The following is a 144,179-nucleotide window of genomic DNA, read 5'->3' as shown; positions in this document are numbered from 1 at the left end:
TTGTATCCAGAAGGAAATCTACTTCAGGATGTCACCTGCACCCCAATGTTCATAGCAGCACTATTTACAATAGCCAAAACATGGGAACAGCCTAAATGTCCATCAACAGGTGACTGGATAAAGAAGATGTGGTATATTTATACAATGGAATACTGCTCAGCCATAAAAACCGACAACATAATGCCATCTAGGATGCTCCTAGAGAATGTCATTCTAAGCGAAGTAAGCCAGAAAGAGAAAGAAAAATACCATGAGATCGCTCATATGTGGAATCTAAAAAACAAAAACAAAAACAAACAAAAACAAAGCATAAATACAGGACAGAAATAGACTCACAGACAGAGAATACAGACTTGTGGTTACCAGGGGGGTGGAGGGTGGGAAGGGATAGACTGGGATTTCAAAATTGTAGAATAGATAAACAAGATTACACTGTATAGCACAGGGAAATATACACAAAATGTTATGATAACTCACAGAGAAAAAAATGTGACAATGAGTGTGTATATGTCCATGAATGACTGAAAAATTGTGCTGAACACTGGAATTTGACACAACATTGTAAAATGATTATAAAGCAATAAAAAATGTTAAAAAAAAAGAATAAAAGGAATCATAAATAAAAACTTACCAAGCAAAGTGCTTTCACTTAGATCCTAAAAATTAGACAAGTTTCCTAACATTCTAGAGCTTAAAAAGGGATGAAGTGAAAACAGATAACAAAAGAGATAATAAATTATTTAATTAGCTAGCTGTTACCTTGAAAATCAGTCAAGTCTATGGGAGAATGATCTTTTCAACAAACAAGTTTGAAATTAAGAAAATAAAGCAGTAATATTAGAATCCTAATTAGATAAAATTAGGAAAGGCAGGCTGAGGGCAGCTCATAAATGGTTGTTAATACTGAGGAACCATACAGGAATAGTGGAATGAGCCAAAAACTTGAAGAGGAGAGATTCAAGCATGAAAAACTTTACTTCTTTCACAATTTTGCCTAAGGCTGGCTCTGTGTCCCAAGTTTCAAAACAAATAGTTTACATTCATATTACTATATAACAGGGATGAAAAGCACGGTTGTTAAACCATTGGTATACACTATTTTGAATCCATCTACTTTATAATTTTGAAAATAGGTGAGGTCTTTATAAACATGCAAAAGTTGAGTGCTACTTAGTTATACCTTCTGATTTTTTTTTTGGTAGTTCAACAAATCATTCTCATTAGTGTTGAAACATCCAGGATGACATAAGATTTCTTAAGGGCAAAGTCTACTTAGATAGGGAGTAAATTTTACTTTATCTTTTTACTTCCTCCAGCTACTTTTTGACTAATAATTTTATTTTAATAGTAAATTTATTAGTAGTTAAATTATTTGTATTCTACACAAAGATGGTCCACAAAGCACAATGCTTTAATTAGGCAGACTCCAGCCCCACCCTCTACCTGCAGCACTGTAATTCCCACTGTCCCTTTGCCAAGTTCTAATCATTGCTGACAGAATTAGAAAAAAAAAGGTAGAATAATATTCAGATGGTAGAATAATATTAATACAGGTAGTTATAGTTACAAGTAATTTAATCACTACTCTTACTACTGTTACATGATGTGCTTCATTGATTGTGTATGCCAGCATTGCTCTAAGATCTTCACAGTTACATCATACTTCATTTCCACCACATTTCTGTAAGATAAGGATCATTATCTCCACTTTACCCTGTCTGAAACAGGTGCTCAGAAAGCATAAACAAAGTACTTAGGGTCATACAGATAAGGTTCAAATGCGTTTTTGTCTCTCTCCAAGTTGAGATTTCTACCTCTTCAAACATCATTTGATAAAATAGAATGCAGCAGAGATGAAAAATACATTAATCTATATAGTAGCTCTTTATTCTTCTTAAAGCTTTTCTTCACAGTCCTTCTGCAGATTTAACTTATAGTATTTCCTACCTCTCTTTATTTCTCCATTAGATCTTGCTAGTTCAGTACTACATGCTGAGTGTTGTAATTAATAGCTTAGAAATTAGATGAACATGTTCTGCCTTTTTTCAGTAATTTTGTATTATAGCTTTTTAAAATTTATTCTGTATATGGTCATTTGTAGCTTGTTCTCCAAAAGGAAAGGAGATTGGTATTTTTATGGAAAGATGACTAATTCATACTATAGTAGAGACTAATTTCTATGACTCTTTCAATGGAAAATTTTTTCTAGTTTCTTAATATGAGAACTCCATTATATAGTATTAATATTTTTTGTGTTTAATCATTCTTAATATAAAAAATTTTATAATTGATACATCATTTTACTCCCATAACATATCAGTAACCGTTTTCAAAAAAAATCTTTAATTTGCTCATAATGTCCTAAATAAAAGAATTCTTGAAAGGGTTTTGAAGATGAGTGCCCCTCTGAAATGCCTACAAAATAAATTCCCCAAAGTCAGGGGGGAAAAAGAATAGAATTCCCCAGCAGCAACAATTAATAATTGGGAAAGAATAAGACCTAGGTTTGGGGGCAGAACCAAAGAACACAGCATTGCTTGGTTTACAGAGCTCTCCCTCTTCCTTGTAGCTGAAGTGATGAGGACACAATCTTATACATTCTCAAGAATATTCCAAAACTGCAGACAAGCAAACAGAAATTTTTAAAAATATTTTCATTTCTTGCCTTATTTACTGGGAGAAGTAAGTATCCAGTGCCCTTATTGTCCAGGGGAAAAGCCAAACCAATACTTTTCCACCCTTTCCTATCATCCAAATGGGATGAAAGGTCTTTCCCTCCTCAACTGGGGTATGTGTTGCTGCACAACATAACAATAGCTCAGAGCTCACAGTGTACCACAAAAAAGCCATAGCTTTCAGATAAGCATATCCATATACCTTCGGATAGGGAAAAAGGAATAGAAAGAAGTCGTATTTGTCTTCAAACTGAAATTTTAAAAACCACAAAAACAGGCATCAAATGCAGTAGAAAATTAGTCAAGAATGTACCCACACTATACCAGAGAAAATACAGCTCCTCAAGCATGATAAGGATGGAGGGAAATGGCATAATCAACATTAGAGATATTCAGTTCATAAGTATAGTAACATTGATAAAGTGAAATAAGCATTTAAATTTAAAAAGGAAGAAAGGAGCATACCATTGTAAGGGGAAAAAGAGCTGATGCTAGAGGAAAATATAACTTAAGAAAAAGGAAAATTTACTTCAAGTGCTTTGAAAGGGCATGTTTCAAGAAAATTTACTCTCAAAAAGGAAATGAATTGAGGTAATGTAACTAATGTAATTATATTACAAAGAATTGATTACCTAAAGAAACACATTTGAGGAAAAACCTATCATTAAAGAACTTGAAAATAAATTAGAAACATCAAGGAACTAGAAGTTGAATTATTAGAGGAAGAAGTTTTGACCCCACTGAACATACATTTAAAACACAAGAAATTAGAGGGAAGCTTCTAGAAGGTATATATTCTAATATTAGATAGATTGTTACCCTGGATTAGACATTTAAACAAATGGAAGAAAAAGTATAATGGATTCAAAGATTAAATAAAATAATAATAATTCCCTAAAATGATTAAATACTGGATTTTGAGATCAAAAAAGAACATCATGATCCAAGAAACTTTGGATTGAATGTTGCAAAACAAAATATTTCCTCTTTACCTTTTTGAATATTTGAGAAATATTTTTAAAAAGTTAATTCAAGTATGCAGGAAGAAAAGTGAATTGGGGTGAAGGTTGTTAGAAGTCTAGTCTTTTACTTCCTACTTCTTCATAGCAGTATTTTAGACGAGTTAACATCTACAGATTAAAAAAACACAGGTGTAGCTGAATTATTTATAGCTAGTGAAGATGTCATCCATATTTGCCTACCTCTCTCTGTATATACATACATGCACTGTGTATCTGTATATACATACATACAGTCCTAGAAAATGGTTGTGTATCAATAATTTTTTTTTCAGTTTCCTGGATATGTTTTGGGGCAATGTTTTCATTTCTTTTTTCCTTGCACTTGTCTATCTCATTTAAAACTATCTCAGTTAGTCTACCTAATTCTTATAAATCATTCATAAAGACAAATTAGATGAGCTTTTTTCTATTAAACAAAAATCTTTTCTATTTGATGATAAGCAACTTCACTATATTTTGCATCCTATACTTTCCCTACAGTACATTCCACTAATAAAACAAACTCATTTCAGTGTATGTAATATATCATCTAAATTCCTTTTAGATATATGGCATTTATTCTTCCTCTTACATTCCTTACCATTCCTGGGTCAGAGATGTACATGATATATAATTGTTGAGTGAATAAATACATAAATGAATGAATGAATAAAATAATATCTCAAACTTTGCAAAAATATGTACTTTCCTTTTTTTTTCTTAGTATACTTTCCCTTTTTCTTCAGTCTACTTTATAGGCTTGGACAGAAGACATTGTTTTAAAATAAAACAATAATGATATGCCTTGAATAAAAATCTTTAATCACATAAGTCTTTAAGAAGTTATTAGTCACAAAATTGTCTTATATTTATTGGTTACTCTTTCAAATACGGATTTGGAGACACTGTAATTTCTTCCCATCCAAATATCTGGCATATGGCCATAGCTTTACATATCTGACCTTCTGATGGCATGTTAATGGATCAGATCTCTCTTTCATATGCTTATTATACAGTACGACGATACAACTTTATTTTTGTTAATAGTCATGCCTAGTTTCCATGTTTCTTGGGCTTTCATGTATTCTGATTTGTACAATTTATGGTCTAGCAAGAGATATCTGTACATGCAAGTTTCCCTTTAATCAGTACTAAAATGATCATGTATCGTTTCCAGCACTTGCACTGAAGAAAAAAGCCCTGGTTTGAGTACAATAGAGACAATAGTGAAGCTCAAAGGTTGAAGACAAAAGATTCTGCAGAAATTAAAGGAAAAGCTTCTAAAGGGCATGACAGCTCTTTTTGTTATTTTCTGGGCTGTAATTTATGAAATCAGTTTTCACTTTGAAAGTTCCCTAATTTTCTCCCGCTTCAGTCTAAGATATTGCACGCATGAGTACTGAAGACAGACGGCCTCTCAGAATGATTCAGTCAGGTGATATTTGTAATGAAGCTGCAGGCTGTCACTTGGATTTCTTAGTACCCTTCATCATCATCTTCTATCTTTAGCTACAGAAAACTGTTTGTAGCAGTTCCCTAAGTTCGGTTCACCAAAATGGATGTAGCAAATTGTTTTTGGAATAAGATATTCTTTCTGATTCCTAGTTATAAATGACTGACCTACAGCAAATTTTCATTTCTATATGGTCAGGCTCCTACATAGCTCTCTGGAAAGATAATTTCTTTATGCAGGCTCAGGTGTTCTTAGGAAAGATTGGAGGCTATTATAGTCTTGCTTTCTGGTGTTAAAACAAATGCTTTCAAACTTTTTGTATTATTAAGTATGAGAAATCTCAGAGGAAGGGAAGGTGAGGAAAAGTATTCGCAGTGAAAATATCTAGAAAATCCTGAAAAAAAAATCTTAAAACATCAATCAGCTGTGGAAGTAATGCGGACCAGAGGAGTTAAATTTATGGAGAATGAAGAAATTTCAGGGTGTAAACTGAGGATTCTCATTTCTCCAAAGCTATTCTAGTCCTTAGTGTTGGTTTAAAATTGGAGTAGGTCAGGCAGAGAGGCTTGTATGTATAGTTTAATCCCTTGAAGTCTCACAGGATTTGGGAACAAAAGACACACTTAGGGAAGGATCCATGGAAACATAACAGAAGAGTTGAAAGTTCTCCAGAGAGAGGTGAAGTTACTGAGGTTTTCTTGCCACTTTTCCATGAGGGTAATTGCTGATCTGGACACTAGTTAGAGGCTGAGAATCCAGGGTCAGGTCTTGTTAGAGGGCTACGAACTGGGAATATGATGACAAAATAGAACTTGATAATTTTTCCCTGCCTTTCAAATTCATATGAATTTAAAGTAATAAGATATTCATTCTTTTGTACCTGACTTCTTTTGCTCACCTGGTGCTTCAGACATCCATTTATGTTGTTGCCTATATCAGCAGATTTTTCTTCTTAACATTATTGTGCTTTATCACTTTGTATACATTTTCTTTATTCTCCTATTGTTGGACATTCGAATTGTTACTAGGCTTTGGCTATTATGAATAAAACTGCTCTCAACATTATTATACATGTGCTTTTGTGGACATATGCACAGATTTATCTGAGTATGTACCAAGGAGAGAGGAGTTGCTGTATCACACAGTAGGCTATCTTTTATTTCAGTAGATGATGTCAAAGTATTTTCAGAAATGACTGTAATATTGTATCCCCTCCCCCAGCAATGTATGAGACTTAAATTTTCTTCACATCTTTACTGACACTTAATATTGTCATTATTTTTATTTAAACATTCTGATGAGAGTGCAATTAAAATCTCACTTTATATCTAATGTGCATTTCTATTATGAGTAATAGTAATGATATTGAGTTCCCCTTCGTATTCTTTTTGGTTGTTCGAATATCATATATTTTGAATGCCTGTTCATTATTTTAAACTTTTTATTTTTTGTCTATTGATTTGTAGGAGTTCATTATATATTCTTCATATAAACCCTTTATCAGACACTTGTATTTTAGTATCTCTCCCAGTCTGTGGTTTGCCTACTCACTGTTTAATCATGAATTTGAGGAAAAGCAGCTCTTAATTTTAATGAAATTCAGTTTATCATTTTTATATGATAAAATGTCATGAAGATTTTTTTTTATGTTTTCTTCCAGAAATTTGATTGTTTTAGTTTTATATTTAGGTCTCAGATTATGCCAGATGGATGCAAGAAACTCAAAATTAAATTTATATTTGAGTATAAGTCTCAAGGTTCATAATTTTTCCATGTGGTTAACCAGTCATTCTAGCATCACTTATAGAAAAGGCCATCCTCTCCCCCACTAACCAGGTGACTGTATGCATGTGAATATATTTGTAGTTGTTCTTTTCTCAGTTGATCTATTTGTCTAACATTGTGCCACTAACTTCTTAATTATGGTAACCTTATATCATCTTGAAATTAGGAATGTAAGACTTCTTCTGTTGTCTACATTTTTAAAGATTGACTTAGTTTTTCTAGGTCTTTTGCATTTTCATATAAGTTGTATGATCACCTTATCAATCTACACCAAAAACTGGGCTACTTGCTGAAATGTTGACTGCAATTCCATGGATCAATTTTGGGTTATTTGGCATCTTAACAATATTGAGCCTTCATTAAACTGTCTAACATTTTAAGAATTCTTTAGTTTCTCTAAACAATCTTTTATCATTTTCAGTATAGCAGTCTTGCACATATTGTATTAGAATCATTTTAAGTATGTGTATATTTGAAGTATTATAAATATTAAAGAATTTTCATTTACAGATGTTTGTTGCTGGTATATATAAACACAGTCTTTTTTTTAACCTTGTATTTGGCCAAATTTCTTAATCCATTTGGGATTTATAATGGTTTGTAGATTCTTTGGATTTTCTATGTACTAAAATAACCTCTTGGAATGAAAATAACCTTACTTTTCTTCTTTGTATTAGTTTTGTACTACCTCAATAATGCTGCATAGAAAGCTGCCTTGAAACTCACCTGTCTAGTAATTATTAGACTGTGAGTTTGAAAATCAGAGATTTAGGCTTTTTTCCCTTCATCTTTGTTGAATTAGCTGACATGACTGGAAATGGCTGGCTATTTGCTGAAGTGAGTTAGCTACCAGCTGGTGTGCTCCAGTTCAGCTCTGTTTGTTTCTTGCATCCATCCGGCAGAATAACTTGGGCGAGTAGCCATGGAAAAGTAGAGGTACAAAGAAAAACAAGTCCAATCTTGTAAGAAATGTTCAAACCCCTTGCTTGTAACTTGTTTGTAACATCCCACTGGACAATGCATATCACATGGGTGATCACAATGTTTAGGGCTGGGTGTAACCCACTGCCCAGAGTGGGAGGGACTTGAAAGTTACATAAGTTACATGCAAAAGGCACACAAATGGGGAAGAGGGAAGAACTTGGGCCACATAATGTAACATAGTTCAAATCTGATAGCTTGTATTATTTTATCTCAGACTGGTTAGGTCATCAATACAATGTTGACAGAAGTATTGAAAATGACCATCAAATCATTTCTGTACACAGTGTTACATGATTGCATATAATGCTAGCAGATGATTTGAGTAAATGATCTAAATCAGATGAAGTTTCCTTTTAATTCTAGTATGTCTTAATCATGAAAAGGTATTGAATTTTGAGATAATTATATGTAATTATGTGTCACTTATTTTTTTACTTGATGAATTATGTTTATTCATATTTGAAAGTTAAATCTTTCACTCCTGGAATAAATACCACTTTTTCATGATGTTTCTGTTGGAATAGTTGCTAATATTCAGGATTGTTTTTTTGGTCTATTCTCAGAAGACATATCCTCCTATAATTTTCCTTTCATGTAAGTTCCTTGTCAAGATTATATAACTATATTATTTTGGCCCAAAAAGGAACTTCAAAATGTTCCCTCTTTTCATATTCTGTGAAAGAGTTTATGAAAAATTATTATTTCTAACTTGATTATTTAGAGAAGTCAGCAGGGAGGTCATCTGGATCTGAAGTTTTTTTGGTAGGAAGGATTGTAATATAGATTCAATTATTTGATGGATATAAGACAACCCAATTTTCTATCTTTCTTGTGTCAGTTTTGTTTTATCATGTTTTTCAAGGAATTTTTCCATTTCATGTTTTTTGTGTGTATTTATTGGTATAACATGTTCAATATTTTCTTTTAATTTTAAAAATCTGTAGAGTGTTAGTTATGTACCCATTTTTATACTGAGCTTGCTTTTTTTATTTGATTATGTAGCTAGGAGGTTATAAATTTTATTTTTTCGAAGAAATAACTTTAGCTTTGATGAGATTTTATTTTTATTTTACATATAGAAATATATATGTATATTTCTCATTTCTTATATTGTTCTTCATGTTATCATTTCTTCTTTCTAAATTCTTTGTTGTTCTAACTTTTTGAGTGAAAGCTTAGACTATTGATTTAAATCTTTATGATTTTTCATATATGAATTTAGAGTAACACATTTGTATCAGAGACCGGTTTGGCTGGTTTTCCTGATTTTATTGTAAAATTTTCAAAGTTAAAACAAAGTGATAAAACAAACACAACTACTACTGCTACAGTTGACATATCCATGTCTACCACCTGGAAATTATTAATAGCTTATTCTACTTGCTTTATTACATTTACCTATGTATCAGTTTCTCTATCACTGCAAAAATCTCTATTCATTGATGTATCCATTTTGGTTTTGTCAAGTATTTACCCTTTACTTGTATCTGTCTTTAAAGGGCATGCAATTGCATTTTGTTCCTTTAATTTTTCTTACAGCTTATGCCTTTAAGTATGAGTTATTAGACTATTTTCATCTAACTTTGTTATTGATATGGTTGTAGATCAAATCTACCATCTTGCTTTTTATTTTATATTGGTCTCATCTGTTTTCTCCCCCTTTTCCTACCTTTTGGATTAAGTATTTTTTATTCAGTTTTATTTTCATTGTTAGTTTCTTAGCTATATCTCTTGTTTTATGTTTTTATTGGTTGTTCTGAGGTTTATAATATGCATTGTTAATGATATCACAGCCTAAATTTAAATGACATTTTACTTCCTCACATATAACTAAGAACCTTGGAGTACATTGTGCTGTACACCAGAAATTGACACATTGTAATTGACTGTACTTTAATTAAAAAAAAAAGAGAGAGAGTACATTATTTCCTTTTCCTCCCTCCCATCCTTTCTGAAGAATGGTGTTAGAAACCAAGATCTGGATACTCACTGTGCTTGTTGCTATGGGTTGTTATCATTTCTGGAATCTCCCAGTTAAAAAAAGCAAACAAATATATGTGTTTATACTAATTCATGTATACACACACATTATCTGTATATAAATGTCTTTATACTAAACTAAACATAAGTTCATTCTAATACCTTCAATTCTAATTCATTACCACATGAACCATTTGAGCCTAATCTCATTCCTTATTTGTAAACTCTCTTTTCAATAATGAGAAATTTGGCATCCACCATGCACCATCCATTTAGTTATTTGTTCAATTTTAGTATATGGGTATAGTTATTGGAATCATTAACCTTAGCCTTATGGAAAACAGCTTAATGAACAAGAGTACAGGACTTATGTATAGTTTCATTTGTCTTTCTTTTTGGAAATTTCACTCATTACCAAAGTTACTAATGTATCTTATTCTTCCACCCTATTACCTGAGTCTGCTTTAGATATTTATAATACAGATAGTTTTGTAACATTTTGCACCTATCTCAAAAGACCCTAATCTTTTAAATGATTTCTTTTTAATTTGCCTACAGTAAGTTTCACTCTTTGTGCTGTAACATTCTTTGGCTTTTTACAAATATATAGTGTCATTACAGTCATTTCAGATATTATACAAATATATACTATCATACAGAGTAATTTCACAACCCTAAATCCCCCTGTGATTTACCTATCCAACCCTCCTATCCCCTCTCAATTACTGATATTCACTGTATATAGTTCTGCCATTTCCAGAATGTTATCTTGTAATCATATATTATACAGCTTATTCAGACTGTCTTCTTTCATTTAGCACAATGCATTTAAAATTAATTCATGCCTTTTCATGTTTGATAGCTCATTTTACAGTTGCTGAATAATATTCCATTGTATACATATAGCATAGTGTGTTTACCATCATCTATCAAAGGATATCTTCATTACTTTCGGTTTACGTGTGTGTGCGCATGCGTGCACTATTTATAAAGCTGCTATGAGCATTTACATTTAGGTCTTTGTATAGACATAAGTTTCACACCAGTTGGATAAATACCTGGGAGCATGATTACTGGATCATATAGTAAGACTATGTTTAGCTTTGTAAGACACTGCTAAATTGTCTTCCAAAGTGGTTGTCCTATTTGGCATTTCCACCAGTAACAATTAAGAGTTCCTGATGCTCTGCATCCTTCCTGGAAAATGGTAATGTCAGCTCTTTGGATTTTAGTCATTTTGATAGGTGTATAGTGATATCTCACTGTTGTTTTAATTTGCAATTTCCTAGAGAAATAGTATTCAACATTTTTTCATATGCTTATTTCTTGTCTTCATATCATTTTGGTGAGGTGTTTATTTAGATCTTTTGTCCATTTTTCAGTTGTGTCGTTGTTTTCTTACTGTTGTGTTTGAAGTATTCTTTGTGTATTTTGGATAAAAATCCATTATCAGATACATATTTCCCACATATTTTCTCCTAGTCTGTGGCTTTTTTCCCCCATTCTCTCAATAGTGTCTTTTGCACAAAAGTTTTTGATTTTAATGAAGTCCAGCGTACCACTTTTTCTTTCACTGTGTCATGTTTTTGGTGTTGTTTTAGAAACTCATCATCAAATAAAAGGTCACCTAGATTTTGTCATATACATTTTTCCACAAGTTTTACAGTTTTGCATTTTACATTTATATTTATGATTCATTTTGAGGTAAGTTTTTGAAATGTGATATCTGTATTTAGATTAACATTTTCCCATATGAACATGTAATAGTCTAGTACCTTTTGTTAAAAAGCTGTTTTTTCTCTGTTGAAATTGCCTTTGCTTATTTGTCAAGGATCAATTGAATTTATCTGTATGAGTCTATTTCTGGGCTATCCATTTTGTTCTATTGATGTAAGTGTTCTTTGTCAGTGCCACAGTGTATGATTACTATGGCCTTAGAGTTAAGTCTTGATATCCACTAACTTTTCATATAAACTTTAAACCTGATTTGTCAATAAATACAAAATAACTTCTGCCTTTTTGAGATCACACTAAATCTATAGATCAAGTTGGAAACTTCTACTATTTTAACAAAATTAAATCTTCCAGCCCATAAATATGAATATTTTCTCCGTTTATTTAGATTTTCTTTGATTTCTTTCATCAGAGTTTTATAGTTTTTTTGCATATAGATACTGTACATATTTTATAAAATTTATAACTGAATATTTAATCTTTGTGCTAGTGTAAATTATATTAAAAAAATTTTTTTTCTTGCTATTCCAATTGCTCATTGCTGGAATTTAGGAAAGCAGTTAACTTTTTAATAATCTTTTGTCCTCCAGATTAGTTATACTCACTTATTAGTTCTAGGAATTTGAGGGGTTTTGATTTGTTTATTTTCTACATAGACAATCATGTCATCTGCAAAGAAAGAGGTTTATTTTTTCATCCCCAATTTGAATAACTTTTATTTACATTTTTTATTGTACTAGCCAGGACTTCAAGTATAATAATTGTGAGCATCATTACTAAATACGGTTTTGTCACCTGGCATTGATGAATTCTATGGTGACTCTGATTGTTGATTTCTTCCTTTTCAGCAATAGCTTAAATAAAACATCGTGATGTTGTGGTTCTAATTTTACATTTCCTTGATTTTTAGATTTAGTTTTTTTCTCACTTGAGATAAACTTTCTATAAATACTTGAATGAACCTCCCATTTCATTCTATGAGTTTTCTACTTGAGACTCACCTGTCTTCCCTAAATCTATCTATATTCCTTATTAACAGTTTCTCTCTGGTGACTTAATCTCTTTACCTACCTTACATAGAGTTATCTCAATCTTTTCCTCTATGAAAAGTTCTCAATTTCAATAGTGACTGTGCTGTTCATTGTTGTTTCTAACTTGTTTTTCAGTTTGGTATTACTGTGCTTTGGTAACTTGGTATGTTTTTGGAAGTCTGCAACCTCAATAAAATATATTTTTTAGTCTCATGTTTGAAATCTAATATTACTGAGTCAAACTTAAATTTTCTAGATTATGTAGTGAAAGTTGTGACTTTCAATTCATATTATTTTCTTCAGTGCTGGACACTTCATCTACCTTTTGCACTATGCTCTTTAAAAAAAAAAAAACCCATTTCATATCTATGGAGCCAAATTTCCACATCATTCTTTCTTAATATTATGTATGTTTTTGCAGCAGGTTTCATAGTCCTTTTTCTCTGAAGCAGTCTTAGTAATTTTTATTTCTTTTCCCATTGGCTATGAAACCATTTCCCCAAAATGAGCACTATTTTGTGAGTGGTTGTTTTGTGTGATATAATCTTTTCTATGGCCTAACGGAGGTGGATTGTGGGAAAATGTTACAGAAATGATGAGCTGAAATGCTAGTATTTATTTTTAGAAACTCTGTACTCTGTTCTTTTTTCTAAGGTTTTGTATTATGCCCATCATTGTGAGGGGACATTCCAAGATCTGGATCATTCCACAATTCTATGTTTAAATCTAAGACTTTAGTTTCACCAAGAACAGTCTCATAGTTTACCTCTTTTCATTTTATTTCCCTTCCTCCCTCTCTAGTAACCATTTGTTTCTACTGTTACATTAAACATGTAAAAAAGACTGTGGTTTGGTGAAAATGATTGTGAAACCAGAGTTCTGATTTGAAGATTGGTTTGACTCTAGCTGTGGACCTAGAGTAAATTTTAATTTTATGTGAAAAAAATTTGCGCAGGAAGGTGGTGAGAGTAAAGTGATTTAACAAGTTATGTTTTCCACAGTTTATTTTAGTTTTAGTGTTCCATAACTGTGAATTTCTGAACTTCCTAATCAATGATTAAGCATAAGTGTTGAATCTATAAAAGTTTATGTAGGTAGAAAATTACAAATAATTAAGTCTAAAATTCATATGTTCTACCAAATGAATAGCAAAAACCTAGATATTTTCAGTATCTTAGTAGATTTGCATACCCTGTAGCAGCCTTAAATATTAGCATTTTTATTTATATAGATGGCCAGATAAAATTAACTGACAGATTGAGGAATTAACTGATAATTTACTCTCCCTGAAACTTTTACCTGAAATTTAGACAACTAACATTGGAGAAAATTACTATCTAATCTATTTGAAATTCTATTTTGAGACAAAGTTGATACCTACAAATAAGCAAATAAATTACTTTTGGTAGGGTAAAAGAACAAGTCAGACTATACCTCATCCAGATAAGTTTGCCCTGATCAATACCTATATCTCTGTCTTAGAATTTTGCTTCATATTTGAAAATGGATTTTTCCTTTGATTAGCCTACTCCTTTAGAGTGATGGGCACTGTGTTATAAATTAGTTCTTTATGCAGTTTCTTTTCAGTTAACTTGAAAAATCTCCACATTATTTCTTTTCTAGAAATAGTAAAGAGAAGAATTCTAGGGGGTTGCTTTTGTCATGTGGTAGTGGCATCTTACGACATTCCCAGTCTGATTATGCATGAGTGACTTAAGTGAAAGATTTATTATGAGGAATATTTTCCTTACTTAAAACACTATTCTCACAGTGAAAGAATAAGATATGGTTCTATTTGTAAACAACTGAAGCATAATATCTGCAATACATCATGTAAAGGTATAATCACTGTCAAAGTGCCAAGGTACCATCACAGAAAGTGACTGCTGTAATTGACAGAGATGGTGATCAGGCTCCAGAACCATTTGCTGATTGCATATTCATGATTCCACTTTGTAATATGCCATAGTTATTCTGTGAGTTATTCTAAATGGATGTTTTAATATCTCTAGACTGACACTACATATTCTGAAATTTGCAAGTCTAATCTTTAACATATCTCTTTTTGCTTTGTCTTGGAATGTCTAACTCATGAAATGAGAACCTGGCTATCGGCCTGAATAAGAGGTTGCATGTTTATGTCATTGTCACAGTGCACTCAGATGAATTCAGTCCTTTTTTGAATTCAATCCTTAAACTCTATGTTTTTACAGCTTTAAACATTGGTAATCAGTTTAGACTAACTTCTGAATGCAATTGTCAGCCCTTTTATATGGCCAACTGGTTAGTCTCTCCCTGAGAGATACTTATATAGCTGTGAACAATAAATATTTTAAATATTATTCTCCTGGAGGAGTCATGTATATAGTCTTTTCTATCTGTCACATGACATTTTCCCCCCATCCTGACAAATTGATTTTGGAATATATGGAGAAAATACGTTATACTCAAATAATGTAGAATATTGATTTATAAAATTTAAATATATCAGTTTGTACATGGGAATTAAATACACATAGTAGATATAGAAAATAAAATATAATTTGTCCCCAAACTGAACTTTTGGTTTAATTTCTTTTCCCCATTTTAGTAGTAAAAACTGACTAGATTTATGAAGAGATCTATAAATTGTACTACAGACCTTTCACTAGGCTGAAGTAGAGGCTAAGAAGAGATGTGAAAAGTCATGAAAGTATTCAAAGAAAGAAGAATTAAGTCCCTTTTTAAAAATTTAAGGTATCTTCAAAAGTTTATTCATATTATTAATTTAGTGTGATATAAGGAAATCCAGATTGATAAATAGATTTTGAAAGAAATAGGAATTTGAATAGACACATACTGGTATTAGTTTCAACATTTGATATATTTTTTCAAGTGTTTTGATTCTCTAATTAAGATTCTACATATAAATAATACTTCGGTTTTTTAAAAAACATTTTGTTAAAAGATGGTTTTATATATATATATGTACATAAATATAAAAGTGTATAAATCAAGAGTACATGACACAATGAATCTTTATAAAATGCACACAGCTATTTTTATAAAATTATTTTATAAAAATTCTCTAACTTCCAAGAAGCTAAGAATACAGAAATATTCTAAATATGCTTTTTCCAAACAACTTCCCTTAATATAAGAGTCAAGGAGTAACTGAGTAAGATTAAAATTATCTCCGGGGTAGTTTTAGAGTAGAAGTAATGATACCTCTCTAAGTCATTTTTCTGTAAGAGTCCTGGATTTAAACCAAGCCAATAGGCTCATCTGTCTAGAAGTTTGGCAAAACCATGTTGGTAGAATTAATTACGGGTGAGTCACTCTAATCATAATGAAACTCGAGGGATAATCCTGGAACCCAAATTATAGTTTAATTTCTACAATTACGATTAATCTCTCTAATTAGGTGGACATAGCACATCTTAATGTCCTTATTTTTCTTTTATAGCTTCATGCAGATGCTGTTTTCTAATCTTTATATGCCATATGCACCTGAAGACTGCCATAATTATTTCAAAGCCATGAACTCCATTCTATATTGGAAAGAGTATTTCCAAAAAATTATTTGAATCAGAGGAAAACATTTAGAAAAATTCATCTGAAAGAACAAGCTAACACCATTAGAAGGAGAATTCCCTTTAATTTGTTTTCCATCTAAGAGCTATTATCATTTGTTATTCATTTATTAATTCAAGAAACATCTACTACATGTGTTTTATATGTCTAGCTTTGTTTCAGGTACTGAAAATTTTTTTTAAATGATGGCAGAGTACTTGACCTTAAAAAGCTTACAGTCTCTGCAAAGGTGTTTTAGGGCAGTAGATTACAAGGATCTCCATTTATCTATCTACCCAACAAATAATTATTGAGTTTCCTGTTGTATGCCAGGAAAATTACAAGCATTTTAGATAAAGCATTTAATAAAATAGAAAAAATTCTCATCCTTTTAGAGCTTATATTCTGATAAAGGTGACTGGTGATAAGCAAAGTATGTAAGTAAGCAGGTAGTGTGGTAGGTTGACCAGATTTTGGGCTTTAGTTATTTACTTTACTATATCCAAGCCGTCAGGTCTTCATATAGGCTGTGACTCCTGATACTAATGTGGCTAATACTCTCACCTCCTTCAAAACTTTTCTCAGATGTTATCTTCTCAATGAGTCCTGTTCTACGTCTCCATTTAAAATTGCACCCATCCCTTCCGACTGTGGTAGAGCCCATTATTTTCCCAAACATATACTTACATAACTTAAAAAAACTATATACATTCATCCATTTGCATGTGCCTTTCTTGATATATTAGAGAGAATTTATTTTTATGGATATTCCGAAACTAGTGAAATAAATAATTTTAAAAACTTAATATTCAAAAAATCCACCTAACTGCATTATATTTGTAAAAGTATTCAATGCCCAAAGTGAGTTTTAAATGATTGCATATAATTCATATTTGAGGGAATTTCATTGGTGCTTTTAAAAATGATATTTTGTTTTATATGTGGATAAAAATAGTGTAGACCCAAGAGCAGCCACATGATGCCATCAGAGAACATAAGTCACAAAGCATGGAATTAACCAAACAGTTTCAAGTCAATATAAATCAGTTAATTTTGCTCTTGACTGTCATACATGGTAAAAATAGGCAGTGAGCTTCCTTCTGGCAGGATTAACAAGCACGTACCTAATATGGAGCATAGAAATTATAGTAAATAGAACATGGGAGAGGAACAAGGAGAGTAACAATGAGGAGGTGGAGGAGAGAACTATAACAGTTGCTCATATTCAGAGCCTAGCATTTAGCCATCAATAGCATGGAGACTGGCATTGTGATGGAAGAAAATACTGCAGAAATAACTATTCAACATTTATGTCCCAGCAGGGTCCAAAATCAGGTCACAGTAATCTGAAACAGCTTTCTGAGAAAAAGAGTCAACCTATTGACAACTATTCCAGCAAACTGTTAACCAGGTGTTACTAGAGAGTCAGTTTATTATTTTTTTCAGTCTTGCCGTAACAGCCCTAGTTTTACTTCCTTTTCTTTTATGAACTTGAATTCCTTCTTTAAATATCAAAACAAATATCTTTGGTTTTATTTTCAAGAAAAAAGTGCTTTTCTGAATGAAGTGTATTCTTATTTCCTGTTTCCTTTTTTAAACATATTGACATTCCAGAATGTTTGCTCATTCTGGAAAAAAAATCCTAATTATTTCAATCAGCTAAATTCTCTTCATCAACAGCAGAAAATTCCATAGGTATTTCATACCAGATGAAGGTATTAACGCTAAGCTAAAAAACAAAAATTTATCAAAATTCTCTATGGCTGCCTCAAAAATTGCCATGCAAGTACACTTTTATTTAGTAAACATTTTCTTACAGCCTATTATGGGCTTTGGGGATACAAGGACAGATAAAACCAAGTTTCTGCCATCAGTGTAGTAATCCATTGTGGGAGATTGCATATAAATACATAATTAAAATATCTAATGCAGTTTAAAATGTACTGACCCCAAGATACTTTTCTGGAACTCTCAGACTAGGTGATTTCTCTTGTTAAACACTGCTAGAGTACCTTACACTTATTATTATAGAGTTGAAATTCATTAATTCACTAATGAATGATTTTTGTGTGTCACTTGCATGTGGCAGACAATATTCTAGGTAGTGGATGGTATCCAGAATAATAAATCACTTCCTTTATTGAGCTTATCTTCTGTTGTTGGAGAGAGAAAAATAATAATCTCAGGTAGTGCTAATTGTTAGGAAGCAAAACAAACACTGCAATTGGATAGAGTCACTCAGGGCAATTAAAATAGCAATTATTGTAGATAGATATATTACAAAAGGCCTATTTAAGGAGATGCCATTATTCAGAGACCTAAATAAAGCTGTGTTAGTTTTTTTGATAATTGCTGTAACAAATTACTACCAATTTAATGACTTAAAACAATAGAGAATTACTATCTTACAGTTCTGTAGATCAGAAGTCTGATATGGGTCTCACTGGGCTAAAATCAAGGTATCAGAGGAGCTGAATTACTCTAAAGGCTCCAGGGTAAACTTTGCTTCCTTCCTTTTTCAAGATTAAAAGCTACTCATATTTTCTGAATATTTTCTCCATTTTCAAAGCCAGCGAGTCAAATCTTATCCCATCACATTTCTTTGATCATCTGCCGTCATCACATTTTTCTCTGATTAACTCTCCATCTCAAAGTCTTTAAGTTTAACTATGTCTTCAAAATTCCTTTTGCCATGGGTAACATATGCATAGGGTCCAGGGATTACAACCTTTTGGAGGTGGGGTGCAATATTGTGCCTACCACAGAAGTAAAGAAGTGTTACATGTAAAGGTGTAGGGAAAGAGCATTCAAGGGAGAGATTAGGCAAGTGCAAAGACACTGAAGTGGAAAGAAGATCGATGTGTTTGAGTCTACAAGACCCATATGTCCAGAGTGGAGGGAACTGAGAGAACAGTAAATGATGTCAGTGAATTGAGCAGAGTCCAGATAAGGCAGGACCTTGATAGTGTGTTTTATTTTGATTGTTATAAAAAGTCACAAGAGGGTTTTGGAAAAGATGGTAACATAATCTGTTTATTTTGTTTCTTGTGTAGTTACCACTAAAGTATGAACAATTTGAGAGAAGGGACCATGTCTGTTTCATTTGCCAGTGTTCCTCTAATATCTGGTTAGTTCCTGACTCAATAACCCCATAGTGAGCACTGTTTGGTCAATTTGTGAGTGAATGAGATGTGTTGCCCACAATAAGTAAGTAGTCAGTACAGTTTCCCTTGCCTCACTTCCACCTGTCTTCCTATGTTCCCATCCTCCTTCTCCTTCCCCCACTCCTTCCTGTCCTTCTTTCCCTCATTTCTTCCACTCTTGTCAGAAATATGGGTGCTGTGAAGACTTAAAATCAAATGCCTAGGGAGTGGAGAATGCCAGTGATGTCTGTGGGATAGAAGCATACTTATCTGAAAATAAGAAAAGATTCATCTTACTGCCAAGAACTCAGCACTAGTCTGATGGCTGTTCATGATGCATATCTTACCAGATTAAGGTTATGATTTGGTCAGAGGAGGTAGGGCAGAAACCAGATATAGAACATTTTTTGCTATCCTTTTGATCTACTTCCGTACAGTTTGTAAAATCCACACTTGGAATCATTGCTACCTTAGAATTTTCAATTTTAAAATGAGATTGTGCTATACCTTGTAGCCCTTGACAGGCTTGTCAGGACCACACACCAAATATCACAGCAAAGTTATGACTTATCCCTTTTAGTTTCTCATAAGCCCTGTCAAAAATAGATATAAAGTCTCCCTCCATATTCAACTCTTACTAATGGTCACTTAATGACTGTTATATGCAATTAGGGTAGTCTTTATCTGTACATAATTTTCACATCAACCTATAAATTAAAGAGTTAAATCCCTATTTTGCCCTTTGGAGGAAACCAAGTGTAAAAAGTTAAACAAAATAAAATATACAAATATGTGTATAATAAGCTACTGTTTATCTAAAATATATAAACATGTGAAGGGAGCATTACATTTTTTAAGAGTGAAAAACCAAAGGCAGAACAAATGTTTTTCTTTTGGAAAGAAAACAATCAGATATTAGAGGAGAAATGGGTGAAGTTAGACGTCTCTGAGACTAATTGATATGTAGATTCAACTTTAGAATCATATAAATATTTTGAATAGTTTTACAACAAAATTAAATGTACATAAGTAATCCCATAAAGTGAAAACACACTGAAATAAATAAGCCTTTCTCCAGTTGGTGGCATGACCACACAGAGATAAGTTATTTCACATGATTTCAAGATATGATAATTTGAGTGTACATCTTAAGAATTAATATGTAGAATAAAAATTCTTAAACTCCTCAGTAATTATGTTTTAGGTGGTAGTGTTAGTATTATTCTTCTGAGACTATAGTATGTATAAGAAGGAATAAAATGAATTAATAATTATATTTTGTTGCTTGGTTCTTAGTTTTCTCAGCCTAGAAGAAAGGATATTCAGAGTTTACGAGATTAACTGAAAGGTCCTGAATTTGAAATTGAATTGTCAGTATGAGCTCAGGTTTTAAGAAACCAAACAAAAAGTTACAAATTAGCTGTGTCCCGAGAAAATCAGTTAGAAGCCACTTTTGGCTTCTAATAAGTTCTCAATAAATGCAATTATTCTCTCAGTTTTGAGTGTATTTATTACAATATCACTGAGAATGAGGAACTATGGTTCAAGCATAACTGGCTGCTGGAAAAAAAAACATCATTTATGCTTAAAATATTTGAGTAAGAGTCCTCTAATACACAGTGCATTAACAATACCAGATAGAAACAATAATCAAAATGGAAAGAATGGGTTCTCCATTACCTATCTCAGTCAGCTGGAGGGTCAGTACAGTTTATCAGGAAATATTACTTTAACCAATAATTTCCATGTTCATCTATATCTAGTATTTTGTAAGAGCTATCAGCAAAATAGCTAACGTATTTTCACATCCATCTTTTATTATCCTTCCCAATGTCTGATGTACATGGCCATGCAAAGTTTCATGTCCATATTGAGATCTGTATGAGAGAGGAGAACAAACTTAGGTAACAGCTTGCCTGTTAAGGCAGTCCCAACTGGTTTAGCACCAATCGTCATCAGACAATGACATCATCAAACAATGAGCATCGAATAAGGCAATGTCTTAGGGTCACATCTTTCTTATTCTTCTCATGCTTTTAGCCTGGCCTCATTCTTGTCTCTGAAATCCTAATCTGAATTTTGCCTGTGATCCATCGAATTTGATATGATATGAGATGCCCCTGATAGCTTGATTCTCAGCTATACCTGTGAATTTTTCTGGATTTTGTTTGAATGGCCAGTTTTTATTTCTTGTGGATATGTGTTTATTTCTGTCTGCAGCCATTTTGTAAGCTCGTTCAAATTTAATATCTATATTCCTTGAGACAGTTCTGAAATATCTACATTAGAACTTTAAGCAAGTATCTGGGTGTGCTGGTGTGAATGTATGTGTGTGTGTATGCACATGAATGTGGTCACTGTGTATAAGAGTATGTAAGGGGATGTTAGGCAGAGTGATGAGTCCACACTAGAAATATGTTGACATGGATTCCAGCCCTGATGATATTCATATCTTTGCAGTATATTTTTGCGCAAGTCACTGGGTTTCTCATTTTTCTCACTTTTTATATGCTTGCTGTGTACTAGGAACAGGGTGACAGTAGTTAATAGAATGGCCAACATATAGCATTTGCCCTTGAAGAACTCACAGTTGATAGACTCCAGTGGGGAAATAGACATGTTATTATACAGTTGGAGTGATAATTAGTGCTTATTCAATTCTCATTATGTAACATGCATCAAAAACCCTAATTCATAATCTGATTTAAGCAGTATAGCAACCCAATGAAATTGGTGCTATTACTATTCACATATTGTAGACAAAAAGACTGAAACTTAGAAAGTTTAATGACTTACCCCAAATAAAATAACTAATGAGTGTTGCAGTTCACACTCAGTACTCTCTGACACAAGGCTCCACTTTTAAATGCCATGTCATACTGTCTCCCTCATGCATAAGTACAATACTATAGTAATAAAAGAAGTACAGAAAGAGTGCAGTATAGAAACTGAATAAAATAGTTCTTTCAGAGAGAGGTGAGGTGACATTTGAGCTTGTTACGAAGATGTAGGAGATTATCAAAAGAGAAGGGAATAGCTAAAAAGGCCTAGGCACAAAAAAAAGGAAAGGCCAGGTCAGAGAAAGATGGGATTAATGTGGCTAGGCTTCAGAACATTCAGGCTTGGCTGAGAAACATGAATAAAGGATACTAGATATCAGGTAAGACATATCAGATTGGGGGAAGATTATAAAGAGCCCTATACTGGAGTGCTCATATTTTAATGTGTGAGTTACCTGAGGTTCCAATAAAGATCATAAGTAGAAAAGTCTGAAGAAGAGCCTGATATTTTACATTTCTCACAAACTTATAGATGATAATGCTGATCTTTGAACAGAAAGATTATATACCACATATAGAAACATGGATTTTATCCAGAATAGCTTCTGGAGATGATACTGAATTTGTATGGGCAAGGGAGAAATATGGTCAGGTTTATATTTCAAAAATATAATTTTTGCATCACTGTTGAGGATGAGTTTCCTAACTTCAATAAAGAAATGTATAAAACCAAATAATATATTGGGTTTTTGAAGTATTCATTGTTAATTTACATTAGTCATTATTAGGTTATTCATTCTTACTTGATAGTCAATCTTTTAAACATATTCTAAAAAATAGATGAGATAGTCAGTGATTCTAACTTAAATTTCATGATTTTCAGATTGATTCACACCCTTATATGATTTTTTGTTGCTAATAAGTATGATTGGATGGTTTTCTGCATTGATAGAGGTCTACTATTTGTTTTCCATATGGGACAAATTTACGCTTATGAAGAAAAAGGAGATTGTTGTGCCTGCCAAATAGTTTAGACACAGTAAGCAGAGACTTAACCACTCAGCAGGGTCTCCATCCAGTAACTGTGCCTGCTGGGTGTATGTGTGTCCTGCACTTTAAAGGAGCCAAATTTGAACAAGGGCCCTTGAGATCCATAATCAGAAACTCCTTCAGCCTTTACAAAGATATGCACCATTTGGTTCAAAAGCATAGCAGTAGCACAGTTGTAACAGAACAGGATATTTCTTTTCCCTAAAGATGGTGAGTCAAAGAGACATTCATTAATTATTATTGGCAAGCATATAAACCCTCTCATTAAGACCTAAAAGGAATTTGGGTATACATTACTGTTGCCATTTACGAATCAGTCAGTTGAAGTCCTTAATGAAAATATTTGCTCCAAATCACAGATTTTTGACATGGAGGGTTGGGTACAAAAGATTACACTTTGGAAACCTAGCTTCCTGGGAATAGGAGCAACACTTTGATTTCTCCTGTGGTACAAATTTTTAATTTCAAATGGTTAATGGGTGTTTCTGCTTTGATATCTCTTCAACACACTTATGTTCTCATGCTTTAATGACCTGAATTTAACTTGTTAAACTTATTGTACAAACGTGTTCCACTACTTTCACATTCTTCCTATGAGTGCAACATATAATGCATCTAGCTACACAAAGTCAGAAAACTCCAAGTATCCCTGACTTGCAAATGCATAGATCTGATCTTAACTGGCATATAAATTGGAAAACTGAGCTAATGTGTAGTCCTCCACACAGTTTCCAGATTGAACTCTGGATAGCATACTTAGGTGACTGATTTGAATAGCAGGGCAAATTTTTTGAGAACAGAAGTAACGTTTGAAATATAACCCACAGAGTTGAGTTGAACGTTGTGTCTTGAACTTAACCATATTAAGTGCCTGCAGAAATATTGACATCATCCACTGGACTTAAACAGGACCCAGAGTCTTACATTATTCAGAATGTCTAGGATACAATTCAGGAAGTACTTAGCATACAGAGACTCATGAAATCTCAACCTAAACAGTAAAGGATAATCAATAGATGCCAAGGACAAGATTATATGTATGTTGGAATTATCCAACAAAGACATTAAAGCAGCTATTTTTTAAAATGCTGAGTGAGCAACGATGAACACTCTTGAAAAAAAATTGAAATGTAACTACAGAAATATGGAAGATATAAAGAAGAACCAAATGAAAAGTTACTGACCAAAAAATATAATAACCACAATTTTAAAACCCACTAGAAGGACTCAATAGCAAAATGAAGATGATAGTCTGTGAATTTGAAAATAGGTTAATAAAAATTAGCTAATTGGGACAATGAGAAAAAATAATGATCTTAATAAATGAACAGAACCTCAGGGAACTGTTGAGCAGCATAAAAGACTAAAATTCGTGTCATCAAGGTGCCAGAAGGAGAGAAAAAAAGAACATGATGCTAAAAATCTTTCGAAGAAACAATAGCTGAAAGCTTCCCAGATGTGGCAAAAGCCTATACATTCAGTAGGCTGAGAGAACCCTAAATAGGATGACCCCTCAGAAATTCATGCCTGGACACATCATTATCAAAATACTGAAAACACAAGATGAAGAAAAAAATCTTGAAAGCATCCAGAAAATTGCCATATTACCAACAGGGGCACAATGATTCAAATAACAGCAGATTTCTCAGAGAGCAGTGTAATGTTTTGTTTTGTTTTTTAATTTTATAAAAGTATAGTTGATTTACAATGTTGAGTTAGTTTCAGGTATACAGCAAAGTGATAAATATGTGTGTGCATATTTTTCATATTATTTTCTATTATAGGTTATTAAAGACATTGAATATAGTTCCATATGCTATACCATAGGTCATTGTTGTTTCTGTTTTATTTAGAGTAGCGTGTATCTCTTACCCCCAAACTCTTTAGTTTAATCCCTACCCCTTTTTCCCTTTGATAACCTGTATGTTTTTAAAGTGTTGAAAGGAAAGGACTGTCATGCCATAATTCTATATCCAGTAAAATATCCTTCAGAAATGAAAGTGAAATAATATTCTTAGATGAAAGACAACTGAGATAATTTATAGCTATCACACCTGTTCAGAAACAATTGCTGAAGAAAAATCTTTAGACACTAGGGAAATAATATCAGAAGGGCACATAGAAAATCAGGAATGAAGAGCAACAGAATAAAAAATATATTTAAAAAAGTAAAATAAATTTAATAAACTCATTTCCTTTTGAGTTCTTTAAATTCCTTTGACAATTGAAAGCAAAATGTATAGTGTTATCTGATAGGGGTTTCCACATACATAGATACAACATACAAGACAATTACACCATTATGTGGAGAGAGCAAGGGAATTTTTTTGGTACCAATTATCTATGTACCAGTTGAAGTGGTGTGATATTGATTTTAAATAGATTTTGAAAGTTAAGAGTGAATTTTGTAATTCCTAGAGAAACAGTAAAGAAGGAAACAAATAGAATAGGGGACAAGAGGCAGAAGACATCATTTCTATCTGTAAGATTTTATTATAAATAAAGTAAATATGGCAAAATATTAACATGTATTATACTTTGGTAGTGTGTACATGGATGTCTATCATCCTCTGTGCTTATTTATGCTGAAAATATCTTATACATAATAATTTAAAAATAAATACAGAAAAGAGTTACACAATTATTTTCCAGTGTGAAATTAAGATGAAATTGTTACTTTGCTTAAAATATTAAGGGACCTGGTTCTAGAAAAAGCATGCAGAGTCTTAGCTTGCAGTTGTAAAATGTAGCCCATTAACTGTTCATTTCTTTTAAAATAATAAGCATGAACATTTTTGTGATTTAAATATAAGCCATATTTATTATAGCAAAAGTATAAAGAAGAAAACAATTATCAACTCTAATCCTACCATTTTAAAAATTATAAATCGTATTTTACACTTTAGCAAATTTCCTTCTAAGCATTTTTCAATATTCTTTTATATAATTGATATTGCTGTAATAAAGTTTTTTTTTTTGGTTTTAGCTCAACTTTTAAGTCAAGCCTTATCCTTTCTTCCATAATTTAAATTATTTTTAATCAAGAAATAAAAAGAGATCAGATGTTAGAAAAAATAGGAATCATGGGTTGATTTTTAGGTAACAAATTTTAATTTCCCAAATTTAAATTTAAGAAATATAAAGAAGGTTCTCTTTCAAATCTTTAATAACATGAATCATTTAGAATCTTACCTAGGCCATGTCCTGTGCTCTTGGCTATCAAATTAGTCTACGGCTTCCTTCACAGCAAAATTTGGGGCATCTATGACAGCTAGTTACCTTTCAACAGTGTTTTGTGTATTTTCTGCCTTGGAGATACTTTTTTAAATGTGAAGCTTGAATATTCACTGGAAACCTACCTTTTGCCAAACACAAAGTATGGCCTTTAAAACTTAGCAAAATAAATCACACATAGTGTTACAGAGAGGACTTTTCTATTAACAAAAGTATACAAGAATCTGTACACCTCCAGGTTCTTTCCTCCAGGCTTCTACACCATTAGATTTTTATAATACTTTTATAAAGCTGTTATCACCACTAGACAACAAAAAAGTGAATAAGGGGGTAAATACATCAGATGGAGTGTACAAGTGCCTTGTCTCTTAAATGAGAATACACTCCTTTCTGGAAATCCATCACGAATAAATAATTTTTAAACAAACTAGAGAAGCAGGAGCTGCAGTGGAGAGAGGATTTAACAGGGAAGATAAGTGCATATCTTCTGAAAGGAGAATCTTCTGAAAGGAGAGTGCTTGGGATAGAATATGGGCAGAGTAATTGATTGTAATTTTGATGAGTTAATTAAATTTTCTGAGTCTTTATTTCCTCTTCTGTAAAGTGGGGATACATCTTAGATTATATTCAGGATTAAGTTAATCGGTATACATAAATAAATGTACACTTTTAGGACAGCATCTGGCTCAGGTGCACATTATGTAATGTTCAGTAGTGGTGGTAGTCGTAGTAGTAGTAGGGGTTGTAATATATGGAATCTGGACATTAGAGTCAGACACACGCAGATGCAAATCCTTGTTCTTCTGTGTACTTGCGTGAGCTCCTCAGAGCATTGTGTAACGGCTCTGAACCTATTTTCCTATCTTTAAAGTGACAAACGTTATGCCTATTGATAATTTGCAATTATTAAAAGAGAAAATACATGATAAATGCTGGGCATATAGAGAACTGTAGCTACTCTTATCATCACTATTGTTGTTATTGTTGTTCAGCAAGAAGTTGATGCTTAAACTAAAAGACAAATATAATTTTCTCATAAAAGATTAAAGACTAAAGAGGAAATCAGTAAGTTGCACAAAAATTCCCATATAATTCAAGAATTATATCATTTTTAAGAATAGAAACTGTTTTAGTAGCATATTTTCTTCTGGAATGTTGAGAAACATACACTAAAAAGTCGTTTGGCTATAGAACTTGCAGAATAAACTTTATCTTATATTGTATATTGTCCTACAAAAAATTTAAATACATGTAGTTCTATGCAGACAGAAAAGGCAGAAACTGATGGACTAGACCTTCTAGTCAAAGTGGTATGCAGGGGATTTATGTTAGAGCATTCAACCCTATCAGCTGATTTTATCCCTAATTCAGAGAAAATTCAGTAGCCCTGAGTTTTAGTGTTGATTTTTTAACTAACTTGAACTTGAGCAGAAATTTAACTCTTTTAAATTCCAGTTTTCTGAAGCAATAGTACCTATTTTATATTACAATGGGGAAAATATAGCTATAGATTAATCACATAAGAATTATTTGGATATTACTATATCCAAAGTATTTGCATTTATGTGTGTATGTATCCATTCATTTATTCAATCCACAATTTTAAGTTTTGCCTTGTTCTGTGGTGAACTTGGAAGAGCCTATAGGAATTAAGACTAAAAATAAGTTATCAAGTTTGTGGAAATAAAAATATAGATCAGGAAATATAGGCCAAGTTAGGGAGAGATATACAATACACAGTTGAACAGGTCTGAAGGATTTATATAAATCATACAACTGAGTCACATATTTTGCTCTAAGTTTCCTGAAAGTCAAAGTGAAAAAAGGGAAATATATTTAGCTACATGGTTCTAATTAGTCAAAGAACTGTATAATTTTCTTTTCTTTCAGTGAGCTCTAAATTTTTTTTTCTTGCCTGCCTGCCTGCCTGCCTGCCTGCCTTCCTTCCTTTTCTTTCCTCCTTTCCTTCTTCCTCCCTTCCTTCCTTTTGTTACAGAGCCCATCAAAAAGGGCACAATCAACTGACAAAGTACAAGAGGAAGGTATCTTATAGTAACGTGCTAGGAAATCTAATATCTCACTAAAATACAAATTTATGGAGGAAGTTCTGCAGGGTTCTAGGATTAGATGGTCTAACCTTTCAGTTGGTATGTCTTGATCCAGCAGTGAGCCATAGACTATATCTAGAGGGATATATGACCTACAACTTTTTAAATAATCCCTACAATTACCACTTTTCTGATGACTGGACCACAGACTCTGAAGTTTGTTGCCTGGGATAGGCATTAATAACTGCAGTACAGAAAGTCTGATGAAACCTACAATAGTTCTAATCTGGTTAAATATATGTCTTAAAATAAGTGCTTTAAAAGCAAGAAGTAATTTTATAAACTACAAACAAAATGATCATCAAATGTATCCATGCCTTGGATACATCTTTTATTGAAAAACCAGAGTATATAAAGTACAGTTTATTATTGAGAGACTAATTTAGTATATAAACATATACATCTTTATCTAGGTATCTATGTATCTATGTATGTATGTGTCTGTCTATCTGCCTGCCTGTCTGTCTGTCTGTCTATCTATCTATCTATCTATCTATCTATTTTCATACTGTTTTACCAACAGATCACTCTTGGTGCATACATTAATTCTGGCCCTACCACTGAAAACAAACAAACGAAAACAGATGTATGGTGCTTTAGAGAAAAAAAGCAAAAACAAAAACACTGGAGAAGGAAACAGGAAAGCCAAGTAAGAGTTCTTCATCTTCCGTAATTATCTGTGTGACTTATGTATAAGTCAGTTATTTAAACCTTAGTTTCTTCATCAAAAAACTAGGATTCTGCCTAAAAGAATTAGGATTTTGGATTAGATTACACCTGCAATTTTTTGTAGGTCCAACATTCAATGACTTACTAATCCCGTGAACACTTAACACGCATGAATTCATGAGTTTGGCTGAGGGCAGGGGGAATAAATTGGATGACGATATATTGAAGATAGTGTTTAAGAGACTTCCCAAATATCTTGTAAAGAAGCAAGATTGAGTTTTTTAAAACTGAATATTGTATGAATGCAGTCTTGTAATTGTGATTAAAGATATCAAAATCGTAAGAATTATGATAATCATAATTTATGTTTATAGTCAGTTTAGGACAGCTGTTTCAGTGGTTTTGAGCATAGTGTTTAATGAAGTCAAGATTGTGGGTTCAATCTAAATAAAACCCAATTAGTTTCAAACATAGTAAGTTTTCCTTTCTGCCTGTTGATGGTCCTTGATTTAGGGGGAGCCACTGTGGAAACCACACAGTGACTGGACAAGATGTGAAGAAATCAATGCAAGGCATTTCAAGTCAAAACAAAAAGTCTGTGAATATCGGTGTCTCCATACTAGTGATATTACTACCTGCATATCATATTGATATTAAGGGACTTTGCAGACACATCAAAGAAACAATTCTATGAGAATTTGCAAAGACATAATTTCAAATGAAATATTTGGACAAAACATAGTCTGTGGCAGAATGCAAAAAAAAAATGGCCTCAAGATCCTCTCATTTCTGAATGCATTCCCTTTGCAATGTGACATTGTTTTTCTTCTTGTAAAACTGGAATCTTTTCTCTACCTGTTGAATCTGGGCTTGATTATATGACTTGACTTTGGCCAATGGGACATTAACAAACATGAACTTGGCACAAAGAGAAGCTTAAAATGCTCTTGCACATTGGGGCTATTTTCTGTTGCTGTTTGGAACCTCCAAGCCAGATGAAGAACCAGAGCTAGCCTAATAAGTGCTGGAAATACATGCCCAGTATCTCACATTGCCCCACAACTCTGAATAGAACCAAATAGTACCCCAATGACTCTGTAAAAGAAAATATAGGCACTGGTTAGGGGATTTGTTGATTTGAGAACTATAAAACAGAAACATACTGTATTAAAATGTGTATTATCTTGCTCTAAATATGATTTCACTAGGGGCATATTCCTTATTAAATAAAGAAAAGGAGATATTTTAGGAACATAATCAAATAATTAATCAGTAATTAGTCTTAACTTTTTGTTGTAACTTTCGCCATTTAGACAAGTCACTTAATCTTCTAATACCTACTAATTGATCTCCCAATCATTTGTCTTGACCTTGAATTCAAAATACACAAGGATTACCAGAGTTCTATTTAAAACTTAAATCTGATCATGATAATCCTCTGGTTTAAAAAAAATCTGGCTCCTTATTTTGTATAGCATAGGTTTGAAATTTTGGTTTTAGCTTCACAAGGCATTGATTAAGTAAAATATTAGGTGTCAATATAAATAAATATCAACAAACAGAAACTGAGCCGCTCTCGTTGAAAAAGAGGTGAAACTAGAACACAATTCACTATTTTGCTGATGTCTTTGGAGAGTTTACTACAGGCATAATTTGGCAAGAGATTAAATTTCAAAATCTTTAATATGGCCAGTGACATTTTTAAGCTCTTGAGTAGGTAATCTCATCTTTAGCAACTTCCTGTCTTGCAATTTATATTTCAGTAATGCCAGAGAACTTACAGCTCCTGAAAGGTAGCATGTCGTTTCAGACTTCCCTATTACTGCTTTTTCTGATTCATCCACTTGGGTATTCTTTCTCCTCTTTGGAGTAATTTCTGTTTGTCTCTTAAAATCTACTTTAGACATAATCTCCTAAAATCTTTCCCTAACTCTAGATGGCATACCTGTGTGTTTACGTGTAAATCTAAGTCATATCTCTGTCATGGTTTTGAGCTATCTTTATACACATATGTCCATAAAAGCATGGCTGTATGCTATGGATTCTCAGCATACGTCTATTTTAGATGATCTATAATTGTATAAGAATTCAACTTTGAGTTAGAGTAGGGTAAGTCTTATAAGTAAAGTGATCTGAGAAGTTTGGGGGATGAAATCTTATTACAAAATATTTACTCTCCCTGCTCCTAACAAACTCTCATTCTAAAGTACACTCTACTCTCAAGAATTCATTCTTTTAATAGTCAAAATTTCGTTGGTTTATACAAGTCCATTACGCCACTAGAAGGAGGAGTGCTCTAGTTATCTGCTAATATTTTATGTGAATTAGGTTACCAGAACTTTTTAAAAATATCAAGATCAAGCTGAAATGACATAAATAGATGGGAGGAAGAATTAGAGGACTGAAAGAAGAGAAGTAAATATCCAAGGATAAATGACGTGCTACTTGGTGATAATATTCCATTAGAAGTGGAAAAGTCTAGTGGTTATCTCAATCAGACTGCCCATAGTTACAAAGTGAGAATTTGCATATTTGCAGCCATACACGAGAGAAAATTGTTAAGACAGTATATGTCCGGTATGTTTCATCCTATGGGAAAGAGAAGAAAATTCATTTTCAGCATGAAATTTAAAAGTTATGATTTGCAAAAGGAATAATTATTATAAGATCCTTCCCCCCGTGTATGGCCAAGGGCACTGAATGTGAAATGTACATGCAAGGTATGCACAAAGATGTCTTAGTTATATAAGAGGAGGAACTAACATATTTGAAGTTTATTTTGGAGAAAGCAGACCTTACTAGTAGATGAACCCTCTGTTAGCTAAAGACAAACTTGGAATTATTGCAGAAAGATAAAATTTTAAGTATAAATGAGAGCCTTGATAAACTGAACTAATTCTCCACTGTGAACTTCTGAGATACTATAGTATCCTGAAACTCAATGAAGAAATATGGTAGAATCTGAATAATATAATCATAAGATAAATTTGAAATATATTAAAAATGAATCAGTTCTCTTAACTACATTTACCTAAGGGGTTTCTCCAATTTCTTGGAAAGAAAAGTAGGAAATTCATATTTTATTACATCTTATATTTATAGATTTTCATTAACTATGGAGCCATATGTAGTGTCATTCAGTATTTTGAGCCCAGTTATCTCGATCAAGTATTTTGTTGTTTTTATAATGTCCTTTTTGATACAGAGCAGTAGTTCGTAACTCTAACTGTATATTAGAATCACCTGGGGAACGTTTAGAACTCACCAGTGCCTACACCGGAATGCTTCCAGTGACTCTAGTGTGCCATGGTTGCACTGATATAGAGGGATTCCCAGACAAGGCAGATTTAATCTAATTGCAGTTGTAAGAATCAGGTCATAGAATAAACAGACCATATAAACTTACAGTATTAGGCTTTAAATGGTTTTATTTTTTATCTTTGAGTTTTTAAAGTTGCAGCTAGGGCTGGTAATCTTTAAGACATTAAACCCATGGTCACAGACAACCTTAGATTCAACTAATAATATGTCCCCCCACAACAGGGATTGTAAATAACACAGGATGTGACAAAGGGAGTTTAGGATTAAACAGTTTAGTCTGTGTATGAAAGAAAACAGGATTAAATTATATTAGAGGAGATAGCACTCAAGAAAGATTTTCAAGAAATCGGTTCTTATTTGAAAAACGAGAGAGAGACAGAATATTGGAATGGGGAATGGCTAAGAATACAATGTTAGAGAATATAGAAGAATGTAGGTAAGGGTGGTGGGGAGGTGGGGCAGCATGTAGGGGTGTGTCTGCAGCTCCTGCCCTTGTCTAGGGGACTCTAGGCTATGGGGCAGTCTCACAGCTGCCAGCAATCCACTGTGGAGCCCCAGCCCCAGCTGGCCAGCCACCTCAGCCTGGGGCAAGCCCCACTGCAGTCTCATGCCAGCTGGTCCCAGTCATGCCTCTGCTATTATCACCAGGAAGGCAGCCTGTACCAAGCAGGTTGCAAGCTTGCCTCTCCACCCAGGGAAAGTTTTCCTTGTGGCTACCGGTGGGAGCTAGCAGGAGTCTGGTCACTGCCACTGGAAGAGTTTATCCTGAAGCCAGCATCAGAAAGAAATTTCAAGAGAATCTTGACACCCTTGAAAGGAAGATACCAGGTGAAAGAGGACATATTTCAAGATTTTTTGCAGCAAGAGCAGTACACCCACTATGGATGCCCAGGTTCCCAGCTGCGCTGGTTCTGGGTGACTCAAATAACTGGGCTCTGGACTAGCCATTCTGAGACAGAAAGTCACTCTGAGAGTGACCAAGATGGCTCAGCTCCTCTCATGAGGACACCAAAATCACAACTAATTCCATAACAACTGATTAAAAAGACTGGAACCTACCAGAAAAGATCTTCTACAGCTCAAGATGTAAAGAAGGAACCAAACAAAGGAGGGGTGGGCTCTTGACATAATCAAACCCCATATCCCCTGGGTGGGCAATCTACAAGCTTAAGAATGATTTTATTACAGAGATTCTCCCACAGGAGTAAGAGTTCTGAGACCCACATTAGGCGCCCCCAGCCTGGGAGTCCAGCAGGAGGAGGAGCCACCAGACATTTGACTTTCAAGGCAAGCAGAGATGGACTGCAGGAACTCCACAGGATTGGGGGAAATAAAGACTTCACTATTAAAGGATGCAGACGTGTCACCTGCACCAGAACCAAAGACAAAAGCAGTAATTTGATAGGAGCCTGGGCCTGAGCTACCTGCTGGTCTTAAGAGGATCTAATGGGGAGATCGGGAAAGCCGTGAACTGTGTGTCATCCTGGGGACATAGAGACTGGTGTTCAATCATATCAGGGAACATTCATCTGCATGAGCTCTCCTGGAAGCTGACATATTGGCCCCGAGACCTGGCCCCACTCAACAGCCTATAGGTTCCAGTGCCGGGAAGCTTCAGGCCAAACAACAAACTAGGCAATGGCACAGCCCAACCCAAAAGCAGACAGGCTGCCTAATGACTTCCAAAGCCCACACCTGCCTCCAGACATGCCCCTGGACACAGCCCTGCCCACCAGAAGGCCAAGACCCAGCTCCACCCAGCAGGCACTGGCCCCTCCTGCCAGGAAGCCTGCACAAGCCTCTAAACCAGTCTCATCCACCAGGGGACAGACAGCAAAAGCAAGCAAACTAAAGACCTGCAGCCTGCAGACCAAGTTTGCAAATGCAGGCCAGGCACTAACCTGGGACCACCTGGACCCTGGCCCTTGGATGACAAGAGGGGAGTACACTGCTGGAATGCATAGGACATTTCCTACAGAGGGCCACTTCTCCAAGGTTGAGAAATGTAACTAACCTATCACATACATAAAAATCCAAATACCAATTTAGACAAAATGAGACAGGAGAAGAATATTCTTCAGATGAAGGAACAAGATAAAACCCCAGAAGAAGAACTAAATGGCATGGAGATAGGCAATCTACCCAAAGAAGAGTTCAGAGTAATGATCATAAAGATTATCAAACAACTCAAGAGGAAAATGGATTCATAGAGCAAGAAGTTAGACATTTTAAACAAAGAATTAGAAAATTTAAAGAACAGCAGAATTGAAGAATGTAATAGCTGAAATGAAAAATACACTTTATATACTATAAGGAATCAATAGTAGACTAAATGAGGCAGAACAACAGATCAGTGTGCTGGAAGACAGAGTATTGGAAATCACTGCCACTGAACAGAAAAAAGAAAAAAAAATGAAGTGAATTTAAGAGATCATGCGAAAATATCAGACATGCTAATGTTCGCATTATAGGGGTCCCAGAAGGTGTAAAACTGTCACTGTTGGCAGATGACCTGATACTGCACATAGAAAATCCTAAAGATGCTACCAGAAAAACTACTAGAGCTCATCAATAAAGTCTGTAAAGTTGCTGGATACAAAATTAATATACAGAAATATTTTGTATTTCTATAACTAACAGTGAAATATCAGAAAGAGAAATTCATGAAACAATACCATTTTCCATTGCAAAAATAATGAAATATCTAGGAATAAACCTACCTAAGGAGTCAAAAACCTGTACTCCAAAAACTGTAAGGCACTGATGAAAGAAACGGAAGACAACACAAACAGATGGAAAGGTATACCATGTATCTGGATTGGAAGAATTAATATTGTTTAAGTGACCATACTACCCAAGGCATTCTACAAATTTAGTTCAATCACTATCAAATTGCCAATGGAAGTTTTCATAAAACTAGAACAAAATTTTTTTAAATTTGTATGGAAACACAAAAGACCCCAAATAGCCAAAACAATCTTGAGAAAGAACAAAGCTGGAAGAATCAATTTCCCTGACTTCAGACTATACTACAAAGGTACAGTAATCAAAACAGTATGGTGCGGGCACAAAAACAGACTCATAGATCAATTGAACAGAATAGAAAGCCCAGAAATAAACCTATGCACTTATGGTCAATTAATCTACCAAGGGAGGCAAAAATATACAATGGAGAAAAGACAATCTTTTCAATAAGTGGCTCTGGGAAAACTGTACAGCTACATGTAAAAGGATGAAATTAGAACATTTTCTAACACCATATAAAAAATAAACTCAAAAATGGATCAAAGACATAAATGTAAGGGTGGATACTCTAAAACTCCTAGGGGAAAACATAGTCAGAACCCTCTTTGACGTAAATCACAGCGATATTTTTTTCGCTGTCTCCTAGTGTAATGGAAACAAAAAACGAAAATAAGCAAATGGGACCTAATTAAATTTAAAAACTTTTGCACAGCAAAGCAAACCATAAACAGAAGGAAAAGACAACCTATGGGGTTGGACAAAATATTTGCAAATGATGCTACCAACAAGAGATTAATTTCCAAAATATACAAACAGCTCATACAGCTTAATAGCAAAAAAACAACCAACCCAATCAAAAAATGGGCAGAAGACCTAAATAGACATTTCTCCAAAGAAGATATCCGATGGCCAACAGGTACATGAAAAGATGCTCAATATTTTTTTATTATTAGAGAAATGTAAATCAAAACTACAATGAGATATCACCTTATACCAGTCAGAATGGGCATCATTAAAAAGTCTACAAAAATAAATGCTGGAGAGGGTATGGAGAAAAAGAAACCCTCCTACACTGTTGGGGGAATGTATGGAGGTTTCTTAAAAAACTAAAAATAGAGTTACCATGTGATCCTGCAGTCCCACTCCTGGTCATACATCTGGAGAAAACTCCAATTTGAAAAACTCATGCACCTCAGTGTTCATAGCAATACTATTTATGATAGGTATGAAATGGAATCAACCTAAATGTCCATTGATAGATGACTGGATAAAGAAGATGATTTAAATATATATATACTGGAATACTACTCAGCCATAGAAAAGAATGAAATAATGTCATTTGCAGCAACATGGATGGACCTGGAGATTGTCATTCTAAGTGAAGTAAGCTGTAAAAAAAAGGAAAAATGTCATGTTATCACTTACATGTGGAATCTAAAAAATGATACTAATGAACTTATTTACAAAACAGAAAGAGACTCATAGACATAGTAAACAAACTTATGGTTACCAAAAAGGAAAGTGGGGGGTTGGGAGGAGAGATAAATTAGGAATTTGGGATTAACGTGTACACACCCCTATATATAAAATTGATAAACAATGACCTACTGTATAGCACAGGGTACTATGTTCAGTATCTTGTAATAACCTATAATGGAAAAGAATCTGAAAAGTTTTATATATATATATATATATACATACATACATACATATATGTATGTATGTGTGTGTGTGTGTGTATATATCTCTCTGAATCACTTTGCTATACACCTGAAATTAACACAACATTGTAAAGTAACTATACTTCAATTAAAAAATGGTTAAAAAATAAAAGAATTTAAGTAATATAAAATGATAGGAAAATAAGAATTAATAATTAGCATGAGAAATTCAACTTTAATCACAAATTCACTTGTAACACACTATAATGCAGACTTAGCAATAGCCTAATATATGATATAATAAAAATTTAAATCTAAGGTTCACCAAGGAAACAGATAATTCTCACTAAGATGATCCTCGTTGAAAAACCCACTGGATTTCCCCTTATCTCTTTAGAAACTGCATGTTAGGACATGTTAGATATTCATGTTAAATAAACTGAAAGATTTCCACATGGTGGCAGTAAGTAGCTGTTGCATGCAAGGAAAAGAACTAGCAAATGCTTTCTTTGTATCTCTGCACTGAAATCTCTGCTACACCAAGGTGAGTGTCTAATAAGACTAAATATGCTAGAGAATTCAGAGTGATTGTGAAAACCCTATCTTTAAGTTGCCTTCTGGGACCTATGTATTAGAACACAAATGCTACAACTCTGATTATATAGCAAGACCAATAACATCTGGCATCCACAATCACAAACTCACAAACTCTTATTCTTTTTGACTGTACCTAACTCTCCAGTTGTGCTACTTGCCAATTGCATAAGTAGCACTTGTGCTATAGTTCACTATACTGTGCCTTGCCTTACCTTTGTGCCTCTTGTTAAGTTTCCATATATGACTAATTACTACTTTTCATTCTGAAAGCTCATAAGGGATCCCATTCCTCTCATTCTCAATGAGGTATTCCTCTTATGAGTGTTTGCCTGATCATATGCATAAGTCTATCCTAATGCCTATTACTCAGTATTCCAATTATTTGAGTCTCCATTATAGTAATAGGTTGACTAATTTCTTTCATGTCTGAGCCTTGTGTTCAAGGCTTCAGACTTATTTTGTCTTAGGCATTGTCATGGATAGTTGAAAGTGGGTGATTGGTGTACAGATTGTAATGTAACACCACTTTATCAGCAGAAAAGATACTGGGCTGGAGCGAGGGGAGTCAGAGGGAATCTTGGAGGAATATGGGTAATGGTGGCATAGTATGATAGCATTCTCTCCTTCTCATTTTGTACCAACTCTCCCACCCCCCACCCTCAGAACTGTGAGAAGCAAACATTGCAATTCCTAGATAGAAGGTCATCTGATTGTGGGGTTGGGGGAATTGAAGGAGCAGGTTGAAAAAATCAGAATGGAGATGTCATGAGCCAGATGAGCCCAAGAATAGCCTGGAGGTGGGAAATGGAAAAAAGCAACTAAGAGGGCAGTGCCACAGGGCTAGTGTGTACATTGAATTTCCACACAGACATTTGATGAAAAGGACATGGCTTTGCCCCTGAAGAAGCTTCAAATGTCACTACTTTATTATTTGCACAACTTTAGGGAAAAAAATCCTGTAGGCCTCAATTTCCCCTTTGATAATCTGAGAATAATGGTATTACCCAAGTTTTTTTTTTTTAATGAATATGGTAGGAATATAGTAGACCCTTCTCTTTTCTTTCTCTCCAATGTAAAGTGAAAAGATATGGAGCTTTGAGTCTATTAGTATTTATTACAAAAACTGACTTGACTGTACAGACCAAATTTAGTTTTGATTATTACCAGTGACTGACTTACACTGAGAAAATATATATAGTGGACAACTGAAGAGTAAGTAGATCCTTTTGTAGGCTGGTGGGGGTTGGAACAAACATGATAATCGTAACATATGCCTGTTTCCCTCAAAGCATATTGACATTGTTTAAAAATACCAGAATCTTATTGTTGTGACACTTTAACTGAATATAGCAACAGTTTAGGCTTTTCCCTAAGAAATTATCCTCAGCATTTATATGATCTGTTCTGGAAACAAAGGAAACTGTGATTCTGTATTCCATATCACAATTGTCGATATCCAGCCTCTTACACAAAGGGCTCCAGATGGAGGCCAGTTGAGGTTAAGAATGGAGGACACTCCAGGTAATCTGTATAAAAGAAGCCTGCACAATAAGGATCTTAACACTAAAAACAGATGGAAACAACAATGAAGGACAAATGAGGCAGAATCCAACAGACCCTTTCTACTCCCGCAGGAAAAAAAATGCCTGGCAGTAAAGTGCTTCCATGTCTGATACTTTACACTTAATAATATGCTTTCCCTCAGTTTACAAAACATTTCTTATAAAGTATGTATTCCTCGACACATAATAATAATAATAATGGACTAAAATGGAATAGTCTCTTTTAAGGGGGAAATATAGTAGTAACCAAAGTTTTAAACTCATTTATGAGTCTGCATTTACTTTTGTGGTGATAATTATATTTAAAAACACATGGACTCACTGGGGAATTAATATTTAAAGATTTTTATAAGTAAGTCCTACTCTTGGTTATATGTCCCATTTTCTAGCTCTAACTTTTATTCTGTAATAGTAACCCAGGTGATTCTAATCTGAAGTCAATCTTGGAAATCTGATTTAGCTTTTTAATCATCTCCATGTATCAAAGAGGAGCCATTTGGGAAAAAAATAGTTAAAAATAATTAGAGGAGAGACAGTTATATGCTTAGGTTACTGTTCAGATCCTTGGTGGTAGTCTTGAGTTTATAGGGGTAAAGTAAATATGCAGCAAGTCAAAATAAAGTTAGATAATTGGAAATTGGGAGAAGATGTGAGGTCAAACTTTACCTTGTTTAGAATTTTGTCCACAGCATACCATAAAACCAACAACAACAACAACAACCACCAAGAAAACTCAAAATTCATTTAAACTCAAATCTGTGAAAACCACTTGCATAAACATTTGAATTATTTCATTATTCTAAGTCCTTACATTTCTGTCTCCTTCCACTCTTCCCGTACCCATGGCTACTGCCTTAGTTCAGGCCTACGATATGTTTTACCTGTGTTGTTGAAATAATCAATTTTTTTCTCACTGTTTCTGTTTTCTCCTTATCTCTGTTCCATTCTCCACATTGACTCTAAAATGCCTAGTTTCAAAATATGCTCTGTCCTCTCTAAACTCATAAGCCCACCATACAACTCTGTGATCTGACCTCTGCTGATCTCTTTAACTTGGCCTCTTGTCATGGCCACACATACACACCAGGCTTAGTGAATTATGTACAGTTCCCAGAACACAACCGATTTAGATTATGTTTTTAACCTCAGTGCCTCCAAGCTCATGCTCCTTCCTCTTTCTGACCTTTCATGACACAACCTATATATATCCTCTTTTGAGAAACACTGATCCCCACCCCTTAAATAACTTTGATCACTCCACTTTGTGTGCTGTACCATTTTCTATTATAAGATTTACTATACCAAAATCCAACCACTTGCTTACTGTCCTTTATATCTTATGAAGTCTTTATAGCTCACAGTGTCTTGCACCTCAATAAATGGATTAAAATAAATCTAAGAATTTCACCATAAAATAACTGAGCTTATGTTTATGCCAGCTGTAGAACTGATATTGCATCCATTTATCTGCTGACATATACTGAATGAAGCAAGAGAATATATTCTGTATCTTCTCTACCTTTGGTCTAGTTTATTTTTCTTTATTTTTATGAATGAAAGCAGCTGTAGGATATTTAGAGGGTCTAGGAGTATCTTTTTGTAATAAAAAAAGCAAGTCACTGAATTCTGTTTGCTAAAGGAAAAGCATACTTGAAAGCTGTTCTTTTCGAGTCATTATGGTATCAAGTTGATATTGTTGCATGAATCAATGAAGAATACTCTGATAATGGAAACACTCAATGGAGATATTTGCATAAATGCTGTATTTTGTTGTATTGATGTGAAAAACTCTGATCCTCTTTCATTAAGGATATTTTTGTATAAAGCATTGTGAGTAACAAATACACACACATACCTACACATCCTTTTTCTCTCTACATTAAAATTTTACTGCATCTGAAGAGCCTCAGATATTTTAGTGTGGAGAAAAGACCAAAAGAAAACCAGAGCTAGTGGTGATTGTTAAAATTACAAAACGACCAGAATATGTCACCATTACCAACCAATCTAATTTACCCTCTGCAACCCTGTTTTTGGGTTAAAATTAAATTTAAAGGATCCAGATATCATGATGTGACAGCAGATAAAATTTAAAGAACTGTTTAGTGTCTTCATTATGTCATAGAAAAAGTATAAAAAAAGTACTCATATAGTGAATATCTAGTACGAAACCTGGCTTTAAATCAGAGACTTAGAAAATATATGATATTTTATAAGCCATTTAATCTCTTAACTTTGTTTTCTGCATTTATGTATAATAAAATTTATAAAATTATAATAAGACATACCAGGTATACTGTCTGGAAATCTAATGAGAAAGCATATGGAAAAGAATTTTGTAGAATATAAAACCTAAGAAATTACACATTAATCATTAAGTGTTTACATATTAATATAAAACTTGCAGTTATCATCCATTATAAAACAATTTTCTCATTAATGTGATCAATTATTATCATATTCTAGGTTGTGGTTCCCAGCATTTTCAACCATGAAAAATCAATTGTAATGATATGAAATTTTATTGTGGATTAACCCTTATAATATCATTGACAGAGAAAATGCATGATGACACAAAGTACTATGAATTCAGCAACAGCATTTGCATTTGAACAAAATTCAGCGTTTGAACAGAATTCAGCATATAAAGCATTTTAATTGAAATAGCATGAATATATATTGGATAAACAGGAAAACATTAGATGTGGATATAGATATCATATACATAAACATATACATATACAGATATATCTCCATAAATGATGGATCGAAAGGATTTGTGAGCAATAAAGCCACAGTTGCTCAGGTATACTTGCTACTTAGAGGTAAAAGACAACAGTGCTAGACGGATATCATATACACATAAGTAGATTCCAAAAATCTATCAGCCTAACTCCAATTTTTAACAACTTCCCTAATTTTTAACAACTACCAAGTCCTCCCATAACTTGGTAATAGGGCCAATGTTTGGATCCTATCAACTATTATTTTTAATTAAAGTGTAGTTGATGTACAATATAAGTTACAGGTATACAATACAGTGATTCACAAATTTTAATGGTTATACTCAGTTTATAGTTATTATAAAATTTTGGCTATATTCCCTGTGTTGTACAATGTATCCTTATAGCTTATTTTATGTATAATAGTTTGTACCTCTCAATTTTATACTGCTATATTGTCCCTCCCCCTTCCCTTTCTGTACTGGTAACCACTAGTTTGTCCTCTGTATCTGTGAGTAAGCTTCTTTTTTGTAATAGTCACTAGTTTGTTGTATTTATTAAATACCGCATATAAATGATATCATACAATATTTGTATTTCTCTGTCTGACTTATTTCACTTACCATGTAGACCTCCAAGTCTACCCATGTTGCTGTAAATGGCAAAATTTCATTCTTTTTTTTGTGACTGAGTAGTAGTCACTGTATCTATATACCACATCATCTATATCTGTTCATCAATTGATGGACACTTAAGTTGCTTCCACATCTTGATAATTGTAAATGATGTGCTGTGAACATTGGGGTGCATTTCAAATTAGTGTTTCTGTTTTGTTCCGGAATATACCGAAGGTTTGAAGTGCTGGGTCATATGGTGGCTCAATTTTTAGTTTTTTTAAGGAATTACCTTACTGTTTTCCACTGTAGCTGCAACAATTTACATGCCCATCAACAGTGTAGAAGGGTTCCCTTTTCTCCACATTTTCACCAAAATTGATTGATTGTGTACTTTTTGATGATAGCCATTCTGACAGGTGTGAGGTGATGTATCATTGTGATTTTGGTTTGCATATTCCTAATGATTAGTGATGTTGAGCATCTTCATGTGCCTGTTGGCCATCTACATTTTGGACAGAAAACTGTTGTTTTCTTGATTAATTTTTTAAAAATTTATTGCCTGTTCACAGATGTTGTAATATTTGACAATTCTAAATTCCTCAATACAACCAGATTGTGTGTCTTTTGTTAGCAAAGTCTTCATGAAGTATTCAATGCCTTATTTAATGTGTTAATAAAATGAAGTAGCCAGCTTAGATTAATAGTATGTTTTATAACCCAAAATCTGACAAAGTATGGATTGGACTTGTAACCAGATTCTATTAACTTGTCAATGGGACAGCAGTTCCTGGAGATTTTACATAAAAATCCTTGTCCTAGTCCAGAATCTTTCAGAATAATTCTAACATTTGTATGGAAACCTCAAAAGAAAGTATATGAATAATTCTATTTACCAGCATTTTGTTACCTAAAGTCTGAAGAGTGGCATATGATATCAGGCAATGAGATTCTACCCTCTTAGCCACCTGAATTTAAAAGTCATCTCAGTACATTCTTCTCACTCTTACTTTATATCCTTTTGGCCCTTAATATTATGAATGTTATTTCTCAAATAGCAGTCAAAGCCATCTGTATTGAACTTACAAACCGATTTGGAAATAATTGAAATCTTTATAATATTGAATCTTCTAATCCATGAAGATAATTTATTTCTTGATTTATTTGAGTCTTTCTAAATATCTTTCATAAAATTTGTAATTTTCACTCTGATAGATTTAGTGAAAGGTACTGGATATTCTTATGCTACTGTAAATCTTTAAAATTTTATTTTCAATGTCTTTGTGCTTTCATCAGTTGAATTTTTATGTTGGTTAATTTCATCAATGGTTTTTATTTTATGTCTTCTGTATTTCTACTGGTTTGCTTTCTGTCTATTATGTCAACCATCCATGAATGTAAATTAATCACACTCCAATTGTAAATTTCTCTAGTTATCCTTTTAGTTGATTTTTGTCTTATATATTTTAAAATTATATTGTTGCCTACACATAGATGTATAATTGTTGTAAATCCACTAGATTTGTTTGAACTGATTTGAAGGTACATGTCAATTGAGATATGTATCGAATTGACAGACATATTAACAATAATAAGCTTTTTATCATTCCTGATATTGGGAATTTGTATTTTCTCTCTCCTTATCCTGATTAGTCTGTCTAAAGGTCTATCAACTTTTGGAGATATTCATCTCAAAGAAGTAGCTTCAAATTTTTAAAAAAATTATCTCTGTTATTATGCTTTTTCCTGTATATTTGATTTCTGCTCTGTTTTTTGTAATTTCCCTTATTTTGATTATTTTGTATTTACTTTATGCTCCTTTTTGTAGTTTCCATTGTATCACAGCAAATAATAGAAATTATACTTATAGAAAAGAAAATGCAAACTGTATTTTCCAATAGCAATAAATACCCTAGAATAAATATAGTAGAAGTTTTTCAAGTTCTTTGTCAAGAAAATAATAATTCAGAAACATTCAAGAACATCTAAATTAATGGAAGCTGTTAACTATGTACTTAATGATTTCTTTTTTGTTTCCTTTTTAAGAAATCCTTATGATGAGATTTATGAGATCATGAGGTTATGAATATGTACGTATATGTGTAACACACACAGTCTTCTAAATTTATATACTTTTGTCCATTCACATGTAAATATTTATCTATAGAAAAGGTTTTCAAGTATGCTGTGAGGTAACACTGTGTATTTACACACACACACGCACACACACACAATTTTCAGTTGCCACTTAGTAAATGGTACATCATTTCCCCCACTGTTTTGCAAAGGCTTCTGTGTCAAAATCAAACTTCTCATAAGTTAACGGTTTTGACTATAGGGTCCCTATTCCATTTCACCTTTTGACTCTTTGGACTCTTTAATCATCATCATCATCATCACCTAATAATATACTAAGTTATTTAAGTAGGAGTTGTCCTACTTCAGAAGTTTCTCTGTTAGTTTCTCTATTCCTCTTCCATCCATTTTCACAATCAGCTTATTGAGTACCATAAAACACATGTTAGGATTTTTCTTTGAAGCACATTGAACCTATTGAATAATTTGAAAAGAAATGACAGCTTTACAATATGGAGGCTTTTTGTCTAACAATATGTTTCTTATTTATTAATTTAGGTTTTCCCTGACATCTTTTCATTATAATTATCTTGATAAAGAGCTTGAACATCTTTTGTTAGTATATTCCTTTATAATTTACAGTTTTGGATGCTACTTAAAAATGTAGAATTTTTTATTATTTAAATAAATTTTAGGCTGATTTTATTTCATTATAAAACATCAACTGACCTTTTTTATTGATTTTTATATCCAAAAACTTTTTTAAATATTCTTTTAAGCTTATCTATAAGTAATGTTAAATATGCTACATAAAAATATATATTGTCTGCAAGCAACAATTTTTTCTTTCCTATTGTTATTTTTTTATTTCTTATTTTTCTAAACTAATAGCAACTATAGTAGAATGCTGAATAGGAAGAGGCAGCAGGCATTTTTTTTATCTTGTTATTTAAGGGAGATGATTTTGGTGTCTCATCACTTGATATTTATAGTGTAGGAGTTTTTTGTAGACACTATATCAGTATAACATTTTTTCACTTCTCTATTTAGTACGCATATGTATGTATACATGCACACACACTGTACACACGATATGTGTACATCATATTATTTTCCATTTATCTAGAAAGATTCTGAATTATTTCAATTAACAGCTTTATAGAGCTATTAATTCATATGCAGTACAACTTATTTAAAGTATATAATTCAATGATTTCAGTATATTTATAATGGATTCTTTCTAACATTTATTTTTTACTCTATCTTTGTTTTTAATACTTTACTATTCATCTTTAATAGAATTTATGTATATATGTATGTGTATACATATTTAAGAAACAGAGTTATTCTAAAATAGTTTAGAATATTTTGGACTGTTAAACTTAATTAATTTCATTCTGTTAGAATTCATATGCCGACTCTTTACCCAGTGGTCTTTTTATCTCAACATCATATCTCTTTACTTACTTTGTAGGAGGCTAATTGTGGTGCGGATCATATTGGCTTATTATTTTTGAACTCTGTTTTTCCTTCTTTATTCTAAGTGAATTTGATCTTGCTTTTACCTGAAATTTTCATTCACCTTTATTCCATGGGCACTAACGTCCCTGATACCACATATTTCCAGACAATAGTGGCCAGCAGACCCAGGGCTTCATTCCATTCAACTGCTTTACATTCTTGCTCCATTTCTGGTCTAAGTAGGGTTAGTAGGTAGGGTTGTCCCATGTAATATTTGGGACATATTTATATCTAAAAAATTAGTTGTTGTTTATATGAAATTCAAATGTGACTTGGCATCCTGCAATTTTACTTGCTAACTCTGGCAACCATAGATCTAAGTGTATGTTTCTTTCTTTCTTTTTGAACTAAATTTTATCTTTTCTAAATGTTTGAAGAAGGTAATATGAGTCAAATATAAGATAATTGTGCCATCCTGAACAGATTCACACTTTGATTTTATTATCATAGATAGGTAGAACATATAAAGAGATATAGCTGTCTAGAAACTGAGGTAAAAATAGTTAAAATTACGTACCCACAGTCACAAAACCAGTAAAAGATACAGAATTTGAACCCAGTGGATTAGTGAATAATGTTTCAAGACAGTATGTTGTTTGGTGGTATTTACAGGGCTGTAAAAGCAGGTGTGAGCTCATTTAGGATGTGAAGTTGTTCAACCGTTATATGAATGGTTATTAAACCTGATGCTACTTTGACTTCACTTTCATTGTTTAACTAAACTATGAGATGTTCAAGGGATTCTGCTTTAAAATTATATCATTCCTTGAGGAGCTCTTTCTGTGATATGCAGTCTGTTGCATACTGGTTTATCTGAAATTTGCTTTTGCTTGTTATTTTGGCTGTTTTTATGCTTTAAAAAAATTAGTTGATTCCTTTGTGTTGATATGCTCCAAAAGAGCTCTCATCTGTTGAAAATACTAGTTTTCTTTTGCTTTGTTTCCTGATTGGTTGCTTTTATACTTGATTTGTAACTTGAATGTGTCATCTTATTCATCATTTGGTTTAGGCAGAGTCTTATGGTAATATTTTATAACCTTTTTGAAAGTCATGATTTTTTTTTTATTATTCTTCATAAAATCCCTAGGATACAGGGAATTGAAGAGAGCCTTTTATTTTTATAATCCCTCTGACTATAGTATTTTGTTATTTTCAGTTTTATATCAGAATGGCTGTTTGCATTTCCTTGAAGTAAATAGGAAGAGAATGAGATGAGATGAACAGATATTGGACAGTTGAAATCACACAGTGTAGTCATGGTTACCATCAAAATACTATGGCAAATAGGTGACCCAATCCACTATGTGTGTGTGTGTGTGTGTGTATATATATATATATATATATATATATATATATGTTTTAAGAAGTCTGGGTTGGCATTTTTGTTAACACCTCTCTCAAAAATTCATGTGCTTGACTAGGAAACAACTAACTTCATTGACATTCATCAAGATTGATATGGTATGGATGAAAATAAAATGCAGAAAATCTAATAGGAAGATATGAAAAGTAAGTGCTGAGAACTAACTGTAGTACAGATCCTTTCCCTCACAAAGACATATTCAAACACTTCCTGGTATTTTAAGTCATTGCAGTGTACTACTAGCTTTATAGTATAGAGATTCATTAGATTTTGCCCTCCCCTTGTGCCTAGGTAATATCAAGTATGCTAGAGACATTACTATTTTTCTATTAAAAAATTTTAAATCACTGAATATTAAATCTAAATAAACAACATAAGTTTATTGATAGTGAAGACTTTTATTCAACTGCAGACCAATTTTAAAATATTACCAAATTTAATGTGATAAAATTAAATAAAACAATCTTATTAAAGTCAAAGCAATATGCATTTTCTATCAGTTTAGCAATTATTTATAAACTGTCTACTGGGGAAAGCAAACCAGCCCATCCATGTGTATACTATGTTTTATATAGAATTAGATGTTATTTATAAGTTGAATGTCAAAGCCAATTACATTTTAAAATTTGTTGACTCCCCTTTATCAGTATAGGTAATTAACAATTGAGTAAATATAGGTTATCACATTTTTATCAGATTCTCTCATTTAAAGGAATCATGTGTGTGTTATATACTCCTAGAACTGTAGAATAGAGAGATTTCATGCTTAAAAACAGTGAAGTTTATCTATTCCTATTGGTTAGTCAATTGAAACTGCAATATAGTCTGTAGAATTAGCCTTCAACTGAAGTAGAACTAAGGAAACACCTCAGGGAAATCTAAGAAGTCAGCAGAACAAGGGCAAAAGTGTTCCGTATTACGGAAACAGTAGAATCAGTTTTATGTTGAATTTTAATTGCTGAATTTGAGAAAGGAAGATTTTTAAATTTATTTCTGAAAGAAATAATGTTCAGAGAGCAACAAAAGATTTCTGCTTTGAAATTGAGGAATGGTTGAAACACTTAAGAAATAGACTTTCTTTGAACAACTAACAGTGCTTACTTTTTGTACAATAGCTTCTTAAATATATTGGTTTATTCTATTTTACTATATGTAGTTTATGCCAATATAAGTAAAAAGGTTTGGGAAATAATTGATAATGATCCAGATTGATTTTTGAAAACATAATCACAGTCCATAAAGCACAAATACATTGAATTAATTAATATATATTAATTTTGTAAACAAGAGTAAGCTATTGCAACTGTGACCACAAGGTACTTGGTACACAGTGGTGAAGACTGGCAGAAAAATAACTATAGAACATTGATGTGAGTTTATCTTTTAAAGTGAAATGAAAATACAGATACAGGAGCAAATACTCTCAGGTGGGGAAGGAAGAAGCATTTGTAAAGCTGTAAAGAGAAGAGCATGGTTAAATTGAGGTTGAACAGATGATTAAGGAGGTTTCTGTCATAAGGACACATATGTAAGGTCATTCCAGAAGGAGACATGTTACTAATAAAGGAGATGAAAGGAAAGAAAACAAAATATCCCATTGCCTCTAGAGCATAAAGTGAGAAACTTGAGTTTAAAATCCATGAGCCCATTAGTTTGTGGGCAAAACTAAAGCGTTTGCTTTTTTTTTTTCCCTTCTAGCCAATGAGAACTTACTGATTTTTTTCTTTGTAGCTTGGGGCATGACATGATCACAAATGTTTAAGTCTGATGTGAGGGGAGTGGTAAGATGGATTATTTGAGAGAGGAATAAACTAGAGATATAAACATCAGGGAAATGTTACTAATGCCTTTGGAATATTTAGAAAGCATGCAACCTTCTTGTCAGTTGGAATGACGGGGCGGTAATTAACATTGCAGAACTTCTCCAAGTTTCAGTGCACTTTTAAATGTGCACTGCACAGACTAAGAGCCTGGAAATAACAAAACTGCATGAACCATCACAACAATCATGGGTGATAGTTCAAGAAAGGGTTGGAGTCTTCTTCAGGACATGGGATGCAGGGATTGTCTAAAGCATCTTGAAAATTTCTTAAGAAAGTTCATGAAAACACAATATGTTTCCTCCTAGTAAGGCATCAACACATCAGATTGCAGTCACTGCACAGCCAGTGATTCTCAGTTAAGGGATAAGGGTGCAGACTCATTGACAGAATTCTGCTGCCCACTGGGAGGTTTCAAAAGGAGAAGCAGAAAGTTAATGAGAAGAGCCCTTTGTGTTCCAAGCAATCCACTGGCTGTGGCCTCAGCGCCCAGAGCACTATTAACAAAGCCACTTGCAGTTTCACCTTTCCCCAGCAGTTCAGGGCAGGCACTTTGATGTGTTTTTTGATTTGCCCCCTCTTGCTTCCTCTTCAAAAGCTTGAGGGTGACTCAGCTTGTATCTCATAGACACAAGTGAACCTCAGTGCAGCAACATTTCAAATTTGGTTCTTGTCTTTGAAGTGTAGTGGCTTGTACACATTAAAATTCTTTCCCCCAAAAGACTTTTTCCTTGCACTCTTTCCTTCCAAGTAACTATACATCTCTTATACCCAGTTGAATTGAGAGGCTACAGGCTGAATCAGTAACCTTGATAAAATGTTTCCTACTTTTCCTTATTGCTAGAGGCTCCACTATTCTTTCCTCTTGGCATCTAAACATAAAATGCACTCTTGATTCACCTCTCTTTCTGTTTTGTATATTGTCAAGTTTTAAATATGCCTTGTCCATCTATCCTTCCTTTCAACCCTTAAATGAGTGGACTTGAGTGAGCTTGTACTTGAAAGTGGAATGGCATAATCAGAAAGTTGAGAGCTAAGAAATAATGCAGGTGTAATTCCCTATTCAAGCTTGTGCAGGATTCTAAGGAATCTCTATACATTGTATGAACAGAGAATAAATATTTCTATTTTAATAGATAATAGTCCCTCAAACATCATTCCTATTCATTTTATGGTCAACACTCCAGGGACTACTGTGCACTTGCTTATCCACTTAAAGTGTAAGATGAAAAAGTCACACATGCCAAATGATATTAAGGAGAAGACATATTATAAATATCTTTTTTTCAAAATAAGATGAATATTTTATGAATAAAATGAGTATCAGTTAGCCAAAGCCTTGGGATTATCTATGAATATAAATAGGTCCAAAAGTTTATCCCTCCCTCTCTCCCTTTCTTTTTCACTCTCTCTTCCCTCCATTTCTCTCTTTTTCTTTTCCCTCTAGTTCTCTCTCTCTCTCTTTTTCATTAACTCATGTGCAGGGTACAAAATGCAAAAGCAATAAAAGAATATATAGTGGGAAATTTTTCCTTTACATTCCTGTTACTCAGCAACCAGTAAGCCCTCACTAGAAGAAGCCAGTATTGCCAAGTTCTTGTGTGTCATTATAAGAAATTCTGTGTACATTCTGTGTACAGTTATATATGAATGAAATGAATTAGTTTAAGTATCACATTATAAAGTTCAGGAAAACAAGACTGAAAGAGTTAAATGAGGAGCTTCAAGGTTATGCCAAAAGTCAGCAATGAAGCTGGGGATGAGCCCAGATTTTCTAATGTTTTTCTGTAGGCATTGTGCCATCTTGCAAATTTTTATCTTCTGTATGCCAATATTTTTGCTGTTGGTATGGATGAGCATATCTCCAAGGGTTTTAAATTTGATTTTGGTTCAAAAGCTCACCCTAAGAATAAATGAAGTTTATGAATCTCTTTTACATGCAGCATTTTGACCCAAACTAGGGGGAGAATCAGTTCAGGGCTCTCTATATATTTTGAGAAGGATACTTAAGACCATTATCCTTAGCTTGAGAGATTTTACTTCTTTCAGGATCATAGAATCCTGCTTGAATATAAAAAACAATACATATATGTATTTATTTATATGTGTATGTACATATATATAAAATAAATTTTCAATAAAAATTTTACCCAAATGGTTCGAAATATAGATGGCTTGAGTTAAGTTTAGTTTGAGATGTATTTCTTCAGTTCCACATTTCAGGTGTTTGAGTAATTTTCTCGGTTCCATAGGTCCTAGAGCTCTTCTGGAGAAGTTGCCTTTACTAGCATATTTCCATTACATAGGACTGCAGAGAATGATTGCCATAAGGGATGAGTAGGAATTGGTACTATCCCTGGTTAGTATTTTAACATAAGGTTTCCAGCAAAAAAAAAAAGTTAAAAAAAAAAAACAAGTGTTAGTTCAACAGCATAAAAACATAAAAACTGAAAATGTTTTTTAAAAAACTGAAAATGCTGTCAGCTGCAAATATGTAAAAGGTCCTCTTTCACCTTAAGAAAAAAATGGCAGAGGTACATGTATTCCTTCTGTTACGGCTTCGCAACGTCTCTCTACTGATGCCCTCTGATACCATGTTCTGATTTTCCTAAAGATTTCTGGCTGTATCTGGTTATGTTCTTTACTCCCAGCATTTTGACTCTTTTCTTCTGGTTGTCTTTATTTGGGTGCTAACTCTTTAATTTGTCTTTAAACCACAGAACAAAGGCAGAAACTACATATTTGGAAGAGCAAGAGTGTAGAGGGAAATGAATGGTGATTTTTTTTCTCAGTGTCACCGTCTTGTTTTTATTCCTCATTAGACAGGATTAAGTGAGAGAAGACTATACTTACTGCTAGAGGCTTTCAACAAAAATCCCCAAATCTGACATTTACTCCCTCTAGCAAAAATAATAATGATGAAATAATTTTAAAAATTGATTTTTAAAAGGAATAAATACCATCACATTTCTCCTGAATCTTTTTCTTAGAAGCACATTCTTCACATTGCTTATTTTGGAGAGTCTTATGTTTTAATTGCTTGCTTTGGTTTAATCACACAGTGAAGGGTCCTATTAAAGACACTTTATACCCAACCTTTTATTCTCAGTATTTTGAGAATTGATATGATCCTAAAATTTTAAGTATTGCAATCAAATTGAGTACCTTAAAAGGAAGAGTGCTCATTTAGATGTATTTTTCACCTGTGTTTGTTAATATAGTACAATCCATGCATCCATTTCCTTGCTGGTAGAACTCCATCAGTTCTCCTATAAATTATGTGCAAAGATGATCATCAAAGTGATACATGACATTCCTTTAATTGAGAGGTTGAATCTCTCTCTCCCTTCCCTTGAACCTCACTGGATTTGTAACTTGCTTTGAACAATACATGTAGTTGGACTAAGATTATGCTGGTTCTGGGCTTAGGCCTTAAAATTCACGTAAACCTCTGTTATCATACCATTGGAGACTATTGGAGAGTCCATATGGACAAAGGTCTGGAAGTTGAAAGACATCTGGAAAATGAGGCTCTGGAGAATGAAAGAACAAGGCAAGAGGGTGTGGCTCTAAACCAGACCAATTAAGGAGTCAGACACATGAATGAGGCCATCTTGAATCCTTCAGCCCAAATGTAGCTACATGAGTAAGTGAGCTCAGCTCACACAACATGGAGACGAATTAAGCTCCCAGCTAAGCCCTGCCCAGCCAGTGTATTCATGAACAAATAAAATGATTGTTGTTTTAGATAATCAGTATGAATCATATGAGATATACTAAGTTTGGGGCTAATTTGTTACACAAAAGTAATTATTGTTTCCCTAAAAAGATTCTGATACTCATTTATGTGCTGTTTAAAATTTATATGCTGTTGTTTTTATAACAAAAGAAATACATGACATAATGAATTATTTAAACAGGTACAATAGTCTAAACATGAATGAAAAAATCAAAATTACATTTAAACTGTGTTTGAAGTTTCCCTGTGATAATTCATTTTAATGCATGTCCGGAATGTTTAAAGTTACAAGACCTGGGATTGAGTCCCTACCCTATTATTTTCTAACCCTTTGCCTTTATGCAAATTACCTACTGTGTTTTGCATACATTGATTCAGTTGCTAAATATTACATAAAAACTACAGACAACTCAAATATCCTTCACCAGGTGAATGGATAAACACATTTTGGTATATAAATACAATAAAATTTTTAAAAAGCAATAAAAGAAACTGGTTATTGATACATGTAGCATCATCGAAATATCTTTGAAAAATATGAGAAAAGTAAGCCAAGCATAAAAGAGTGTGTGTGTGTGTGTGTATATATATATATATATATATACACATATACATATACATGTGTGTATATATATATATATATATATATATGATTCCATTTAAATAAAATTCTAGGAAATGAAAACTAACCTAGAGACAGAATGCAGACCAGTAGTTTCTTGGGGATGTTGAGAAGATTGAGCGGGGAAGAATTAAGAGGCATGAGGAAAATTTTTCAGATGGATTATCTTGATTGTGGACATAGATATATTTTAAGAGTCTCAATCCCTATTTCATATAGAATACTATTGGACTAACATTTTATTTTAATAATGTAAAATATTAGATGGGTTTCTGTGGTATATTTTAGGTTAATGGTTTCAGACTAGATATTTCAACTTCTGATGGCATTGTAATTCAAAGAATATGTGCATTAATATTTTTATGGCTATTACTACCAAATAAACCTTAAGAAATAAAGTTATGTTTTTCCACAAATAAAAATTATTTTTGATAATCTGATAGGTGAAAAGATGTTACTGTTTGTATTCTTAATTTGCAGTTCCCCATTATGAATCATATAAGGTATTTTCCCATGCATTTGAAAATCATTTATATTTGCTTTTCTGAGTTAATCTGAGTTAAATCCTCAGATTCTCTTCCTATTTTTAACTAGTTTCTTAAATATTTTCTCACTGATTTGCAGAAGACTCTTGATTGAGTTTTAAATATGCTTTTCTGAGTTTGTCATTTGTTTGTTTGATACTAATTATAGTGATTTATCCATACAGTAAAAAAAAATTAATGTAAGATTGTCAGTATGGACAAAAAATAAAGTACAGGAAATATTGAGATGAAAAGAGCTTTGCTGAGAGGCCAAAAATACCCTGTTGGGCATAAATGATAAAAAGGAAGAACATAATAAAATAAGCATGCTCTGACAATTTCCAAATGCATTCTCAAGCCTAACTTCCTAAATCAATATTTCAGAAAATTAACAAGTGGTGTGAGGAACAACACTGAGAAGCTCATTCATTCAAAAACATTTAACAACTATTTTAAGCCTGCTATCATGCACTATTCTAGATTTTGCCAAAAATTAATGAAAACATTATAATCACTGATCACAGAACTTATATACATAATGGAGAGTAGCCAGGTCAGACCTACTAATAAGTGTCAGGTCTGTTCACTTTACCCACACCCACTGCTCACACCACTATTCACCTATTGAACAATTGCAGTAGTTTTGCTGACATTGGCTCTTCACATATTTATACTTTCAGTATAAAATATTGTAGTCTGTCTCATCTCACCCTTTCTCCTAGTTATCCTTCCTAACAGTTTGCATCCCCATACTTTAATTACTGTTTTAATTGAATATCTTTTCCACTAAAATATACACTGTTGCAGGCAAAGATTGTCTGTTTTATTCATGTCTTCTTAGCAAAATCTAGAACAGTGCCTGGCACTTAGTATTCAACTAGTTGATGGTGAGTTCAATTTTAAATACTAGTTTCATGTATCTGTGAAATATTTATGAACAGATACACACTAAGAAGTGGCATAAGTTCTAGAACTTATGAAAGAATAAAGAAAGAAATACTAATTAGCAGAAAAGGATCAACTAAGAGTTTTCAAAGGAGAGTGTATGGAACAAGAAGAGAAGAGGCACTGAAATACTGTATCATGCCCTTCTTTGTCCTATTTCACATGTGTTCAGTCCACCTTTTCTATAAGCTATTGGCATTGCTGCCACAGCTAGCTCCTGGAAGTGTCACATGGCAGCACCTCAGCTCAACAATATGTACTCCTCTCTTTCTTTCTGTCCTAAGACTTCTTTGAATAAGGAGAATGGACTGCCTGTGGAAATGCTCAGCCCTTACATAGAGAAACAAAATTGAAAGTTCAACCAAGTTATAACCCATATGTCAGTCATTGACCAAGAAGAGAACTAATGGATAAACTTCCCCTCTTCTATTCCCTGAGTGTTAGAATTTTGAGGCTTCTTTTGCTTGAGCACCTTGAAGGATTCTAAAAAGATTACTCCTCACTTGCTCACAGGGCTGAGCAGCTCAATACTGTATCCTTATATTGGCTTTCTTTCCCTCTTTATTTAACTAATCCCAGCTCTTCATTCCTGTTTCCCAAGATTACTTCTCAAAATAAACTACTTGCATGCAAACCCAGTGTCTGCTTTCTAGAGAAAATTCAGGCTAAGATTAACATTTAAGTTAAAAAATTTTTAAAAGCTAAAATAAATTCATATAGAGTAAGCACAAAGTAAGACAATTAGGAAGGTAGGGTCAGAGAGATAATAATAATGATCATAAAAATGGCTCTCGAGAAGGATAAGGTTAAAATTCAAATGATGCTGAGAGAAATAGTAAGATAAACAAAAAAGTTTCCATAAAATTTAGTAGCAAAAAGCTCACTGACTTCTTGAAGAGGACAATCTTGGTGAAGCACAGCATATGAAAGCCTGACTGCAGTGAATTAAGGAGAGACAAGGAGGTAAATAAGTGGATAATGTAATTGTTGATAGATTTTTTTTTTCTGTAAAAAAGCTACTGGAAAAGAATAGAGATTAAGGCAAAACTCAGAAAATGATAAATGTGGGGAACAGATTATCAAGGCCAAGATACAGATTTCTGTTATTAACTGATAGAAAATGAATAATATTTCAAAATATAATAATATATAATAGATAATATATGGACTATATATACATAGAATAGAAAAGAAAGCAGTTTAGATTGAGGAAAAAGCTGAATTTTTTCTTGAAAGTATGCACCCAGAAACTGTAAATTTAATGGAAAAATATATATGCCCAAATATATCTTGACTAAATAAAATACTAAATTATATGAGTGCTATAAAGAAAATAAACATTCAAAAAATTGTGTTCATAAAAGGCAATATCAAAGCAGTAATTTGTTAGAAAATCAAAAAAATTAAAAGGATAAGAGATCTAATATCAAAAAATAAACAAAAATGTAAAATAACACCAATAAGCTCATCAAGAAATATTTAAAGTTGATATTAGAAAAAAATAAGATATTTAGTAAGGTATTTGAATAAAAGGAGAGACATACATTATCAAGGAAAGATGACAAAAATCAAAAAGAAAGTGACCCTCTTTTAAAAAATCATAAATTAAATATAATTGCAAATCAAAAGGCATTTTTTCAGAACTTGGTAATATTTATAGAATACTTTTGTTAAACCTATTGAATGAGAATTGTCAGGAAAGAACTGAAAAATTTAATAAGATGACATGTCATATTTTTAAAAGTACTCTAGCCTTTTAATAATTGAAGCTTTATTGTATTCAAGCAACAATAGAGTTTTATTAATGGAAAAATGTGTAAGGCTCACACAGAGAGAGGCAAAGGTAAACATCATCATTTATACTCTAATAAAGGTAGAATCTGAAATGAGTAGGAAATGGATAAGTTACTTAAATAATGGTGTTAGGATCATTGGTCACTATTTTTAGTTAAAAATAAAATCACATCATCTCCTTAAAAAATAAATAAAAATAAATTCTGAGTTTATTGGATATAAACATAAAAATGTAACCCATAAACATCCCGGATGAAACTATGGATAGCTTTGTAAATTAGAGGTAGCAAGGGTTCTCAAAACCCTTGACACCAAAGATAAAGACTGTATTAAAAATGTTGATAGAAATGGTTAGATAAAAATGTTTAATTGAAAAATTGCATTGAAAACACTATACAAGTGAAGGAAAAATCATGAGTCAGGATTTTTTTAAAAATATCAATGCCAGGGTGTTAACACTTTTATATACAGATACTTTTTACATAATAATAATAAATAAATCCATATCCATGATATATTAATTACACACTACTTGACTAATAATCTGGAAGCTGGGACTACTTTGTCATTTAGGTTTCACTATTTTCCTAATTTTCTTTCCTGAACATATTACTTCCCATACGTAGTACAATAAATATTATTAAAAACAGTATCCTAAGTCATTTTTAAAAATAATTTTTCCTCCAATTATGGATAGAGAGATGGATTGGATAAATACCAAATATGAAACAGCAAGGCTTACATTTATTTAACTAACATTATTATGTTAGGTATGTCCCCTGACCACAGAAGCCTGGGGTATGGTTTACCTACAAGATGATAATAAATCCCTTATCCCTGGGAGTCCTTAGGAAGCACAACTTTTCTCAAAGGCTCATGCATCTCTTAGTTTCCAGGTGTTCTGTATGCACCTACATTGTGTAGTTGAGCACTGCCAGCACAGCTGCCCGACGATGTGTGTGCTGCATAATGTTCCATTCACTTCCATGTTAATACCTGCCTGGACAATTTGCCTGAAAGAGCAGAATGTTCCATTCTTAACATTAAGAGCCAGTCTTGCATCTTGATAATGACTTTAAATATATTACATGTATATTTCTTAACCTACAATATAAACTATATAACAGAAACTTAGAACTTACTGCATACACTTAAACTAATAGTACAATAGTGAACTCTGAATAATCACTGTACACTATCCAGTCATTATTAGCAGTCATTTCTTTACTTATCTGTAGAATTTTAACATCTGTATGCCTCCTATATAATTCAATTTAGGTTTACCTCTTTTTGACATTTATAAAATCATTGGCATATTCATTTTATGTGCTGGTTCTATTATTCAATTTTATATTGATAAGTTTCATCCATTGTTACTGGATATAGCTCATTTTCACTGCTGAAAAGTAGTTCTGTGTCAAAATATAGTAGTTTGTTTATCTGTTGAACTGTTGATGAACATGCAGGTTGATTCCAACATTCAGTTGTCACTATCAATGCTCTGTGAAAATTGTGTACAAGGATCCTTGTGTACGTGCAGATGCCTGGGTTGTGTGATATGCTCACATGAACTTACTGCATAGTGGCAAACTGTTTTCAGATTTACACCTATTTAAAGCCATACTGTTGGGATGATCTATATCTTTGACATTAACTGGTAAACTATGCTGAATTTGTGGGTGTGTAGGTATACCATATTATTGTTATAATTTCTATTATTAATACTGTTGAATACCTTTCTTTATATTGATTGTTCACTTAGATTCATTCCTCTTTTGTAAAGTGCCAAGTTAGTATGTTGCCCATTTTTTTTCCACTGGTTTTGTTTGTTTACAGGAGTTTGTTACTGATTTTTTAAAAAAATTTTGTCTGGATATGAATATGTTTCAAGTACAAGTGTTGCATGTATCTTCTCTCACTTTGTGGCTTGCATTTTCATTCTTTGATGTTGCATTTTGGTGACCAAGAGTACTTAACCTCAAATGAGTTAATTTATTGGTCTTTCCCCTTCTGTTAGTATCTGTATCTTGTTTAATAAATATCCTTTTTAGTCCAAGGTAATAAAGATGTTTTGTGCATTAACTTCTAAATGTTTTTCACTTTTACCTTTCATATCTAGGACTACAATACAACTGGGAATAATTTTTGTATATGATATGTGGTAGGTTGCTGGTTTTGTTTGTTTAGTATCTTTTCTTAACAATTTATTACAAACCTTGCAATCTTTGTCTTATGCAATCACTGAAGTCTGTGTTCTGTTAGCTTAGTGGTCAGTTAGTGTTCTTCAATTTCTCTAAATGCTTGGAGCCAAGAAGAGAAAAAATAGAGACAATAAAAGAAAAATTTCTCTCCCAGTCTTTACAGATTGGCTCTGTCTTGGATCATTTCTTTAACACTTAGCCAGGCCTTTTGAAATTCTGCCTTAGTGTTACTTCCTATCTGCATGTAAGCTTAGGGTCTTCTCAAACCTTTTCTGAGCATGCATTCAGTCCTATTTATTGCCCATAGACTTCTCTGTTCCCCAGTAAGTGAAAGCCTTTACTCCGTCACACATTTCTTTACCCAGCCTCTTCCTTTTCAGGCTCTTATGTTGGAATCTGTGTATTTCTTGTCCTGAATGTTATTTCTTGTCCCGACTGTTATTTCTTGTCCCAGGCTGCTGTAGCCAGTGCTTTTGCCTTGATTTTCTTCTGACGGAAATCATCAGAGAAGCCACCCTAGTCCTGGGAAGACTCCAAGTAGTTGAAACAAAGTCAAGCCATTATGCCAGTCTCAGAGGGAACTACCAGGTGGTTCAAAATACACAAAATCAGTTATTTGAGAACAGAGCCCATATTTCTCCCTCTGGCACTAGCAACCTGCACCACATGTGTGGACTGCTATCTGATGGTTGCCACCTATCTGGTAAGTGGGAGATGGTGGATAGGCAATTTAAAATGCCACAGTGGTTTCTTACCACAATGCAGTAGCTTCTTTCTTCCTTAAAGCTTTGTCATGATTGTTGGAAATAGTTGACTAAATTCCAGAACTCCAAGAAGGTTGATTCTGATAGTTTTTTCCAGCTTATTAGTTTTTGTGTGTGTCTGCAAAGGGTCACAGCCCTGAGCTCTACTTCTCTAATTTCAATGATATCAGTCCTTACCAGTTTTTATATATAATATTTTCATTATAATTCAACTCAAAATATTTTCTAGTTGTTATTACTATTTCTTCTTTGTCCAAGGGTGTACTTAGAAATATGCTTCTTAATTTCCAAATATTTGGGTATTTTCTAGTCATCTTTTAAAATTTTTTCTTTTGTAATTTTCAGACCAATAAATGTTTAATATATGATTGAAAGAAAAAAAGTATATTTTTCAGTTTTGGGATAAAGTGTTCTACCTAGTTCCATTTAGTTAATTTTGTTATTTGAATCCACAGTGTTACTAAATTTGTGTCTGCTTATTTGATTAATTATAGGGAAACTTGCTATTTATTCTAGTCAGGCTAAGTGATGCAGCTGGATGAGATAAACTTAAAATCTCAATGATATAATGTGAAACCAGGCTGAAGGTCTGCATGAATCTTGGTCCACTCATATCCTGAGAATAAAGATAATATGATGTACATTTAAAAAGGATCATTCTATCTGTGTTGTGGAGAATTGGTTATAGTAGCAAAGAAAAGAACAGGGAAACAAGTTTGGAGGTTATTGCATAAGCAGATAAAAGATGATGGTGGCCTGGAAGAGAATTTTAGAAGAATTGGAATTGGGAGATTATGATCAGATTCCAGATACATTTTGAAAGTAGAAAGTTTAGAATTTGATTATGGATTCCATGTGGAGTATGAGAGAAGGAAAGGAACCAGTGATGCCTCTGAAGTTTTGGTCTAAACAGGATTGAGTGGAGATGCCATTTACTTATATGGGAGAGACTAAAAAGAAACAGGACTTTTGGAGGAAATCAGAAAATGACTAGTGTACATGTTAAGCTTGAGGTGTTTAATAAATATCCAAATGAAGATGTAAAGGAGGAAATTGTATTTATATGTCTGGAATTAAGGGAGAAATCAGGACTGAAGATGTAAATAGGGAGCCATATACATAGTATTTGGAACTCATACAGAGGCCAAGAACAGGTCACTTAGAAGTGGATATAGGTGGAGAAAGGAAAGAGATCCCAGAACTGAGACCTGGGAAATTCCAACAGTTCGTGTTAACAGAATAGGAAGAAGAAACAGCAATGAAGGCTAAGAAGCAGTTTGTGATGTAGAAAGAAAGCCAATAGAGATTATTTTCTATGAAGTCAAAATAAGAATATATATATTTTTAAATTATGGTGTCAATAATATTAAGTGCTGTGGCTAGTTCAAAATGAGGTCCAGTCACTGGATTTGGAAATACGGAGGACATTGATAATCTGAACAAGAGCAGTTTTGGACGTGTGATGGGTAAGAATATCTAATGATAGTGGGTTTAAATGAGAACAACTGGAGAAGAAGGGATGACTTTGTGAGAAGTACTTCTCTAAATGACAGTAGTGAAATAGGTCAATAATTGGAAGAGAATGTAGAGGTCAAAAAAGAGAATTTTCTCTGTGGAAGATAATATGACATGTTTGTATTATCCAGTAGTTGGGAAACTTTGAGCTGGAGCCTGAGTGCTCAAAAGGGAATGCAACTGTGCCCAAGTGGGATGCTGGACTTGGAAATATGATCATATATTCTATCATAAGAATAAATAGAAACAAATGTAGACATGTCAGCAGGTTTGGGACTGTGTGGAACTTCTCTCCCTATTGTTTTTATTTTCTAAGGGAAATAAGAGAGATGATCACCAAATTAGGAGCAGAGAAGAGGCTATTGACTTTTGAGAAGAGAAGCAAAGATAATGAAATTTATAACTAGAAGACCAGGAGAGTGAATTAACAATGGAGCTATAGAAGGCTGTATAGGCAGCACTGCAGACCCATGTGAATTTTTGGTCATAAATATAAAGTGAATCCAATAATTAAGGCTGTGTATTTTCACCCAATCACTATCTCTTTTTTTGAAGTGTAGGAGTGAAGTATATTGGAGTGTTTGAAAAGCTGGATATAAGCAAGACTAGAATTTTTGCAGGTGAGAATGGTGAGGGGAATGTGCCAGGAAGGTCAAAATGTAAGCAAGGGAATATTATAATTATGGAGCATGATATCCAATCCAGATAAGCCAGGAAATATTTGAATGGTACATTTAAAAGGTATGGATATTTTTTCCTACAGATAACTATTGATTTCTATTGAATTTATTTCTAGTCTTTTACCCCTTACCCAAAATAGTATGTAATTTTACACATTGATGACTTTTTAAAAATTGTGATTATGTAGATTTATATTCAGTTGGTGAAATGGTACAGAGAGATCCTGTATACCCTTTACGCGGTTTCCCTCAGAGGTAACATAACTAGAGGGCCATATCACAACCAGGAAATGGACATTGATACAGTCTACCAGTGCTATTTAGATTTCACCAGTTTTACATGTACCTCTGTGTGTATGTGTGCATGTGTTGTGTGTGTCTTACTTCTGTACAATTAAATTCACCACAGTCAAGGTTCAGGCACAGCTATGCCCCTCCCTCCCTGGCAACCACTAATCTGTTTTCAGTCTGAATAATTTTGTCATTTCAAGAATGTTATATGAATGGAATCATAAAGGATGTCACTTGCTGAGATTGGGTTTATGTCACTCAGTATAATTGCCTTGAGACTTATCCAAGTTGCTGTGTGTCAACTGTTTTGTTTTATTTCTGAGTATTAATCCATGGCATGAATGTGCCACAGTTTGTTTAACTGTTTACCCACTAAAGTACATCTGAGTTGTTTCCAGTATTTGGCTATTACAAATATAGCTTGTATAAACATTTTTGTTAAAGTATTTGCATGAACATAACTTTAGATTTATTTGAAATAAATGCCCAGCTATGCAACTGCAAAGTCATATGCAAACATTTAGTTTTATAAGAAGCTAGAGTCCTCTTTACCAGGATTGCTGCCCCATTTTACAGCATTTTATGAAAACACTTCTATAATTCTAGTAGGGTCTCAGCAAAGGGCTACAGTAGTAGATTTCTACAGTAACTTTTGGTTGTGTCAGAGGAATTTAAGCAATGAGGGACTCAGAAGAAGAGAAGTTGATTTTTCCCAGTGTAGTAGAATGTAGAAAACAAGAAACAAATGATTCCTGTGCTTTTTCAAAGAGGAACATAAGGAAGAAACAACAAAGGGGGCAAGGCTAGGTAGGATTCTTGAATTTGTCCCATGTTTACCGCTTTTTGTTATTCCCTGTTTTCCACTGGTGGTTAGTGATAATACCCTTATATTGAAAAGAGCTTATTTTCAAGAGCTTCAAGGAAGAAGAAAGGTAGTTCTATAGAAGAGAAATAAGTTTCAACATCTGTAACCTGAATTTAGAAAATAAGGAAGTGAATAAGAAGCCAGTCTGGGTTCCAGAATGAGACCTAGGAGATTACTTAAGAGATCCGTAGAGACTTTATAATCATTCATAACTTACTAAATTTATTATTTTTATAGTTTTATATAATGGCATCATTGCAAATGTATCACTGAAATTTCAAATGTTAAAGATTATTTTAAGAATTGCCAATTTTGGGGAATGTACTATAAATAGAATAACAGCTAGTGAAAAAACAATTATGTAACAGATGTATGTATCCTTAACCCTACAGGATAAGAAATATCATGGTTAAAATTCGTTAAAAAGATCAGGAAAACTTCAAAACATTAATTTGGTATAAATGTAAAGTTTAAAATGGGTAAATAAATCTACATTTTTAAAACACTAATATGGAAAAATTGGATCTAATTCTGCTATTTGTATGCATAAAACTGTTTCCCAAAGCATTTCAACAAAGTAAGGAGCAGGGGATAATTTAAAATGTATATTCAAATAAAATCTATGACTTTTAGTTATGTAATTTTATCATACGTTGTGTAACGTGGAGGTAATATAAATTTAAGATAGCCAGAGATAGTTGTATGTTTTAGAGGAGTCATATATTTATAATGGAAGTGCATGTACAATCAATACCCTCATAGACTCAGTATTTGGAGTCTCACAATAAAAGGTAAAACTTACCACATTGTGAAATACATTTTATATAGAGTTGATAAAATTACAGTTTTAGTCACTAATTTCTGAACATAATAGTTTAACAATTAAAAAAAGAGCCTAAGTATCCCTTTCAAATACCTGTTTTTCTGTAAAGACAAATACACTCATATGTTAAATTTCAAAAATTTACAAATATTGAATGCATATACGCATAGTACATATTGACAATATAAATGTTTTCTGATATTTCAAAAATATTTGGAGAACTTTAGTTCTGACCGAGATGGAGTAGCACCATACTTCCCAGATCCTCCGGAGCTCTTATGACTGAAAAATCCTAGTCATAACAGCACAAACAAGCAAAGACTCTTGATGGTGGAAAGAAGAAGGCAGACTTCCTAGGGACTTCAGGACTTGACTAGCAACAAGGCTATGAGTTCCCTGGGTTTCCTTATTGCCTTCCATCTATCCCAGAAGACTTTAGCATAATCACCAATAGGCACAGAGAGAAAAAGCTCCAAGAAAATCCTGCTCCTCCTAATCAATGGAAGGGAGAAAGGGTAGCCAGCAGAAGGGAAAACATTTGGACAATGATTACCCTATTCTACCCAAACTCAAATGGGAAGACTGCACTCATTCATGACTTCAGTGAGGGAAATGGGAAGTAGATATTTTATCCTCTCCATAAAAGCAAAAGTGTCATTCTGATTTCCCCAGTTGGGTGATGTTGACAGAACATGCAGGGAGTTGGTCTTCTGTACTGTCTGCAGCAGAAGCAAGTAATGCTTTGATTCCTCCATCAGAGTAATATGCCAGCAGGATATGAGGTGAGCTGAGCCTCTACCTCCATGTGTTAGAAATGAGACGATGTGTTAGTGTGAGAAGATGTGGCTAATCAGTAGTATACTTCACTTCTTTCCTGCAGTTGTTACTGGGACCCTGCAGAGAGCCCACTCAAATATTCCCAGCAGATTTTGACAACAGAAAGAAAAACAATTTAATGGAGGAAAGATAGCCATTTTAATAAATGGAGCAATAGGAAATTCATAGACAAAAAATACTTAATGAACCTCAATATAAACCTCAGGCCTTAACTCAGAATTGATCATGAACTTAAATGTAAAATGTAGAACTATAAACCTTTTGGAAAAAATTAGGAAAAGTATTCAAAATCTAGGACTAGATAAAGTTCTTAAACTTGGCACCAAAAGTAATATTCATAAAAGGAAGAAATTAAAATTTGACCTCATCAAAACTAAAAATTTCACTCTGAAAATAACTCTGTAAAGGAGATGGAGATACAAGCTACAGACCGAGAGAAAATATTTATAAACCACATATTTGACAAAGCACTAGTACTGGAATAGGAAGAACTCTTAAAAACTCAATAGTAAGAAAACCAAACAAACCAATTAGAAAATAAGCAAAAGATATGAACACCATTTCACTAAAACAGACATATTCATGCAAATTAAAACCTCAATGAGATACCATAACACATTTATAATGGCTAAAAAATAGTGAAAATAGCAAATTCTGGTAAGATTATTGAAAAACTGGGCCACTCATATATAGCTGGTGAGAATAAAAGTGACATAGACACTCCATATGATAGTTTGGCAATTTCTCAATAGGAAGTGGTTCAATAAGAAAGTAAAAAACAAAATATTTTCCCAGCTCTATAACTGTGCCTGGTACATAAATATGCTCATCAATTTTTGCATTAATAAGCAGATGAATACTTGAATTGAATTCTGTCAAATGATATGAGTTAGTTAAATAGAGGATAAGTATTTATCCAGGAGAAAAATCTTACAGATGTAAAAGCCTAGGACCTTGAGAGAGTATGGTATGTTCAAGAACCTGAGAAAAACCCAATAGAGCTAAGATGGAAAAAACAACATGTAGAATGTTAAAGATCAGTCTGGAAAGAAGGTAGACTCTGTACTGTACAGGATATTATAATCAAGGTTTAAGATTCTGAAATTATTTCAAGGCAATGGGAAGTCATTGGTTAGTTTGTATCAGGGGAATTATAAGATTATTTTGTAATTTTAAAAGATAGTTTTAGCATTGTTGAGGAGACTTGATATGTAAAGACTTGGAAGTAGTCAAAGTAGTTGAATAGATGTGAAGGTATCAGAGCCCATTTGTGGAGTCTAAGAAATAAAATATTGAATTAGAGACTTGGGGTGTGTCAGTGAGAATGGAAAGCAGTAGATGAATTGAGGATTCTTCAGGAAGTAGGATCAAAGGTATCAGAGCATTGCTGAGTGAGTAAAATGTGGAAGGAGCTAAGGATAATTAATGGGATTATATATTGAGCAACTAGGTGAATGGAGGTTTAGAAGTTGCTGAAGAAGATATAGATTTGAAATATATTCTTTTGAGATTCCCAGAAAGACTGAATGGACAGTTATATATAATGCACCGATAGTCTGAACCAAAGAATAAAATTAAGAAATATAACAGTGATCCATGGAAAGGGATGAGTTGCCCTAGGAAGGACATGGAAAGGATTTAGGACAAAACCTCAAGAAACTCCTACACTTAATGAACAGAACCTTAGAAGCATAATTGTGAAAGTTGGAAAATACAAACTATCAGAAATGTCAGGGGAATAAAATGTTTTCTAGAAGGAAAGAGTAACAAAGCTGTTTAAGTTACAAAGTGCTAAGCCTCATTCTAGGTAAGAGATTTCTAATCGCTAACTGGATGTATAAATCATACCAGGGGGTTTATGGCAAAACCTCTAGAAGAAACCCAGGTCTCATACACTGCCATGTTCAATGACAATGTAATATTGGCTACTCTTGGACTTGAAAAACATCAGCTATGATTGTGAGTCTCTCACTTTATGTAGTCACCTATATTTGAGCATTATTGAGGCAGTCTATAAATGCTTGTTAAAGTGGATCTTTAATCTTGCCTTTTTGAGACAAATTGGTCCTTTTTATGAGTTAAATTATGCTCTTTCACGAGAGACAATAAAAATATAAAATACATATTTTAATACAATAATAAGAATTAAACATGTCCATTGTTTACAATTGGCAAATAAAAGTTGTAAAGGAAAAAAAGCACTCATAATGTAGGACTCAATAAAAATCAGTATTTATATTTTTATATATCTGTATATATTCATGCAATTGTTGTATTAATATGTTATATATACATGAATGCAGTTAATATCATAAAGCAGAATATATTTTATAACCTGTATTTAGGAATCTCTGAATATTTGTAGGTTTTATTTATTTAGTATTGAAACTGAATTTTTAATATTTACAACATAAAGGCAGGAATCACAATATCCTCCCTGAATCAACCATTAACAGATTGACTGCCACCAAAAATAAATAAATAAATAAAAATAATAAATTATTTTTCACTGGTAGAGTAAACCTCAAGGACAGTGTGGAGTTAGTGCTTCTTAGCTGTCTTTTGGTTCTGACATTAAGCAATTTGCAGTGAAAATACACACACACACACACACAATAATTGAGTGTTCATGTGTGACTCTGATCTATGTAGAAGTTGTCAATTTGTAATGTTTTTAGTAAACTGATTTTTATTTTGTGTCATGCCTGTTTTCTGTACTACTTTTAACTTCAGTTGAGAGTATCTGTGCTATTTTTCTCAGGAATGAATTTACTAAGAACTTTAAGAATTGTCCACAAATATATAACTTTTAATTGAAAACTGAAAAGCAATAGAGATATAAGAAAAAAAATTGGGATTCTTTTATTTTTATTACATTTGTGTTCTGGAGCAAAACTGTTTACTTTGAATAGGTAGTGTAACTGTAAATAAGAGACAAATAGTCTCCAGATAAAGCAGTTATCAGATGAAGATTGCATCTCAGTGCAAAGCTTCATCAGTATTAAAATGCTGATTCTCTCCAGTAGGGGAATTTGGAGATTTGTTTGCAATACTAAATGTGAAGACTACGTATTCTTACCCTTTAAAGATAGGTCAGGCTTCAAAAGAGAGATTTTTATTCTTAAAGTTACAAAACAAACAGTTCTCATGGGCATTGTTTTGTTTACTTGGTTTTAGCTGCGTTTACTAGGTGTGAAATTTGAAAGATTTATGGGACTAGCTAGAGGCAGAAGTCATAATGGCTAATGCAGTTCCCTCGTAGCAGAAGCAGTTTCTCAGTTGGACATAAGGCTAAGGTAAAAGAAACAAACGTGTAGAGCGTGAGGTATGAGTATTATGAGACTTTAACCAAAGCTCTTTTATACTATACTGCATCCGTTCAGTTCCTTGTCCTCTAAGCATCATTGGCAAATCAAACCTGCACCAATTCATTTATTGACTTAAATGATTACAGTGGTTTAGATAATTCTTCACCGTGTTCCCAGTTTCTATGGGCTTGATGGCTTCATATGCTAATAAGTGGAAGGACCAGTCTAACTAGTCTGGGGAAGGGGCTGGGATTCCCAGGAAGTTGGCCATTTCCCACTCTTTGACCTTTTGTGGCTAGCCTTGGGACTGTCGTGGCACCTGTAGGCATGTTATTCATCATGCTAATATATTACAGTAAGCATATAATGAAGCTCAAGTTCTGCTAAAAGTTAAATCTCCCATCCTCTTGAGCCTCAAGGCCTACTGAGGGTTTAATCTTTCACCATTTTGATGTTAATTGCTGTAGCATTCCTTGAATGGCTGTGCCCTGCCCCCTTCCTTTCTCACTACCACACTGCATGCAGCTCTTCTATTCTCAGACATCCACCAGCATGTCCATAGGTTTGGTTTCCTCACCTGAAAAGTGAAGCACCGGATGATTTCTGGACTTCTTTCTCAGCTATAAAATTATTCTGAAACTGCTTATGTAAATATGAATTTTAAAAAGTACTTCTCTAGAGGCCTTTGACAATAACATATGCATAACCCTGCCTAGAAATATAACAGGAGCGTTAAAAATGTCTGATTCCCAGTGCTCTTTTTAGACCAAAATTTTTGTTATTATAGTTTCATTAAGATGGACACTGTTTGCTTCAAGTTCTGTGGACTGACATTCATATCCAACAGCAATTACAATTCTAATGGAAAAATAGAGTTAAAACTTACTTTGCCTTTTTTAATGGACTGGGGTACTCCTCTGAAAAAATTGTGCAATCGATGGCAAGTTACAATTCATACTTTAACTTTTCAATTCATGCCTTTACAATTTTTAAGTATACCATATAGAAAGAAACATACCTTTAACTCTTCTCTAATCTTTTGCAATTTCCTTTTTATGGGCCATAGGTTCAAAGCCTTTGGCAAGCAATAGAAACTTAATAGCATTGTTTATGTTGACTATATTTATTCTTGCCGTTACCTTTAATGGCAAGTGATACTTTCACGATAATGATACACATTTCCTTTCTAATGTAGATGTAAGCGAAAGAGAAAGTGAACTGTCTTTAAACATATTAAATTGCTAGAATTACAGATCATATGTGGATAAAATAAAAATAGTGAAAGTGATAATTAGATGTCTGAAGATTAGAAACTCACAGTTTTGGAAGTGGATGTGATTCACCCAAAGCTCTCTTGACCGTGTCTAATGTCTTAGATAATCATAATAACCGTCTCCCACTTGGCTTCCAAAATGATTCTTTTTCTAGCTATAAAATGTCTATTTCACTGAAAGCCAACAAGTTGAATTTTGTAGTTGATTGTTTAATCGTGCTTTTCTTTGGCTCATTTGACAGCAGAGACATCTGACTAACCAGGGATTGTAAATGGACAAACCACTTGAGCCTCTGTCTTTGATTAACTCCCAAAGTTTCTCTTCTATTTAAAGTCTGAGGGAAGGTGTGTATTTCCCTATGTCTGTTCTCTTATACCAGGGATAGGAATGAAAATATGTATGATACATTTTTAGTAGCAATTATAAAATATCCATCAATGTTTTAAACCAATGTAGCTTTTTCCTCAAAATTCCATTTATCGGATTTTTTTTCTACCATGAAAGCTGTTATAGATGAGCTATGATATAGATGTAAGGATGTTTATTGAAGAGTTGTTTGCATAGTAGTAATTGGAGATTAAGCAGACTTCCTTCTTCTTGTAATACTTTCTACTCTTGGTTTCAAGGATACTCTCTTCCTTCTTCTGGTTTTCCTGCTACTTAACAACTCCTTCCAGACCTTTTTGCTTCTTTTCATCACCTCAGACTCTTAATGGTGGAGTGCTTCAGGCCAAACTTCCATCAACCTTTTCTTGATCTGATATTTATGTCTTGGTATTTCTAGCTGTCTTATGACTTTAATAGCCTTTAAATATTAATGATTCACCTTCTTCTCTCTGTTACTTGTTCTTTTTCACTATAACCAGGGCCTATATATTTAACTGATTATGCTACATTTCCACTTGTCTATCTAATATATATCTCAAATTTTGCATGCCCTAAACTTAATTCTTGATTTTATACCTTCCTCCAATCTTCCTAGCTTAGTAACTGCATTCCACCAACCTAAATAGTCATGTTTTACTAGACTTGTTTCACCCACTATCACAACAAATCTATCATAAAATCCTGTTTGCTCTACGTTCAAATTATTCCACAACAAAATGAAAGCTATTTCAATACCATCATATGTAAATTGAAGTATTCAGAGCTTTCCCTTTGAGATCAGGAACAAGATATGGTTTCTTGTTTTCACCATGTCTATTCTCAGCCAGCTTTTTAAGGCAAGAATAGCAAGTAAGGGGAAAAAAGACACAGATTCATAGACTATATACTTGTATATTTAGAAACTCCTAAATAAACTGCTAATAAATTATTAGGATTTATAAGAAAGTTTATCTGTGTTGCTGGTTTCAAACTCCATTATGTTTATACACACTAGGAACAAAGTTAGAAAAATATATATATTATTTACATCAAAAATAAAAAGACCTCAGAATAAATCTAACAAAAGATATACAAATGCTTTCTGAAAATTTATAAAAGATTATTAGGTACAATAAAAGAGATCCAAATAGTCAATGTTATAAAGGTGTCATTTCATTCCATTTTAATATAGATCTATTGAAACACTATGTAATAATTAATTTTATGTGTCAGTTTGACTGGCCATGGGGTGCCCAGGTTAAGCCTTTTTTCTGGGTGTGCCTGTAAAAGTGTTTTCAGATAAGATTAGCATTTCAAAGAGTGGACTCATCAAAGTATATTGCCCTCCCCAATGTGGGTAGGCATCATCTAATTCCTTGAGGGACTGAAAAGAACAAAAGGCTGAGAAATGCACCCCCTTTTTGCTTGCTTTGCTGCTTGAGCTGAGACAGTTCATCTCATATTCTTTTGCCCTTGGACTGGGATTTACACCAATGCACATATTGGCTTCCTTGATTCTCTGACTTTAGGTTCTCTGGACTGAATTACACCACTGGCTCTCCTGAAGTCTTTAGTTTTAGGTGGCAGATTGTGGGATTTCTCAGCCTCCATAATTTTGAGAGCCAATTCTTCATAATAAATGTCTAAATAGATGGATGGGTGGATGGATGGATGGATGGATGGATAGATAGATATCTTTTAAACTTCAGACAGATTATGAGAGTGTAGTTATAGTTCTGGCACAAATGGACACCCTTGCACATGTGCATCAATATCCACTTGTAAGAATATTCACAGAACTATTGGTGGAATAACTGAACCCTGACAACAACTCGGGTATACTTCACCTATAGAATGGATGAATAAATACTTTTAGCATATTCATAAAGTTGTATGTAACAGTGAACAAAGTTTACTGCTAGAAAATGGAAGAATGACATACAGACATATATAGTAACCTTCGATATAAAATTTTCACCAAGAGTGTGTTAAATTCTCATGATGATTGCATTAGTTCTTTATTACCACTGTTTATCAGATTACTACAAGTTTAGTAGTTTAAAACAATGCAAATGTATTACCTTACCATTTCTGAGGTCACAAGTCTGAAATCAGTATCACTGGATTAAAATCAAGTTGGCAGCTTGCGTAGTTTCTTCGCCTTTTCTACTTCTGGAGGTCACCAATATCCTTGGCTCATGGTCCCTTCCTCCATCTTCAAAACTAGCAGCATAGCATTTTCAGATTTCTCTCTGCTTCTGTATCATGTTACCTTCTGTCTCTCTGATCTCATGACTACCTTCTATAAGGCCCTCTTTGATTACATTGGGCCCACCTGGATAATCCAGGATAATCCAGGATAATCTTCCCATCTTAATGTAAAAACACTTACATTAGCTTACAGTTGGGCAAAACCATTTAACACAAAGCCTGTTTTATAATACAGAGTTGGATATCTCATGTAATGTATTGAATACTGTACTGAAAGTGAAAAATTGAATGGCTTTATGGGTACAGAATGGTTTGTCACATCCACAAAGTCCCTTTTGTCATATAAGGTAACATATCCACAGGTTTCAGGGATTAGGACGTGGACATTTGATATACTAGATTATATTGGCTACAAAAGTGTTGAATTTTTCATATCGAAGAGAAAAATATTCTCCAAAACGTTTGATCAATGTCTTTGTGAAAACAGAAAATATTTCTGTCAAAAATTTGCATTTCATCATCACTAACAAATATTAATTAGCACTTCAGCTGTGGAAAATAAAGGAACTGTGGTCTCATATCAGGTACCAGTGTCTTTGTGTAAGTGATAATCCCATCAAATATTACTTTTTTTTTTAGTACTTAAAAAAAATTGATGTATAGGATCCAGTTTCCATTTACAAAAATTTTAATGACTTTTTATACCTCTACCTGCAACTCCACCCAGTAAAATTTCTTCATAACCTCAAATGCCCCATTAGTATATAATTTGGGAAAAAATATTAAGAAATATTTCCTTCCAGTCCAGTGTTTTACACAGAGGTCAAAATATACTCATGAGTTGTCTTATTATAAAGTTCCTGTGCTGGTTTATTAATTTATCTTATAATTTTTTTCATAAGCATTTAGTGAATGTCTATTATGTACCAGAAATTATGGCAGAATGTGGGGATATATTATATAAAAGGCAACATACTTACCCTAAATCTTTTATTCAAGTTGCATAAGAAATTAGGGAGAAAAACACTAATACAAGTACATTGTAAATACAGATGTATTGTGCTAAGAATTTTGAGATATGGAAAGACATGAAGCTGTTTTAGTGAAAACAGAATAATAGAAGCACTTTCCTCCTCCTGGGTAATTCAACTAAGGCCTCAAGGAGGAGGTGACACTTCAAGATGACTCCACAATGCTTAGACAGTAATATATGCACCTCAGGAAGGTCAAGGAAACCTTGACACAGAGAACAACATTTGCTAAGCCAGTGGTTCTCGGCAGGAAGCAGTTTTCCCCCAAGGAACATTTATCAATATCTGGAGACGTCTGTGACTATCACTGTAGGGGTGGCAGGAAAGAATGCTACTAACATCTAGGAGGTTGAGACCAGGGAACTCCTACAATGCACAGAACAGCCCCTACAGCAAAAAATTAGCTTATAATGTCAATACAGATGGTCCCCGATTGATGATACTTCTTCGACTTACTACTTTTCGACTTTTTGATGGTGCTAAAGTGCTACGCATTCAGTAGAAACTGTACTTCAAATTTTGAAGTTTGATCTTTTCCCAGGCTAGTGTTAAGTGGTACAGTACTCTTCATGATGCTGGGCAGTGACAAGGAGCCGCAGCTCCCAGTCAGCTGTGCGTGCGTGCGATCGGGAGGGTAAACAACTGATACACTTACAACCCTTCTGTACCCACACAGCTGTTCTGTTTTCACTTTCAGTACAGCATTCAATAAATTAAATGACATATCCAACACTTTATTATAAAATAGGTTTTTCCGTTAGATGATTTTGCCCAACCGTAGGCTAATGCAAGTGTTCTGAGCACATTTAAGGTGAGTCAGGCTGAGTTATGACTTCCGATAGATTAGGTGTTTTAAATGCATTTTCAACTTACCCTATTTTCAACTTATTTCATAATTCCAGGGAGATCTGTATTGCCAAACATGAGAAATGCTGTCCTAAGCTACACAGGAATGAGATAAGATGTCATGTTTCTAAAACCACAGGAAGCTTTTTTATTGCTATTATTTATTAAGAGCATACTGCGTATTTTACTGTTTGAGCATAAAGACAAGTTCAGATGAACATGAAGAAATAAATGGTAGGTGGTAGGGGGAGTCTTTAAAGAAAGGAATAGTGAAAATAATGATAAAAATATTCAAAAGGATATGAGGCAAGTGATGAAATATTATCAATAAAGTGTTGTCATTTAAGAAAAGCCACCCAAAATGAATTATTTAAGCACTGAATTTAATGTACACACATATAAGGTGTCTTCCCCAAAGAGACTAGTGTAGAAATTATATTTAGAAACATAATTTTTGCAGTTACCACTATGAAAAGCTGACTTGGTTGAACACTATTCCAAAATTAAGCATCTAGATTTTTCCAGTCTGAATATATATTTTTATTATGGCCTACTGTTTTGGAAATATATTATTATTATTTTCAATATCTCAGTTTTCTTTTAGCATCATACAAATAGTATACACATATTTCTTACCAGGATCCAGTAAATGACCCCACAAACCAAAAGAAAATTTATGATTTAGTATCTTGTTTTAGGGGCCCAGAAGACAATGTGATTAAGTGTCTGAGAATATTTACAAATCACCAGATGCAATACCAGAAACATGCCAAATATTTTAATTGTTTTGAATGCTGTGGAAAAGTTTAAGAAGCCAAGTCAAGCTTGAAATAAAATTCAGAGGCTTTATAATAACAGTCAGCACCCAGAAACTATCAGAATTGTGTGGGTGTTTGGATATTATTGTTTAAAAAATGCAGAGAAAATTCTATTCTAGTAAACAGTCCCCTTGGAGAAGTAACTTGTCAGTTATACTGAATAATGGCATGGTTTTCAATGTGTCAAAAACAGACAGGGACTGACCTTAGCCTCCTTGAAGCAATGAGCTCAGCTGGTTCTAAACCCAGATCCTTAGGGTGTCAAGACAGTATTACCCTCCACATTAACTGGCCCCTGTGTGTTTACTTCTATTGATGTCCTATATTGTGCTTTCTCAGACAGAACCCAGCAGTTTCAAGTTAGCGTCCTTGGAGTTAGAACTTTAGAAAATGTCATCACAGCTTAAGCAATGGTGATCAAAAGTAACTACCTCGTATCACCAGGAGCCAGTTCTAGTTTTACACTAATCCAAAATAAGTAAAGAACATCATGTTCAAAGGGACTATTCTGTACAATTCTTGACTTTTAAGTCTGATGAATTTGTGGGTGAAAAATATTCTTTTTGATCTGAGTTCAGTGGTTGTTACCTCCTATCTAAAAAGAGTTAGTTAGAATGGATAATAAATTAGGTTGGAATGTAAAACCGAGAAGGTACAGTATAATAATTTCTCTAAAAGTGTGATCTCAGAAAAAGTCACTTTCAGAAATGAAAGTTTCAATAACTTCAGGAATCAGGCTGCAGAAAAGAAGGGAGCAGAAACTTGACATTTGTGGAAATCCTCCTTTTGGAACTCACAATGGTTTCTTTAGTCATTAGGAGATCTACTCAGATATCTGAGAATCAGCTTTCACGTTTTAATTCTGATTTTCTCCTGAGATTGTTCATAGTCTATATAACCCCTTTCCCTTTAGACAAGCCCTGCAAAACTGCCAATCTCATGGGCATCCATGCTCATCTGATGATGTTCTACTGACAGATAGAAATCTGAATATTTGGTTTCTATGGTTGGAGGTATATTATGCAGTTATTAACTTTCTTCTCTCAAAGTCAGTATCAAAATTTATTTAAACAAGAAATGCTGTTCAAACAATTCAGTTTTGATCAAGAAGTGAAAATCAATAAATTTTATATTTATATCTGTATGTATATATCTGATACAAATTTATATGATAAAATTAATTCTGAGGATAATAGTGAAATGATTACATAAATGCATGTATCTGTAATACCTAACTGGAAGAAGAAATGATTTGATAGTGTTATTTGGAAGTACTTCCAGCTCTTTTACTCCTTTTCTTAATAAATTATAGCAGGACCAGTATGTTAATCTAAAAATTAAAACCAACATCTTCAAAAAGAAATATTATTAATAAGAAAGATTTAATAAACTGTTTGTAGTGTCATAGGTTGGTTTTTATTGGGCACTCATGCCTTTTATAATTGATCTTCTCTAAGACATTATTACTCTAAGATTTCATTTACTAATATGTTTTGAAATGGCCAAGAAAAACATCTATTGACTAGCAGTTTTAAACAAGAAATAGATAGTCTTTAAATATTTAGTATAATAAGTATCCAGATTCTCCTCTTCCAAATCAAGTAGTTACACCAGCATGTCACAATGCATTAAAATTGAAAGAGAAGTTCATTATTTTTTCTTTGCATTAACCCTCAGCAATCAGAACAACCTAGATGCAAGAGGGGGCTGGGATATGCAGGTCTACTCGAGAGGAGATGTTCCAACTAATAATTCATTCACCATGAAAGAAGGGTAGAAGAAATTTGTTTAACATGGTTTCCACCACACAATGTGTTTTTAAAATTAACAATTAGCAGATTTCTTTTTTCCAGAATAATTTATTTCCTCAAAAAGCTTCATGCAAATGCATTCTATTTAATATGTCTCACAGGTCCATGAAAAATTCCCAAAGAATATCACTTAGGTTTCAACCAGTCACCTTCCTGTAAAAGCCAGTAAGACTTTTGGGTGCAGAAAAGTATGAGTTAGATGACTTGGTTAACTTAAGCCTCCTCACTTGAACATTTTTCAGTTTCCTCATCTACAGTGTGGGTATTGCACTGGATAATCTATTGGCCTCTTTCTTTATCTAAACTTCTAGGATTCTTGACAGGGGAGAATTTATTGTGAAGCAAATGAACCCTAAAATTGGAAAAGCCCCTCATCTTCTACATTTAGGAGGACCCTTGCAATATCTTAAATAGTCATATGATATTTTACATTTTGCAAGGGTAAGTCATTTTAATTGCAGTCAGTAAAATATTTGCCTCTGTCACATTTCTCCTTGTGTCAGAAGCACTGGCAACATGGATGTTCTATATTAGTAATTTGGATTTTTCTTTTAAAAGGAATTCTTAAATTCTGTGAACTTCAGGCTCCACAAAAGCTGGATTCACCCCTACTTAAGATGTCTATACTTTTCTTCTTTGGATACCTGTAAACATAAGAAGATGTTAATATAGTTCAGCCTGTCATAATTGTCATAGTAGAAATTGGAATGAATAATCTCCCCCTCGGCCCCCTTTAGTCCAAAGATTCTTCTTAACCTCTATAAGGTAAGAATGTTAGTTGTTTCAGATTCTGTGGACCAATATTCATATTCAAACAGCAATTCTAACCCTAAACAGAATAATAAGAATTGATCATTGTCTTCCTTCTGTTTGTAGTCTGGGTTGCTGTATCTAGGAAAACTCAGTATCCATGGCAACTTGATGTTCAACTTACAACTTCTGAATATTTTGTCTTTTCCTTTACATTGTTATATTTATAATCACACGAATGACCTCTCAGGCATTTTTGTGACCATTAATGACAGTCTCTATTAAAGGCCCCTAGCTTTTCCTGAGACCACCAAAGCTTTCTGTTGGTACTTAACGCCATGAAGATGTTCAGTCTGAAGGTTATTATTGCTTAAGTAACAACTTGGGAAATTATGCAAGGCTAGCAATTTAGGTTGGTTATTAGACTATTTTGGAAAATCTATATAAAGACCAATATCAGACAGAAACAATAGCAATGAAAGTCCAGGCCACTGATGAAACTGAAGGAAAGGTAAAAATTTCTTTCCAGGTTGTTGGCCTTTTAAAAATAACTGCGACTTAAAAATGTGAGAGCTGTATACAGTTTGGGATTATTAACGTGCTTACTCTTCCTCAGTCTCCCAGTAAGATTCCACCCACTCTTCTAGGAAATGTCTGCCATAAAATGCATTTCCTGCTGTGTTAATTACCTTGCAAAGTCAGGAGTATCACAGGCCTGTTTATGTTCATTGCTCATGGTGGTTTTTACAAGTGAGAAGGAGAAGAGAACCAAAAATTAATGTGGAAAGCTCTTGAGTTCTACTATGAACAATCAGTTGGACTTATGTTTTACAAATGTAAGAGTCATTTAAGAGATTTTGTTTTTATTTTACAAATAGCAAACACTATAACCTGAAGGCCAAGAGGCCATTTCGGCCACAATACACGTTTTGTCCTTCCTTCTCTCATTGTACCTATTTATCCACTTCATTAAAAACCTCTAATCTATGCAGAAATTGACACAACACTGTAAACTGACTGTACTTCAGTAAATATATATATATAAACCACAAAATAACAACAACATAAAAGCCTCTCATCTGACTCCCACATTTTTCTTCCTAAAATAAACAAAAAATGTTTGTAAATTGCTCCTCTCTTGAAAACAGAAACCTCTATAACCCTGTTCCCTTTGTAGCAACCCCCCTTATCTTCCGTCCAAAGCAGTATTAGAAAGACTGCAATGACCATCTTTACACTCTTCACACTCTTTACTCCTTCATTCCTCAGCCCGCTGGAATTTGTCCAACAACTTTACAATTCTGAGATTTCACTTCAACTAATGCTACCAGAGATATCCTGATAACCAAGCTGGATTGACATTCCTCACTTCCTACCTTCTGTGACCTCTTAGAGCCACTTTTAACCACTCCTTGTAATCTCAAAACTCTATTTTTGATCACAGCTATATTATGTATTATAGTCCTACTTCCATTACAAAATTCTCTGTGTAATATCCCAGTCTGATCACCCTTTAAATGCTGCTATCTATAGGAATCTATCCTTTCTTCTCTCCTTTATATGCATTTCCTGGGTGATTTATCCAAATTTCTTAGGTTAAAATGCCACCTGTAGTCTAACATGCATCTGAGCCCCAACTGCTCTCCTGTGGCCTGGATCGACATATTCTTCCATTTCCTATATGTATCCATTTAATTTTTCATTATCCACTTACTATCCATTATCCTAAAATTACTTTTAATGTGTATGTCCTTCTTCATTGAATGGTGAATCTTTATACCCAATCACAAAAATTAAAAATACAGAAATTATCCTCCATTTCTCCTTTTCTACAGCTTTCATTTGAACTACAAATCCTAAAAACTCTACCAATATTTCCAAAATTATCCCCTCTAAGATATCATGCCACTAATAGCTTTAGTCCTAATTTCTCAGTAGATTTGAAATTTTTACCTGTACTTACCAAATCCATTCTCAAATATAGGTTTATTTTTAAACACAAATCTCATTTTTATTTCTGTATAAAAATTTTTAGTGACATGGCCTTTGCTCATATGATACTTTGAGTTTCTTATCGTTGTTTAAAAGATGTCAAATACTAGACTATAAACTCCAGGAGAGCAAATTCCTTTTCTTTTCATTCATCATTTATTCCCAATCTTGATCTAACTGGACATCGCAGATGGTAGAGCCTGAATGAATGAAAGCCTTCAAATAGACCCATGATTGTTTCATCTGTCTAACTTACCTGTCTGATTCATCTCTTTATAAGCTTCCAATTATACCCAATTTTCCAGCCATTTTGAACTATCAGGACTCCAGTTTCCTGAATATGCCACGTTGGGTAATATTTTTAGGTTTTGCCTCCTTTGCTTGGACTAGTCTACGCATTGGCTCTGAGTGCCAGTATTTACTCAGCTTTTAAGTTTCACCTTATATAATGCACTTAATACTTTATTGTCCATATAATCAGTAAATATTTTATACATTTAATTACCTGTCCATTTTATCAATAAAAGCAAATTAGAGGGTGATGATCAACATATTTTTCTTTAAATAAAAAAGATGGAGTAGAAAATACTAGATTCTTACTAGGCTGTGAATTGTTTTATGAAATTTTGTTTCACCATACCCGCATACACATGAAATATATATGAACTGCATTGTAAAGAAAAATGTATTTTATACAGTGGATCATGGTCAAAAGGTTTAGAAATCCATACTAGACTGAAATTTCTTTAAAAATAGGAACTGAATCTACACAATTTTAAATCTCTGATGTGGAGCTTTGTAAGACATGTATTTGTTGCTGAAAAATATTTATTATTAAAATGACTGTCCCTCAAAAAGTGTAATTTTATATTACTGTGCATGTTTTTTATCTGTGGTATATAGAAAAATGCTCCCCTAAATATGTCCACATCCTAATCCCCAGAACCTGTGAATATATTACCTTCCATGGCAAAAGGAACTTTGCAGATATGATTAAGTTAAGGATCTTGGGATAGAAAAATGTAAGATCAGGTAAAACCATATAATCACAAAGGTTCTTACAAAAGGAAGGCAAGAGGATCAAAGTCAGAGAGGAGCTGTGATTGTAGAGCAGAGGTTGTAGTGATATGCCTTAAAGATGGAGGAATGAGCCAGGGAATAAGAAAGTCAGGCAGCCTCCAGAAGCTGGAAAAGGCAATGAAATGGATTCTCCCTCTAGACCCTCCAGAAGGAACTATCCCTGCCAACACCCACATTTCAGCCGATTTTGGATTTCTGATCTTTGAAAATGTAAGAAAATAAATTTGTATCATTTTTAAGCCAATCTATTTGTGGCAATTTTTTTTTGCAGAAGAATAGGAAAATAGCACACTGTCTCACCCAAAGAACAGCCCCCCCCCAATTGTATATTACCCTATTGTTTGGAAATGCTAAGCTAAACATTCTGGAGGCTACCCCTAATTTCCAAAACAGCAGTCTCTTTTCCTTAGAGGATCTAGCAGTAGGACTTCTCATTGCTGTTTCTGGTTTCACTAGACTATTTTTAACACATATGCTATACCTTCCCAAAGAACTGGTACCGCCTCAAGAGAAGGGGAGAAAACTTACCTCATTGTTTACTCACATCATCTAGCCCTTTCTCTTGACTATCAAAAATACCAGTTAATATTGATTGATTGATTCTGTTTGTGTGACTTTGCCTCAGAAGGCACTCATACACTCTCAGGAAGTGCATGTTTATGAACATGGATATGAACAAACAAACTCTAGAGTTTTGAATTTAGAAATCTTTGTCTTTGTTATTTTGAAAGCATTTTTTAATATGTCTAACAATTACCATGCATTTAATGCAGACGTGTATAGTGATTGTTTGTTCAAGTATTTGAATTCTGATTTAATCTGTGGCCATCCTGTCTTTGTAATGCCAAGAGGCTCTTAGTTCTGATCTGTGTGCAGACTGTTACGTTAAATAAAAAGAAGAACATTCATGAGATAAGCACCACTTACAGAGAAGAGTAACAGTGAAATGAATATCCATATGTGGCGAGTCCCATACATATGAAAGGATCCTGGTTTACAACTTAAAATATCAATAGACATTTCTCCAACCACGTTATGCAGGCTAATATTATATGAAAAAGACAAAAATTTTTGCATTTTTCTCTTTATTACAAACTTTATTTTCTGCTTCCAAGGACTCCAAATAGCTAACCATGAAAATTCATTTTCTTTGCTCTCTTACTGTTTTTATCTGTGTTTTTGTTGTTGTTGTTGTTTTCCCCAATGTCTAAGAGCTCGTAATTTTGTTTGAGGTAATCTATATATAGGTATATAATCTATCTAGTTAGCCAGGCTGTTAATGGGTTCTCATTCTAGAATCAAAGGCTTTTCTCCTCATCTGCAATCTTTTCCCTCACGGTTAACACAGTCTTTTCCAGGGACAGATCTGGAAATCTATCATTTGGGATGTTATATATGGGATTATAATAATTTTCAGTTCTTATGGAGGCATAGCTTAGTGGTGTAAGTCTGTATATTTAATGTGTTCATGAGATTCTCAGAAGCCTAAACAACATCCATTTGCTGGGATTTCAGAATTGAAATTGTGATATCTGATTGGTCTTTCTAGTAATAAAGAATTGAATTCTTGCTGTAGAAAGAACATAAAGCATAAAATAATATTTGCTGAAATAAAAGCTTGATTGACCTTTTGACTTCATTTTCAAACTGTATGAACCCTCTAATTGCTCTGCTAGCATTTCTGGCATGGGTTATATCAATACATTATTTCAATACTGTTTGTTGTACTGCACTGTCTATATCTACCCCATGTTATTTCTGACATTAATGTACCACACAGAAGTAAGTAGGAAAGAGCAGGTCATTTTTGCAAATGCACTGTAATTTGTTAGCTTCTATGAATTATGTATCAGCCTTCCTGCCGTTTTATTAGGATTTGTAGATACAGAGAACAAATGCCTCATTAATTTTAAAACATGCTTCTCTTTCCTTACTGTCCACAATAAGTTTTTAATATGTAAAGCAGTGACAGTAACATGAGATCATGGACGATTAAAATAAACACAGTTATTTAGGTCATAGCCTGGTTTCAAGTAGACACTGAAGTCTGATTAAGGAGTTCTGGGTCCTAGTTTAGGACAGTTACTAACTAGATATCATTCCTAGGACTCTTAGGTATTCTCTCTTGTCCTCCTTTGCTCTTATGAGAAGTAAAATACTCAATTAGGCGACATCATGTGTTATAGTGGAAGGCTCATAGACATTGAAGAGAGATTTGCATTTAAACTCTTTCCTAACATGTATTATTTGCATGAACTTGAATGAGTTTTTTACTTTTTTGAGCAAAAATCTACTCATGTGTAACACCTGGTTAATATACACCTATCATTGAGAAAATTAAATAAAAATGAAGTATCTGATTATGTCTCTTACTTGATGGATTCCCATTATTCACCATCAGATTTGCTCTTACAACTGTTTCCACCTTATACCTGGTAATAATGATAATAGCAAACACATATAGCAATCACTATGCTAAGCAATTTTTATACATTAAGTCACTTAATCCTCATAACCCAATGAAGTGGTAACTATTATACCCATTTTGCAAATGAAAAACTAGAAGCACAAAAGCATAGGTTTATTTTTCAAGTTTACTCAACTGGTAGGTGGCAGAGCTGAGACTTGCACATTCAAAATCTATATCTAGAGTCCGTACCCTTAATTACTGTTATGTGGGCAACCATGAAACAGTGCTATCTACCATCTGTTATGGTGACATTGTCTCTAACTTTTATTGTAAATAATATGTTAGAAATAGGATTGAATAGAGGTCAAGAGACCTGGCTTTTGGAGTCAGCTTGTTGATCACTAGATATAACAGTAACCACTGTTTATCCACCTTCTCAATTTATAAATTATAATGATATTGACTCACCTTTATAATTCTATTTAAATAAAATACAGGCGATGGTATGTGAAGTGATTTTTGTGACTTTTAAAGCAATATCCATATAATGAATTTTTGTGTTTGCAACCACGAAATCAAAGTTATACAATCCAGATAATAAGTAAATAAATAAATAGCCCTCATTTCCTCATTAATTGTTGTAACCCTATCAGTAATAGAAACAAGTTGACTACCTAAGGGTAGGGGGAAATGAACATGTGTTTAGCATTTGGATTCTATGAAACTGTATTTGTGTCATCTCACTTAATACTCATAAGAGTGTTGCCAGGTCTGTATGGTCCATCTAGACAAGATCATTTGCCAAATTTAATCACATCGGAAGGGAAAGACTCAGAATTTGCACACAGATCCCTGCTCTTGGCACAAGCAATCTACCGCTGCTCTGGGGCAGAATTAGGAAAAGACTATGGTGTTGAACTTAACTTTGAGAAAATTTTTCAAGAATAAACTGGAATGAAATTTTACCCATTAAAGTTAACTATTATTTTCTTAAAATACTTTTTAGAAGAATTGAATTTTTCTCACTTTACATCTTGGGTAATAAAAAAACATAAAGAATTCAAAGAGGAAAAGATTTTTTTTAAGGATTTCATAAATTGTCAGTGTGCTTCTAATCCAGAAATTTTGTGGGATTTGTTTCCCAGCACTTCCCAACATTTAGGCATTTTGTTTGATACTTCCTGTTAAAACTAAGGGAAATAAGACACAGGAAGCACATCCAGCAGGAAGGAGAGGTAGAGGGAGTAGAATAAGAATGGAAGGAAAAGAATTATTTGAAAAATGAAAGAGAGAGAGCAAATATGTAGGTGGATCAAAACAACTGAAGCTGGGGCAAAAAAGTTACATCTCTTTTGATTTTGTTTTCAGAAGCTTAAAATGCTTTTAGACATTAAAACTTACTATGAAAGTTATAAGGATAGGGACAAATTGTATATAAGACTCATTTTCCTTTTCTCCCTCATTTTTAGGAAGTTTTAATAACTTGATGAAGGTCTAAATAGTGGATTCAGGGTCTTGTGCTTCAAAGAATGTATTAGGATAATGACTACATATGAGAAAAGAAAAACGCGACATTATAGAAAAATAGAATCAACTGATTCTTTTACATGTATTGAATACAGTCCCTCGTTCAACCAAACTGTTGCTTATTTTCTGGGGTTTTTTTTCCTTTTCTTTTTTTTGAAGCATAGTCAGTTACAATGTGTCAGTTTCTGGTGTACAGCATGATGTTACAGTCATGTATATGCATACATCTATTTGTTTTCACATTCTTTTTCATTAAATGTTATTATGAGCTTTGAATATAGTTCCTTGTACTATACAGAAGAAATTTTGGGGTGTTTTAAATCTATTTTTATGTACAGTGGCTATCATTTGAAAATCTCAAACTCCCAAATTTATCTCTTCCCACCCCATTTCCCCCAGTAACCATAAGATTGTTTACCATGTCTTTGAGTCTGTTTCTGTTTTGTAGATGAATTCTGTGAAAAATGTCTTGGGTAATTTGAAAGCGATCACATTAAATCTGTAGGTTGCCTTCGGCAGTATGGCCATTTTAACAAAATTGATTCTTCCAATCCAAGAGCATAGGATATCTTTCCATCTTTCTTTAAGTCATATTTAATTTCCTTAATCAGTATTTTGTAGTTCTCCATATACAAGTCTTTCACCTCCTTGGTCAGATTTATTCCTAAGTATGTTATTGTTTTGGATGCAATTTTTAAAGGGATTGTTTCTTTACTTTCTTTTCCTGCTATTTCATTCTTAGTGTAAAGAAATGCAACTGATTTTTGTATGTTAATCTTGTATCCTGATACCTTGTTGAATTCTTTTATAAGGTCTAGTGGTTTTTGTGTGGAGCTTTTAGGGTTTTCAATTGTTGCTTCTTAATTGATTTTTATTAGAACTTTATAAATTAGTGAAAAATATCAGATTGCATTTTGGATCCAATTTCTAGTTCCAGGGATTGCCATAAAAATTAGCTGCTTGCTTTGTGAAAATGTTCATATTCATTAGTTCTGGCAAAAAAAAAAAAATGTTCTGGGAACACCTCTGGATCACTAGCAAATGCATGATGTCTGCTCTTAAGTATAATTTATGATGTAAGAGGTATAATTTATGATGTAAGAGTTATAATCAAGGAAGAAACTAAAAAGCATAAGTAAAGAATTTGAGAAAATTTAATCCAAAATCACTTAAGAACATGACACTCAGATGAGTAAAAACTAACTTGTTGTACATACATCCATCCACACATAGCTCATTCTGAAAATATCAGATCTGGATCTTTGACATGCAGACTAATTCAAGAGTCTACTCGATTGTAGACGGCATTGTTCAGCAGTACCTTGAATACTAGTAGGTTGAACCATTAGATATCACTGACATTTGACAAACTCTGGCCTTCAGTTCCATACACTGGATACCGTATAGAGCTAAGCCTGCATACGGAGGGTACCTTTGATTCTGGCCCGTAGGGAGTGGGAAAGCAGAGGCAAAAACAGTCCACAGCTATTCAAAATAGAGAGGAAAATGTATAATCCAAGAAGACATGAGCTGCTGTTTTCCCCTATTATGTAAAAAAAAAAAAAAGAAACAATTCTATTTTGGGATTTTTAAAAATACATAACAATAAAACTAAAATCATGACACTTGAAACACCCTTGCTGAAGTTTCACTGAGACCATGCCAACCACATCATGTTTCTCAGAAGGAATGATTAGTTATCATGGTCTATTTAAATCAAATCTGTTCTCCTTACTAAAATGTGTACATTCTAACTTAATTTTAGATAGCTGGCCAATAGTTACAGGAAAAGAGAATGTAACTGTTTGGTGGTAGCACCAAGTGACAGAAGTAACCATTTGTAAAAACACACTTTTGCTTAAGGATATGTGACTTGGGGAGATACCATAGCATATCCAATCCCACTACAGGACTCAGGATCAAGGGTTTGCTTTCATTCAGAGTTTTGTCCTACTTAAGAAGTGTAATTGAAGAGACTAGCTGCCAAATTGTGAGACCCGATAGAACAGTTATACCACTCAACCAAGATGCTTGTTAGCACTAGAAACGACTTTTAGTTTTAACCTTCCAAAAGGATGCTAAGCCATGGTTTATGGAAAACGTGAGAAATGTTATACAAGACAAAACATTACTACTTTGATTATCACAGACATAATAAATGGGTTAATTTGTACATTGAAAGCTTCCTGAAGCACATTCTTCCTTGACTGCTTTGAATACCAGCCATCTTTACGTATCAGCCTTGGAAATTCTGAGGGCTATTGCCATTTGTTCAGATTAGGCCTGTCTGCGGTAGATAAGTCTCTCAGGTAATCTGAAGTAGAAGGGGAAAATGTAGTGCTTTTGATGGTTTGAAAGTTGGAAATATCTCTTCCCCAATTAATTAATGCCTTTCTTTTCAAATTCCTATTTGAGATTTGTCTTATGTTCTCACATGTATGGACTCCAGTGGGCAGTTCAAGATGTTTTTCCCAGTTGTGTTTGGAAAGAAACACATCTGTAGAGAAAGCTGTACCTTTTGCTAGATGAATAGCAGGTAAATATTTGTGTTTGAGATAAAAGTAGACTGTTTTAAACTGTGGTTTGGGGGCAGTTAGACTTGGGTTGCAGTTTCCCAACTCTATTTGCTAATTTCTTATTCCCTTGAGAGATTAGGAATAGTAACACCTTCATAGAATTTATATGAAGAATAAATGAAATTATAAATATAAAATGATTAGTATAGTAACTGGACCATAGAGTTTTGTGTTGTTTTGTTGCTTGGGTTTATTAGGGCTGTTCTCTTACCTCCAGAAGGACAAAGTAAACCCCCCCAGAGCGGGAGATAAAGACATTGAACAATTTTTGATGATTGAGAGCTTATCTAACATGAGCTGTTTTAAACTGAAGTTACTGTTTAAATAAGAAGAAACTGAGTTTTAGTTAGTTGGATAACAGGTTTTCATGAGGTTTTTGTACTACTCCATGAGGTAGTAAGGAAGAATAGATGAGTTAGAGAGGATCAAGTTTTATTTTCTTAGCATATCCAAGCTTGTCACTGTTTAAACTGTCCCTCTTCTTTTACATAAAGGGGATTTTCTGTCATTGATTCAGAAAATATTTACAGACATTTCTGTGTGCTTACTTGACAATTCTATGTGCAATAAAAAGTAAGCTTAAGTGTGATCTCAGAGGTTACATTTCAGTTAGAGAATATGACATGCACACATTTTCCCACTCAAATTAAAGTGTAAATGGAAAGGATATGATTTTAATATGAAAGACACATCAGTATCAAAAACCAACATGAGACAATGTTTCAAAGAACAGCTATTCCTGAGAAAATACTGAACACTAGGTTTTAGTCTTATTAAAGAAAAAATTTTAATGCAGAAAGTGATGCAGGACTGGCTACATACATTTGGGGTCCCAGTACAAAATGAAGACTTTGAATCCCATGTTCAAAAATATGAAGAATTTCAAGATGGCAACAGAAAAGCCTTAAACCAAACCCTCTGAGCACAGGGTTCTATCCAACTGCACATGTCTCCCACACACAAAGCAAGCCCAGCATTAAGCAGAATTCAGAAATTAAGATTAGGCTTGATTAGCTAGAGTGGAAAGTGGAATGGGTATTTCAGGTAGGGGACTGTGTCAGTTTGAATCCTTCAGGAAGCAAATACTGAGACAAAGTTAAATGCACAGGAGTTTTGCACAGGGTGGCGGAGGCAGAGATAATGCCTATGAAGGATAAACTTTGAAAAAGCAGGATTGATCAGGGAAATCCTTCAGATTATGTAAAAGATTGGACACCTGTGGAAGGAAAGAAAAGAGAAAGAAAAATTGAGCAAGAACAGCCTCACACTATAATTCAGGTCTGGCAAAGTCTCAGCCAAACCAACGGAGAACACTCAAGCAGATTGCTTATTAGAGGAATCCCAAGTTGGTTGGAGATAGCCAAGGCTTAGTCATTCTACCATGTTTAGCTGTTGACTGGGGCTTTCCAGGAAGAACATGGCTTCCACTCTTAAAAATGTGGTGGATACTAAATGTGCTGTAGTTGGAAGCTGTCAACTAACTGCACTCCTTATAGCTGAACAGCAAGTTCTGTGTTGAAAGATGATCTGAGCAGCATCACTACTCTTCTAAACAGGAAGAATTCAGGAAGGAATTCAAGCTGAAACCTTGTTTCAACTCTAATGAAAAACCCCTTATATCAATCCACTACTTTATGATTTTCAAATCACTTTCATATTCATAGCTCTAGCTTCATTATAAAATTATTGTTTGCCAAAGTGTTTAAAAGTAAATGTATCAGTCTGAGTTGGCTCTGTGACTCTCTTCTAAATTTCCCAGCAGGGAGGGTGACAATGTCTGGAGATGGCTCAATCTTATTTAGAGTATTTCTTTGCCATATCCCTGCCTCCGTTATCAAATTGGACTATTCTGAAGATTCCTTTTATATGAATTACACATAAAAGCAAATTTTAGCTGGAAGGTAATTTAGAAATTGCCTAGTCTATGTTCTTTTAAAAATGTTATGTTTCTTCCTTTTCACCCTATAAAAATGTGTTTTGTAATTGAAAGTAATTTTTAAGTTTATCTAACATACATTCATTCAATCATCTAATCATATATTTATTAGGTTCTGGTGTGCATCAGATACTATGCTAGAAACTCGAGATAAAATGATGAAAAATAGTACACAGCCTCTGACTTCTAGTAGAGATTTTTACACTGTAGCTTGTATAATAATTATTACAATTATTATTATATATTATGTAAATATTATTATAATTACAGAATCTGTTAAAATGAAGATTCCTGGGCTGCAAGTCCAAAGATTTTTATTTAGTAAGTCTGAGATTTGACCCATGACTTTGTAATTTTTTAGAAGCACTCCAAGGAATTTTGATGAATGTAGCTCTCAGAGATGTTAAAAGATAAACTGAAGCATATTAAAAATTTTAAAGTTTATTCAAGCAAAAATAGGTTCAAATCAGGGAGCGACAAACCAGAAATGGTTAGGAGTGCTCCTCCATAGTGGAAAGACTTACATAAAGAAAATTTGGAAGCAAAGAATGGAAATTATTGGTTGACTATAGCTTATAGTCTAGTTGGCTGTTTGTGACTTATCAGTGAGAGATGATAATGTTGGAGTCAGAAGAGGAAAGGTTTGATGACAGAAGCTGAAAGTCAGAGTCAGTGAAAAGTTTGAAGATGCTGCACTTCTGGCTTTGATGGTGGAGGAGGGAATCCGGAGCCAAGATTGCAAGTGGCCCCTAAAAAGCTGGGAAAGATAGATTCCTCCCCATAGCCTCCAGAGGGCACATATGCTTACCAACATCTTGATTTTGGCACAGTGAAACCCATTTCAGACTTATGACCTCCAGAACTGAAAGATAATAAATTTGTGCTGTTTTAAACCACTGAGTTTGTCATAATCTGTTACAGTAGCAATGGTAAACCAATACACTATATAAGGATGGATGGATAGATAGATATAAAGCAAAATGGGATTATGGAGAAGGGAATTCTTCACCCTGATTTCAGAGAACTCAAGAAACTTGTTTTGCATGAGTAGGATGAATGAAACTAAGAAATTTCAAATCAATAAATTGAAAATATTTAATCTTGGGAGAGTTTCAGGAAATAATGCAAACACATTGCAGATAGGGGAAAATTTTACAAAAAGTTGGAGGAAAGAACAAGCAGGGCACTTTTGGAGAATTGTAAGTAATCTGATTAGCAGAGGCATGATATGAATGCAAATAAGGCTGGGAAAGGAGACAGAGGTCAAATTATATATTTTGCTCTTATTTTATCATTAAGTGGATAGAATTGAAAGATTTTAAACATCAGCACAACAGTGCTACAATTAAGGACTCTGGAAACCATCTGGACAATGGCTGAAATAGATTAAATTCTGCTGGAGCTTTCCAGGTGAGAAATGTAGAGGTACTAAAGCATCTTTCAGGAAGATTGAGAGAAGCATCTAAGACAATAAAACTGAAGAGATCATGATGCACCATCTTCCTCCCTACACATAAGAAACAAATCAGCCCATTCTCAACTATGAAGCAAGAACCTTTTTTTTTTTTTTTTTTGGCTGAATTTTAACTTTCTGGGGTTTCCTGATTGCAAAGATCTGGACACATTGATCACCCTGAACTTTGCTCTGTGTGTGTGTGGGTGCATGCACACGCATGCATGCTCCTGTGCACATGGACACACGTTCAGTCATGAATGCTTGAATACATACACATTTACTTTTAACTGTTGCTTTAAAGGTAGTCTGCCTATTGGGTAAGTGCTCACAGGAAATCTTTAGAACTGGTAGAGCTGGGAAAATAGGTTTTAAATGTGAAGAACAGAAGAAAGCTAGGAATCAAAAATAAATTTTAGGTTTTAGTTTTACGTGATTAGAGGGTATTTGTGCTATTAAGATCAGAAAAATAGGGTAAAGATGTTTTTGCCTTGTTTTATCTTCTTATTTAAAGGTGCATCAGGCAAATGAGTCAGATTAAAGATTGCCCATTAGATTTTTGAGTCTAGAATTATAATTTGATGAAAACACTTCCAAGTGGAAGAGTGAGAAAAGTCAAATTGCAGTGAACTGAGAAAAAAATGGAGGTGAGTTGAGGTGATAAGGTCTACTTTGAAAGAGGTAGAAATTAACCTTGAAGAGACAGATTAGCAGAATAGCAAAGACAAGGGAGGTAAGGAAATTGCCATGCCAATAAGTCATTTCTAGTGTTTCTGTCTGGCTTCTCAGCCAGCAGAGATGGTAGAGGTGAAGAGGTGAAAGACAGAGATGAAGCATTGGCAAGGTCATAACATAGAGAATTTGTCGATATCTTTTTGGTAATAAATCCCAGCTGAAGAGAGATGTGTCCTTAGGATAAGAAAATAAAATGTCCTCTTTTACAGCGAAGTACCACTCCGAATACATTCTACTCCTTACTATTTCTCCCAGCTATCACACACACACACACACGCACACATGCATACACACATGCACACCAAGATAAAGATGAATATGTTGAAGAAAATCATGCAAAGCAAATAGGAAAGTAAATGAAAGTAATTTATTATAGAGAAGATGATAAGTGTGGGAGACAAAAAGGAAGAGATCTAATATTTGCATAATTGTGCCTCGATAGAAAATGTGAAACAGGAAAAAAAAAAGCTAAAGTAGCCCCTGGAAAAAAGTTTTCTTGACATAAAGATAGGAAAATAAAAACTAAATTAATCTTACAGTAGAACATATCTTAATATAATGAATAAACTTCATTAATGGGGAGAAAAAGATTTTTTAAAAATTAATTATAAGAAAGAAGAAAAATTGTTCTAAATTTCTTCACAATAGCATTCAATATCAAAATTTAGTAGAAAATAATATGCAGTGTTCTGATGTAGATAGTGATCCTGTGACTTTATACCTAGTGAAGATTCTTCAAGATAGCAGATAATATTATTAAACATTGTTTTAAGTTTGGCATATAAAGTACTTATGAGTCTATCTTGAAAAATCAGCATAATAATAAAAATTAAAAACTCAAGAATGAAAAAGCAGTATTAAAATCTTGGTGGCTGATTTATTTAGATATATAACAAAGAAAAAACTAGAAGAATTAGAGTAAAAGAAATGAATATAAATGTTGGAATTTCTGACATTTTAAAATCAATAATAATAAAACTTGAAATTCTAGTGAAAGTGGACTTTGGAAAATAGGTTAAGTGTACTAACCTTGATCATTTAAAGTAAGAAATAGAAACTGTACAGATGGAAAGATGTAGTTAAAATCAGGAAAAAATTCTTAGTTTTAAAATAATAGTTTCTTCATTTTAATGAAGAAAATTATTTATTTTAAATTTCTCTAATTTTATAGTAATTAATATTTCCATTCATAAAAATAATTCCAAAATACAGCAATTTTTTCAGGTAAAATTATTCCTTTTTCTTGTTGAAATACTAAAAAGTAATTTTTTATTTGAAAAATGTAAATTATATTATAATTTTATTCTCTAAAACTATGTTTATCGTTATTTTTGACTAACTTTAAATACACGCAAACAGACATAAGCACCCGAATTACCTGGGGAGAATATCATCATTTGATGGATTATGGATTTGGAAATTCATTTTAGTATTGCTTAAACCTTTTATAGTTAACATAGAATTTTTAGAAGAAAACATTTGGTTATTGTTCTTTACACGATATACAAAATTTTTGTGAAATTGTCTAGTACATTGCCTAAATTATTACGTACTAATTGTTAATTTTGCTTTCCAATCTCATTTGCCTCCTTTACTTTTTTTTACATATATAATATATACCAGTTTTCTTATTTTCATTTACTCTCTCCTTTTGATGTCTTCTGTCCTTGAGGTTTCTAGGTTTGTTTACATATATTTATGTCTCCCATGTCTAAAAAAAACGTAACTGACACACAGTAGGTACTATATATGTCATTGAACTTCCTCCAAGAACTGGGTCTGCCCAAGGCTTTTTTGTTGTTGTTATTGTTCCCTATACATCTCTGAGTCCTCATAATTGTTTTTCCAAGAAATGACCTTTGCTGAAATTATGCTGTACTACAATTTTAAGTTTTATTAATTTCTGAATTACTTTTTATTTCGTAATTTTCCATACATTTCAGGCAATTTGGGCATGTTTATGTGAAGAGAGAATGCAAATTAGAGTGAGAAAGATAGTTTTAGGGAGTAAGATTACACTATTTAATACTTGTGTATTAATAATTTCTAATATTTTCAACATCATGAGCCATACTATAATAAAGAGCCACTACACTCTAATCTCCTTAATACTGAAACCATATTGAGAATGCTATGATTTCTACTAAATACAATCTGGATTCAAGATCTTTTATTAACATTTATCTCACTGGTTTTCCAGTGAAATCTTACCATTTTGAGTCCTTATTCCTGAATGGCTCCACTTAACTCTAGGCAAATGGAATGTAGTAGCTGGAATCCTATATTCTGAAGATTCAAAAAATTATGATGGTTAAAAGCAATAGGTACTACTCTGTAAGTAATAATGAAAAATGCATATGTGCAGTAATAGATACAAATGTATATGTGCATTTTCTATTAGAACTAGGAGGTCTGATATTCTTGACACAAATGAATGGTGATTCATATCCTCCATGCTTCCATAACAGCTGTCTTATTTGGATCACTGCACTTATGGTATCCCAAACTGCATGGTGTGACTTCTGAAGCCTTGAGCTGTGTTGTGTTTATCTCTGAATTCCTGGCACCAAACACATTCCAATGTATATATCAGACACTTGAGAAGCATTTGTGGAACATACCGAAACAAATAAATGAATGAATGAATTCACGCGTAGACATGTCCCCAGTCTACAGAGTTTGTATGTGGTTCCCTGCTTCTTCCAGCTAGCTTTCCAATGTCTGCAGTCCTATCATCTGTTTTGGTGCTTACATGTAGCCGTTTTCCTTCATCAGAGCTTTGGCTGAGTAAATGGCCGTTTAATTGTTTGGCTTTAATTCAGGACTCCTTAAGAACTGGTCACAGGTAGCCACAGCTTATATTCCCAGTCACTGCACTCTCTTTTTCATAAAAACAATATTTTCTATACAGTGATGGTAAAATTATTATTTTTTGAAGAAGGCTACTTTGGGTAAAAATTAACATTTATATGAATCACAAAATATGATTGTCTCACTAAAGAAATTTTTAGGAATGTTCTGATTTTACTAGTTTTCATTTCTTATTTTTATTGTAGTATAGTGAGTTTACAATGTTGTGTCAATTTCTGATTTATAGCACAGTGCTTCAGTCATATAGGAACATACATATATTCATATTCATATTCTTTTTCACCATAAGTTACTACAAGATATTGAATACAGTTCCCTGTGCTATACAGTGTAAACTTGTTTAATCTATTTTATATATAGTAGTTAGTATCTGCAAATCTCGAACTGCCAATTTATCCCTTCCCACCCCCTTCCCCCTTGGTAGCCATAAGTTTGTTTTCTATGTCTGTGAGTGTGTTTCTATTTTATAAATAAGTTCGTCTTTTTCTTTTTTTTAGATTCCACATATAAGTGATGTCATGTGGTATTTTCTTCCTTTTTCTAGCTTATTTCACTTAGAATGGCGTTCTCCAGGTCCATTCATGTTGTTGCAAATGACATTATTTTATTCTTTTTATGGCTGGGTAGTATTCCACTGTATGAGTACACCACAGTTTCTTTATCCAATCATCTGTCAATAGACATTTAGGTTGTTTCCATGTCTTAGCTATTGTAGATAGTGCTGCTATGAACATTGGGGTGCATGTATTTTTTTGAATTAAGTCTCCCTTTGGATATATGCCCAGGAGTGGGACTGCTGAATCGTATGGTAAGTCTACTTTTAGTCTTTTGTGGAATCTCCATACTGTTTTCCATAATGGATGCACCAAACTACATTCCCACCAATAGTGTAGGAGGGTTCCCTTTTCTCCACACCCTCTTCAGCATTTATCAATTGTGGACTTTTTAATGATGGCCATTCTGACTGGTATGAGGTGATACCTCATTGTAGCTTTGATTTGCATTTCTCTGATAATTAGTGATATTGAACATTTTTTCATGTGCCTATTGGCCATTTGTATGTCTTCTTTGGAGAATTACTTGTTTAGGTCTTCTGCCCATTTTTGGATTGGGCTGTTTGTTATTAAGCTGTATGAGTTGTTTATATATTGTGAAAATTAAGCCCTTGTCAGTCTCATCTTTTGGGTATATTTTCTCCCATTCCAAAGGTTGTCTTTTTGTTTTGCTTACAGTTTCCTTTGCTGTGCAAAAGCTTATAGGTTTAACTAGGTCCTATTTGTTTATTTTTGCTTATATTGCTTGTGTAGACTGCTCTAGGAGAACATTGCTGAGATTTACGTCGGATAATATTTTGCCTATGGTTTCTTCTCAGAGGTTTATAGTGTCTTGTCTTACGTTTTAGTCCTTAAGCCATTTTGAGTTTACTTTTGTGTATGGTGTGAGGGAATGTTCTAACTTCATTGATTTACATGTCTAGTTTTCCCAGCACCATTTGCTGAAGAGACTGTCTTTACTCCATATTCTTGCCTCCTTTGTCAAAGATTAATTGACTAAAGGTTTGTGGGTTTATTTCTGAGCTCTTTATTCTGTTCCAAATGAAGCTGGAAGAATAACCCTCCCAGACTTAAGACAATACTACAGAACTACAGTAATCAAACAGCCTGGTATTGGTGCGAAAACAGACATATGGATTGCTGGGTTTTTGAATAGAGTAGTTATTATGAAAAAAAGTCCCATTGGTAAACTTAACTAAAATTAAGTACATAATTGTATGCTTTTTCTCATCTCTTAGCTATATGGTATTTATTCATGATAAATGTAATGTCAATACCTGTTTCTTTGAAAGATTGGCAAATTGAAATTCAGCAGTCACTGAAATATATTGTTTTATAGTGAGTCAGAAAACAAAACTAATATTCATTTTTAAAATTTAAATTAGGTCCATAATTGAGAAAAAAAAGACACTTATAATGATTCTAAAAGATATTGATTCCAAACTGTTCTATGAATTTCTTAATTCACCATAACAATTCACCTATGTACAATCCACATATTCTATAATTTTACAACCCATACTGCAGTTTTACAGTGATTTAATATATATATGCTTATATATAAACATATACGTATATTTGCGTTTATTAAACAATGAAAATATTTTACTATGAGAACTTTGTGTTGATCAGAGTTATAAACGAAAACAAAGTGGAGATGTTATTAGCAGACTGTTATACTGAATTAAAGTAATATTTGATCCATTTTCAACCTTGTCATCTCAGTGTAAAAACTGGAAATTCTTTGTGTCTACGATAAAATTTCACAAATATCAATGTGATTAAATAATCAAGAATAAAACAACAAATATTTTCAGCTTGCTGAATATGTATTTCAGTCATGTTCCACTAGAATACATACAGCGCTTTATCTCCATGAGGAAATGTAACCATCTGCATTACTCTAGACCAAGCATTAGTCTCCTTCTGTTGGCAAAATAAATTGGAAATACGTATATGAACAGATTGTAGATTACCTGTAGCCATAGGATTTCCTGTCTTCTTTCCAGACAGTCTATAAGGCCAGCCACTCTAATATGAACTCATACTTAAAGACACCAAGAGTTATTTCTAAAGCAAAGAGTAAGGGCCATCTCACACAGAGTATTTTTTATTGAAGTATTTTTATTTATGTAAGTTTTTGATTTAGTTAGAAATTCTAACTACATTATGGGTAGAAACTGGTGGAAGAGTAATCAAAACATTCTCTAAATCAATTTTTTTTACTAAGAAGGAAAAAATCACATATTTGGAGTCTGCAGGACTAAAGAGCTTCATAACATCTGGGTCTTTGTGAATTTACATTACATGGATTTTTCATATGTAGGAGTGCTAACAACTAAAGGTTGTAAATTATAAAAACAAACAAGAAACAATTTGGTACATTAATATCAAATATAAGTTGATTTACATTGAACATACATAGATATATTTACTTTTATTTAACAAACAAACGGGATCATATTCTACTATGAGAAATACATGTATTCATATATATACTGGAAAAATATACACAAAAAGCAAACACAAATTACCTCTGGATAATGGAAATGTATTAACATGAATTACTTTTGAAATCAGAAAAAAGAACTAAAGAAAATCTATAAAGTAAATAATGTGTATACTGTCCTTAAAGAGTTTGCAAGCACTTTAATTTATATACTCTCATTGAAGCAGCCAAACAATCAGGTGAGGTAGAGTCCATACTAGGCCTACTTTATGTTTCAGAGGTGTCCTGACTGAAAATCCAACAGGATTTGAAGTTTCTATAACCACTCTGACAGATTTTGTCAAAAACAATGCAAATTGTGGATTCAATTCGTTGATACGCAGTCCGGAATTTTTGACCTTGAGTATTTCTTCCAAGAGAATGTAAATAGGAATCAAAATAAAATTAAGGAAAAAGATATATTAGGAACTGCGTTAACAGAATATATCTAATTCCTCATGCATCAATTTTATATCTATCTGAATTTGCCGTTTTGTAGCCACTTGATGAGAATTTTATACATCATGGAGCATTTTTACATCTTTTTAAAATACTTTGTTTTCTTCATTGCATTTGTTGAGGCCTTGACAATCCCTGGGGAGAACTCTGGAGCCATTGTGGCCACATAAACTCTAATCCATATCTTGTACCTTATACTAAAATTTAACTCAAATGGATTATAAATCTAAATGTAAAACTTGACTATAAAAGTTCTAGAAGAAAGCATAGAAAATCTTTGTTCACATCAGGTTAGACAAAAATTTCTTAGATGTAATATAAAAAAGTAAGAAACATAAAAAAGAGAATGATAAATTGGACTTCATCAAGTCAAAACTTCTGATCTTTGAGAGACACTAATAAGGAAATGAAGAGACAAATCAATGACCAGGAAAAATGTTTGTGAAACATATAATCGATAAAAAAAAATTTGGCATCTAAGATATATTAAGAATTATTACATCTCAACAAGAAGAAGACAAATGACAAAATAGAAATGGGTAAAAATTTTAACACGTGCTTCAAATAAACACACACACAAAATAAATAAGCACATAAAAAAAGATACTCCTAAAGTCATTAGGGAAATGAAACTAAAATTACAATGATATACTGTTGAATGGCTAAAATAAAATCTGAAAATATTAATGATTATGAGAATGTGGAGCAACTGGAATTCATATATATTGTATTCCCATCAACAAACACTTGTTTTCCAAACACTTTGGAAAAAAGTTTGATACTGCCTTATAAAGTAAAAGATATGCTTACCATACAAATCAAAAGCCCAGTATCTAGGTAGTTACCTAAGAGAAATGAAAACACATGTCAAAAAAAATCTCTATGCAAATGTGCATGGCACCTTTATAACCCCCCAAATTGGAAACATCCAATTGTTTGTTGACTGGTGAATGGATTAATGAATTGTAGTACATCTATACAATGGAATAAACTCACATTAGCACCGAAGACAATGAACTACCGATATATGCAACTACATGATGTCCATCAAGTGAATAATAATAAGTGTAAGACACCAGACTCAGAAAGCTTTATACTCTATAATTATGTTTATGTGACATTCTAGAAGGGATTTACTTCAGAGCAGTATTTTTGGAATAACAAGAATCTTTTACTTCTTGATTGTAGTGGTCATAACAGAACTATGATTATTTGTCAAAATTTAAATGAAACACAAAAAGATTGAATTTTACTCCCTATGTATTATACCTCAGAAAAACAAATTCTAAAATACAGGCTTCCAGAACATAGATATATTGCTGACTATAATTAAATATGGTGAAAACATAAATATTCAACTTTGATTTCCGGGGATCTACCCTGCAATTTATTCTGACATGAAATTTGTTATGAGGTTCTTTATTCCCCCCATCTTCTTGAGATCTGTCCACCCTTCCTTCTTTTTTTCCTACCTCTAGACCCTGATTGATTTGTATTAATAGCAACTTTCTTCCTGGGTCCTATCTTAGAGGAAATTAACTTAATATCTTGGTGCCCTTATAGATATGATAAATTGGAATAAATTAAAAAAAATCTCCTTCTGGACTTCCTTCAGCTTTCTGTGGTCACTTTTTCATCTAAGAGAATATATCATAACAATCCACTGATTTATCAACAATATTTTTTAGCTGCAAAGAGCTGACCTACCATCAAAACTTCTGGAAGGCACTGGAGAATTGCTGCTGAAATAACCTGTACTTACTTTCATTCATTACAACTTATATTATATCATATATAAAGGTAGCTTGGAAAATCCACATTATTCTAATGTGTGGGCTATGAAGGAAGTTTAATTTTGTCAGACACAATATTTTATCCTGTAAGCAAAAAATGGATTTAATCAAACATTATTTATTCTACACAGGAAACTCATTTCATTATTGAGTATATTTCAGACATTTAACATGGTGGTTCCTCAAACCCAGGATTTAATATTATGGACAGCCTGTTAAAGAAAACATTCATTATATTAGAGTGAAAGACAACTGCTTCCAGACACTTAACTGAAAAAAGAACCCAATATATTGTAACCTCAGATAAAAACCTCATTTCTTTTCTCTTGACATAAAAGCATACCAAAATTTATATTCCAAGCTGACCATTATCTCTGAAATCTTCAAATCACATAACAGGCTATTTACAACTGAAGCAGACTTGCTTATACAGAGTGAATAGAGTATATATAATGAATATATATATATAGACACATATATAAGTAGGTATGTGTGTGTGTAAGTATGTGTATATATATATATATGTATATATATTTATATGTATGTATAAAGACTATTGTGATTTTTTTCTCATGTATTACTCTGCAGTGGAAAACAAGTAAGTTTCAGCTATCTACCCAAAATGAAGTTACAGATTCTTCTTTCTGTTTTCAGTTTTACATTCATTTGATTGACATTAAGAAGGGGCAGCTTTTCAGGATATTATGGGGTTAAACTGTCTGGAACATTTCTTGTTTTTAAACTAGGAATGATGTGAAATTAATATTTTTCTTTCATTTTTCAATCTTTGCCTTTCTGAAATATTTACACCAGTAAAAAAGTAAAACAGGCCGACTTCATTAAGCATATGGTGAAATACACAATCAAGTGACCTTTTTCAATTTTTTTTTTAACAAATTTTAGTTCTATTATTTAAAGGGTCATATTACTAATAAAAAATTAAGGGCAAATCAGGAGTTCCCTATTTTTTAGCTTGCTATGGATAGGGTACACACCCTTAGGTTGTAAGGTCAGAAAGGATTGTGGGAGAAGATGATACTCAATTTGCAACGAATGAAATGAATAAAAAGCCTTTGGAGAGCCTGAGGTGAAGAGAATTGTAGTGCAAAAGATCTAAAACAAGCACAAGTTTGCTATACTATTTTAAAATTTTTAAATTACTTAGGAGACTCTTGGCAGAATTAATATTATTTTTAAAACTTGAAATTCAACATCCTTATTTATGAACCAGAAAAATGACTTCAGATTTCCTCCTACTTTTTCATATTTATTTTTCAGTGGTTGCAAAAGCCTACTTCCTGCTGTGTGATTCCAAATAAAACCTATTTATAGTCTCATCAGAGTCCTAAGGACTTGCACATGAAAAAAAAAGCGTCTTTAGTGAACTTAGTGTCTACTTTTGTGGAACCTCCAGTGGTTTGGGTTCTGGAAATCTGTAGTCTATTTGATAATGTCTTTTTACCCCGGGATAATTTCCTCTACTTTTTGGAAAAAGAAAAGGGAAGGAAAAAAGGAAGGAAGGAAGGAGGAAAGGAGGGAGGGAGGCATGGGAGGAGAAGACAATAAAAATAGAAAGGAAAAGAGAGAGAGAAGGAGAAAGAAAAAAAGAAAGAGAAAGAAAGGAAGAAAGAGAAAGAAGAAGGGAGGAGGAGGGAGGGAAGGAGGAAGGCAAATGTTATTTAATGATTCCTAAGTATTGTTCAAGACTTTCTTGAAATTGCTCAGTATCTCACCTTTTAACACTCCTTAACTGGCAAAATCATTGATGAATAAGCTTAAAGTTTTATTTTGCTTGCATATATTTCAAGTTTCAGTAGGGAAATCTAGTTAGCTTGAATTATTGGCCTAATTAATTATTCTCCTAATTAAAGTTATGGAGTGATCATGGATTATCATGTATATGTTAGCTATTCACTTTTTCTTTTGCTTTATCATGTTTTCTTTTCCAAGTTTCAGAAGTCTACTTCTTACTTTCTTAGGTATTTCTCTATTTCTGATGTTTTTAAGTTAGTTTCCACCATAAGTAAGCATCAGCAGATATAACAGCCAGTGGTTAGTTGCTTTGATTGGTTGTCTTATTTCTTACAATTATGCCATCTTCCTGCCTTCATGAGATACTATAACTCCTGTATATCAATTCATGTTCCTTTACTCGAAAAATTATTTTGGTTTTGATTTTAGGCCATTTGCTTCTAGCATTGAACTTTAAAAATACTTTAGTAAGTGTCCCTCAGGATATTTTGAAAATTCTGAAATATTTTCTAAAAAGTTAGTTTCCTCTTGCAAACAAATATGACTGTATTGCTCCTTATCTACCCTCATCCAGGTTCTCATAACATTTTTGGACAAAGATTAACATCCAATGACAAATCGCAGTTCGGTTATAAAATACCATCTTGCTGAGTTTTGATGCATATATGTACATAGTAATACCATATGTAAAACTGAAATACAAGTTTAATATAAGCATACACAATTTTCACTTCTTTTTTCTAAAAGTAAAATATGTACCACCTATAAAATCATCTACATTTTTTAAAAGCAGTGATTAATATTTTTCATGATTTGGAAAAGTAAGTAGTATCACAGATGAGGCTGGCACAGTACAAAGCTAAATGGAATGAATTCTTTGGTCTCAGAAGTTATAGCTCCACCCCAAACTTTGAAGAAAAGTTAAAACTAACAGATATATAGTTGTTACTGTGTGCTAATTTTATAAATTACCGTTTAATCCTCACAGCAATTGTAAAGTAGGTACAATGAATATAATTCCTTTAAGGCAAACTTGGGACAAAAGAAAACTAAATAATTGCCCCAAGGTCACACAGCTAGTAATTAGCAGGATTAGAATTGGAAACAAGAAAGTCTGGCTCCAAATTTGTATTCAGTGTCTATACTCTACTGCTCTTAACCGTCAACATTCATGAAATCAACTTGTATGAACCAAGGAAGGGACAAGAGTATAGATAAAACATTGACCATCATGATACCATGGCAGATTCATGTAGCTATTAGATGGCTTAACAGTCAGTCAGTAAGTCATCACCATCAGAACATCAGAAGCATTTGCCTTCTCCTAGCTTCTTAGAAACTTATTCAAGTGCCTACAGGTAAATAAGTATCCAAATGAAAAGGAAGATTTCCTCAAATCAGATCAAAGAGCAAACAGTGATTCTAAGATAATCCTTGGCAAGAGTGATAAGAGGTTCTACTATAACCAAGTCAATCATAGGTACTCCCACCGGACCAGTTTTCTATTCTGTTTCTTCTCCCACTAGAACTGACTATAAATTTTCATCTTACTACTCCTTTCCCACCTGGGCCAATTAATTTTCACTCCTAACACACAGTACCAGATATAAATGTATAAATATAGCCCTCAAAACACATAAACACAACATCAGATCACTAGGTAGTTGCTTTAAAACATTCAAGTCATTTTTAAAGCATTAATCTGAAACATCTATGGAGTTTATTGTGAAAGACGGCTTTATCCTTGTGTATCAATGCCTGAAGTGGATTGTACTAAAAGCTTGGGAACCCATGAATTACTTTGGATGAATAAAATTCTGAAACGTAAAGAGATACAACATAACATTGTCTACAATTATATTTAGCCCTCTTTTGTTTTCTGTCATTACAATTTAGCTCTTATGGAAATGATTAGTTGAGACTTAACTGCTATTTACAGCTTTAACAGCTTTCTCATGATAACATGTTTAACACCTGTCAGGAAGAAGAGTGGCTCATTTTGAAAGTATTTGGATAACTTTAAACTGGCACAATTCATTCCTTATTCCATTCCATTCCAATCGCTCTGCTGCTTCCTGCAAATTACTGTCAACTCTAAAATGTGATGCAGTCTGCAAAAGTCAAAGGGGAAGTGTTGCATTGTACACACACTAGAGGCCTGGCATTCTCTAATGCAATCTGAAATTATGAATGCTTTCCTTTGCAAAATAGTGAATGGCATGAGGAATTAAGAAAAGAATGTGACCCAAAAGCCAAAGATAGCCAGAGCTGTCAAGTATATGTCAAGATATTTCAGATCAGAACAAATGTACATCAAAAACAAGTTCATTTCCTTCTTTTTCTTACCTAAGAACTGTCCTTGAAGGTCGATCTTATTACAGTGTGGGAAGGATTTTGTCATGCAATGTTTTCACAGGTTTTGAGGGGATTTTCCAGCTGCATTTTAAAATTTGAATGAAAAGGTCTACCTCACACCTATATATGTACTTTTTTCCCTCTGTGTTTAGTTACACTCATTTGAATTTGTTTGACCATCTGGCTGTCAGGTTTTATAGGGTTATGGTGAAAGAGCTAAATCCCAATTGTTTTTATTCCTGGTACAGCAAATGTAAAGAGTTGTCTGGCTAGTGAGGTACGGCCCCTCTGGTGAGGCGAGTACTGCTGCAGACTTGTAGCAGACCGTAGAGCCAAGGTTAAGAAAAAGAAAAAGATACAAATCAGTTTTAGTATCAAAAATAGCTCTTACTACCCAAAGGGGACTGAGCAGAATATATAAACATGAAGCAGCACTGCTGTGCCATCTTTTCTGTATGGAGTGAAGTACCTAATTAAGACAGTAGGCGCTGATCAGCCTGAAAAGAGGTAGTTAAGCAGAGAAAATACATTTGGTTGCCATGTAAGTCCTTGTCCTTACTCTTAAGTGTTCAAAGACAAAGTACTAAAGCTCACTCTTTCTACAGATTCCCACATGTGTGGCCTTTTTTGTTTTTTCATTCATCCTCCTTTTTGAACTGTGAGACCACACAGGGCTGCTCACAGCCAAAGGCTCCTGCTGCTCTTGAGAAGCCGACCCACTGCTGCCCCAGGGTCCTCCATGTCTTTATAATTAGGTTGGTGCCCACAATGATTTGGGTACAATGTTTCTCCAAATGTCTTACTTTCCAGGGTGCTTGGAAGATTCTAATCTTTCCCTTTTTTTTTTTATCACATTTCTTATGATTTCTTCTCCATGGGCACAACCCCAGGTTTCCTTCTAATAAATAAAAGCATGGTAGTGCCAGCAATTACTGCAGCAGGTGATATGAAGGAGGGGTTGGTCTGACAAGAGGCTAAAAGTGTGGAACATTTGTTGTAAATGTAAAGGAATAGGATCCCGGCAGCTAGGAAGGAGAATTGGGAACTTTTAAAAGCAAAAATAGTAGTGCTGGCCCCTCTCTTGTCTAGATAGGTTCTGCTTATTAAAGCAGAGGCCTGCAGGTACAGACACAGGTAGACACCCACCACCACCAACACCAAACAACCTGTGTGCCTTGTTTCTATCTAATTAGAGGAAAGTTGTAAAATAGAGACCAATAAATTACTCATCACCTAGACCTCTGAGTCCAATTTAAAGGTAGAGTTCAAATACTGCAGCCTAATCTTTCACATTTAATTATTTTTTCATATTGCCTTATAGAAGAATTTTCCAAACATCTATTTTTTGCGTGATTATGAAAATCATTTAAAGATGAAAAACATTTTGGTTTTTACTTAGAGTTTTGACTGGCTTACAGAAATGGCAGATTCCTCAACATTTACAGACATTTTTCAGGGGAAAATACTAGCATTGGAATGGCCTTGAAGGTGAAGTAAGTCTTTGGTGCAAGAGGCTGCTTCTAAATGGATGAGTGTCCTTTAACTGCATTCACTAGTCTCTGCACTACCAAATTCCCAAATTGCCATTTTCATCAGCTTTTTAATGTTACAATCTAGTCCATTAGGTACTGCCTCAGTGTTCACTATTTATAACTGCCAAGTACTTGCTACTTAACCCTGACCTTGCCATAAGCCTTCATTGTGAAGCATTCTTTTCAGAAACCAGGGCACTTAAATCTTCCAAGCTGTTTCAATCCTTGGCACCTCTGTTAAAAATGTCAGTGATTATGACAGCAGCTGCCTGTTGTGGTCACTGCCACCACAACATATTTCAGTTAGCCATTGACAATATACGTGTATCATCGATTTTCTGAAGCCCTGGATGATGCTGAGCTGGTGGGGTACTGAGATACTGAGGTATAGAACTTCTCACCTACAAAATTGTTAGATTTGTGTTATATTTAAACACCGTTGGTATAAAAAAGTAGAAATGCTTAAGGGACACAGTAGTCTCTAGCAAATATTTAAGAAATGTTCAATACATGAGTTATACAGGGAGCTTTTTATAAGGAGAACTGCTTTTTGTCCTTTAAAGTCATCTTACTTTCCCAAGAGGGGGAAAGAAAAACCTCAAATCACCTCAAATTTTCTCTCTTTATTTTAAATACTATTAACATTAAAGATAATTTTTTAAAATTAAAGGCAGTCATTATCCTACCACTATAAAAATATTACTATAATATTTTATTCCATCCATTTTTCCATTTAGTATGTATATATTCAGCATAATTGCAATCATATAGCATTTGCAATTATCAGTTAGTTCACTTTTTCCCTTTTACATTTTATAACTCTTGCCTATGTGTCTGTAAAATCTTTATAAGTATCATTTTAATGACTGTGTAGTGTTTCATTGTGTTGCTGTGGAATAACTGATCAACTTATTCTTTTGTTGAGGTTTAGTTTATTGATAACTTCCACTATTAATTTCAAGGAACATCTTTGAGAATATAGCTTTTTTTCTTATTTCTTATCTGACTGATTTCCCTAAGATGAGTTCTTAGAAGATTACAGCAACAATATTTATAAATTTTCTTGAACTTTCCCAGTCATATCTCGTAAGTAGGTCTTCTGTTTTTCTCAAGTTATTTCATTACCACTGGTTACTCTTAACACGAAACCAACAGAATTTGTTAGCATTATAGTGCTCTGCATAGATTTTCATATAAATAGAACCAGTCCCCACTTAGCTAATACAAAAAAGAATATTTATCTAAAAATGATCAAAACTCTGCATATTTTCTCAAATAAATTATGATTCTCTTGAGAGGAAAAAGAAGAGATAAATAAAGCCAGGTTACTGACTTCCAGTAACTCAGACTATTGGGAGAAGTAATTACAGAGCAGTGATGATAGTGGATTGGAAGAAAGTAGTGTTCAGAAAGCTTACTAAAAAAAGTCACTGAGAGAAAACTTTCTCAATTTTGTCAGCAATCACACTTAAAATAGGAAGCAGATTAAGTTGAAGTCCAAATATTTCTCTTTGGTCTATCAAAAACAATAGATTTCTCTTTGTTGTGCAAAACTTTAACCAAGCCTGCTGTTTCTTTAACTTATTCTCCTAATTGTCTTCCATGTAGAACTAAACATCTACAACTGGTTAAAGGTTTGTGCTGGGTTTTTTTTTTTTTTCCTTCTTATCACCTTCTTCCATTAACCTCATGTCATCTGTTTCCACCACCAATCTTATTCCATTGTCTTTTCAAAGTGTCTTAAATGACCTGGATTGTGTGTCCTCCTGCCAACACAATATGTAAAATATTGCTTGTAGCATCTTAAACTCAGAAGCAGTAAAAGGAGACAGTTGGTCCTGATTGTTACTTCCCACCAGAAAAGAAGATATCATGAGTTATAATGACTAAAATCATGTAAATCATTGATTTAGCACTCACATTATACCTAATATCTACTAGGACCAGTATTATGTACTAAGAAAATGGAAAAAGTCCTTGCTCTCAAGTTAGGAGTTCAGTGTTTGACAAGCAAGGAATGTAAACAAATAAGTTTACTTCAGTGAGAGCATAACTTAGGAAGAAATCTATGCTAACCTGAGCTCAAGGAAGTTCCAAAGAAGAATTGATATTTGAACTGATTTTGAAGGTGAATATAAGTTCCTGTTGAACATAAATTCCCTTTGTGGATAAATCAGGGAAGAGAATCTAGACAGAGGGATAGTTTATAAACAGTCATGGATGCATGAAACAGCAAGATCAATTTCAGTTGATGTGATAAAAACATATTCTCTTTAATATGCTTACAACTGTGTTCTGTAGCTACATTTGCAGAGTTTTCCCCAAAACTATTGACACTGCCTTCTGGTACCTTAATTCTCAGAGTCACATTCATATTCTGATATTAACCATTTAAACCCTATCTGAATCTTTTGATAAGTTTCTGTGTGACCACCTTAATTTTATTCCCATTTCCCTTCCCTCAATTTGTATTGATGTCATGGGGAAATTTGTACACAATTATCTGTAATGATCTGCTACTTGCTCTACATTTTGCAGACACAGCAATAGTTACTTAGCTCCCGTCTATGGAAAATTATGAAAGTTTGTCCCCATGTACAGTATATCCATGGCAACCCTCTTGCTTTCAAAGGTTGGTTTACTTTGATATCACTCTTGTCTTTTGACATTGCACTACACATGGAGGTATAGCTTGTTTTTTGTTTTTAGATACCAGCTTGAAGTACCAATAGTTGGAAGAATTTGTAGGAAAAAATATCAAGTATTGGAAGTTTTTGTGAAATACTTGCTATTTTATTTTCTAAAAATTATAAATTCAAAGTAATAAACAGCACTAACAAAAGGTTATCTGCTTTCCTTTCTTTAAAGTGTTGATCTTCATCTCTTGTTATTCATTAAAATTTCTAAAAGAGAGAAAAATGACAGATGAAAAGGATTTCTGACAAGAGCATATACAACATATTAATGTATCAATGTAATTGACAAACAAATAAAAACACTAGTAATGTATGATAGATATTGCCACACCAATATTGTCATGCAACTATGTATTGTTTCAGTGTAAGCATTTTCAAAATCAGTTTTCAGCTCTTTAAGTATTAGTGTTCTGTTTGAAATTCCATTGGGTAAATATGAAAAATGAACAAATATAAATAAACTGAACACAAGTTGTGTTCTGATATTAAGAGGAGAGGTAAAAACATCAACTTTGTTCACTCTGCTGTCTTTTGTTAATGATATAGTATGGCTATTTGGAGAGGAAAGATAAATGCATGAAAATTAAATGGGGAAGAGCAGGATTCAGAATGTTACAGAAAATAGGAAACATATGCAACTGAATCAAATAGAATTACAGTGAATGGGAAGCATGAAAATAAACAGAAGTAGGCAATTCAATGAAAAAGTAAATGATGTAACACTTTTCTCCTCTTTTCCTTTATTTTAATAGAATTGAATTTCTCTTATAACTGAAATGCTAAGGGAAAAATGCTGTTACGTAGAAACAAAACATTTAGAAATATTGCAAAAAAATCAGTAGGTGGTCACCAAGTGTTTCATGGTGATTTTTCATTATTTTCTCCTGTGCCTGAGGGTTGGAAATAAGAAGTTAATTAAATAGGACCAATTCTGCCTCCAATAGTTGTTTTCATGAAAGATGCTTGGGGAAAAAAATGTCTTTGTTACTAAGGGCAACGTTTGAGATAAAGCAGCACATCTGTGCTTATGTGATAGTGACCAATCCATTGTTACATGTTCCCAAAGTGTGTTAGTAATTGGGTCCTGGCCCTAAGTGGATTCAGAATCCTAGACAGATGAGAAATTCCTTCTCTGTTCACTAAAGCTTTTACACAACTGAAACAAAGTGAAGTAAGGAAGAGCTGTCTGAAAAAGGCACAACTTCAGCAGAGAGCCATATGCTCCTGATCAGGGTAATTAGGGGTCCTGAGGAGGTGTGAGGCCTCATGCTTGGACTGGTAATGGGAGATGAGAATAAAACATGCATAGAACCTTACTTTTTTTAAGCTCAGTTCCAAGAAACTACTTCCTTTCTCCTTTATGTTAGTTTTTTTTTTTTAATGCAAAGGCAGTTTGACACTCCAGTAGTCACATCTTGGTCTATTAGACAAATAAAGATTCTGTAGGTTTTATTTGTTAGATAAATCAAGGATTAACTGATGATTCTATGCTGTAAACTGCTGTGACAATAATTCCAGTCCACAGGGCTACAAACTGGCTGATCTAGGAGCACAAATGAATGCCAGATTATAACGAGGATTTCCTTTTTTCTGTCTCTCTAAAAAGTAGCATAGATAATTGAGTAAAAATGCTTGCCTTGCATCAAGTACTTGTGAGTGTGTGTGCTGGCGGAGGGTGGGGGTGGGTAGGCGGAGTACAGGAGTAGGAAAAGGAAGACTGTAAAAATCCAGAACTAAAGTGATCATTCTGCTTAATCATATTGGCTACTTCCTTCCTTTATTCCCAGTCCTACCCGACAGTCTACACACCAGGCATCTGTGATTTTTATTAATGCTGTTCACAGATATTTGATTCTCATTCACTTGGGGAACATGGATGACTGAACTCCCAGTTCCCCTAATTTTTGCCAATGAGTTGAGTTGAATGATGTGACAGGGTAAAACCTTCCAGAACTTTCTTTACCTCTGTCATTGCAACCAACAATATTTAAGATGATACCTGCTTCATTAGATCAGGTCCCTAAGTGGTTATGGTGAGCAGATGGCCCTTGGAAACCTAGAGATGAAATGTAATTCAGAAATCAGCCTTTGAGATTTTTAGCACCACATGTAAAAATTGTTTTGGTATTATAGTATACATAGACTATTCTGACAAAAGCAGTTGGCCCATGCTAGTCTGTAACTGTATCTTTCATTTGTTTGGGAAAATCTTCATCAAAAATATCTCTCAGAGTCCTGCAGACTCCCCGGGTCTAATGCACAGAATTTGTGCACACCCTCCACACTGGTTTTGTGCCACCTGCTCTTTCTTCTCTCAGGTCCTGGAGGTGACTTTTTCAGTGGTTGAGGAAAGGAATATTTTATTTCTTTGCATCAAAGAATAGAGAACATAGAACTTTAAATCTGGAAACAACTGAAGATTTAGTCCAATTTTGACATCTGGCCTCCTGATTCCCAAACTAATATTTTCTTTCTTCCTAAGAGATGGTATGATGTTTGAAATCTAATGTATAAAAAAATTCTGAAAAAAAAATCTCTTAGAGAGTTGAATATAGATAAACATTATCCCCTGTTAGCTTATGATTTTTTAAGTTGTTTAGAATAAATATTTAATCTTTGGTTTCTAGTCTATACATAAATTGTAAAAATGCTAAGCTTTAAGAACTAATATTTATTGATTGATATACATAACACTATGTGCCAGGCACCATTTTTAGGAAAATATTAGTTTTAATTCATCTAATCCTATTTTGCAAGTTGGGAAATTTGTGTACAGAGGCCACATAACTTGCCCAGGGCTTCTCAACCAGCAAATTTTCTATTGCTGCTATTCACTGTCCTTCCCTTACCAAAGTGATATGCTCAATACCAGTAATAACACCAATGATACAAGCAAATGAGAATTTTTATGCTTGTTAGAAATGATACTCATTTCAGTGGCTATCAATTTTCAGAGTCTCTTACAGTATACTCTACTTTTTATTTTTTAAACTGTATAGTTTTCCATGGATCTGGTCTCTATATTTGACATGACACTGAGAAAAATAAATTCAGAAGTTGGGAGTACTGTGATAATGATATGACATACAGACCGTTTAGTCCTGGGACCCTAAAATTCCAATAGTTTCTTTATTTGGATAAAATTTATATTTTCTACATTCTACCAAATATTTAGTGAAGAAATTATAGCAATTCTATATAACTCTTACAGAAAATTGAAAATATGGGAGTTTCTTTCATCTTATTCTTTATGGCCAGCATTATCAATTACCAAAACCAACAAGAGATTACAAGGGAAGGAAAATATAGAACATTATCCCTTGGACATAGACAACAAAATGCTCATCAAAATACTAGCCAGTCAAAGCCAGATATATACAAAAAGGTAATATTTTGCAGCAAAGTGAAGTTTATCCTAAAAGTGTGAGGCTGGTTCAGTATTCAAAAATCAATCAATATAATACCAAACAAAAGCTGTTAGAACCAATATATGAATTTAACAAGATCTGCAGGATGCAAATCAATAAGATCACTTACTTTGCATAAATCAGTTGTATTTATGCACAATATGAGATTGAAATTTTTAAAATACCATTTAAATTAACAAAATTTTAAATGTTTAAGGATAAATCTGATAAAATATGTGAATGATTTAGACAATGAAAAATACAAAACATTTCTGAGAAAAATTTTAAAACCTAAATAAATGTAGATAAATCACTTTTTTATTGGTGGGAAGGCTCAACCCTGTTATCACTTTTCTACAGATAGATCTGTATTTGTAATGCAGTTTCCTTGGGAAAAAAAGATTATCTTATAGAATAAAGCTTATTCTAAATTCATATGGAAATGAAAAATACCAATGTAACAACAGCAGCAACAAAACAATCCTTGTGAAAGAAGAAAAGATAAATCTATAGTAATCAGAACAGTGTGGTATCTATGTAAAGACAGACATAGAGATTTGTCGACAAAGAAGAGCACAAAACATAATAATTGTGAGCTTAAGTTTTATTTGGGGTTCCGGTGAGGACCAGAGGCCAAGAGACAGTCATCTAGATAACTTGGAAGAAAATGGTCTGTAGAGGTAGGAGAGAAGCCAGTTTATGTAAGACTTTTTTTTTGCTAGGGAATACCTGCAATCAAGCATATATCTTGGTAAAAGATTACTGCTAATCACAAAGAACAGGTATCTCAAGTCAGTGATTTTAGTGCTTTTCTATGTATGGAAAGATTCAAGACTCTCCCTCACCATTCTCCCAGGGAAACAGTTGTTCACCACTGGATAAGCTCCCAAGTCATGTAAGTGTAAATAGCTTTCCAAGTGGGATCTTCTAGGGGAGCACCAAACAAAGCAAATAATGGCAGTTCTTTGAGAATGAGTCTTTAAAATAGATCTAGCCCTCTTCTGCACCCTCCAATAGCTGCCCTGTTGATTTTCAAGCAAAGATTGGGAGAGTAAGAGACGGAGTAGAGAAAGTTAAAATGCCACAAAGCTGTCAGTTCTTATAGAGACGCAGCCATTTTTCTTGAATAATTGTTTCTCTGGGTACTAGGAGACTTTGGTTAATTTTTAGAGTTCTGAAATAGTAGATTCTGGCCTTTGGGGGGGTTTTGGCCAATTTTATCATTGCTGTTATGGAGTAGAGGATTTTTAGAGATCTCATTTTGACCTCACATTTTCTCCCAGTATTTTGTTGCCTTCCTTCTCCTCTTCACCTCCATTTTACTCCTGTATCTTTTCATCCTAAAATTATTTCATCATTTTAACTAGATTGTATCCAATAATATCAATTCTCATATTTCTTTGTTTATCTACATTTTCTGCCTCTCCATTCCAGATCACTGCTGGGGAAAAACCACTAAAACCTAGATTTTAGTGTCACTGTATAGATATAATTACAGATTTCATGAGCCCTCAGTTCAGCCAGAAAACCTGTTTACCTTTCCTTGATTGCTTCCCCATCCCAGTCACTTTGGCTTAGATGTTTTCCCAAATTTTTACCACTCTTCTATATCTTTATAGTCACTTTCTCATACATTTGAGCATTTTCTATTTTTTGGAAGAAAGTAGAAACCACCTTTTGGGAATTTTCACAAGATTCCTCATTACCCTTCAAGCAACAATTTATATTTCCCTACACATAACCCGTATTACTTCTTTCCATGTACAAACTGTAACTCATCTTCTTATTAATTCCTCTCTCTGAGCACTAAATCTCAGGGTCGTCTGTCACAAGAGTAGGAAGGAAAAGGGCACAACAAGTCTGTGTGGTATTCTGATTAGGAACAAGTATTTTCATTTTGGAGAATGGGTATGAGAATGATTCTGGCTGGCCTCCAAATCTGCATACATTTGACTAAATAGGATACTATAGTAGGGGAAGTGCATCAGCATTTATTCACAGTCCATTCTTCTTGTTGTCCTTAGGAGAATGTTTTGGTGATACATAAAATCGTGCACTGCCGCTCAAGTCATTTCTTTTATCCTCTCTCAAAAATCTCCTTTTCTTCTCCAAAACGTCTAGTGTCCCTCAAGGTCCATTAGACCAGTTTCAAACTTTTCATTTTGGGGTTTAATTCTACACAGCTCTTAGTTTCTAATATGTTTCCTCACTGACATATCTTTTTTCAATCGATTGTCTTTTTGATCTGTGAAACAGAATTTCTTGGTTAATTTAGTGTTTTCTTAAATTATACTTTGCTGCCTAAAAGAGAATGAGTCCTTATAATGTACCTTGTTGACACTGTTGACTTGTGAATGTGTAATATGTGAGGCTTAGGTGAGGCTAAGGCTTCTGAATTAATCCAATTGTTTATCTACAAAAACACCTTCAGCCGGAGAGGGAGATAACAAAATCACTGAAGAAATCAAAACATGAGAGTTAGAATCACAAAATCTCATTTTATTTTAATGATCTTCTATTTTAGGTATCTACCTCAGCACATCAATAAAAAGATAATTTTGGGTAGTAAAACAAAGCAGCTCATTATAAGCATGTAAAAATCAATGGCATTAAAAGCTGCATTAATGCTCAGCAGACTAAAACCAAATAATCTAGTATAATGAAATGATTAGGTTGGGATCTTAATGGATTGTAATTGTAAGGAGTATAAATTATAGCTAAAATATTTCCCCATCTATAAGGTAAGCACTAGAAACAACTTTAAAACACAAAGACCTAAATATTATAAGTAGAATATTAGAGTATTAAATAAGAGCAAATAAAAGAAGATTACTAAACTACCTTTTTTTCTGTTTTAAGTGTTTTGTGATCACAAACTGAAATGAAAATTAGTATTTCAGATTTCCTTAGTTAAGAGCCAGATGTAAAGTTACTTTGTAAACATCTTTATTGTTCATTACCTAAAATAGATTGCTCTGTAAGATAGCTAAGATATCTCAAGCAACAACAACAAAAAATTATTGTTAAAATATTAGCATGTGTTAAGGAGACCAGTCACAGAGAAATGGACTAAATGGGCATGATTCAGCCTGCCCAACATCATACTCTGGAGGAAAATGTCTAACCTAGGGTACCAGCTGGACTGAGGGCAAAGGAGAGTTCATAACATAAACCGTTTCTCAAAGAGAGTTGGACATTTTCTGAAAAATACAGACCCAATGTCAGTTCCTATTCAGAAAGGCAACTGCAGCTCTATAGATAATCAATATATTGTTTTTCAGGATTCTCTTTTTCTGTCAATATATTTGTAGTTGTATAGCATTGGGAATATGCAACAATTACTGGTGGGAAAAGCAGTGGAGTAGCCCAAAGCATACACTCTGTGAGTATGTGTCAGCAAAACTTGGCTTCCAATCCTAAGTATCATTTACTGTCATCTTTGGCATGTCATTTACTTTTTCCGTTCTATAATTTATGAACTGGTAACGATAATAATAGTTCTTATTACCTTGTAGTATTTATTATTTTAAGAATGGAAATGATAATGCATGCAAAGCATCTAATATATCTTAACTTTTACATAAATATTAGCTATCATTTATTGCATATAAATATAGAAAGGCAAATAAAATACAAATCTTTAAGTGCTACTGAAATACAGTATTTATTTTTAAAATGATTTTGTCTCTGACCATCTGCTAAGATTTCTGAATTTCCATTGGAACCCTCCACTGAACTATTGGAACAATCCCATTAAATGTATTGAGAGTTGCCTCCATCCTTACCTTCTTAACAAACAATTTATATTAATTAACTACTCCTACTTCCTCCATGCTTCTACTTTGACACCTGGCATGGTGTCTGTTGATTTTTTTAGGAGGAAGAGGAATAACAAGTTTATCATTCTGGACTAAATTTCTTATATGCCTGCTTCTAGTTCATTCCCTCAGTTTTTGCCCCATTCCCAATGGCAAGATCTAGCTCCAGGACTCAGATCCCACAACTTAGGACTATTTTCCTCTAATTATTTTTATGTAGGGTAACCCAGTTATACTAAAACTCACAATCTTAAAGGTTTTCTGTGGCAGACAAAAGATTTGAGACACTACCCTTTGGACAGTAAGGCGTCATTTCAGATACTTTAGCAGAGAAATAAAATAGAGCTTTAGCTGGCTCAGATGAGTTGAATGGACCAGAAGCAAAGATGCCCACTAGAAAGGTGTTTTAATAATCTAAATGTAACTTTAGGAAGATGACAAATAGTAATTGTAAGTATATGAACATCAAAGGTACTTCAAAATATCTTTGATGGAGAAATAATTTTGGAAAAAAATATCTTCTAGCATCACCTTTATTCAAAAATCAGTAAACGTGTAACATAATAAAATGTAGTAATAGATTTAAATTACTTCAAAAAAGAAAAAGCTAATGGTTTTCTTTGAAGCTCTACCTACTACTTTCTTAATTTTAATAAAGGAAACACTTGAGTTTCCCAAAGAAAAATACTAGAATTTCCCATAACAGCTATCTTGGAACTATTCATTCATTCATTCATTTATTCATTCACTCACCTTTAAACATTTACTGTGTTAACACACATTTTCCATTTATATTTATAATACTTTCAGCATACACAGAAAAATTGAAGTCTTCAAGTTAGTACCAGCAGTACCAATTACAACGCATTTTAGACAAAGTTCCTAATATATAAAACTAGAAACAGAAATGAATATATTGTATAAATATATACCTCCTGGTGTTCAAGTTGTAGAGGTTACAAATATAACTCCCCATCTGAGAGAAAAAAAAATGGTTATATAATTGTACTCAGCTTTTAAAGATATCTGTAACTTAGGCACATGATCTGTTTTATACATTTAAGTGCAAAGGATTCATTTCACTTCTCAGAAAATCTGCTGTCCATTGTATATATGATAGCACCAGGTAAACCCAATATAGCATGCCTATGTAAAGTTAGGTAAATTAGTTTATTTACAGAGTTCTCAAATCATATTGTTCAACCCCTGTAAACAATCTTATTTGGAATGTAGAGAAGAATTAGACAAAACTAGTTTCAAACTCTGACTCTGCAACATTTGGCTAGGAGGTTTCTGTCAAACTCAGTTCCTTCAGGAATTTCCCATCCTTTACATAAACAGACATCTTACCATGACCTCTGAGGTTCTTTATTGTCAAACTTCTGCCCTTTCACCAGCCTGATCACTGCATAGCTTAGCTTGCACCCTACTCTCCTTTTTCCGTCTCTTTCATTGTGGTTGTTGATGTTTAAATGACTCATAAAGTGATAAAATAAAGGGTACAGTAGGGTCTTTGATTTTTTTAATTTTTTCAAGATTGTTTTTATTGTTACTTGATTTTTTATTGAAGTACAATTACAATGTGTCAATTTCTGGTGTACAGCACAATGTCCCAGTCATGCATATACAAACATATATTCATTTTCATATTTTTAATTAAAGGTTATTACAAGATATTGAACATAGTTCCCTGTGCTATATAGAAGAAAACTTTTTAAATCTCTTTTTATGTATAGTGGCTAGCATTTGTAAACCTCAAACTCCCAAATGTATCCCTTCTCACCCCTTTTCCCCAGTAACCATAAGATTGTTTACTATGTCTGCAAGTCTGTTTCTGTTTTGTAGATGAGTTCATAGTGTCCTTTTTTTTTTTTTTTTTTAGATTCCACATGTGAGTGATTTATGAGTGATATTATATGGTATTTTTCTTTCTCTTTCTGGCTTACTTCACTTAGAATGACATTCTCCATGGCCATCCATGTTGCTGCAAATGGCATTATGTTATTCTTTTTATGGCTGAGTGGTATTCCATTGTATTAAAATATAGCACAATTTCATTATCTACTCATCTGTCAATGGACATTTAGATTGTTTCCATGTCTTGGCTATTGTATATAGTGCTGTTATGAACATGTGTCTTTTTGAATTAGAGTTCCTTCCAGGTATACACCCAGAAATGGGATTGCTGGATCATATGGTAAATCTATTTTTAGTTTTTTGAAGAATCTCTATATGTTTTCCATAATGGCTGCACCAAACTACATTCCCACCAGCAGTGTAGGAGGATTCCCTTTTCTCCACACCCTCTCCAGCATTTATCATTTGTGAACTTTTTAATGATGGAGATTTTGACTGGTATGAGGTGACACTTCATTTGTAGTTTTGATTTGCATTTCTCTGATAATTAGTGATAATGAGCATTTTTTCATGTGCATATTGGCCATTTGTATATCATCATTGGAGAATTGCTTCTTTAGGTCCTCTGCCCATTTTTGAGTTGGGTTTTTTTTTTATTGTTGTTGTTATTAAGTTGTTTGAGCTGTTTATATCTTCTGGAAATTAAGCCTTTGTCAGTGATATCATTTGCAAATATTTTCTCCCTTTCCGTAGGTTGTCATTTTGTTTTGCTTATGGTTTCCTTTGCTGTGCAAAAGCTTATGAGTTTAATTAGGTCCCATTTGTTTATTTTTGCTCTTATTTCCATTGTTTGGGTAGACTGCCCTAGGAGAGCATTGGTAAGATTTGTGTCAGAAAATGTTTTGCCTATGTTTTCTTCTAGGAGATTCATTGTGTCCTGTCTTATATAAAGTCTTTAAGCCATTTTGAGTTTATTTTTGTGTATGGTGTGAGGGAGTGTCCTAACTTCATTGATTTACATGCTGCTGTCCTGTTTCCCCAACACCACTTGCTGAAGAGACTGTCTTTTCTCCACTGTATGTTCTTGCCTCCTTTGTCAAAGATTAATAAACAAATGTTTATGGATTTATTTCTGGGCTCTCTGTTCTTTTCCATTGATGCATATGTCTGTTTTTATGCCAATACCACGCTGGTTTTTTTTTTTTTCTTTTTATACTGTAGCTCTGCAGTATCGTCTCAAGTCTGGGAGGGTTATTCTTCCAGCTTTGTTCTTTTTCTTCAATGTTTCTTTGAAAATTCTGGGTCTTTTGTGGTTCCATATAAATTTTAGGATTGTTTGTTCTCATTCTTTAAAAAATATCCTGGGTAATTTGATAGGAGTTGCATTAAATCTATAGGTTGCCTTGGGCTGTATGGCCATTTTAATAGTATCAATTCTCCCAATCCAAGAGCATGGGATATCTTTCCATCTCTTTAAGTTATTTTAACTTCCTTAATCAATGTTTTGTAGTTCTCTGTGTATAAATCTTTCACTTCCTTGGTCAGATTTATTCCTAAGTATTTTATTGTTTTGGATGCAGTTTTATAAGGGATTTTTCTTTACTTTCTTTTCCTGTTAATTAATTGTTATTGTAAAGAAATGCAACTGATTTTGTTATGTTAATCTTGTATCCTGCTAACTTGCCAAATTCTTTTATTAGCTCTAGTAGTTTTTTTGCAGAGCCTTTAGGGTTTTCTATTTATAGTATCATGTCATCTGCATATAATGACAGTTTTACCTCTTCTGTTCCTATTTGGATCCCTTTTATTTCTTTTGCTTGCCTGATTGTTGTGGCTAGGACTTCCAAGACTATGTTGAATAGAAGTGGTAAGAGTGGGTATCCTTGTCTTCTTCCAGATTTTAGTGGGAAGGTTTTCAGTTTTCATTTTTGAGTTATTATGCTGGCTGTAGGTTTCTCATAAATAGCCATTATTATGTTAAGATATGTTCCCTGTATACCCACTTTGGTAAGAGTTTTTATCATAAATGGGTGTTGAATTTTATCAGATGCATTTTCTGCATGTATCGAGATGATCATGTGGTTTTTGTCCTTTCTCTTGTGGATGTGGTTTATCACATTGATTGATTTGCATATGTTGAGCCATCCTTGTGTCCCTGGGATGAATCCAACTTAATCATGGTGCATAATCTTTTTTATATGCTGTTGGATTCTGTTTGCTAATATTTTGTTGAGGATTTTTGCATCTATGTTCGTCAATGATGTTAGCCTGTTATTCTCTTTTTTGGTAGTGTCTTTGCCTGGTTTTGGTATCAGGGTGATGGTGGGTTCATAGAATCAGCTTGGGAGTTCTCCCTCTTTTTCAGTCTTTTGGAAGAGTTTGAGAAGGACCAGTGTGAGTTCTTTGTATGTTTGGTAGAATTTCTCAGTGAAGCCATCTGGTCCTGGACTTTTGTTTGCAGGGAGTTTTTTGTTTTTTGTTTTTTGCTAATTCTACTTCATTTCTAGTGATCAGTCTGTTCAAGCAGTCTCTTTCTTCTTGCTGGACTGTATGTTTCCAGGAATTTCTACATTTCTTCTAGGTTGTCCAATTTGTTTCCATATAGTTGTTCATAGTATTCTCTTATGATGTTTTGTATTTCTGTGGTATTGGTTATAATTTCTCCATTTTCCTTTCATATTTTGTTTATTTATGTTCTCTCTCTTTTCTTCTTGGTGAGCCTGGCCAGAAGTTTGTCAATTTTTATTACTCTTCCAAAAAACCAGCTCTTGGTTTGATTGATTTTTTCTGTTTTTTTTTTTTTTAATCTCCATTTTATTTCCTCCCTGATGTTTATTATTTCCTTCCTTCTGCTGACTTTAGGTTTTGTTTGCTCTTCTTTTTCTTATTCTTTTAAGTGGTAAGTTAGGTTGTTTATTTGAGATTGTTCTTCTTTTTTGAGGAAGGCCTGCATTGCGATGAACTTAGGGTGCTGTAGGGTCTTTTAAAATTAGGTCTTACTCTTACCCCAGACAACTTGTTCCACTCCCTATATGGTAATTATCAACTTCATTTATTGGTTTCTTACATAAATGGAACCAAATTATACATATTGTATTTTATGTTGTATTCCTTGTTTTGCCTTTGTTTTTTTTGCTAACAGAATTATGAATCTGCTTCATTATTTATAAATGCTGTGTGAGATACCATTTTTGATGCTTAGTCATTTGTTCTGTTGGCCCCAAGTAGACACTTTGATTGTTTCCTTTTATATTATTATTCTTAATAATACTAAAATCAACATATATTTATATATACCTGTGATTCTATTAGTTGTATGAATTCTTAGACCTGTAATTTCTCAGTGAAAGGTAAAGAATGCATTTTGATGAAGTGCTCAACGTCATTCCCTAAGTAATGTTATGTTTCCCCATATTTTCTAAAACTCTGTGTGCTACCAGAATTTTAAGCCAATATGATAAATAAAAGCATGATGTTCCTATTTGCAAGAACTTTGAGAATAGGAAGATTGACCACACATATATACATATATAAACTAATTTAAAGCAGTAAATTTATACATATATAGATACATACACATAATAGTGCTGTGAAAAGAAATAACAGAAGGAAACAAGGGTGCTAATGTGGCTATAATAATCAGGAGACTATCTGAGGAGGGGATATGCAAACAGAAACTTAAAGATATGTGGGTACCTGCTATGTGGATATCTGAAAGAAGCACATTCCAGTTGGAGGCAACAGTTCAGTTGGTCCTCTATACATGGGTTCAGCATCTGTGGAAAGGAGGCCAGCTATATTCTTCGTACTATGTCAATTTATGTAAGGGACTTGAGCATCATGGATTTAGATATCTGCATGGTGTCCTGGAACCATTCTCCTGGAGATATCAAGGGATGACTACAATTCAAATGCCTTGAGATAAGAGACTGTTTGGACTGTTTAAGGAAAGTAAGGAGTAGGTGGGGTCAGAAAGGAGGGAGCAAGGGTAAGTGTGTTAGAAATTGATGTTGGTCAGAAAAACTGTGGATCAGATAATGAAAGATATTCTTTTCAGCATATGAGCTTTTTGTCTGCAAAATATATTACAAATTATTTTTCTAGTTCTTCTTTGGCCTTTTGACTTTGTCTTTCAACAATTTTGCTGTAGAGGAGTGTTCATTTTTTACCTAACCAGTATTACTCCATTTTATTGTTTGTTTATAACTTCAGGAATTTCATTCTGAGAATATTAAACAGCCTTTTTTTCTTTAAACTACTTTCATGGTTCCACTACTTTAAATTTTTGATACACTTGGCTTATATTTTGGCATACATAGTGAGATAAAGATGTGTTTTTTTTCCCTCACATGGCTAACCAGTTGTCCCAAGAATATATACATATATAGATACATACATTTTTTTCTGTTTAGTAAACTAACTTTTCACCACTTTATAAAGCCAACTTTATCATATATTAAATTCTTTCAAAAATGTGTCACTGGATTTTCTATTTAGTTCAGTAAAAATTTTTTAATGCAACAAGACCAAGTTTTTGAACTACCATAATATTCTGTTATTTCTTAATATATGAGCTCACCAATAGCTAATATTCTTTTTTAGAGTTTTTCTACTATTTCCACGTGTCATTTTTCCAAATGTTCTTTACAACCACCATGTCTGTTTAAAAAATGATTGATATTTTTTAGTAAGTTAGCCATTTAACTGTGTGTTTACTTTAAGAACATCTTATTGATTGTAATTATTAATTATACTGTGTTTCTGCATTCAAATTTGTGAATTTAATTTTCCTTCTCTTTATAAACTTATAACTTTTATTATTCTTAGTTTTACATTGTCATTTTTTCTACCTCTTTGAATTTAAATATATAATAATTTTTTTCTTATTTTATAATTTAAACATTAAGGCTGTGAAATAAATTTGAAGATATATAAAGGGTAATTTTTCTAAACACGCTTATCTGAACCATCTGTCAAGCAAACTGACTCCAACATTAAGTGAATACACTCTTTAACAATAGCTTCTGATTTCCCTGAGAACTTCTCCCTATTAATTCCTTCAGATATTTACAAGTTTCAATTTATACTTCATTTTTCTCATTTTTAGAGGAATTGTGAAAAGCATTTACTTTCTTTCACAATTTTATTCAATGTAGGCCACTAATATTAGAGTCTTTCCCATTGTTAAGAAGGAAAAAACATCACTTTAACTTACTTACTCAGCATCATTACCAATTTATGTTAAATACCTGATGTTTGTTCTGTGAATTCCCAAAAAGTTCAGTTTCACCGTATGTAAAGAGTGCAAACTAAGAAATTCGTCAGAATATGAATAAGCAAAATACATGATATAATAAGTGTTATATTTTGCCTTTTGATATCGACAAATGTGATTTTGGGGAGGAACTTTTTATTCTGATAAAATTGTGGATTCACTGAAAGTTGCAAAATAGTACAGAAAAATCCCGTGTATCCTTCACTCAGTTTACACTGCTGGTTACATTTTATCCAAAAAAAAAAAAAAATTTAAGCAGGATTTTAATAGCAACAATAATAATAATAATAGCAAATGCTATTCTTTTAGTATATTCTTTCCTCATTTCATACGTGTCAGATGGTTTTATACCATTTTGGTGTTTGCATTAAAACAGAAAAGCTGCTTGTTCTTCTAGAGCCGATTTTTCAATAGGCATTATTTATTGTTACTCTATTCATCTTTTTGCTTTTACATACTCCTACAAATATAAAATAGATCTTTTTCTCTGGAGTGTAAAGTTTTTACACACATAATGTGATTTAATTTTAATTTACGCCCCAAGATTTCAGGGTTATAAAGCAGAGAGAGTTACCTCTTCTTCCCTCCCAAGTTGTATAACTGAAAGGCTTTTTTAAAAATAGCCAAAAATTATCCACATATACTCAAATTTTGGAGACATATAATATGGCAATGAGATTTAAAAATTGATTTAGCTCTACTCAGCTGAGCATAAAAGAAGATATATGACCTGCTAAAGAGACATGGTAAGCCTGCAGCATATAGTACATCACTGCCAAAGCTAGAAAAGGCTTTCAAAGACCTTTCTACTGAGAATGTAGTTGGGTATCTACTCTATACTCCTAACCAGACTTTTCTTTGACCTTGAAAATACATAAATTATAATCAGTGATCACTGAAAAGCAGTTGCTTAGGCACTGTGTGTGGTGTGTGCTTCCTGCTGAACCACAAATGATGTTTACTTCATCTGAAGAAGCAATACTGTCAGACAGTCAGTAAACAAAGATTCGTCTCTTTGGAAATGCCACAGACTCTAAATATCAAACTGGTCACCCGTGGCTATTTTAGAGTCCATTCACATTAAAAACTTCAGACTCTTAACTGTAAATGCAATGTATTTATGATTCTGTCACAGTAGTAGGATTGTATTTTCTGAAAAAAATAACAACTTATGATTTGCAATTAGGAGACATTTAAGACCATAACCAAAACTGTGTATAGCTGCCAAAAAAGGTCATTCTGAAGTGAAAATACAATCTTTATGATTCAGAAAGTCAGAACCTTTTGAATCAGTTTACAATGATTTTGCACCAAGCTAAACAGAATATTTGTATGCATATTGATTAAGATGTTACACATGGTATCATGGAATCAGAAAAGGAGAAAAAAGAAATCCAAAAAGGATATCTGACTCAACTCTCCCCCTCTAGTTAGATGATTATGAAACTCACAACATATAACATTTATTAGAAATAAATTAATTCATTGACTCAAAAAATCTTTACTGAATACCTATTACTTGTTAGGCAGTGCATTTATGCCAGGGATATAAAGGAAGGACCCACACTATGTTCTCAAAGAGTTCATAATCTAGAAGAGAAAGCAGCACACCAGAATAATCAGAGTCAATTATTTCTTCACTCTGGAAGAAAATTTTAAAGTACTGATTATCTAAGTAGTTGTTATTTTACCATGAGGAGATAAGATATGTTGCTAAAAGTCTGCTACTGTTACAAAAAATAAGTAAAGGACAGTGAAGGTCAGGAAAAAAAACACTTTTAAATCACAAGTCAAGTGGCACAATAAAAAACAGCCACTGAAGGAAGTTACAAGCCACTGAAGGAATCTATAAGCATTATAAAGATCTGTCAAATAGGAAAATTGCAACAAAAATGGCTAAAATTTTAGAGATGCATTTGTTGAAAACTGTGTATATACAGTACAAACATTTCAGAATTATAGCCTGAAAGTGATAAGTCACAAAAATATTTATAAGTGCTATGATACCCATAGATAGTTCTTCTAGTGCGAATCAGGTCATATTGTGGCTCAGGATGGGCCATAGAAACTAAAGCAACAACACAGAAATAGATAAATAACACAAGACAGAAGGTCTCACTGGGGTCAGGATAGGATTTTCTTCTGTTTGAGATTTCACCAATATTAACTCCACAATATTGGAAGTTTGTTTTACGTACGTTTCCTTAATTCATACATAGTATTTATAAAACTTTTACAGAAGATTCAGCTATAATCAGTAAAGCATTTTTGTTAGCATTAAAATTTCCTGAGTCAAGGAAAATCAGTGTAGCAGGTAAGGGAAGAGCTCATGCTGCCTTAGCAATTACCCCTTCATCCAGGAGGCCGACTTCCAATAGCCAAGTGTCATTGGGTATTACGTGTTTAGCAATCTGTTTCTTTTCCTTCACGGGACAGTAAGAAATAAGAATGGGAGAGGATGAATTGCTGATATGTTGGGTCCAATTGAAACTTATGGTAAGTTTCCAGTGCACAAGTTAGGCAGACTAGAGGAATAGATTCCCTTATACAAGGATTTTCCAGACTTTCCCCCCTACTTATATGTGCAGCACACTACAAATACACACACTTATCTTTGGATGAAGTATGGTGTTAAATAGCTCTTTTTAAAAGCAAAGGATGCTTTGCCCGTCATGTAGGAAGACAGGAAATGAAATGATATGTGCAGAGTTCAGAAAGGAAAGAAATCTTTAGGGAATTACTTCAGAAATAGACTACAAAGTAGGTGAATGCCAGGAGTAATTTTCTAGGTTGAGTAATTCTAAAGCCAGAAGACTGTCAAGGCTTTCCTTTTTCCCAAAAGTTTTGTTCTTTATAGCAACTAAGTAAAGAAAAGATTGTGATAGGTGACCACAACAAATAGTTTATACAAAGTCTACCACATATCTGAGTACTTAATAGTAAAATATTGAAAAATATTTTTATTGGAAAGCTCTCAAGTGAAAACAGAAATGACTGAATACTCTGACAGATAATATGCAGTAGTGACTAAATCATAATCATACCAAAATATACACCTTGGTTTAATTATGTATTAAATCATAAAAGGAGCATCTTATAATGCTTTACTCAAATGTTTTAATAGAGTTAAATAGATACAGCATCTCTTTTCTTTTTCCCCTTTGGCCACGCCTACTCAATTTTTCTTGGTCCCATATCTACTATTTCTTCATTACTGTTGTAGTATCCATATTTTAAATCAGTTCAGAACCACCTTAAGATTTAAATAACTTTTTTCTCCTCTCAGATTCTATGTGTGGTACAAATTGTACACATTCTCCATATTAATGTTATTAAATTCAGCTTTATATGTATCACTCTTCTGCCCAAAATTTTTATGGCTGTGTCATTTCCTATGATAGCATTAAAAAATGACCTACTCACTGTTCCAATTTGATTACTTAATCAGTCTACTCCTCTTAATTGTTCTGCTCAATATCCCCCAAATTTTCAGTCTTTCCCATCTGTATGTTTTGTCTGTGTTCTCACCTACCTTTTAGATACATCCATATTTGCGATAAGTATCTACAACCTCAGCTCAAATCCATACATTTATTATTCCACTGCTTGAATTATTGAAACAAGTTGCAAGATTAGTTACTTAAATATGATTTTTTTGCTTTTTTCTTTTTCTTTTTTCTTTTTTAACATTTTTTATTGATTTATAATCATTTTACAATGTTGTGTCAAATTCCAGTGTAGAGCACAATTTTTCAGTTATACATGAACATATATATATTCATTGTCACATTTATTCCTCTGTGAGCTACCGTAAGATCTTGTGTATATTTCCCTTTGCTATACAGTATAATCTTGTTTATCTATTCTACAATTTTGAAATCCCGTCTATCCCTTCCCACCCTCTGCCCCCTTGGCAACCACAAGTTTGATTTCTATGTCTATGAGTCTGTTTCTGTTTTGTATTTATGTTCTTTTTTTTTTTTTTTTTTAGACTCCACATATAAGCTATCTCATATGGTATTTTTCTTTCTCTTTCTGTCTTGCTTCACTTAGAATGACATTTTCCAGGAGCATCCATGTTGCTGCAAATGGCGTTATGTTGTCGGTTTTTATGGCTGAATCATATTCCATTGTATAAATATACCACATCTTCTTTATCCAGTCATCTGTTGATGGACATTTAGGCTGTTTCACCTAAATATGATTATTGAATGTTTCACTTCTTAAAATTTTCTTGATGGTACACAATCCAAAAACAAATGAAAACAAAGTTTTTCCAGAGTTCGTTTTGCTTCTGTTGCTCTTCTTGTTAAAAGAGGAGGACACAGTAATTTTTAATCAAATGTAGTTTACTTAATAATTATTTGGAGACCTCATTTGAATTAGACCATAATACTGGCCCCATTGCATTGTAAAAGAGAGAACATGTGGTGTAATATTTTTTACATATAAAAAAAATCCTTGCTTCACTTGTTCATTCAAAATAAATATGTTGGTACTTACTCTGTACTAAGTAGATAGTCAAGAGCAGTTAAGAGCAACAACATTAATTCATTGTATCTCTAAAGTATCCCCAGGTTAAAGGGGGAGATAGCATGTCAATAGATGAATAAATCATAGAAGATGTATGTTATTATAGACATATGACTAGAATACTGTGAAAACCAAGGAGATAAATAACAGTGTCTGGTGGAGAATATTGTGTTTACTTTCTTATCCCACCTACACTGCTATGAACTTAGAAGACTTGCAAATAGTATATGCAGATTTCTTAATTATATTTATAAGTTTTATCATATACACGTTGTTTTAAAACAAAAGAAAAATCTTGAAATCCTTTCCTATTGAGAGTCTAACTATACCTATAGGAAGTCTAGTTGTTTGGGTTATGTATAAGTATTTTAAAATACTGCAATACTCCTAGGATTTATTATGTCAAATATAAAGGAGAACCAAATCAGACTTTGTAAAATGCATGTTACATACACTGATTCATTTTTAGTCATCTTCCTCTAGCTTGCTTCCAACTGGCAAAGGAAGAAATTTAAGACACTAATAAAGATGATTCTTATTGGCTGAATTTAAATTTCCTGATTGAACCCTTAAGCTCTCATGGAACTCAAGAGCTGAACCATTATATCTCTAGCTATCACTGTTTTCCAAATAATATTGCACTATCTGATACCATATTTTGTACAGTGTCATTAATCTCTATGCATCATAATCAAGACCTTAATAAAAATTAGATACAGAAAAAAGATATAGCAAGTATATATTTTTCAATGTCTTAACATATCTTTTATGAAATTTGGATCCTTAAAATGATGTGTTCAGGGAGTGGCAAATTTTATGGTTTGCAACTTTACTAAGAAAAAAAGAGATGATGTAACTTGCTGAAGGTTACAAACATTGGATACATAGCATAAAATTATATAACTCATTTTGCAGGGGATTTTTAATGAAATAGAACTCCTTGGAACATGGGTCCATATGTCTCATATTCTGCCTTCCACAGGTTGTGTGTGACTAAGCCATATCCTAGAACTAAGCCATTGTTTTTCTGCCTCTTCAGATAACTGATTTTTTCCCCTTACATTCTTAATAGGGTAATTTACATTGATAGATTTTTAAATACTAAGGTAGCTTTGCATTCCTGGAAAAAATCCAATTTACTCATTATATGCTTTTTAAATATTATTGAATTTTGGATGAGATATTTTGTACAATGTTTATGAAGTGATTCACCTGTAATTTTTCTTTATGGAAATGCCCTAGTCAGATTTTTATGTTGTTGTTGTTGTTGTTATTATTATTATTATTATTATTAGAAAGATATTACTTTTGTATTTTCTGAAACTTACAATTTAAAAAATATAAATATGTAAAATTTTATTGGTGAAGCTATACAAAGCTAGTTTTTTTAGGGGAGAAAGGTTTTTATATATGTACTCAATCACTTTAACAGACACAAGACTATTCAGATTATTTACTCATGTGTTAATTTTATTAAGTTTATTTTTCTAGGATATTATCCATTTCATCTAAATGACAACTTTTCCATCAAAAGTTTTTTATGTTATTGTATTATTATCTTTTTAATATCTGTAATATTTATAGGAACATCCTCTTTTAAATTCATGATACTCATAGCTTCTATCCTTTTCATTCATCTTTCAATTCATACATCAGTTTTGTTAATCTTCTCATAGAGACAGTATATAGTTTTTAAATTTTCTGTATTAATTTGTCTTAGTTTTGGATTACTCACATCTCGATACAAGGTTTCAAATGCTGGTAGTTAATCTGAAAGATGAGGAAGCACCATTGCAGGAGTAAAAAGAGTAAAAGGAGGATAGTCAAATAAGTATCTGTTATGAAGCATGGGTGATAATTAATTCTACTGGAAACACTTCAGGAACCACTATAAACACATCGTTTAGAGTTATTCCTGTCCCCTTACCAAGAAATGAGGGAGCTGTGAAATCTGTGGTTAGTATCAGTTATTGGTTGAGAGTGGATTATAAGAAATTACTATTTTCTAATTTTTTAATGTAAAACAGAAATTTTCTTCATTAAATATGTGTTTTAGCACAGACTATCAACAGCACAACGTATGTCTTGTAAATCCATGGACATGAGAAATGTAGCTTAGTTTGAATTTTTGTTTATTCATGTGTCAGTCCATATAAAATCAAACCTAATACACATTCCAACTTGTTTTTATGTATTTGGTTTTAGGTGTCCTTTGGAGATTTCAAGTCCTTTTCTTGTGTCCAGATGAATAAGCCTACTTAACTGAAATGTGTGGTAAGTTTTAATAAATAATACAGTAGGGGCAGCTATCATCTTCTGAATTTTCCCATCATGCTGTCAATACCACCCAAGGAAACATGAGTGTCCCATAACTATACAGCAGTGGAATATGGTGTGCCAAATCCTGAGTCACAGAGCTTCAACTCAGCAAGCCATCTATTAATTGTCATTGTCATTTATTCTGTTTTATCCATCTGTCAGAATTGTGTATGAATTGTTTTCTAGGATGCTTATTTGTTATTCCAGTGTACAGCTGGCTAGAATTTCCCCCAAAGTTTCTTTCCTTAGACTCTTTTCTTTTTTACCATCATCATGTCCAATAATTTTTAACTGAAGTATAGTTGATATATTAATTTCATTTATACAACATAATGATTCAACGCTTATATACATTATAAATTGACCACCCTGTTGTCTAGTAACCATTCATCACCATACAAAGTTGCAGTATTACTCACCATATTACCTATGCTGTACATTACATCTCCAAGACTTTTTTATTTTATAACTGGAAGTTTGTACCTCTTAATCCCCTTCACCTGTTTTGCTCAACCCTCAACCTCTGTCCCCTCCGGCGACAACCAGTTTATTGTTTGTAAGTTTTTGCTTGTGTTACCTTACTGTTCTCTCCTCTTCACTGATGTCATTATTGGAATGTACGTTGTTATACGGCCAGGGAGTTATTTTTCCTCAGTGACTTAGAATTAGGTCTATAGATGAAGGCCACAAAGTTGGGGTAAAATCATTGTCTCCCTGTGAATATAATTACCTATTACATTTTCAGCTCAATTTTTCCTGCTTTCCAGTAGTTTTAAATACTGTTATTCAACTTGAGTGTCTAACTCAGAAGCACCTTCTTTGATCAAATTCTTTTGGAGAGGGAGAATACTTGTAAAATATTAAGTTACTAGTAGTATATTACTAACATTTTTGTCCCACAGCAATGATTGGATTAAAAACTTAGGTCAGACAGATGAGCTTTAAGTTGAAATAACTTATTGCCAGGAAAATTGATGAATAAATACCACTTCTGATGTCTGTGACCATCTTAAATGAAAAGACAGTTCCATTTGATAATGGAGACAGTAGATATAAAAAAATCCAAATCCCCTAAGTTACAAGAGTCATATTGTAACATGTTTTTATGCTTTTGTCTAGCAGACAAGAATTTTTTTTATTGAGTTATAGTTAGTTTACAATGTTGTGTCAATTTCCAGCATAGAGCACAATTTTTCAGTTATATATGAACATACATAGATTTGTTGTCACATTCTTTTTTCCTGTGAGCTACAACAAGATCTTGTATATATTTCCCTGTGCTATACAGTATAATCTTGTTTATCTATTCTACATATGCCTGTCAGTATCTACAGATTTCAAACTCTCGGTCTGTCCTTCCCCCATTCCCCCCGCCCCCTGGCAATAACAAGTTTGTATTCTATGTCTATGAGTCTGTTTCTGTTTTGTATTTATGTTCTTTTTTTTTTTTTTTAGATTCCACATATGAGCGATCTCATATGGTATTTTTCTTTCTCTTTCTGGCTTACTTCACTTAGAATGACATTCTCCAGGGACATCCATGTTGCTGCAAATGGCGTTATGTTGTTGTTTTTATGGCTGAATAGTATTCCATTGTATAAATATACCACCTGTTCTTTATCCAATCAGCTGTTGATGGACATTTAGGCTGTTTCCATGTGTTGGCCATTGTATATAGTGCTGCTATGAACACTGGGGTGCAGGTGTTATCCTGAAGTAGGGTTCCTTCTGGATATATGCCCAGGAGTGGGATTCCTGGGTCATATGGTAAGTCTATTCTTGGTCTTTTGAGGAATCTCCATACTGTTTTCCACAGTGGCTGCACCAAACTGCATTCCCACCAGCAGTGAAGGAGGGTTCCCCTTTCTCCATAGCCTCTCCAGCATTTGTCATTTGTGGATTTTTGAATGACGGCTATTCAGACTGGTGTGAGGTGATACCTCATTGTAGTTTGGATTTGCATTTCTCTGATAATTAGTGATATTGAGCATCTTTTCATGTGCCTATTGATCATTTGTATTTCTTCCTTTGAGGATTGCTTTTATAGGTCTTCTGCCCATTTTTGTATTGGGTTGTTTGGTTGTTTCTTATTAAGTCATATGAGCTGCTTATACATCCTGGAGATCAAGCCTTTGTTAGTTTCATCTTTTGCAAAAATTTTCTTGCATTCCGTAGGTGGTTGTTTTGTTTTGCTTATGGTTTCTTTGCTGTGCAGAAGCTTGTAAGTTTAATTAGGTCCCATCTGTTTATTCTTGCTTTTATTTCTATTTCTTGGGTAGACTACCATAGGAGAACATTTTTGAGATGTATTTGAGGTAATGTTTTGCCTATGTTTTCTTCTAGGAGGTTTATTGTATCTTGTCTTATGTTTAAGTCTTTAATCCATTTTGAATTTATTTTTGTGTATGGGATAAGGGAGTGTTTTAGCTTCACTGATTTACATGCTGCTGTCCAGTTTTCCAAACAGCATTTGCTGAAGAAACTCTCTTTATTCCATTGTATGCTCTTGCCTCCTTTGTCAAAGATTAGTTGACCAAAAGTTTGTGGGTTCATTTCTGGGCTCTGTATTCTGTTCCATTGGTCCATACATCTGTTTTTGTACCAATACCATAATGTTTTGATTACTGTAGCTTTATAGTATTGTCTGAAGTCTGGGAGTTAGTCCTCCAGCCTCTTTCTTTTTCTTCAGTAATGTTTTGGCAATTCTAGGTCTTTTGTGGTTCCATATAAATTTTTTATGAGTTGTTCTAGCTCTGTGAAATATGTCCTGAGTAATTTGATAGGGATTGCATTAAATCTGTAGATTGCCTTAGGCAATATGACCATTTTAACAATATTGATTCTTCCAATCCAGGAGCATGGGATTATCTTTCCATTTTTTAAAGTCTTCTTTAATTTCCTTAATCAAGTTTTATAGTTCTCCATGTGTAAGTCTTTCACCTCAGTGGTTGTATTTATTCCTAGGTATTTTATTACTTTGGGTGCTATTTTAAAGGGAATTGTTTCTTTACTTTCTTTTCCTGTTGATTCATCATTAGTGTAAAGAAATACAACTGATTTTTGAACATTAATCTTGTAACCTGCTACCTTGCTGAATTCTTCAATTATTTCTAGTAGTTTTTGTGTGGACCTTTTAGGGTTTTCTATCTATAGTATCATGTCATCTGCATATAGTGACACTTTTACCTCTTCTTTTCCAATTTGGATCCCTTTTATTTCTCTCTCTTGCCTGATTGCTGTAGCTAGAACTTCTAAGACTGTGTTGAATAGGAGTGGTGATAGTGGGCAGGCTGCAGACAAGAATATTTTGAAACATGTTTTCATTTTATGTTAGAAATCAGTATGGGATAGTTTTTTCCAGATGTCCCTCTCTTATACTCACTCTTAAATTTAGGTGCATTTACTTATGAAATCTCCCATGAGATCTAACCACAAATATTGATTACCTTAATATATTTTTAATTAGTTTTTGTAGAAGCTGCATTATTGCATTTCAAATGAAGTTTACTTTCCACTTAGATTATCAAAGTCTGTGTTGCCAAAGAAAAACAGTCAGTATTTATTGGTACTGTCTGTCTTTCTGTATTACAAAAGATTTGTTAGGGGTATAAGAAAAAACTGGTATAGTCTGTTATTAGAGAGCTGACACGTAGTTGAAATTAAGAAATTTGTTTACTGTGAATTTATTCCTAGCTTTTTGTGCTTAAGTTCATTTTCAGCAACAATTTCAAAAGAGGTAAACCAATAGCAAAACACATAACATCTGGTCCCTGATTATTTTGCAACAAAGATTTTAGCTATTAGGATCCAGGGTAGTATAGATTAATTTATCAGGATCACATTAGTGTAATTATTACAGAAGTAAGTTTTACTTTTTTCATATACTTAAAATTCTTTGAAGGTGTTAATGAAATGCATAGAGTGTCTGTAATTAAGACAGAGATTGTAATTAAGTTAGATTTTGAGTGGCTTTTGTTGAATCTCTCTTCACAGTCTGCTAAAGAAACCTGATAACCCCAGAATAAAATTCAATAATAAATTATAAAAGTAATTAAAGGCTAGAAAACAGAGAGTAGTTATGAATGACCAAGTCTGAGCCAGCTGGAAAGCTAACACCAACATTCGTAAAATATCATTTGTTTCAGGGTTAAAGTTGTCAAATTTATTAGGTAGGATTGAGTGGAGAGATGTGTTCGTAGGAAAATGGCAACCATAGTGAATATGTTGTAGATATTTTAGAAAAGAAGGTATGGTATGCTTCATGAAATATTTATTTGATGATCACATTTTAGGTGCAACTTAAGATAACAACACAAAGACTGAGGACTATGGGTTTTGACATGAAGAAGCTCAGAATCTATGCAGGTAAGTTCAATAATAAGTGCTGTGATAAAATGATACACGGAGAGCTCTTCAGGTTTAGAGGAACAGGGTTTGACCCTATGTGGTGGGAGGTTATCAGAGAATGCTTTCTGAAAGAAATGACACATGAACTTATTCTCAAAGTATGTGTAGAAGGTAGTCAAGTGCAGCAAATAGCAGATGAGGAATAAATATTTCAAACTGAGTTTTCACAGAGAGAGAGGAGTTAAATAGCACCAGGCATGGGGTTTTTCAGTGTTGCAGCGACAGTGAAGCAGGGAGTGCCATGAAGAAATGCAAACATGTAGGCAGGGAACAGTTTATGGTCAGTTTATCGAAGATGTTTTATTCTATACAAAGAGACTTGATTTTATCTTGGTAGACAATAAGGCTCCACTGAAGTTTTTTAGTAAATGAACTCCATGGCCAGAATTTCTTATTTGAATGGTTACTTTGCCAATAGAGCAGGATCAGGGAGGAAAAGTTGGTTTAGGATGCTATTGCAATGATTTAAATGATAAATAAGTGCCTGAGTTAAACAGGGTAGAGATAGAAGACACATAGATTCAAGAAATATTTAGATACTTCAATAATTTAAAAAACACATTTAAAAAAAGAAAGGAAAAAAAGAAATATCTGGTAATTAGCATCATTAGACATCAGTTGGGGTGTGGGAAATGAAAGTAAAAATAAGAAGTCAAGGGTAATTGCCAGAAGAAAAAGTATACATTTAGAAGTAAGAGAGAGTTTTATCACTCTACCTACTAGCTTTGGAGAAGTTACTAAGTAAAGATTAGTAAGATACCTTGGAAAGTCAAGCCCTGCACTTGAAAAAGTAGAGCAAGAAATAATACCTACCTTTGAAGACCATATTATATTGCTGAAACAAAGTTTGGAGAATACTAAGAATGTTTGGAGACTAGTAAAATAATTTCTTGCCCTGAAAATAAGTATTGATTCTAGAAGTTGACATTCTGTCTTATTTTGACACTCAGATATAGTTCAAGACAAGATAAACTTCCAGTAGGAAAGGACATTGGCTGATTTTGAAAAAAATAACATAAAAGGCTAGGACATTTCGTTCATTTTTATAAACCCTACCTTTGCCCTAGTATGAGCTTCAGTGATATATAAAATTACTATAGTCCATGGATCCTTGATGAGAAAAATCCACATGAATAGAGATAGGCAACTAAAATGTGAGATCTCTGAGGGAATATGATATACCTTATGCATCCTTTATCCATAGCACCCCACATGGTGTTTAGTACATAGTAGGAACACAAATAACGAGATCTAGATTTAATTGAATGGCATTAAAATAGAACTGTTTTACTAATTACTTTCACAGATTAAGCTCTGCAAAATGTATTACAAAACATTTTAGTGCAACATTTTGATGGCCAAAATCATTACTGGAATTGGTTATAACTGGGTTAAACAGGAAGTAGTTTTTCAAATAGCACCATGTTATAACGATAGAACGATAAGCTCATAAAAACATTTTTTATGCCCAGTCTAGAAGGATCATAGGCCCTAATTACCAAGGAGACAGTTTCTCTGCTCATGTCTCTCTCAAGATGGTCCTAAGACTTAATGTTGCTAAATTCTATCCTGCTGGGCCACCATTGGTTTTTTCCCTTAATGTGGCCCCTGGGTCTTTTTTCTTTTGTGGTATTTATACATTACTGCCCATCATGTTGAATCTTGTTTTACTACAAAAGCCTTTTTTATGCTCTGCGGAATGCAAACATACCTCAAGTAGATTTTCTGCAATAAGATAAATTAACATTTACTGTACATCCTATATGGGCCAAAAATTGTGCCAGATACTTTACATAAATGTACTTAATAGTCAAAATGTTCTGTAGGTTAAGTGGTATTATTATTTAACTTATACACATGAAAACCAGTGCTTGAGAGGTTAAATAACTTTCCAGCATCCCACAGATAACAGAGGTACAGATGGAAAATCAACATGGGTTGTCAGGCTTCAAAACCCATGGGCTTTCCACTGAACCCTGTAGTCTATCAAATGCATATTTGAGGGGATTTCCAATCTTCCATGTGTTAGGCTCTAAATAAATGGATCATCCTGGTATAATTTCCATGTTTTTATTTTTAATTTCCTAAAATGGCAGACTTTACCTATTCAGTGCTTCTCTCTTTGTTTCACTTTTTCATATCCCTGAATACTGACATAACTGTCTGTTGTATCATATTCTTCAATCATCCCTTCAACTTGGTTTGCCTTCAAGTCTCTCCTGAATTTTTTGTTCTCTGTTCTCTTAGCTGCATTTTCTTCTGGCCTGCTATGCCCTCAGACTGCTCTCGTGTCCCTAAGTGTCTCATTTCTATATGCTGCCCTTACCTGTATTCATTCTGCACACTCAGTCAGCCAGTCTGAAGTGAGAAATAAGATCCTTCTCCCTGCTCCTTAGCCTTATTTCCTAGTGGGTCACCTCTGCCTCCATCCTACACATCAGCCATTCTGAAATGCGTGCAGTTCCACAAAAACGCCCCATTATTTCATTTCATTGTGCTTTTGTTCATGCTACTATCTTTGCTTGGAGTTTTCCAGCCCTATCCTATGGAGAACACCTTGTCTGTCATTCAGCATTCATCTAAGTGAAAAGTCTATTAAAACATATCATGGCACTTACAGAGGACAAAGTATTATATTGAAGCCACTGATTGTAGGGCATATGACGCCTTTGTTAAATATAAGATACATGTTAAGCAAAGCTTGAAACCAGAGATAAAATAAGAAGATATAAAATAGGACTTGTGTTTTTTTCAAAACAATGGTTCTGCTTTCAACTAACTGCATCCAGTTACCAGTACCACAGCCAATTAGGTGAAGGAGCTCTGTGGTGGTTCGTGCTTTTTCTACCCTGTGAGATTATTTCATGGTTAGGGTTTATGCTCCCAGTACTACCACTGCTGAACTGATTCCAAGTAAAGGAGAGAAGATTGATTTGGGGTCTTTTGTGCTTGTGTATCTTTCAGTACTTATTTCTCTCTGTTTGCTTTAATTTTAATAGAAGCAACTTCATATAAAAGAAAAATATGTAAAATAAGACTTGTTTCTCCCTTTTCAAAGAAAAATAAAATTAAAATACTGAAAATGCCCTGGGTGTCCATGAAGCTGTACATCTGAGGGCTCAAGATGCAGTACTAGCAGTGACAAGTGAGCTTTTTCCAGAGTTATAGCTTTGTTTGAAGTCAAGCATCCAGCTGATACACTTGGTATCATTTTAGATGTGGCTGGGGTTCCTCTCCAGTTTCAAATTCTGTTAAAAATCTTAGCCAAGGGTGATAAACTGATTCCAATTTAGCTTCTTCTTTAAACAGAATCTAAGCCCAGAAATGAAGCCAGCCACACCTTTGAAGTGTTGTTGAACATGGCAACTGAGTAGGGGGTGGGAAGAAGCAGAGTGAGAAAGGTGGGAATGGAGCTGAGTTTAAAAAGAACCACAGGATTTGGGTTGCATTTGCTCAGCCTCTGGGTTGTTCAGGTAGGGAAAAAATATATTAAAAATATGGGGGAACCAACAAAACATTTTAAACAACATGTACTCTGGGATCTTCCATGGCCAGGCTAAGCACTTTAGATTTAGTTTGGATTCTGCATTGAAAATAGAAGGGTCCAGAAGGTATCTGTGCCTATTTACACATTGACATTTTAAAAAGATGTTATTACCATGTGCTTAGTTTACTTAGAGTTTATTGAAGTAACTTCCTAGCAACTAGCTCTCTCTGAATTTCTAAGTCATTTAATGGTGTTGTCCAAAAGCTTCTAATACATTTTCCAGAAACACTTTCCCAACAATGTAAAATTTCTAATTTGGACATATTTCAGGAAATTGAGACGTGGCATATTCATGATTGCTTTGAAAATGGATGTATCTCTGGGAGGATATTAATCCTTTAACACTTTAGAGTGATTCCATCAGAGATTAAAAACAATGATTTGACAAAAGGTTTAGAAAGGATAGGGAGGCAGTTAAGCTTTGATTTGTCAGGTGAGGGGAAGAATATTGATGAGCTAAAGGATGACCTCATACAACAGGAATTTCATAGATGGAGCAGGAGAAATCAGAATTTCTGCAAAAGAGTCTAAATATGCTTGAATTCCTGAGAATATTTGTGTTGTCTACTAGAAATACCAGAAAGAAGTAGAATGGAGTAATGAAACAGCAGCCCAAATGAATTGCTTCTGATTCATTTTGCAAAATTCTTCGTTATATGTCTGGGAATAGGGGCTTTGTCCTGTAACTCCTTAGTTTTCCCAATCAGAGCACTGAACTCCTGTACTAAATAATGTTTCAAGTACCTTTTGAGATTGAATCCCTTTGCTGTGCATCTGAAACTTGTAAATCAACTGTTCTTCAGTTTTTGAAGACAGTACCTTTTGGGTTAAATATATATATTTATTTATATAATGATTTATTATATAAATTAATATATAAAATTATATATATATATTTATTTCAAATATATTTAATTCATCTAGTCCATACATCATATGTATATTAAATATATACCTATTATATACATGTATATATATATATATATATTTGTTCCATTCCCAGCTCCAGTAATTACTTGCTGAATGACAATAAGGCAGTCAGTCATTTACTACCTCTTGTCCTTAGTTTTCTCACCAGCAAAAGAAAGAAATAGGCTCAGGAACCTTAGGCTCCCTTTCATCTCTAATTTTCTCATGAGTCTATATGTTTTGTAAATGGTAAAATTTCCACATGTGAACTGCAAGAGAAGTAGTTGTATTTCGCTGTGTTCTACAGATTCAAAAATGGTTCAATGTGGTGTCTGGCCAGTTAGGCCCCTAGATCCATCTGAAACTCCAATTATGTTCCTATAGTCCTTCCCCTAGACCTACAGGAAATCATTCATTATTTTAAGATGATATCTAGAAATTCTCTCTCTGCTCTCTTTCTTTCCTAAGGGAGAAATTAATAAAATGTTTCCTCTTTCAAAACCAAAGTAGCCAATAAAGGACACTTTCTCCAAAATTAGTGGCATTTTTTCTTGATGATATAGTTAGTAAATAGTATACAAATAAAACACTTGACTACTCCAGTGATCCTTATCTCAAGTGGATGATTTCCTTATCCAGGAAATTACAGAGAGGTGAAACTCATTATGGTTTATCTCCCATTGTATACTAGAAAGAATCCTACTTACAACAGGGAGAAGGTGATACCAGTACATAAAGAAACCATCATTTACTCTTGTATCATCTTTCTGAGCCCTGAAGTCAAAACTTTTCTGTCTACAGAGTATATTAGTTTTCTATATTGTATAAAAAAGGCTACAAACTCAGTGGCTTAAAACGACACACATGTGTTATCTCACAGTTTCTGTATCAGAAAAGAAGGCACAGCTTAGCTTGAGTCTCTGATTCAGGGTCTTGTCAGGCTGCAATCTATGTATTGACTGGCACTGCAGTCTCATCAAGAGCTCAACTGGGGAAAGATATGCTTCTAATCCCTCTTCGGTTCTTGGCAGGATTCATCCCCTTGTGGCTGTAGGACTAAGAGCCCTACTTTTTATCTGACTGTTTTCTGGGCTGCTCTGAGTTCCTAGAAGCTACCTGCAGTTTCCTTGTCACAGGACGGTCTGTATAGGGCCTCTTACACCATAGTAGCTTACTTCTTCAAGCCAAGAGGTAGAGAGAGAGTCTCTGACCTCAAGGAGCCCCCAATCCCATTTTTGAGGGCTTCCAACTCTCTCTCTCTCAAAAAAAAATTATCATACACACCCAAGGTAACCTTCTTTTTTATTAATTCAAAATCAACTGATTTGGGGCCATAACTATATCTTCATAATTTCTTCACCTTTGCCATATTCTGTGGGGCAGAAACAAGTCACAATTCCTGTCTACACTCAAGGGTGTGGGGTTAGACAAAGGTGTGGACATCATTATCTGGGAAACTGAGGCTTACTGGAGGAACCATAGAGTTTATCTGTCATAAGGAGTATTCCCATTCCATGTGTATGTCAGATGAGTGCTGATTATTGACCTATTTACAAACTGCTATGCTGCTTTATGGGAGGAAATGATTGTAATTATCTTATGCAAGATTGAAGCTTGTGTGTCAGCCATGGTAGGGAAATGGCAGGTAATCTTTGCTTTTCCTCCAGTTCATAAGGCTTTAGAAGCTAACTGAAATACTTAACTGAGGTAACTGGTGTCCTTTAAAATATTGTCACTTTTTTGTCCATATTATGAACATTTCATTTTATATAACATTTTTTTAGAGTTGGCAATTACTATTATTTCTTTTTTTTTATTGAGTCAGTTTACAATGTTGTGTCAATTTCTGATGTACAGCACAATGCTTCAGTCATACATGAACATACATATATTCATTTTCATATTCTTTTTCACTGTGAGCTACTACAAGATACTGAATATATTTCCCTGTGCTACACAGTATAAACTTGTTCATCTATTTTATATGTACCAGTCAGTATCTGCAAATCTTGAATGTTAATAACATTTTTATCTTTCAAAATGTCTTTTATAAGTATGTTCATGTGATTACCATTGATAGTTTGTCTATGTGTTAAGTGCAAGAGGGACAGCACTATTTCATCATGACTTAAAGATTTAAATATCTATAACATCAATGTGTGTTTAAGTGTAAGCATCTGTGTAAAAGATTAGGTAGCTTCCTGTGTGTCTGGCACAGTGTTAAGTACTTTGTGTATTAACAAATCAAATTTACAGAATAACCATTCCAGCCAAGTAATGCTATCACACAATTTAAAGACAAGGAAACTCATGCTTAGGTGAGTTAAATAACTTGCCCATGGTCATACTGAGTCAAGATATGGGTGGAATCTGGATTCAAGTTCAGAACTATCTGACTCCAGCTAGCACCTGCATTCTTCATCATTACACTATAGTAACTTGTGCTGTATACTGTTTTCTCCATTTTATGAAGAAGAAAATCGAGCTGCTTGTCCAAGGTTAGTGTCTTTCCCACTTTCTTGTGGACTACTTCAAGGCAAGGACTCTGTCTTGGTTACTTTTGCATCTTCATCCTAGCACATATGTGTGTAGAATGACTGATGTTGACCGAGGTCAAGACTTTAATCCATCACTGCTGCTTTTGAGATTTTGTATTTTCCCCTTCTAATCAGTGTCTTCCAAGACCTTGCTCTTAATGTAAAAAAATGTCACTTTGAACAATCTGTAATTTAACCAGTGGATTAGGAGTCAAATCTTTAAATCCCTGCTTTGCTAGCATGTTAAAGGATTTAATGAGTTTTGGGGAGAGGCTTTTTTGGGTGAATAAACTATTTTGCCAGCACTTTAGTAAGCACATTAACTCCTTGAGCCTGTATGTGGAGTACTTCAACTGAGCTAGTGGTGCCCTAGTGGCCTCCATTTTAATGAATTTCCCAAAGATGGTTGACTCACCTCAGCTGAAAAGATCATTTGGTGAAATGATTTGAGCCACTCAGTGGGAGAATTGATGAAAATGCAAAGTGACTGAAATGTAAGAAAAACACTCTGAATTAGAGAGTGACCTTTCATGAAGCTCAAGTTCTTCTCTTAAGAAAATTCTGCTATTAATCTGAAATTGTTGTTCATATGACTAAGAACAAGGCACTAAACTGTTGCTTAGGGCATGCAATGTGATTGCCTTAAATATGAGATAAAGAATGGCCATTTTACTTAGTAGTGATGATGATGATGATGATGATGACGACGACGACCTCTGTTATAGCTGGGATAGCTATTCATTCTCCAGCAGAGAATTAAGGGACTGAATTTACTAGTAGTCAAAAACAACATCCTAATGTAAGATTTAACATGATAGACTTTTTCTTACGAACTTTTGCATTCCAGCAGGCAGAACTAGCAAGACTCTTAATCAAACTTACAACAAATCGAAAACATCCTCTTCCTTTTCAAGGTCTTACAAGCAGTGTACACTTGTCAGAATTATAGCACATATCTCAACCGCTACTCCCACCTCCTGCCCCACCCTAACTCTGGCCATCTCTCCAATTTACAGTAAAATGAAAACTATTTCAAGCTACTTCGTGCATTTTCACTAAAAATTATTTTTACTGTGAAATCTTACCTAAATTAGCCAGTTTTTGTTCTTAGTGTATACACAAAGCCCTTCAGCATGTATGTTTCCTTTAAATTATTATTTTGCTACAAGTGTGACCAATTTTTCCTGCTCCTTGGAACATTTTTCATTGGTTTCTTAAAAGGAATAGTGCATTATCATTGCTAGAGAATAAATACTCTGTGACAATGAAGTTAATCAGCATAATTATGTGCTACTTCGTTGATGAGTAAGCCAAGGTAAGAGAAGCAGTGATTTTTTCCCAATGTCAAACATGTCAGCAAAAGGACAACTTGAAAACCCTGAGCCAATGAATCGCCACCCAGTTGCTTAACGTTCTGAGCCAAACTGCTTCTCTTTAACATCTGAAATGAGTTATTTACACACATCTCTAAATACAATAGTAATTAAGTTAGAACCTGCCGGGCTTCGGTAGGGGTACAGATTTTAACGCCAGATATGTTGCTACAACCTTCAAACCAGAAGAAACATTTAACATTAACTGTTAAAACTTACATTCTACAGTGGTTTTCTAACTCTTAGAAGCCATAGATTTCTGAATAGACACACCAAAGGCTATCAAGTTGCATGAGGGGAAGAGAGGAAGAAAAAGAAGAGAATAAGGGATAAGAGATCACATATTTTCTCCTTATACCCTTTCAATGAGAGACACTCTTGAAGCTTTAGATATGAGAGTTTCCTGTTGGATTGCTTTTGTTAAAGAACTCCTATGCTCAGAAAATATTTGAAATCTAAGAGTGCATACTGAGGTATACTTTTTACATTTTATGCTGACATCTTAAAACATGTGTATCATTTGTATAGATCTAGAGATCATAGGGATCAAAGAGGATTCAATCTGCAGATTATAATGAAAATGGGAGGTCTTATGAGGGAAGTTTTTTTGTATGTGAAAATATACAGCCTTCGTTTCGAAATTGCATTAACCAATATAGAGATGGCCTGTACAAATTTTACATTTGAGCAGTCAGTAGAAAATACCCCTCAAAAGCCCTGTGCATGTTAGTATCCAGCTGACTGTGGTTAGGGAAATCAATGTTATTAAAATCAATGTTATTAAAAGGAAACAGCAGTTATAACTATAAATTAGAGACATCATGCTGAAGTCTGAGCCTTAGAGAGAAGATAGTAGTCATTTATTCAATCAATTTATCAATACCTAAAGGAATATTTATTGAGTCTTATAGGGGAACAAGTTGCTGCACTATGCTCTAGAGACAGAGCATGAGCAAATATGCAACTGCCGACTTTGTAGAGGTTAGGTTGTGTGAGGAGAGAAGGCTGAACGTTGAAAAGTGGGGAAGACAGACATTAATCAGATAGTCCTTATAATAACTAGATATGTCATCAACGTAAACTTCAATATCAAGAAGTGTATATCAAGCAGACTTCAAGTAGTTTTTAACATAAGTCTTATAAACATGCACACTGGTGCAACAAAAACCAGCACTTCAGAGTCAAAGTTAATGAGGCCTGGATTTTTCTCCCTCATCTGCCATAACCCCACCCTCACTTGCAATTGTATTGCCTATACTTCTTTTCCCTGCCTAAGCTACTATTTTAATTCCTTACCGTGTGGTATGTGGTCAATGAACTTTTGTAAAATACATGAATGACTTAGTTAATATGAAAAAAAAAATTTCAAAGTGTATGTCCAGTCCCTCGTGAGAAGCTAATACTTTCCAAATGATTAATTAGAAAAATGTGTTGCCTTTTTCACACAAGCTATCAGGAAGCTTACCCTGGCATTTTGGTTCAACTGCTGCAATTTGCATAATAATATTTCCTTTCAAGCTTTTTATTTTTTTCACCCTATTTACTTCTTGGCTTTTTTCCCCCTTTTGTCCTTTATTGTATGATTTTGGTCTTATGCTTCTTGCGTTTATTTAAGTTAGCTGCATTGAAAACATTTTGAAAGCAAATATGTTCAAATCAGTAATTATTTTTGGAAACTCAGATAGTAGACAATAGAAACATTGAATTAGTACATAGTGTTAAATCCCCAAGCATATTTTCTTTTTTTGTCAAGAAATAAGTTATAAAATTTAGTTTTTCCATGAGGAGAGGGGAGCAAAGATAGAAATAATTGGCTTCTACATGAGCTTTTTTTCTTAATTATAAAAACCAAAAAGCAAACAAACAAACAAAAACCCACTGTGGAAAATATAATATAAAAGGAAAAAAAGTAATACCATTTCTAATATTTTTAGTGTATTTCCTTCTGGTTATGGAGAGAAAGAGAGAGATGTGTATTTTGAACTTATATTGTTAGTAACAGTTTGAAACCTGATTACTTTTCGTTGGCTTATATCACAAGCCTTCTCAAAAGCCTGGAAAACTTTTTAAACATTGCTTTAGTGAGTGCATCTCATCCTAGCTTACTGAACACTCCTATCATCATCCCCATAAATTGTTTTATTTTTTAAATTGCATATTCCTAGGATGAAAACCTATGTACAGTGATCTACCTGAATTTTGTTTGAATCTTATATTTCCTTTGGACTTCTTCTGGAATTATAGGGCCAACATATATATTATAGGGCTTTTCTTTGAAGAAGATGATATTTCAGATGAAATCTGTTTTTAAATCTCCCTCATTGTACTATCACTCTCCTATCCTAGAAACTGATTCCTGTTTGTCAAATCCTAAAGCAACTTACCTCAGATATGATCAAACTAATGAAAGGAAATATGATGCTAATCGTTATCTTTTTTTGGAGTTCTGTGCTTTTATTAGAAAGCTCCTAGATTGTGCCGTTAGTTCTTAAAACAATGGCATGTTAATTAATCATATGTAGCATAAGGTTATTATCTCCCAGCACACACATTGGCCTTCTTCATGTGTATTAACATTGTATGAACTTCATTTATTGAGTGTCTTCCCCGTTTAGAGGGCTGGAGAATTTAAGGCTTTTTAAATGTTCAGTTTTGTTCTGGAATGTCATTTCTGTGCTTATTTCACGTCTTTATTTCAGAATTTCCCAGGGTGTTGCCAACTCTTTCATTCACTTACTCATTTTTTTAGTCACTTAAAAATTTATTTACCTCCTAACTTGTACTGGGAACT

The sequence above is a fragment of the Vicugna pacos genome, chromosome 4 (assembly GCF_048564905.1).
Source record: "Vicugna pacos chromosome 4, VicPac4, whole genome shotgun sequence".
Classification (NCBI taxonomy): Eukaryota; Metazoa; Chordata; class Mammalia; order Artiodactyla; family Camelidae; genus Vicugna; species Vicugna pacos.
The sequence above is the reverse complement of the archived record's forward strand: the minus strand, read 5'-3'. Positions refer to the sequence as shown.